We start from the raw sequence: 130,368 nt of genomic DNA, 5'->3' as shown, positions 1-130,368 counted from the left end.
TGGTTTCATCAAGGCATTTTCAGATACGTGATCCTTTCACTCTAATCCACCCTTTTTAACCCAAAAAGTTGCAGCAATACTCTATGCCAAGTGCACCAGGGCAGGCACGCTCCTCTGCTGATTTGTTAGAGGCAAGAACTTGTCACAGTAACTCCTAACGAGCAGACTGACTCCTTTAGACAGCATTTAGGAAAATCTTTTAATCTTTGGGGGAATTTTCAAGATAAGCTAAAAATAGGGATGATAGCATGTTATAAAGCAAAAAAATGGTGAACACAAAGCAGAGAAAACCCCCATCATTTGAAAGGAAGGAACTTTTTTAAGAAGTCTGGATAGCTAGTATTAAATACTAGCTCTGTATTCATCAGTGTAGCATCTCCCTGTTCATGACCAAGGGCCTAAAAACCTGTTCTTAGGAATTATTTTTCTTTCCCAAACATATTTCTGAATGCAATAATAAGCAGTGAATGATACTTACATGGTATTTTTCATCTGATGATCCTAATTTGCTTTAATGGCCAATTTGAAAGGTACATATCAGTAACATTTTGTTCCGTTTGTGGCTGGCAGATCTTTGACCATTGCAGAATGGGAGATGAATGCAAAAAGCAGCTGACAATACAGGAGGGAAATTAGGAGACCAAGCAGTAAGTTCATTTCCATATCGGCATACTCAGGATATCATCAGATAAAGCATTTCTGGAGGATTCATAGAAACAAACAGAAGGGCCTGAGTTTCTCTGGGAACTGTTCAAGTTCTTTTCTGCCTGGACTGCAAATTAAAGGGAAAAACAGCAGGTCTATTTTGTATCCCGCTCCTGAAGAAGGTCACATAACTGAACTTCTCTCTTCAAGCTTCTATTCTTAGTGTGAACTTTCACTGACTTCTCTATTGGTGCCTTGTTTGTTTGTAATTTAGTAAATTGTACTACATGTAGGAAATGGACTTCATGGCAATAAAACTGAAGCCCCTGAAAAGAATACTCACGAACAGTTAAGACCTGAAAAAACAGTACATTTCCTGTGCACGGTATCAACCACCCTGCAACAACACAGTGAGGTCCAGACTTCGTGAATAGGAAATGACAAGCCTAGAATTACTAATAACGATGAAAGGAGATCAGGCTATTCCATAGGGACTGCGCATATATAAAGGTATAACTCTAGCCAACACAATAAACCTTCAAAGCACAAAATGTTAATGTTGAGCAGGAAAGTAACCTAATAAAGGAGGATGCCTTCCATATCCCAGACAAAGTATATTAGAGAGTTTGGATTTAAGTCTGAATGTTCCACCTCAGTCATGGCAATTAACTATTAAGTATGATGCTTGAATCCAAACTCCGGGTCTGGTTTTGACTGCTTCAGACCTCTGTATTTAAACCTCTTCCCAGTTCTGCATTACCTGGATCAAGTAATTACTTCGGGAAATAGCTGAACTTTTTGGTATGAACCCAGGCTGTAATAACTGGTTTAGAGGAAAATAAGTATTTTATGGAACAAAAGTTCTTTAAAAAAAGGGAAGACTCCTACCAAACAGTTCTGAAGTGTGCAACTTTTCATCTCTATTGCCCTTAGTCAGGGTGGTCCAGAAAGTCGGATACAGAAGTCAGGATCACAGAGTGCAATCTGTACAGAAAGCAGTTCTTGTATGCGTCTGTGTTGAAACCTTGTATTGCACAGATACCTTCTCAGAGCTAAACCAGGGTTTTGGTAATACTGGTCCACACACTCCGTGCTGCAGGACTGTTCCCAAGAGTTCCTGTAAAACCCCACAACAGCACCCTGGCATTAGTCAGAAGCACACTGGAGAATTAATTTAAGAGCCAAATATCTAGAGTTCAGGCTAAAATTGGGAAAGACCCAAGAAAATATTTAAACAAACAAACAAAGTCTTTCCACTGTAACCCAAGATAGGAGCAAAGACTGAACAGCATCACGTATGAGAGCTAGCAGGCAGGATTGTGGGCAGCATTTCTGTCTTTCCTTCCTAAGTTAGGAGTATGTACATATACTCCTTTTGAAACACCCAGCTTCTTACAAACCTTGCTACTATCACCTCAATCATGATTCCAGACACTTTCTTCTCCTGTCATTCCTTGAAATGGCTCACACAGAGTTCCTCAGAGCAGCTAAATAAATTAATAACTTGTGTCCTTAAAGCAATAACTGTCTCAGATCACCCACAGTGTCATGCTGCTTGTTATTAACACCTATCAAGGGATTTAGGTGGATGTGGATACAGATGTGTCCTGCAAGGCCACATGATGCTGATGCTCTGTCCAAGCTTCCTTTCTAGATGCTGCAACACCCTTTAAAATGACTTTCTAAACTGTCCTTTTCCAGTGGCCACAAAATAAAGTACTGAATTGTACTGCAAAGTAGATCACTGAACTAGATCTTTACATTGCTTCACCTCAAATACAGATTCCTTTGCTTCATATGGAGATATAATTATCTCTGAACATACCTGATTCAAAACATTTCAAGTTTAAGAGACAGGCAGTGAAGGGTAATTAACATAATAAAAGTTGTAAGAGAAGAGACAGGTCTAAAATAGAGGGGGAAGATAAAACACTAACTTCATGTTACTTAATACACAGCTAAAAGAAGGAAGGCAGTTGCTAAACTTCCTTTCTGTTCTGCTTTGATTTATACATTGAAACAAATGAGCTTTAAGGGCACTGTCATGCAGGAAAACCAGCATTCTCTGTTTTAAAGTTAATCCTTTAAACCATGACCTCTTGCTAATAATATTTAACTTGGTGTGTGTGTGTTTTGTTGGGTTTTGCAGGGGGTTTTTTGGTTTTTTTGTGGGGGGGGGAGGGGGAGCGGTTCTGACTTTACACTGGTTACAGACAGAGCTCTTTTCCTAATTCTACTTACATCTTTACAAGTATTCTTACCAGTTTTAGAAATAGGTCTGTACGTAAACTTAAGCCAAAGTGAAGTTGAGGATTTTGATATCAATGGAAAATTCTGGTCTGCCTTTAGATTCCCTGCCTTTCCCATGGACTCTGCAAAAGCCATGGGTACAATCACCTATAGAGTAGAAGAGCCACATTCTAAACCTCATATAGTTGGCTTTGTGTTATCTGTTTTTGGCTTCCTGCCATTCTGAAGGCTGGGTGAGGGGAAGTGGCTGAAAACTGAGGAAGTTTATTGTTGACAATACATTTTGTCTGCTCTCAGGCATGCCTGGGACCAAAGCAGTCCCTAACTAGCCCCAAGTCTGGGGAGTGAAATGTAAGTTTTCAGTCACCTTCTCCTCCCTCCTACAGGACAAGCTGAGCTCAGAGTTTTCCAAGAGTTAACGTACCTTTGGAAGAGTCCTTCTGTTGTTAGCACTTTTGCCTTTCTAGCTAGAAATACTCTCCTTGCTTGCTTTGACTAAATCACACCTGAAAATATGTCTTTAAACCAGAAGAGATTCACAAATTGACCACTTTGGCCAATTAAAACCTTCATTCTTCCCTGGAATATGGCTATCTCCCTGCTGCACAGGAAGTGCATTAAAGAAGTAATAAACACTCATAAAATAAAATTCATGATCTAACATTTAAGAGCAGCGTTCTTGTTCATTACTGTAACTTTCTGCTAAATTACCACCAACGAGATTGCTCATGGGCTCAAAAGGTCAGTGTTATTTTTGCTGCTGAAATCACAGAGTCTGGGAAACAACTGTGTGTAAATTGCTGATAAACTGGAACAAAGACAAAAGAGAAAAACACTGAACATGTAAGAATGCAAGTAAACCAGCAGGAAAGGAGGGGAGGGGAAGAATCTCACGGACAGTTTATTAAAAGAACAAAAGAATAAAATCTGGCGCATTTGTTTTCCACGAGTTCAGGAAGCCCGGTCTTTAAGCACCTACTATAAATAGAGTGTTCTAATCCTTCATCAAAGTGTGTAGTAGTCTATAACAAAATGAATGATTTTTAGGTATAATCTGGGAAGAGGAAGATGTCTCTCCCCTTGTAGTAGGAAAAAGATCTTTTGTTTCAATCCTTGCAGAAATTAGAAATTTCAAAGCATAAGGGACGGAGACATGAGGGAGAGTCTGGAACATGATGTTTCTATAGTGTCAGATTCCTGGTAAGAATATTGTTAGAGAATGGAATTAGCGAGCATTTAATTTGGGATTGAATAATCTGATTTTGAGAAAGATGGTCTTGAATTTAGCACACGGCTAACCTGACAACCCTCAAGGAGTTTGCCTCTGAGTAGAAGCTCTATGTGAATTCCATCAACTTTGAAAAAACATTTGCTAGGGTTGATAGGCATATCATATAGCAAATAGTGGGAACTTATCTGAAATTCTGAAAAGGATGATTTTTAGTCATTTAGCTCTATAAAGGATTTGAGTGTAAAGTAATCCCAAAAAGCTACCTAAGAACCATCCGAGTTAAAACCAAATGCAGAATACAGGAGCTTTACATTGACCTTAAGGAAAAAAACCCCATGGATAAATTATTTAATGCAAAAACCTGTAAATTGTTTCAGGTAAACAAACCCCGTTATCTTCTAGGTGAGACAGCTTTGGGTAACAGCTTGGCCAGTGACAAAGTAGTATTAAATGACTTATTACACCATGCTGGCTCTCAGTTGTACGGGCGTGATGTTATTCAAAGCAACTCAACAAGGAGGTTGAAGAGGTTTGTTTCTACAGCCTGCCCACTGAACTGGATGCCTAGTGGGTAACTTTTAGGTTAGTCACTGAATAGCCTTCAGGCAGGTCAAAGCCTGCACACAGCAGGCAATAAAGGGCTACATTCATCTTGAGTTCCACACTGGGCAGTACAAAAGGAATAACAATGTCCACTAACAGTCAACATCTTGAGTTTCTGTGAAGGCATTCAAGCTGTGAACCAAGAAATTATAATAAGGTCTGTCTCTCACAAAGGATGAGACCACTCCTACCACTAGGATGATTATGGAAAACCTGTTAGATCTCTCTACACACAGGCACTGTCAAAAATTGACCTCCAGTGCCGATTGAGTGGGCTGGCCCAAAGATAGAACATTCTCCCTATTATGATGCTTCCCTGTTAGTCTCTCACCATAGCTATTCCACTCATGGTTCCCACAGACCAGAACTAACTAGGGCTGCAGCGTGATTTGGGTGGCAGGGAAGAAAAAGGGGAGCATCTGTGGGATCACTCTGCTGCCACGTGATGGGGGAGCACAGTTTTGTACTAAGAAGTGGGAAAGGAGGCTTCAGCCCTTAAGTTGAATTTTTCCAGTGAATTGATGCATACCCCCAGACACTCAAGAGCACCGTCTCTCAAGTTTTCAGGCATTCAGGGGTTTTATACACAGTGACTTATATTGACACCCAGCCTGGAAACTTCTGCTTCAAAATAATTTGATCTGCTTTAGAATTTATTTCTAACCAATATACTCTTATTCCAGAGTGAAAATATTCTTACAAGGCGCTAACCAGCAGTAATATTTCACTTTAACTGCAGAATCCACTGCAATCAGAAGCAGTTGTCCAGTACATAAAGCCTTTTTTTTTTTTTTTTTTTTTTTTTTTTTTTTTTCAGAAAAGTGGGAAGATGACAAAGCATGCCATCTCTTACAGACAGCTCATGGAAGGGACACTTTTGCGTAGTGAAGGCCAACATCTCTGGTTCAGAGCAACATGTGAAATTGGGCAGACAGTTGCAGCTGCACTTGGCAAACAAACAGTAGTAACCTAAGCTTGACACTCCAAATGATGGTTATTGAACTAGTACCTTCATGAAAAGGCTAGATGCTGGCAAAAGGGCATGAGGAAGACAAAACAGAAGTTTAATTAACTTAACAGGAAAGCAAAAATCTCCTAGATAAAACGAAAAGAGCAATTTCTGAGCCAAGTATTTAAAGAGTTCTCAGACCTTCCCAGGCCAAAGAGTGTCTGTGTGTAATGCTGACTTCCTTCCAGCTCTGTCTGTGCCAGAAATAACTTGTCAATGGAGTATATCTCATCAGCGTACCTTTTACCAAAGCCATTCTTGCAAAAGAAAGTGATACTTGCTGCAGACATGCTGCTGGCAAATGAAGAAGGAAGCTGCATTTATGAAGACTGTAACACATTCTACTATCCTTCTGCTTGAGCACATACGAATGCTTGCTGATTTATAATGGCACGAGCTAAAGACTTTTAAAAGACGGAGAGCACATGTGCCAAGGCAAGAGTGGATCTGCAACGATCAAGGGGAGAAGGGAGGACTGACTGGCCTCTTCAAGATCTTAGGTATCTTTGGCTTCTTTCAGAGGCTCGTTAGTCGTTTAGACCACTGACACTGTCTTTCGTGTCACATTGTTCCTAGCCACAGCAGAGTGAACCTGGAGCCATCTCTTACGGTGGTCACACAACATACTGAAATCTGGCCAGCTGGCTCGTAAGCACAGACCAGACCTGCATGCTGCCTGAAGAGACCGTATGTAACTCTTGACTTGGGAGAGGCACTGAAGGAATTGTATTACCTATATGGTTATGCATTCATCCACCAACGGGCTGTGGTTTGCCTGACATGCTCCAGTTCAGAATCTGAGTTTTACTTTAGAAAGAAAAGTACATTTCTTTCACAGTTTCAGAGAAAATAATTCACATGTGAATAGAATGGAGTAGCTGAAATAGTGCCTGCTGAAGTCTGCAGAGAGCCTGAAATCAAAGCTCGGAAAAGAGCAATTACCTTCCACCCAGGTATCTCATTGGGCTCCAAAACACGAAGACTGGCTTTATGAAGAAAGGAAAAAAACCAAACCAAACAAACCAAAACAGAAAGAAAAAGTCCATGTTAAGCATTTCATTGCTGGACAGCAGTCTATGGAGACCTCAATTTAAACTAGTTGGACAGAGACTAAAAGAAGATGGATTAGAAACCCAAAGGCAGCAGAAAAAAGGAAGGGAAGGTCCTGTGGAGGGCCTACTGATGGAAATAATTTTCCTTCTGAGCAATAGTTACCATACCAGTAATTTCTGAGAGAATTTCTAACAGTAACTGTAGGAAGGTTTTTTGTCTGGTTTTGGGGATTTTTCAGCTTACCAGCTAGACTCCATACTGGACCTTTGATCCAACCACACAGTGCAGAGTTCTGTGCATCCAGAGAAGACAGTACTAAATTTATAACCTCGACTATCATTAAGGATGGAATGTAGTCCTTTCCAGGAATGAGTGAGACACTCCTCCCACAGCCAAAGAGAGGGGCTTTTATCTTTTTTTTCTTTTACACACAAAGCACCCTCTGGCCCCCCCACTGCACTGCATGCATATAGCCATTTCCTGAAACATTTCAAATTTGTTTTCCTTAGGTTATTTGTGTCTACAGCCACCAGATGGTCTGTGTCAATGCTGATATGTTCAACATATTATTCCATTATCCTATTAGGTTGAACATGTCCTTCCTCCCATGAGAGCTGTTAAGATATCAGTCTTACAGAAAACAGACAGCTTTAGTCCCACTGTCACCTCCTTTCTCCTTCTGAGTAACACACTATCCTCAGTGATCATATGGCATACAGCTAATGTTTTGGCCTACCTTGATATTTTGTGTTCATATATGCATGAAACGATACCTGGCCATTTAATATCTAGCTCTGTCACTAAGCAAGCCACACACATGTATCAAGTTGGGGCAAAAAAGCTCTAAAGGCTTGAAAGAGACAGTGCCTGGTGCTTTCTCTTTTTTTCAAATGAAAATTTCCTATATTGTTTTATAGACTCTATAATTTGAATTGATCGCTTCTTCTCCATCAAGATATCAGTCCTATCTCCAAAACAGCTCTCTTGATCTTAAAAAGTCTTGGAAAACATCTCCAATTCAGGTCAACAACATTTAAACTGAGGAAATGGTCACCTTTGGTTTTCCTCTGCAGGCTCCTCATGCCCCTGGGAATGGGAGAGCAGAAATTCCTGGCTGGTTTCCATGACCCCAAGGACTGAACATTCTTTGCTTGAGGAGCCTTCCCAACCCCTGCAGCAACTACAACTAAGGCAGCTTGTGTCAACAAAGATTATTCAAAAGATGCCATTTAAAGCTGGTAGGGGTAGAAGGCAACGGGAGGAGAGAGAGAGAGAAAGCACTACTGATAGGGATGTAGGCAGGCAATACACAAACAAATGAGCCTACATCAAAGATATGTAGGATCTCCTGGGGGAATACTTAACAAAAATACTAGCAACAATACAAGCACTAGCTCTTGCTTTTCTCCAAGAAGCAACTCTGGGTGAGAAAGACCCTGAACAAGGGACCCTTCTTTTTACACGCAAGAAAGAAATGTTTTTGGAAGCAATACATAGCCCACTTCATTTGCATGCCTAGAGATTCCCACTTACCTCATACCTTACATTTTCACAGGATCCCAGAAATACCTGGTGAGGGAACAAACATCCCCAGAATTATGTGAACAGGGGGAAATATAACACATGCTCCCTGGACAGATCATCTGCAAGACATTGTCCACTCACAGGTGTAAGAAAAAGGGGAGCAGGGAATAAGTAAGTGTGGCAGAGGTGTATGATGGATATGGGGAATGCAGGGATAAAAAGCTGGGATAGCACGTTATCCCACAAACCACTAGCCCAGAGTTTCCGTAACAAATCAAATCTCTAACTGATCAGACAGGCTATTCACATTACTTGGGGACAATAAAGGAGACTTCCTCCCCCCCCCCCCCCCCCCCATTTTTCAGTGGTAGCAGAAAAAAAACCCCAGTATTTGGCAAAAGGCAATGCTACAGCACATTTTCCCCCAGTACCTACCGTACTTGATTCGGTCTTCAGAGCAAAAGGAAGACTGCAAATGCTTCAAATCCATGTTTTACTACCTGCTTACTCACCTTTTACATCTTTTGTTCCATAAGGAGAAGCAGTCACAAGCATGTCACTCACAAACATGTTAACACTCTGTTCAGTTCCTCTGATGGTGCTGGCATAATGACAACCACCAGCACCAGCTCAGTTCCAGGAACTGAATAAAATAATTTTTAAAAGTCTCCATCAAGCCAGGCTGTACCCTGGGAAGCCCGCCTAGCACAGCCTCCTCCTCCTCCTCCTGTGTTAATCAGAAAAATCAGTGAAAAGCACATATATGCTTACCTACACATCCACCTTCCCCTCCTTACCCTGACATAGCAGAGCATTATCAGGCACTTCAAGCAGATGTGAAGATGTGCAAGTAAGGTCCATACAGCTCCTTCAAGAGGCACCAAAATTCATAATTGTCTCAGGAAGATAGTGTTCATTTCTATCACTGCTGCATCCCCTCCAGCTACAGGATTTTACGATCTTTTAACACAAGGGTGGTACATCCTCCCCAGAGAGGTGGGCAGTGGTAAGTGAAAATTAACAGACATGCACTAAAACATAGAAAGTTAATGGACAAACTGAACATTAGGGCAGAATGGTAGAGGTAAGTATCAGTAGTTCCCATTGAGAGTGGCTGGTGGATCAACATTTACAGATGATAGCAGAGAGGCTTTTAATGATGTTTATGCTGAGAAGCAGTCACTGTGAGCAGCAGTTCCCAACAGAGGAGAGCAGCAGTAGTACTGTTATTGTGGGATGGGATAGTTGGGGGATGCCAGAGTGTCTCTTACATATGCTGTGACTCAGACCATACTCAGACTCTTTTCTAATACACAGGGGTACCATTTTTCATTTCCTTCCTCGCTGGGTTGCTTTTGTCACCACAAATCCAGATGTTCAGGCTTTGGGAGGGAAGAAGCAATTACACCAAAAGGCTGTTCAGTTCTGCAAAACAACATCAAGTTAGGCTGTGGTCCTGAGGAATTGCAACACTTGAAGATTCACTTGGACCTTGCATTCAGTGTACAAAAATATAATACACTATCACATCTGTTGGTCATGCATCTCTGCTCATGTTATGTGCTTAATTTCATGTTAACTATTACAGGCCTTTAAAACTTCCTTCTAACACAGTGTAATTTTCCACCATAAGCAAGCCCTCTTTAAAAACCACTACCAAACTACTTGGGAAGCTTTATGTACTCAGAGCTGTAGTTTTCAGTGTGGAAGTTCTCCCCAAGGCTAGAAGCAAAATCTTAGTGGAAGGATTTCTCACTGGTTACAGGTACAAAGAACATTCTCTGGTCATGTTGAATCACAAAATCTTGAATTACCAGTCCTAGAAGAACGCTTACTTACAGCGATTTAGCAGAATGATGGCCTAAAAAGGTGAGAGAAGCAGCAGCATAAAAATATCCTCTGACTGACCACAGTTTCAAAATGTTAGTGCCCAGACCCTGGAGCCACAGATTTCTGGACAAAGGCTGAGAGCAGCAATATGAATTGCCTGCAAATGGTATTCATAAAGATTGTGCAATTTAACCCAGCTATCATGAAGACGGATGATGTAGCATGCACATGTATTGCTGCCTGCACCAAACAATGGCTAAAACTGGGCAGAGAGCAAGATAACACAGTGCAGTTTGCAAATAATTAATATGCCTGTGGCCTTTCTTCACCTTTCCATTTCCTTATACATTAGACAAAATATTAATGTCCCAGGCAACAACCCTTCCCAGTTCAGACCACTAGATCCCACTCACCCCTCCTACTTCTGACTTGCCAGTGATTCACTTTCCCTCACCCATGTATGCTTGATCTAGAAGTATATTCTCACTTTCATACACTCAAACTAAACCTCTAATGACTACTATTTTGTGTCTCAGGTGCCTGCTTAAAATTCACATCTTCCATATGGTCTAGATGAACTCAGACACACGATCAAATTGGTGCTTGTTGTTTCTGCTACTCTTTTGTCTTATTTCTACATTTTTTTACACTGTATTTTTTGAACTTGTTCAATGTGTACAGCTACTAGCAAAGCAAGGGCCAAACTTATAAGCAAAAGAAATATTTAAGAAGATCATTTGCCTTCTTAAATGCAGAGAGCTCAATTTAACCCACAGAAAAATTCTCTTTGATGGTTCAGCATCAACCAGGCACAGGAAGCACCAAAGCAGCTATTTTGGGGCCTTTAAAGAGAACTAGAACACTGTGTTTCCCATTCATGCTATGGACTGTTCTGCCACATCACCTCACTGTCTGATCCTTGACAAACAACAGAGGGAAGCACTGAAAACCATCTAACACCTGGCTTCTTAAGATAACTTACCTTGTTTAATAACGAGCCCTTTGGGTTTATTGAGCCTTCCTGTCTTGTGCATGCTGTGACACGTTAGCAGTTTAACTGAGGTGAAGAAAAATAGCACTTTTTATGAGTTTCCAGGCCAGCAAACAGCCATAGCGAGAAAGTCTTGTTGCTCCTGACCAGAGCTGCTCACCCATCAAGGGGGGGCACCTAACTGAAATACCACACCAAAGGATCAATTGTGTTACAGCTGCTATTTTGATATTTTATATTGGTCCTTTACAGAGTCATCTATAGGCTGAACAGTTTCCAATGCCATCTCCATGCTGGCAAAACATTTAATCTGAGTGGGGACCGAATTAGCTGGGAACCTGAAAGCCCACAGACAGCGGAGGGAGCATTCACTGTTCCCTGTTCTCCAGCTCCAGCACCCTGCCCCGAGTTCAACAACTAAAAGTAAAAGTAAAAATGACCCTTAGTGATCATCAGGAAAAATGGAGGTACAACTATACACATGCTACACTTGTGGTACAAATGCTGGTAAATTATTACACTAAGTTAGATACCCAAACCTGGGGCTTAAGAAGGCTGTGTTTTGGAGGTTGCTTCCCCAGCCTGGCCATTAACAGCCTGCACCAAGAGCATCAGGTACAAAACACAGTGATTAAAACGTGCATTTACTCCAGATTCTGGTAGTATCTAGAGTTTCACTGAGGATGTGGAGATGGAAGTGAGGTCTGGACTGGACTGCTGGAGCCACTAGTCTTGGTCCCACCTTTTCTGCTGTGCTGCTGGAAATCTTCATGAAGGCTCCCTCCCACCTCTGCATCCTGACAGCCTCCAGCTTTTGAACGTGGGGGCAACACTGAGCTCCCCCATGAAGACCTCTTGAAACAGTCACTAGAGACCAGACAGCCATTTTATGAGCTGAATCCCATGAAGTTAGTTGCTGAAAATACCAAACATTAAGGAGCTAAAGAAAGAAACAGTCAGGGGTGAAATGTCAAGTCTACACTATTGAAATGGAAGGCAGATGCTTCCTAGTCTATTTACTGGCACATTACCGGTGGTTTGTTGTCTGCAGTTCTGACAACCCAGGGTTTTCTAGATCTGTGAGGAAAAAAATCCCCAGGCTCCAGAAGTTACCTTTTCCCCACCATGTGCTTCCCGAATTAGAGCAACAGCAATTGCCTCTACTCTGCAAATCCAACTTGCTCAGAAAAAAAATAAGCCCTTTAGACAGCCCTTTTCTGCTCCCCCAGCAAGCAGAAGGAAATGCTGTAAATAAGTGGAAAGACTCGGTGCTGCTGCTATTTCCTGACTCTCAGCACCAAACAAGACCACTGGGGTCTGTGATCAAGGAAGATATTCCTGAAGAGAAACTATCACAGAAGGAGCCAAGCTGGAGGCCTTCCCTCCACTTGAACAGCAGCATTGTCTCCTCCCTTGGTAAAACAAACTGCCTGTGTAATGGAAAAGTGCATGTACTGAAGATTTAATTTGTGGTAGCACCTGGAAACCTAGGATGAAGCCATCTTCTGAGCACTCAGTCAGTCAGGGTGACTTTGGGAAACAAATTTCTACTGAGACTGGCACGTGCTGATGGGATGGGCAGAGCTGCACCAGAGAGCAGCTGGAACGGAGCATGGAGAAGGCAGCCAGTGAGGAACCTGTTAGCAAGGGCCAGTAAGTGCTTTAAAGCTGGTGGCAGAGCAGATCTTTTAGGATGTGATTTTTAGGGGAAAGGTAAGAAAGAAGAGGGCAAGAAGGCAAAGGTTACAAAGCTTTTACTCCCCCAGGGAGTGTCAGACTCCCCTGGTACAAAGAAAAAGACAGCGTCTGAGTCAAAAAGTGAGACTACCTCAACGGCACTTGAGAAGTGTCAAGCACAAATAGGAGCATGGACTCAAGCGAAAGAGCAGTCATCCCCACAGCTGTCATCTGCAGCCTCTCGGAAATTTCTCATCAGAAGGGCCCTGCTTGCCTGCACACCACCTCCTCACCCAGCTTCTCAGTCTGTGACCTGGTTTCTCCCAATGGTGCAATTCTTTGCTCTCTCTTCCCTTCTTGCTCCTATATGATTCCCTCAAAGAAATAGTAGGGAATCAACTAATATATCCTGGGATGCCAGTGTAGAAAAGTATGGCCAGCCTCAGTCCCTCTCCCTCACACACCGTAGCATGCAGTTTTTCAGGAAGCAGGAAAACAGAACAGAGGGAAAGAAATCAGCAAAGAAACCAAACAAAACAAAAAGAAAAAGCAGCAGAACAAATGCACAAGATTAAATAAAAAAAATACCCCCAAAAAAAGAGAGAAGGAAAGGAAAAGTGCAGCCACCTTCAAAACACAGCACTATAGGTTGAAGTAGAAGCTGGGGAGACAGGGAGTGTAAACAGACACAACACACTTGGAACTCACAGGAACAAAAGGGTTTTCTTCTATTCCTCTCAATCTCTGCCAGCAGTTCTGCCCTGTTCCCCCCACCCAGCCATGCAAATTCACCTTCAATTAACTTACTTCAGGAACATTCATTACAGGAAGATGCCCTCTATCAAATTAGTGCCTTAAGAAAGCCCATTCAGGAAACATCTATGTGATCCTTATTCAGTTAGCAGGAGGGGATGAGGGAGGATGCCAGCTGAGAAGGGGTTTTTATGCAAACACATGTCTCAGGCCTGATGGGCTGGTAGTACTCTGGAGGTGCAATGCAAAGGGACCACATCCTGCCTGCTCTGTTGTGAGTACTGTTGCAGCCTTGCAGTTGCTTTTGTGCACAAAACCCACCATATTTTAGAGCTGAAAATTTTCTAACCCTAGATGAAAAGTGCTGGGATGAACAACTGGGCAAGGAGGTACCCACAGGGGACATCTCATTTTCATCTTCTCATTTTCATGAGATACCAAGGACAATGAGCCTTAGATGCTTTTGGAGGGTGTTTTAACCTCAGAGCTTTGGTATGAACTTATGGCATTGGAATGAACAGCCAAGTCACTTGGAGGAACAGCAAAAGTCATAGCACTACCTGTAGCCGATAGATTTCGATGTGCAATACACAGTGGTCTTGACTGCTGCAAAACCTACCAATCAGCTAGTTGAAACTGCCCATGAGGTGCATGTCTTCAGCACATTTCCTTAGGTGCTGTACAGAGATCTTATCCAGAGGACACAGGCACAAATACCTCTGCTTCTTGAAGCAAGGTATAGCAGAGTATAGGAACACAGCAAAGTATAGCAGAGTATAGGAACACGGTGTCTCACAGAAATGCCCCATTCTCCTGCTTGTTTTGCCCCAGGGAAATGGGATGTAGCATGCTGCCAACAGCTGTGAGCAAACAAGATTGTCCACAGCAGCTGTAAGGCAAATAGCACTGAACAGAGATAAATTCCTGTCTCTGACAATAGTTAATGGGCTCCAGGCAGACTGGCAGCTGCAAAGCACCCAGTTCTCTGCTCTGGTTCTGCTGACCAGGCACCTCTGGGACTGTGCTTTGAGCTGCTGAAGAAAAGAGGCAGAACAAGTCTGCTTCGATCTATTTTTATACTGCAGATTCATCTGCTCCTCTCCACAGCTGGCAAGGCCTGGAGCTCAGCTTAGATCCTCCCAACAAAAGCCTCTTCATGAGGCATGGGAATCCCCCCCTGCTATCAACACCATTTGGATTGGATTGCCCAGGCAGAGGCTATTTTGGGCACCACAGGTGGCTTCTCTGTCTTGCTGAGCAGACTGATGGAGCCAGCAGATGCCTTGCCACAATACTATCCAGCCCCATTATCAGGGATAGACTCTGAGCAATGTGGAGGCTCTGATAAGCCCAGGATCCGGAGGGATGGGACACAAAGCAGAGGCCAAGAGGAGGAGTTCAGGGAATTAGTTTCACAGGTGAGACAAAGCAAAGTTTCCATCAACACAGAGACCATCAGAACTGCTTTTGAGATGAAGAAACAACCAGGTGGAGCAGAGCTAATCAGAGCCTCTGCCCTGAGCAAAGCACTAACTCATCCACAGACCCTGTACCCTAGAGAGCAACTCCTCCTCTGTCTGGGCAAAGCAGAAACCTCATTTTCTCTCCTTTCCTCTCTGTCCAGGCACTAACCCCTCCCTTTGTGTTAACAACATCTGATTGCTCCTGCTAAGAGAGTGCTCCAGGCTCTGTGCTTCCCCCCTATACACGCAGCAGAAAGCTCTCCCAGCCTCTCCTTTCTCTGATATCTTATTGCATGGATGCTATTTCCTGTGTTTATTTTTCTTGTCTGGCTAGCTGGCCTGGAGGGTCTCACCTGCTGGAAAACTGCCATTACTTCTCCATCTGCAATGCTAACCAAGGATTAGCAAAAAAAAAAAATAGCCTTAGGTCATGTCTAGTTTCCTTAGGATACCCGACTACTAGCAGAGGCCAAAGGCAACAGATGCAGAGAGAGAGCAGGTTCCTGTGCATCTTACCTGGAAGCTGACATCAGCAGATGCATCAGTTTAGGAAACAGAACAGGGACACTTGTTTTACAGCACCAGGATTCATCCAGCATAGAGAGAACACAGCCACCTGGAAAACACCAAATTCATGGCTACATCCACAAGGACCTCCATTGAGAGAGAGCGAACGTGTCTGTGCAGCAAAGCGCAACCTCTTCCAAGATCTGACTGACACACAGGCTTCAGCATTCAATGTCATTGACATGTCACTGACATCCTGACCCCAGGATGCAGCCTCATGCTTTTGATGGGAAGAAAGCATTGAACTCTCCCTGGGAGGATCCTATGTCCCACATAGTGCTTCCAAATCAAACACTCATGGCAATCCTCCTGCAAGGGAATTGGAGACTGCTGTTAGCGTACAGAGAGCACATCCCTCCCACCAACCACACAGGGAAAAATCTACAGGAATGATGTTGCTACAGTTCTTTTGAAATTCCAGGTACTGCTGAACCAGGGAAAGGGACAGCCAGCCCCATGCATCTCAGATAAACTCCCGATTCTGGAACATGGCAGGAATGGAGGGATCATCTGCAAATGTAGAACTTAGGATGGGAGGGAACTTGCATAGGAAACAAGTGCTCAGAGAAAGCAAGCTATACAGGTTTCTGATTAAAAGCCCAGCTCCCGAGGGCTGGCTCAACCATAAGGAATAAGGGATCTTGGGTTTAATTTAGTTACAGATGAATGTTCCATGGGTTAGTTCTGCAGACTGGAAGGCCTCAGTGCAAGTTAGAGATATTACTGTGTATTTCCTCTGGAAGGAAATCAAAATGCTATTTCTCATGAATTCAGAAAGGGCGCAGCTGTAGAACAAGCAGCTGACTCTCAGCTTTAGTGGTGGCATTGAGTTACCAATGGTGGGAGAAAAGACTGTTTCTGTTTTTCTAATGCAACCTTTAGCATTTTGATCCTTCTGGAATTAGAGGAGGATCTTGAGGAGGGTCTGAGAGTTTTGTCTCCACCCTATTCTGTTAGTGCTTTTGGCATGAATATAAAGAAAGGCAGGAAACACTTGGAATACTGGACTGCTCCCAAATGGCAGGCACCTCAGAAACAAGGCAGACAGCTGTCCTTTAAGGTGCTGAGTGCTCATGTAGCCCAGCACCCCAGTGCCAGTGCTGGGTGCTCTGCTTTTGAGACTCTGCCTTTGAATCTGCCATAACCTTTGTGACATTAACTGCAGCTCGTAGCCTCTCAGGGACTGGGAAGGCAAACATTAGACCTCTTCTGCCCAGCACCTTTTGGCTCTGCAGAATAACTTCACAATCTGATGTGTTACCATCACCGAACAGCTTCGATTCAGCAGCACATGATTCCCAGTTGTCTGCAAATATCACAGCCCCTGCCACCAGGGCTAGCTCAGAAAACCTGGCTGCAATTGCTCACAATCATGGTTGACAGAAGAGATGGTATGGCAGGGATTCACTTGGCAGCAGCAAAGTCTCAGAGCTACCATTCCTGTCAACTGCAAAATTGGCCACATCCTCTGGATGATGGAATTGTTTAATATCATAGGATCCGGGGTGCATGGCAAGGCTGCTCAAAAGACATTATTGCAGGAAGCAATACTGTTCAATGCTGACTTAAACGCTTGATGGGTAATGCAGTAATGTGAAAAAATGGGAGTCCTCTTTGCCCCAAGATTCACACCACTGCAAACAATATTCTTCCTTTGCAAGACATTTCTTTTTATGGCCCAGTGGTAAAAGGTTATATCAGCATGGATTCAAAATGACCTTCATCCAGCCTGGATCAGCATGGTCAGAGATGCTGGGTCCAGTGCACCTGCCCTGCAGAAGGCTTCAGCATCTGCCACTGTTCAGCCCTTCAGCACACCTCCAAAACAGGAACTTGGCAAACAGAGCTAACAGAGTGCATTGCTAAGCAGAACATTCTGCCGAGTCCCAACACCAGGACTGCATGTTATAGTGCACTTGCCAATTCCTGAGTCAACTTTATTTATTATACACTAGAAAGGTCATGACGAATCTCAAAAGATAAAATCTGTGTCTGTCAAGCCACCTTCCTTATTTTCATTGGCCCAGTCCCTCACGTTCCACACCAACAATAACAGGACATGGGTTCAAGAGGCACCATGAGTGCAGCTTACCCCGAGATGGCCCAGGCTTGTTTTGCATTCTTTGTAGGACTGATCCAGGCTGCTCAGTTCTCTTTATTAGGACTTTTCCTGGATGCAATCACCACACTGCACAAGAGCCTTGCATCCCTGGGAACCCCCAAGCTCAGGCACAAACTTTCACAGCGCAGATGATGCCAAATGCCCAAATGATGCAGCTGCAAGTTCTCCATTAACACGAAGTTTCCAACTGAGATATGCCTAACTCCCATTTAGAAGTAATATCCTGGACTAATACCAGCCAAAAAGACATCCCTATGACCTCATCAACAGCTGAAGCAGCAAGATACCCCATGCACTTGGATTTGCTTCACTGTCATTATGAGCTGTTATCTAATGGCCTTGCCTCAGGTAAGGCAAAACATCAGAGCTGCCTAGGGCTATGGGTAAATCTTTGGCAAACAAAGCCTGAGCGATTGCAGCTCCAGTACTGTCAGTGTCCAAGCTTGAGCTTGCAGGTTTAAAGACTGCCCTGGGCTCTGTAGAAGTTGCAGTCACCTCTCTGGATTGCAGCTGGATACTCCCAAAAACCACAGTCCCAGGTTTGGAGTTCAGTGCAACAGGCTCAGACCACACAGTATGGATCTGCACTCCAGATAACCTCATCTTTGCACAGTTTATTCTGAACTTGCAGACTGAAAAGCTCTTTTCCCAGTCCTTCCCTTTCACTTGCTGAAAAATCACCGTGTTATTCTCAGAGCCAAATTTGTCTTAGACCTTACACCTTCTCTGATGTGTTGCAAAGTCTCCAATTCTTGAAACAAATTTCTGATTTTCTGAGATCTGGGTAGTACTTTCCAGTCACTCTGTAGGATCTCATCTGTGACTACTAGAGTCACACAACAGAGAAAAAAACAGTGTTTGTAAGTGGCACATCTTAAAGCCAAAACCATCCAACAGTTCCATCCACAGTGTCACTTCTGAGGAAACATCTCCAACATCCAGAAGTGCCCCCCTTTCTTCTCAGAACAGCACTGAAGAGGAGATTGGGAAGTCAGGGAGGAATGCAGCGAGACTCTGACCTTTGACCTTCGGTGAGTTGCATCATTTAACCTGAGGTGCTTATTTCCAGGATCACAGAGGTGGATTCCTCCCAGGATCTCTCTTGAGCTGGCAGAAGCCTGTCTCCCTTCCCTGAATGAACACATGGGGAACCTCACTCATTTGGCTGCTTCAGTCAAGTGCAAGGCAGTGAGAATCTTCCCTGTGAAAATAAATTGTGAGGTCCACAGGGCCTCAGAAAAGGTGCTCAGAGCTTTTAACTCTCTGATACTTCTCCCTGAAACACATGCTGGTCAAGAGCATAGCAGGCACTTGTACATACTATTCTTAGCAGTAAAGGCTTCCTGTTTGAGGGCAGAAATGACAAGGAAGATCCTGCTGCTTTAAATACTGTGAAAAGCTTTTTAGTCAAAAATGTTATCCACCCATTAGTAGGGAAAGCACCATCCTCCACAGCCCCATCCTACTAAACCACCCAGAAATGTCATCAGTTCCCCACTGCTGCAGTAATTATTACACTATTGAGCTATGTTATCCTCAGACAGCTCTCAGACCTCAGCAAAAGCCCTGCAAAGGTTTCTCTAGGTGACTAAGCCAAGGTGTGGATCTTTGAGCAGAGATTTCCAAATCAGGCCAATTGTGTTGTTAAACTGGAAGTTCTCTCTGTTCTTTCAAGTACTTGCTTTCTTTCTGGGGCCAGGTACAGCCATTGTTCCCCCTTTGGGCTCCTGCAGACACCCATTGTTCCTCAGAGCTCCTGGCCTTTGATGCTGCAGAACAAAACGAACAGTGTTTGTGAAAGGAGGGAAAAAAATCAAAAAGCTTTTCAATTACACAGTTGGTTGAACAGCTCAGGCACAGCTGGCCCCAGAGCACCAGGGTGCCAGCACCTCTCCACAAATGGGGGACCTCCAGCAAGGCCTCTAGCCCAGCTGCAAAATGAACCAAAAGAGGGAATGACCAGTAATTGATGGTTATCTGGTGAACTTTCATTTCATCACTTCCCAATTCCAAATACTCCTGGATCATACAGACTTTCACTAACCTACTCACACATATATTTAGTAGTTGCCAGCTGGAAAAAGCTGGAAATTGTTCCTGCTTCATCCTGTCAGAATTGCTCAGAATTGGTTTAAGGGACACCACAGCCGCATCTAGATTCACTACCTCGATTTCTAGACTAATTTGGCTGACATCAGGCTGGGCTAGCTCAGCCTGAGTGTCAGTGGCAGAACAGGAGGGACATCTGAAATCGTGATGATCTTACCAGGAGGTCTGAGGTAGGCGAGCCAGCAGGCTGGGATGTCCCAGTCACAGCTGGCAAATTTGTTTCATGGTCCAGTCACGGACCGTTCAGGTCCTGCTATGTAACACACTCTTCCTGACGCTGGAGTGGTTTGGGCAAATATGGTGCTCTACCTTGAGTTCAGTACGCAGCTGTAAACATTTCCTCTTATTGCCAAGATGACAGATCCCAGGATGTCAGAGATGTGAGGGGTCTTCCAGGCCATCTGGGTCTGTCACCTTAGTGCTAACGTCTTCTGCAAAGGAATAGGCAGCGCCAGAGAGAGAACTCTCCAGAAGGATCAATCTACAGAAAAAACCCTAATAAAATTATAAGAAAATACTTGCACAAAAAAAGGCCAGCCAGCCGGATCTTCATGGGACAAAGGCACTCACACTCTCTTTTACAAATATATTTTAATATTTTAATGCTTATTAAGAAATGTAACCAAGACAGACTCAGCAGCACCAGCGGCTCCTCACTGCCCAGCAGTCTGATGACTTCACAGATATGAAAACTTCACAGATTCAAAAAAACCCTTTGGTCAATGCACTTTAAATACATTTGCATGCACATATTCTCCCGCCCCCTTCCCTCCCCTCCCACTGGTAACTGACAAACAGAGGGAAAACAACAACTATATTCATAAAACATTTAAATTAAAAGAGTAACTGTTTTATAGTGACAGCGTGTGCAGCAGGGTGTTCATAGTGTCTTGGTTTGCAGACCACAGAGACAACCGCTCCACAGGACAGGGGTAATTAATGCCAGCTCCTGAGACAGAGTGGGGAAGGAAGCAAAGGATGTTCTCAGATCAACAGGTACCAGTTTTGATTTTAACATATCCTTGTGTGAATGGTCCCAGCAGACAAATAAGATGGGGAGTTACACACACAACACTGTCCCAGTTTGGGGATTCTCAGTCTGTCATGGTTAGTCATGTCTCATGCAAATGAGGAACTGGTGTGATTTTTAGTTACTCTTGATGTGTTTTACTGTAAAGAAGGCCAAAAGCTCAGGGCTAGAAAGAAAAAGCTCTCTGGTATGACTCAGTGCAGTTTGATGCTCAAAACTAATCGGGAGAGAACTATTAGGCAGCTAAACTTAGCAAACACCACTAGAAAGTATTCTACAGTTTTAATGCATTGCAGCACTGTTACAGCACGCTTGTCCTTCCCACAGAACATGGCTGGACTGATTTGTTTTTAGGTTGTGCTCACATTCATGAAGCAGAAGGGCTTTTGTTACACCTGGACATGCTCATGAAGTGAGACAATGTATCTAAAAAGGAGCTAATCCAGAAGAACCCGTCTCTGCCTTAGCCACACGCAGACCGTATGAAGATAACCTTCTGCACACATCAGGGAAGGCTGACCCTCTGCAGTGACCCTGGGAGAGCTGTAAGACTGCACATCCTTTCCAGAGTCCTTCCTCACCAAGTCACACCTTGGTTTCATGCCAGCACCATCTGAGCGATCCTCAGCACCTCCCAGCACATTCCTTCTCCCCTGAAATCCTCCCAAACACTTACCCTACAGATCTTCCTTCACCACCAAAATTTCCCATCTAACCGTAATCCTCCAGTCTTCTCCCAGACCTTAGAGACTTTTCTATACCCACCAGCATCCCCTGGAGCCTCTTTTCCAAGAATGGTTGAAGATTCAGACTAGTCCACATCAGCACCAAGTCCCTCTGCACAATAAGCTTCCCAGCACCAACTAGGGTCAGAGACAAACCCCTTCTGTCTCCAGCAATCCCAGCTGTCCCACCATGCCAAACTCCTTCTCTGTTCCAGAGCTGCAGCTCAGGCTTGCACAGAGCCTTGAAATATCACCGATCCAAAAGGAACTCTGCAGGACAAAGCTGTTAAGTGTATTTATTTGCACACACAAAAAGCAGCGTCCTATCGAGGAGAGCACCCCAAGAAGAACCCTTGATAAAATTACTCCTGGCAACTGATCAAACTTTACTTTCTCCAAAAGCCTATAAAGCAAATAAACTCTGGAGCCTAAGAGTCTTCAGGGAATGGTGAAATTCATGGAATGCCCTCACACCAAACAAGGCACCACATCTCTCTATGGGTCTTTAGCCATTTTTAGTAAGAAGTTCCAGCTCAAAGCAATTAGTCTCTTCTTACCCCAGCTCTTACTCTCTGGACCCACTGCACCTTGCATTCCCAAGGAGGTCTTCTCCAGCCTCTCCTGATAGTCACCTCATTCTTCCCTTTGTCTTGGTACCATCTTTGGTTATCCAGAACAGCTACATTTCATCAGCTGAACATTCTCCAGCTGGAAGGAAAATGGGGATATGAGTGGGGAGGTTAGTAAAAATTATTTAACTTTCACTTTTCTAATGATCCCTCCCCTATGCAGTTTGGAAGACAGGTACTTTTCTCGACAGTGGAGAGTGCTGCCAGGAGAAGGAAAGAGCACACTTCATCGAAGGGACCCTACAGCTTCTTTTTTTAATAAAAAAATATAATAAAATACGCAAGCCTTAAAATCACAATCCCTACGAAAGAAAAAATAAGAAGTCCAAAATTCTGTTCAAAAGGCTCATGCTCCCCCCAACAACTGCTTTGGAAACATCTTCTGAAGGTCCATCTCAGACATATGTTTGCCAGAAGGCACACAGCATGTGGTGCAATTGCTATCCCTTCCTTCCTGTTACTACAGACTTCCAACTCTATATAAAAGATGCTGCCTCCTTACCTCCACTGCAGTTCCTTCTGCATACTTCCCAGCCCCTTCACACACTCTTTTCATTTCAAATCTGGATCACTAATATTGAAAGGGACTGGACACACCTGGGGGGCACCTCAAACAGCAACAGAAAAGCTAATTTCGAGGCATCTGGAGCTCAGTAAGCTCGCATGGCAATCTGGTTGGGCAGGCAAGTTTTCTGGATTGACAATCTTGTTGCATCAACATAGATCAACTTGATTCTTGTGGCAACAAAACAAGAAGCTGCCATAATTGAGCGTGAAGCAGCTCAGGAAACAATAGAAAGCAACCAACCCACATCAGCTGTTGAAAGTCTGATGCAGTGTGGTATAAAACATCCCTTTTCAATGGCAACTACAGCTCAATAGGAGACACTTCTGCACTTGCGTGTGTTCCAGCACATGAGCGATGTTGGTATTTTCCCACACTTCCTTCCCCGCTCTGCTTCTTTGTGGACCTAATTGTTATTGACATGAATACCGGATGTAATTTTGTGTTATTCTTAGAAACATTTCAGCTCCCAACTGAGGCCTGAAGAGATCAGACCCCCATTTTCCTGACTTAGTTCCTCTGCTACTGTTACAGGAGGTCAGAGGAGCCACCCCACAAATAACCTACAGAAATGTTCCATCAAGAAAGATCAAGTGTAACCAGATCCCAAGTCACCCTGCAGAGGAGCTACCTACAACGTCAGCCACAGGGCAAGGGCTTAGTGTTTGTTAATAGTGCTGGAGTGATAATCCACTCCTCTGACGCTAGACTATATGGAAGAGCCGTGCCAAGAAAGCAGCAATTCAACTAAAATGTGAAGTCTATTGTTCTACAAACTTATCTGTCTTTCTGCTAAGGATTGTGGTGGCCAGCCACATCTTTTATCGACCTCACAGTAAGCTTTGTGCTAACCTGGAGCAGTTACATACTTGAACACGTTTGGCACTATAAACAACTCCCCACCTTCATGTAGGGAGACTGGCAAAAAGAAAATTCTCCTCATATAAACCTGACTTTTCATTTTAATAGTTCATAATATATAAAGTAAACATGGAATAAGAACACACAAACCTAACCTGCTCTTCCTCAAATATCAAAATCCAGCTCCCCTTTCCTTTCTGAAGATAAAATTATTCGGCTTCTGAAATGTTAATGGACAGTCACAAGGAGAAGCCAGGTTCAGGGGATGATATTTCTGGTGTTTTCAGCTAGGGAATAAGCTTCAGATGCCTGGAATTACCAGATTTTAGTTCTTCAGTAGGACCGTTACTGCCTGTCTCTCCAGAAGGCTGGTGGTATTGGACATAGATAATTATCTGGAAAACAAAACCCAGACAATCTTTAGGTAGAATTCAAGCTGACATGGCATCCTGCTGTCCTTGAGCTACCAGGCCTCAGAAGTGATACAGAGAATTATCAAACTGCCATGAAACACCTCTACAACAAACCACATCAGTGCATACACTTCCCACAGCACAGATTTGCCTGTTCTCTTCAGACTACTGCAGTTTCTAGGCTGATTTCTACTACTGTCGTCTTTCAGCTTCTCAGAGTAGGAGCATCTTCTAACAGATTGAGCTCTGTTGGTGCCTCTGCACCACAGGGGCACATCAGGCTTCACAGTAAAACACATCAGGAAAATCTGAAATCACAGGAGAAAAGAGCTCATTTGAATTCCAAAAACAAGTGTTAGGTATGCGTGTGTTCCTCCCTACCCCAAGAAAGAAGAAACAAAATCTCACAGCTTTTTGATTGAGGATGAAAACCATGAAACTACATAAAATTATCTCCTCTCACACACATTTGGGGTCCTGGAAAGAATCTGCATTCTAGGAGCTCAGGAATTACAAGCACAGAGAGAGGGAGAAAAAGCACACAGTGCCCACCAGCCTACAGACAGCTCACACACCCGACAGCTCTTCACAACACCTTGGGGCACGAGCACCCTGGTGACAGACACAGACCACAACCTGGCCTGCTTATCCACTATCTGCACCACCAAGTCCTGCTAACAGCCCTTTTGCTGAGGGAAATCCATATTACGGACTCCGTTTTCATTATTTGTTAGACAAAGTGGGGAGCTGCTATGAGGTTATATTTGCCTTGTGCATCTGGAACATTGAGCACTCAGGGAATGGATATGAGTTCTTGCCCATCTTTTATAACTTAACACAAAGTAATCTTATCAAGACAAGAAAAAAACACAACCACATTCGAGCAACCTGTTGCAGTATAAGCTTCAAAAACATGAACTGAAAGACGAAACGCCATGGTTGAAGGTATCCGAAGTTCCCATCAGGTGAATTCCTTCCCTCTCCAAGCGGTTGCTGGCATCCCTCCTGACCAATAGATGTTGCTATCCCCCTTCTGTTTGTTGCAGGGCCAAAGTACTAAAATGCCCTTTCCAATTCAGTGGGTATTTCCAGCCATGCTTTTATTTCTGTTGGTAAAGACAGCAAAACCGACATACAACCACAGATACACAGTACAGCATAATGTCATGATATGCCCTGCACCAGCAGAGTCTCCCAGTGCTGAACTTGGAAAACCATCTTTGACCTTGGCACTGCTCTTGATGTCAGGTCATTGACGGGTAACATGTCCCTCCTTCCTTAGTCCACTTCAGTGGTCTCTTGACTTTTCTCCAGTCTAGTATTTAGGATCATCCCAACTGTCCTGGATGGGGACCCCTTTCTCCACAGCGATCTGAATACACACCTCTCCCCCAACCCCCCAACCTCCCTTTCTGCCATGGCAGAGGTCACCAATGGAAAAAAAAATAATTCTACCAGGAAGACTTTGAAAGTCTCATCAGGAAACATCAGCTGCTGCGAAGGCTGCTCTTTCCAGATCTGAGTAAGACACCTGGGCATCAATTAGCTCTTCACTGTGAGGCTCCCTGTTCATGCATGCATCTGAGAGAATCCCATTTTTGCAGGAATGTGGGAGATGCCCATTTGTCTCCACATCCAGAGCATTTCCATTCTGGTGCCATTCCAAGCCAACTTTGCATTTGTTTAAGTCCTGTTTTTCAGGATCCCTGTGGATTTCTCCATTGGTGTACACCTCTAAGGCATACTCGCTGATTCGTATGCTGGCATTCTCTGCATCCCCGCCGTGAGTGGAAGTCCTAGAGCTGGCTGTTCCTGCCTTGAACGGCTCCTTCCGGCCCAAGATATGCTGGCTGATGATTTTGCGGAAGGTGTATCGGAACTCCCTGATTCGGTAGGCATAAATTAGAGGATTTACAACCGAGTTGGCATGAGACAGGATAATAGCCAGATACATTAGCCAGAGGGGAGCATGGGCACAATTTGGGCAAAAAAGGGTAAAGCAGTTAATAATATGCAGCGGAAGCCAGCAGACTGCAAACAACCCGACAATGATAGCTAAAGACTTAGCTGCATGGACTTCCTTCTGCAAAGTGGAGCGAGAACGTTCCCCATGTACCATCTTGTTCTCCATCTGCTTGAGCTGCCGCCGGGCTGCCATGAAGATTTTCAAGTAGATACCAAACATGAGGAGGAGGGGCAGGAGCACACAGGCAAAGAAGTTGTAGTAGACCATGTACTCCATGGTGACCACAGCCTCAAAGAGACATGCCACCATACTGTTGCTGCAGTTGATGGGAGAGGTCTTATTGGAACCCAGCTCTTCAATCTGGGAACGATTGTGCCACCCTAGCATTGGTGTCAAGCCGATGATGAAAGATAATACCCAGCAGATGGCAATGATACCTTTAGCTCGAGAGCCAGTCACCAAGCCATTGTACCTATAAAGCAGAGGAAACAGGAATCATATCAGTATTGTTCAACAAGCCTCTGATACCCACACAACTTCCCAATGTCCCAAAAGACAGCAAGAAAGACACCTGCTTCTTCAGATGGGCCTTTGAACTGCCATGCAGAACCCACACAGCACAGCATGGACTCCACAATGACATTGTATGCCACCTATTTCCCTCCCCTTTCCTTTAGGCGGTGAGGAGGTGACAGAAAAGCAGGGAAATTAATACAGTTTTCATCTGTGTTCCTTCACTCCACCAGCCCACTGGGTCATGCATGTAGATCTTGCAGCCTGGATAATGAACAGCACTGCTCTGACCCTTGGTGAAGACCACTGTGGCTCTCTGGCTGAAGGCTGAGGTACTCCTCCTTTCTGGCAAAGGAGCAGCCTTATAGCACAGGATTGCTGTGTCTTGTAGTGGATCTGTGAGCCAAATAGCACAAAAGAACTCGGAGGCGCAGTGCCATCGACCTTGTGTCCGCGTTCAGGTGTGCTCCAGGGAAATTCTGCTGACTCAATCACAGAAGCCAGGCTGGCATCACCTTGCACAGCATCTCACTCTGCTCCACAATGGCACTTTCAGGAAGGCCAGCACCACCAACCTTCCTTAAATAACTGAGACAAGTCAGCAGTTTTCCTCACCAGCCCAAGTAAGCTGACCCCATATCCTTTTCAAACAGGAGGAGCTAAGCTGAGGACAGTGTTCCAGCTACAGGTGTGCTGTGGGCTGCATTCACACACCGAAGGGGACTTCAGCGGTGGAGGTATTGATATGTCTGGCTGAAGCCAGTGCTCTTAACAGGAAATTCTCCAAGATCTGTTGAAAGACGCAATAAGCAACATGGTAAGAATCTGACAATGCAGCCAGAGACCTTGGTTTGTTTGAAATACTGGCCAGTTCCCAAGGCCTCACAGGTTACTGCGAGTCCTGAGCTGACTCCACCAGCTCTTCTCTCTGAAAATGTAAATCAGGGCAACAGTTTAACATTTCAATGCAATTTCCTTCCCTTGGTAATGCTCAGCATGGGAAGTAGATGGCCAGATTCCCACATTGTCCAGTGTGGGTCCCACACTGTACTTGACCCCATGTGTCTGTGATCGGACAACGGTAGCACTGGGCTCCCAGTGTTTACCCAATGCTCCTTCTCCCTCTGTCCCCAGAATTCTCTCAGCAAACAAACATTCAAAAAAAGAATCCAACAAGCCATAGAAATCTTTCCATCTCTCAATGAAATAGTTATTCCCACAGGTTCATGCTCCTATCCCAATGCAAGTTCAAGACAGGGGGGGAGACAGGCGGCTTTTCCTGGGCACAGTACAGAATGGAGATCCTGCATGTGCTTTAAATCCCTGCTGATGGGCCTTGGAAAAAAAAACTGGCTCCACACAAAACCTGGCAGGCTTGAGTCTCCATTCTTCAGCTGCATTTCAAAATCAGAAAAGAGGGAGTGGGTAAGGCAGCCAACCACACAATTCCCAGTCACTGAAATCCTCCTTCCAGAAATGAGGGAGGGATTCAGCTGATTCTGAGAGATAAAAAGGTTTCTCCAGCAAGTAGTGGATCCTGCCCAATGTTTAGGGGATGCTAAGGGCACAGCATGGATGGTAGCAGGGAGCTGCTCACATTCAGACCTTATCAACGCAGCAAAACAGCATCTTGCTTTGGAAACTACACTTAGGGAGCAAGAGACTGGCTGAAGGCACTTAAAGCATGGGAAAAAAAAAAAAAACAAAACAAAAAACCCTCAAAACTCTGCAGCCTTGGAATTGGCTACATCTTGTCAGAGGAATTTTGAAATTGTGCAGCTGTTATCCCACGACTAGAGATGTCCCTTCCCTTCCCTTCCACTAAAAATATATTAATTACTGCTCCAGGCAAACACCCCCCCCACTTCTCCCTCCCTCTTACCCTCTGGGGATTCCCATGCAACAAACTTTACGAGGCTTAGGAACAGCACTTAACCCAAGCAGCTGCCTACTTTCCAGCTGCAGTGTTGTGCTGGCAGTGGCAATTATCCACCCATCAGCAGTGCATTTCTGTAATTCCTTGCTCAGTATCTCAAGGGGTTAAGAGAGAAAGTTCATAGCATCTCGTGACATAGTGTGCGGCACCATGTTGGCCAGGTACCCACTGAGAAGTTGTAATTCTCCTGGGAGAGCTTCATTTCTAGGATCCATAGGAGACACCTCTGGCTGACTTGGCTGAGGTAGCGTTATTGTTCAGATGGACTTTCCTGGACTCATTCCTTTTGTCCGCTTAGAGATGTCACCAGGCCAGCATTGGGGAGTTTGTGCACCTGTCTAGGCATCTTTCTAGGCTCACAGCAGCCAGCCCAAAGCTACTTTCTGTGTCCCCAGTGCTGTACATCGTAAGTTCAGGCCTTCCAGGATGCATCACATATACTGTGAGCTGCTGGCACCTATGTAGGAGACACAGCCTGCTGAAAGGAGCTGGTCACACCTGCAGCCCATGTTCTGCATAGCTGGCAGGTGACTTTGTAGCATGTCTGATGTGTCCAGACAGCACTGGATTGTCTGTGCACAAGCAGTTCTTGTGCTTCCTGGAAATACTGGAATTACTACATAAATGATGACTTCTACTCGTGAAATTCCAGACACAAAGAACATTAGCGCAGAGCATGGGCACACAGTGGAGCTGGGTGTGGGGATAGTGTCACCTGATTCCTCTAGAAAACAAAACTCACTTTTCCAAACACATGAAAATGTGGATGTTTTCCCCAAAATAATTTCACTTGCGCTGCTGCTCTCCCAACCATCAGGCTGGCAAACTGACTCCAGGATAGCAACTGCCCTTGGTGAATGTACAAGTCAGCTATGCTCCCTTGAGTAACCTGGCTGAGGATGCGGCACTTCTGGGTGCTTGGCCTAAACTCTATGTCATCGAGATAGTGATTCCCTCACAAAGTGCAGCACCTCACCAGTCTGATTCATAAACTATGTAGCTGGGTGGAGGACAGAGCTGGTGTAAGAACCACAGGGTCCTCAGGTAGAAGTTAAAATCTTTCCGTATGTTGCGTGATATGTAACTGGCCTAACTCATTGTCAAAAGCATCCAGCCAGCCTTCCAAACCCACCTCTGGCTGACAGCACCGCGCAATTGGTGAGATGGCTCTGCCATGCACGGAGCACATTTCAGCCACCTTTACTGCACCACACCAGAAAGCCTGTGCTCAGTTCTGAGGGCACTGGGCTTTGAACTGAATTCCAGCAGCGCTCAATGATTTTTAACAAATCACTACAAAACACTGTTCACAGAACACATCTGCTCAACAGCCCACGCCTCAGGCAGCTGCAGTCATAGGGAGCAAGAAAAAAGGAAGATATTCTGCCCTTATTACATGTACCTGGAAATGAGAGACACTGACAATCCCCGATCATCCAGGAAATCTTGTGGCAGAGCAAGAAACCAAACCCAGACCAGATTCGCATGCACCGCCTAAACAACGCTTTCCAAAAACTCTCAGTCAAGAAACCTTCTCCCCTATCACCAGGTGCTAACTGACACTAGTGCTTGTCTGCGCTGTGGAGACAGGGTAGGGTGGGATCTCACAGGTGGGCACAAGGCTCTCACAGAAGTGGTAATGGTGTGCAGGCACTGTTCTTTTGCTTGTGGCATGATCAGCTTCCAGGCTAAAACCTTGGTAACAGCAAGTTCCACTGTGGCCCACAAAGTCATTGAGAACTGGCATTGCTTTCAAAGCCATGCCCATGCTTGTTCAAAGGAGGTGAATTACGCTTTTTTCATATTAGGCTGAATCTGTCCATAATCTGTCACTAACATGAGCGCATGTAGGCAATGTCTGTTGTAAAGTTAAAAGGTTTATGGTGAGCAGGGAAATAAATAAGTCCAGATACGGCTCAGAGTGACAATAAAACATAAAATCCCTGATTCACTGATTCAGATGCTCATATATAAGCATTTGAGAAGGCAACCTTGGAGGATTAAAGCAACTGCTGAAAGACACTATTCTCAGCACAAAGGTCACTTCAATGCCCTATACTTTCAGGGTTTGTGCTCACCTCTCCTATTCTTCCTACCCCAGACTTCAAGAAGCCAGTCCTTCATGTCCAGCTCCCCTAGCCTCTGGCAGAAAAGCATCCCAGTACCACCTCAGAGCTGCGATTTCATCTGTTCCATCAATGTTCCAAATGTCAGGGAGCTGCACCTTAGTAATGCTTTCCCAGAGAAGCATCCCAGTAGCTTAGGCAGTCGTCTCCAAAGGAACTTTAGAGGAAAATGTCTGCACTTCAGTAGCTACTTACTGTATTTGGCACTGTATTACCTGCATAAATATTTATGCTGCAGGTGAATACCTGAACCCAGCACACAGAGCAGGCGGTAACCCTAGAAAACTTTTCCATTTGGCTGCAGAAAGAAAAATTTCTCCTCCCTTTCCAGTGCATCAGAGCTACCTGTCCTTCCACCGTGGGAGTATCTTTACCACAAATGCCTGCACAAGAGCACGTGGCTGGGCTCTGTGCCCATGCAGCATTTGCTGGCACCAAAAAGCCTGGAAAGCGGCAATTGTTCTTGGCCCATGACTTCATGCTGGAGCTCACACTCATGGCCAGTTTTGTTTAGAACACCCTGGGGGTTTATATCAGTGAGTACAGGTTTTCAGGTACCTGTCATGTCAGAGAGTTCGCATTTTATCCTAAAAGGAACAATGACTCATACTCACTTCCTAGGGAGTGCTTTTTTGCCACTTGTAGAGTGTTACATTCGTATAAATCCTGGCAGAATTCAGTGAAGTGTTTGAGAACTTCTGGTAAGTCTATCAAATTCTACACAATGGTTTAATCGTTTGAAAGGTAGAACCGATAAGAGGTTCACAAATCAGTTCAATGCGTTTTTAAATTTTACCTATAGGTATCTTTCCTTACTGCAATTTTTCTGGGGAGGATCTTTTATCCACAGAAAAACCATTCCAAAGGTAACTCTAATTATGCACTGAGGTGTCTAAAACCAAGCTGTATCAGAAATCCCACTCTTCTGCCTCCTTAACACTGACAGTTTATTTGTGTGGGAGTACACCTCCACATATATATCCACTGAGACATGAAGTTACCTTCCTTAGGACTAATCAGACATGAAACAGTAAAAAAGAAAAAGAAAAAATAGATTTGGCCCTTTTTGGTTTTGCTAGAGAGAAGGAAGTCTGATCTGTTATTTTTTTTATCTAATGAATATTAGGAATGCCTGGTGTTACCTTTCTTGTCCTCTGAGGAGGAGAGAAGAGGCTTTCCCAGGCATTAAAGGATGGGGTGAAAACATTGCACCTTCAGTGGCAGAACTTTCCTCCAATGGTTTGACACATTTTTCAGACAACCAGATATTAGAAAAAGAAAAAAAAAAAAAAAGAGATGTGTGCAGTCGAAATCGTATCACATTTCCTTCTTCAGCTAATCAGCTTTCACTTTCTCAGCATGTCTGAGGCTATAAATCTAATGCTTATTCATCCATAAATTCTTAAGGGGAAACACAATTGACAGGTTCTTCACTTCTACTGTAAAAGGACAAACCAGCAGAGGACACGGAGGGGGAGGAACACATGGATCTACCTGTGGGTATCTGCATCCAATCAACTCCGCTGTTTCTAGGGTGGACAAGGGCGTGCTCTGTTTTTTCAAAAACAAAATAGTGAACCAGTACCATGCCCAGCACTGATGAAGTCTGATTTTGCTAAAAGACTCTTTACCTTGGCTATTCCAGGAAATTAAAATTTCAAGACAATATAGTTGCAGTGATAACCCCAAATATGGGCAGAAATCCCAATTTTTAAAATCCTTTTCCTGGCAAGTCATCTTCTAGCAATAAGTGTGCTTAAACCGTCAGCAAAAGTCTTCAGAGTTAGCTCATGAGAGATGAATTAAAGACACTAGCAATCCCAAAATAACTTCGGAGGCAAGCTCACGAGGTCTACTCTACATATGTTTCTTTGTACCATTTATCATTATTTTGGTTTATAAACGGAAAACATCTACATGTAGAACTGTAGAAAAGTGGAAACAGTCCAATTTATAGGTAACTAATATTAATAGAGTTTTCTCCATAATGGAATCAAATAGCTACTCCTTACAACTACATCAAAAGTAGATTGCTGTTAACAGGTATGGCTGTAGGTTTGGGAACCAACAATTAACAATAATGTTATAGCAGTACAAGCTTGCTGAGGCAAAACTTCAGGAAAGACTGTGCTGGACTGGTCCACATGGAAAGGTAATTTCTGCAGCTCTAGGGAAAAGAATGCTTTCTATTTTTGAATGGGAGGTTTGTGTTAATTGAACTAAGTGCTGGATGGCCAAAGTATTCACATGAGACAAACCTATATTGCACAGATCAACACAAGTGATTTAAGCTCAACAGGAGTGAGGATGTCCAAAAACTCAAACTTGAGAGCACAACAATCAGAAACTAGTTCCATTGTTGCAGTCATGTTTGCTGTTCACGATAGGAAGCAAGCATTTCTGACAGTGTGCTGCATCCTCCTAAGGACAAGACAGGAAGGAAGGAGACTCCTACACTTCGCCAGCACTGGCCTCTCCCAGGGCTTCCTCTACACCTTTCGAGCTTACTGAATGACTTGGAAGCATTCAAAGCCAGTCCACAAAACAAAATTCTGCTTTGAACCCATGGTCAGATATGTCCCATCACAACAACATGCTTCTGGAAAACTGAACTGAGTAGCAGCCACTGCGCATGATGCAAAACTTCCCCTTGTCCCACATCAGCCTCCCTAGCTGCACATAAAGTAGTAGCTCGTCATGTTCAGCTTTCAAGCTCCGATACTGAAATGACCTTTTCTTCCTTTAAACTCCAGAGACCACAGAATAACCATCTGCAGGTCTGGGCTGAGACAAGCCTCTGCCTTGCCCTAATACCTGCCTTGCTTCCAGAGGCAGTGCCCAAGCTAGTCCAAATCTTCCTTAAGGCCCATTTCTTCATAGCCTGCTGCTTCTCCTCCCTCCACATTTAATGGGCCCCCAAGAGAAAACCCCCATCCACACTCTCCACAACTTTGCTGCTACCACTGCAGGCAGAGTCCCCCATTCTCCCTGCAGGGAAGGAGACAAATTGACCTCCACCCCTTTCTGCCCTCCACCACGTGTTGCTTTAGCTCCAGTTTCCCACAGCGATGCTTCTGGTGCTGTTGGCTGCAGCTCAGAGCACAGGTTATTGAGATGACCGCATAATCCTGTCTACATATGGAATGGCAGCTCCTAGGCAGCCCTGCTGCAATGCCATGGGCATACACCATGTGAGGACAGAGAAGGAACTGGTAAAAGAAGCGACCAGAAAATCCAGCAGCCAAGGCAGCCTTCAAGACCTAGAATTTTTTTTTTCAAATTACAACAGGAAAAGTGCTGATCCTCATTTAACTTTTCCTCCCTCAATTCATCTCCAGATACGCTGTTTTTAATGATGTTCATCCCTCCCCACCCTAGCCCCGCTCCACCCACCCAGCCCAATCCATGCTTACCTGAGGGGTATGCGGATTGCAATGATTCTGTCAATGGCAATAGCGAGGAGGCTGAAGATTGAACTCTGAGTCAAGACCAGGACGAAGCAGGCAATGAAAAGGCAGCCATAGAAGAAGGCACAGAAGCCAGTGCTGATGGTGATGGCAAAGGGGATTGCCAGCACACCCACGGCAATGTCAGCAGCAGCCAGGGACACCACAAAATAGTTGGTGACGTTCTGCAAGTTACTATTCAGATAGACTGCCCAGCAGACCAGGATGTTCCCCAGGATGGCCAGCACTGCAATGACCAGTTCCAGGATGATGTAAGCTACATCTGAGAGGAAGTCTTCTTTCCCATGTACTAGCATGGTGAGAACGACCAGGCTGATGTGAGAACGTGCCAGAAAAGCTCAGCGTTCATATCTGCAGAGCACTGAAGAGCCAAGACACCTCAAAGCTGCCTGGGGGCTGAAGAGGACTCTGTTGCCAGCCAGTGAAGGTTGCTTACACACCACCTTTTCTCCCCATAGCTGTTCACGATCTTTACAGTAGCGGGTGCCAAGAAAAAAACAAACAGGGCTTGCCAACTCCAGCAAAGCGGATTAACCAGATGCAGAATTCAAACTCCAGCAGATGAATGGACAGGAGATTACCTCACATAGACATACACTGCTCCCCAGGCCACAAAGTCCAGCAGGCAACATGACACAGAAACTGTATTTTATGGTAGCATCACGTCGGCTGTGACTTTTTCTTTCCTGTGACAATCACGGTGCTAGTCATGGCTTCCTGTCATGTACATACCTACTAGCAACATCTTCTGGTTCTCTTCTTCACCTTTTCCCACTAGGACTTGGGAAATCGTCTCTTTAGCTGAAGCAAACATTCAACTTCTTCACTTGTAGTTTCCTCTAAAAAAAAACACAAACCAAACACCGACCATATACGCTAAGTAATCAGCTCTGTGGAGGAGATGGGAAAAGCAAAATCTCATTAAAGTGGCACATTAAATTGATAATGGATATTAAACAGACCTAGAAGAATACATCATTGGCAAAAATCTCACATTTTGTCTATCCTGAAAGCTGCAGAGCCAACCCCAAGGTTCAGGAAGGCAGTAATTCACAGTGGTGATGAGAAACAAGGGACATTTTGTTTTCCATGCTACTAACCGAGCTGGCACTTCAGCAGCTGCTCGATAGTCTGCCCTGAAACATGAGAGTCCCACTAATTATGCCTTGGCAAGTGCTGTGGCTGCAGGGAGGAAAGGTGGAGGAGCCTCCTTACATACACCTGTCTCCCTCCGATCACAAACACAAGACTTGAGCCATCAGGTGCTGCCCACCCTTGTGTACTTTGCCACAAAAGTGTGCTGCACAAATACGCTGCTCCGCGATGACACGAACCTTCATTCATATGGGGGTTACGTTGCTGGCGTGTGGTCACCACTCTGTGGCCATACCTAGTCTTTCCCTCAAGTGCACAGATACTGGAACACGATCACCAGCAGGGAGAATAGTTTGAGGTATGTCAGACAGTGACATCTTCAAGGATTTTTTCTCCGAGTACATATACTCTGCAAGGGTCTCTGCAGGTTCCCCTCCTGCAACACCATAATTTTTGTTCACATAAATCTTTATCCTATAAGCAAACAATTTATCCATTATACCTGCCATTGTCTTGCCCATAGTGCTTGTTGCATCTACAGATTCAGGTCAGCATCATTCTTCGACTACAACCAGCCAGAATCACATCCAGCAACATACACTTCCCCTAGAAACACACACATAGGCACAAATACCAACATCATCTCTCAAGTATACATTCGTGTTCCTGCAGTATCATCCACACAAATCTAGGACTGAAGCTGGTGCTGCTTGCAAGGAATCATAGTCCCTACAGCTGCTGTTTCATATGAACAAGATACATACCACCTACATGCCTGCAAGCTTCACTCGCACACTGATCTTGCAGGTCATCTTGTACCTCTGCTTTCAGACATGGGAGCACTTCACCAGTTTCAGCTAAAATCATAGCAATGAAGAATACATTTCCCTGAGCTTTGTGCCACAGTCAAGAGATAAACTGTTTGCTGTCCTACCCTGTCACTTCCAGAGGGGGTTTTTAATCTTTTTTAGCAAGATTTTGCAGCAATATTTTCTCATTACTTTAAGAAGACAGCTACTTGAAACATCAGAGGGCTGGGGAAGAGAGGGACACACTGCACTAACTGATAAATCACTTCAGCTCAGTTTTGGATGCAACATGAACCTCCAAACCAAAAGATTTTTGGGGCTCCCTCCACAGGTCATTTAGTATGGTCCAACCCAGCAGAGTTTCATGCCTTCACAGTTTACTCAGTTTTCAAGTCAGAAACCTAATTTCTCAGGATAAAATAAAAGGGTAAAGACAGTGATAATAAAAGAAAATATGATTAACTTGTGATTCACATCTGATCTCAGGAATATAATCTAATTTTAGACCTTTCATTGATTTAGAGCTCTATTGCTAATGCTGCATTTGAAAGGAAAGTGAATGATTCTTGGTGGTTTGGACGTGGTTCAAAGACCTAGCTTTTTCTCTACCTTCAGCAATCTTGTCTATGTGTTTGGTTTGGTTTGTGTGGAAGAAATCAACAGAAGATACTAGTTTGTGATCTAGCTGTTAAAAGGAAGATAAAAATCATCCATTTAATCTTTTCTAAAGAACAAAAAAACCCCAAGAAGTCTCTGTATTGCCTATCTTCCTTTAGTACAAACTCTGCTTTTCTGCTGACCTGAAGATTGCTTCCACTTTCTTGAATTTCAGGGATGTCAGTAATACGCTCCTACATCGCTCTGCTAGCATCTGACTGTCCATTACAAATCCCAATAGGTTCGTTTCAAGGCAGTGATGCTGGAAGCTAACCCCTCCCAGCCTGGCTTCCAGGGAGGGGATTAGAATTAATATAAGATAGAAATAAAGAAAATCTGGAGGGAGAGAAAACAGAAAGGACAAGATGAAAAATAAACAGTGCTTTGTGCATGTGTGTGAGCAAGAAAGGGGAAAAACAGGACAGGCAAAAGTTGGTAGGAAGAAAAAACCCAACCAAACAAGGGAAACAGTGGGCAAAACAGGCCTGTTAAGAGACAGACAGTGTGTGTGCCTGTCAGGGGTATGACACATGGCTGTGCCTGAAGGCTCTGAAGTGGGTGCAAGCTCCCATGTCCCTTGGCATCATGGCAGTAAGACAGTGAGGGGGTAATACTCTGGCCATGGAGCAGGAAGCATACACCCCTCTGTTTCTGAACATTCTCACATGTTTCCATGCAGGTCAAGCTCCTGACCAAACTCCAGTGGCACAACAAATTAAGAAAAAACTAACAAACTACTGTGACATCCTTGGGCCAAAACAACTGCTATGTAAAATAAAACCACCATAAACACCCTGACAAGTTACTCTGAGATGAAGTCAAAAGAACTGAAGTAACTGGTTTTTGAAAGGAGTCAGCCTGAGAACTGGTCACATTAAACCTGACGCTGAGATCTACTTAAAGTCCTGCTACGTTGTTCTTGCCCCTCATATTCATACCACATACACCTCAGTGAAGAGGATTGAAGTGAAATTACTCGGATAGTCTTTCCCCCATATACTAATCATTCAGCACAAAGACAAAACTGGAATTGCCTACAGCTCTGCACGTATCCTGAAAAAGCACAGTGCTGGAATAGGAAGTTTAATGCCCCCCATCACTTACTGTTTTCTGACACAACAGAGCTTTTAAGTTTCTACTTCAACTGTTTCATGGTCTGATGTTAAATTTGAATTTTTTATCTCTGAATTTGTTTAGTTCCTTGTTTACTATCCCCCGCCTCACAAACAGTGGCCTGATTCTTCAACCCAAGCCCTAGCCATTTATTATGAAGCAATCTGTGAGATGTTATGCCAGGACAGGACAACATGTCCTTCCAACCCTCTGCTCTCAGATGGGCTGGAAAACCCTTAGAGAGTTCTGCAGAGCCAGCATATCTCAGAAGAGAGATGACTGGAGCTGAGCAGGTGTCCCAGCCCCAACAAACCAGCATTTTGTGTCTTCTTCAGCACCAGTGCTTCTGCAGTTGCCACTGACATTAGAAAATGCAATTATTAGCCACACAACCCTGGCACATCAGAGGCCTCACCTGCTACTTACAGAAGATGCCACAACCTGGGAGGTTCACATGTTCAACCTGAACTCGCTCATCTCATCATCTTCATCTCTCACAGTGTCAGCCCACTATAGCTTTCACCCAACGTGACAACACATCATTAATTGTAGAAGTATTTGGAACTTGCTTTTAAAAAAGAACAGGCTCAGTCTTTCTGCTCATAAGGTTAGAAATTTACTGCACAGGGACAAAATGAAATACAGACCACCTGGAGAAGAAGACATACATCCAGAGGCAATACAAAATTTATTTTAGAATCATCTACTACATGCAAGATCCAAAGGCTCCGCAACCAAGTCTGACAAGTCAAAATTAATTAACAATCAGTTTTACTCACCGGGGAAGTGGTATATTTAACATCTCAGGCCCTTGAGGGATCAATACTGCAAGCTTCTTGAAGCTTAAGAAAAATAACCTGTATCACACAACCTGCTGGGCAGCTACAATTAGTATTTCTTCTTAAGCCCGTGTTTTATTTTGTTAATTGGATTAATTCCTTCTTGATACCCTGGGCTATGTTCCGGTCTTTGCCCCATTATTAAATAAACCTTTTTTTGCCACTCACGAACCTGTAAAGCTGTTGCTCTGTTCATTTTTAGTGACTTGGAACACTCTGTTCTCTCTCATATTTCAGCCCCAATGAAAAACTGCTCCTTGAAAATTCAATAAAGCATCTGAACAGCACGTTCCCATGAAGCTATTCAGCACTGGAGCCCAAGCAAGCTTTTGTTTGGCATCTCCAGTTGGCTTTGGACTAAGGTGCTGCCCCTTCTCTCTCCTGAGCACCCAAAGCATGAAGGCAAGCCCTTGGCCACTGCTTGGTTCACATCCCCCACCTCAAACAAGCTCATTTCCTGCGCTTGGCCCCTTCAGGCTCAGCTCAGGCATCCCAGTTTTGGATGCCCACACTCTGCCACACTGGTACAGGGAAGAAGCCCTCTGCTCTGCATGCCAGACTGACACATATGACAATGTCTGTGACACTTCAGTTTGACAGCTACTCACAGATACCAGCAAAATCTCTAGGGGATCAGCAGCCCTCAGGGCACCCAAGACAGTCTGTGGGCACAAAAGTGACAGGCTGCCGCCTCCCCGGGCTCCAGAGATTGGTTTCTACTTGTCTGCTTTAGGATGGGCTAAGCAGAGCAGCAGGCAGCTCACGAGGCCAGGGGAGTCTTCATCAAGGCTCATTCCAAAGATCACAATCTAGCATCTCCTTTTGACAACATGACCCTTCTCAGGTACCAGCCACATACAGATTACCTAACTCCCTGAGGGAAAACCCTTGAATTCACACATGGCTGTAAGAGCAAAAATTGGTGCTGCTAAAACATTTGTTTCCTGCTTTCCAAAGCCTGGAGGGGGAGATGCTTGTCAGTTTTTATCCTCTCTTTGAAATCCCTTCAGCTCAAAGAGAATTTCCCTATCTTTCAAATCAAAGACTTTAAGAAATTTTGGCTCTCCCCATTACTGTAGAGGATCAAGTCACAATAAATGAACCGATCTGCTCAGAGGCAGTACACAAATTTGCAAAACAACTCAGGCTGTAAAACAATGAGAACAGCTCTCCTTTCAGGGAGAATGAGAGGGAAGGCAGCAGTAGCATTTTTCTGAGTTGCTCAATAGTTTCCTTTCGAAAGTTCAGTATTTTATGAACACTTCACATAGAGCAGCTTCCCCTGCCTCTGACTGTTCACATGAAGCCAGTGCGCTTGATGGTGCCAGAGAGCATCCTCACTCCTGCTTCCTATCAAAGGATGAAGAGATGTGGCTGGGTGGAGCAGGGAAGAGAGGAGGAAGGACGCATTACCCATCTAAACAAGACATACTTTTTCTGGTTCCCCCTATTTGCTTTATTATTGGCTGCTGGCTAAATGATCTTTTAGGTCATCTGCTTACAGTAATAGGAGGAAATTAAATATTAATAATAGACTATTTCCCTCTAGATTGCTCTTTGTTAACAAAGGATACAAGTGAAACAAAGCAGGCAAAATGATCAGCAAACCATGCTCTAGGTTTTCAGGTACCTGGAGCACTTGCAGTTTTCCTCAACCTTCCCTGAAGTTACAGATGCCCCATGTCCTGCACACCTGCCTGTGTGGACACCCATACAAGTGAAGAACGTGGTGATGCCTGGAAATCCTTGTTTTATCAAGGGGCTCCACATGGCAGTTTGACCCTTCAGACTTTATTCAAAACATCAACTGAGTCACTGACACTCTGACTGCAAAAAATGCGTGGCCAAGGATCTTTCGAAGCACAGAGTTTGTCTCTATTTGGGGAGTGAAGTCTTCCGCCAGTGTAAACCCTACAGTGGGGTAACAAGGCTTCTGGATTGGCTTTGCATATTCTCCAGAAATTATGAATAAAATGAGGGCTTCAGCTTTGCTAAACTTGGTATCACCTCCTTGTACAGGAAAGCAGCAGCCCTCCAAGACTTAAAATCTTCACTCCACATACTTGTGAAAGGCAAAAGAAATGGCTCTTCAGAGATCTATACTGCCCCTGATCTTCGTCTGTCAGTTCAGAAATGGGGAAGGGGGACAACATTTCTGTTTGACATTTCTGTCTCTGCTGCAGTCCAGGCCAAAAAAGGAGGCTATAGTCACAGCAAGAACAAGCACGGTGAATTGGGGTGTGAAGTCTTTATCAACTAGAGGACTACTAGAGACACCCATATCACTGCAGCAGTGATAGAAACAAAAAGCATAATAAAATCACCCCTTTCAAGCCTGTCCTGTGTCTCTTCTCCTGTGTATACCCCATATAAAAATCACAAGACAAAAATGCCCAAAATCCCCACTGGACAACAAGCAAAGGTCATAACACAGATGGGCTGGCTAACAGGAATGGCTAATGCAAAACCAATATTGCAGCTTTGCCTCCTGCCCCCCCAAGTGCTAGAATTGGATTAATTTTTATTGCAGTAGCGAAAGAGAAGACTAAAACAGAATGCATTTGACCATTTTTTTTCCTAAGTGGATGTTATAAATGTTTAAAAGCAAGAAAAAAAAACCCTCACAGTAATTATTCCCATTCTAATGGTCACAAAAAGCCAGGGAGGGCAAAACTAAGTAAGGCTGAATGACCAGCAGTTAAATAAGCGAGATCAAACAAACAAACAAAAGGGAAAAGGTTCCCCTGTGCTTACTAGAGAAAAGTCTCACTGGGCAGCAAGCATCATGATATATTGCCAAAAGGCACAGAAACATGCTGGATTTTTGAGCAAACCATTTGTATCCAGGATTGATGATGTTGACCTACAGTGGCATTTCCAAAAATAAAAAATGGAGCATTTGGCCAAGCTTTCATAAGACAGACATGTAAGAAAGCATAATTAAAACCATGTACCATGGCCAGAAACAAGTTACTACTGCCAATATCGTCCACAATGTCTCTGAGGAGCCAGTTTTCCTTTCCTGTGTGAGGGAAGAACTCAAAAGCAAACTTTGCCTCCCCACAGTCCTACTAAAGCCAGCTGTGTTCATACATAAGGAGCATTTCCTTCAAGAACAAAATAAGAGAAATGAGGAAACAGGATATCAAGAAGAGGTGACCCACTGAGGAATACAGGCAAGGGAGGAATGTGCTCTGAAAATATTTATCATATTGTTAATGCATCCATTCTGGTATATTTTTAAAATAATGGCGTAGACTTCTCTCCAGATGTAACTTCACCTCTCATTTCTAGATGAAGTTTCCAGAGAGGCAGTTGAGAATTGGGTATATCTGTGTGTTTTCCTGCATTTTTATCCAGTTGTTCCCAAAGCCTATTTGCCTTCTCTGACTACAGGTTTGCTTTCCACCAGGTCTTGTGTTGCCTGCTCTCTCTCCTCCAAGCACTGTCCTTCTGCAGGTTGCAAGCAGTGCTTGCATAAGCTCTGCCAGTAAAACAAAAAACTCACCCTACCTCAGTGCAGGGAATGCTGTTGTACCAGGCCTACACCAACATGCTGTCTTCTACAGTAGAAGGAATATAAATCTTCCCATCTCTCTCCATGTAACTTAAAATGATTCCCCAGCTGCCCTTCCCTATCCTGATGAAGGCACTGTACAACTTGAACAGAGATGAGCAAATTCTACCTGCTCTGAGCCAAAGCAAAGCTGGCTCACTGCATTAGCTCATCCATGGCTCATATGCTGACCCCTCTAGCAAGGGTTATTACTGAGGACTCACCATGAAGCTCCCATTACCACCCAAATGGTTTGACTCATACCCACCCACAGTATGAAAAGCAGTGAGGCCGCCATTGGGTTGCTAACATAGCTCATCATATCCTTCCTCCTCAACTTGCTCCCTTCTCTTATCAGTGTAAGCAGTGACACAGCAGCAGCACTCGGCCCAAACTCCACAGAGCCTGCCCTGCTGACATGGAATCCACAGAGCCCATCTGACCACCCCCAGAGCCGCCCCTCCCTCTGCCCCTGCACAGCGCACCTCACTGCCTGCCGTTTGCTCTCTACCGGCTGTTTGCTGCTGGCTGGTTCAACTACAGAGACTGACCACGTGCTCGCTGTGCCTTGCAATACTGGCTGATTTTCGGCCAATGCAAGAAACCCTATTTCCTCCCATGCCCTGTGGCATGCCCTGGCCCCTTGCACCCCCAGGCTGTGCACCAGTATGTTTCATTCAACCGGTTTCACCTCAGATTGCCAATCAGCTACCAGCGAAAACGCATTTGGACAGCGTGACAAAGCTGGTGATGTGATTTCATCCCAAAAGCAGGCAAAAGCTACAAGAAAAATTTTTCTTCCTCCTTAGTTTGTTTCCAGCTTTCCCTCTTCCATTTTTTAAGGTACTCATCCTGACTTGCTAATGCTTATTTGCCCTGTGTCACAGCTCATCATCCTGTTAGCATTTCTGTCTCAGTCTCAAAGTTATTTAAGAATTTTCAGGACTCTGCCACCCTCTGTGGATAAGGAGGTGCTGATGCTCTGCTGATGTCTCAAGGCCACATACCCTTACTTTGTCCCTCCCTCTTCTCCTTGCTAGGACTTGCACCATACTTCTGTCACTCCTGCAAAGTGACTTGCATTTTCACTATCACAGTCATCCATGCCAATACAAGCCTCTCTAGAGGTACTTAGTGACTTATTTTTTTTTCCAAGTCCCTAATTATAATCCAATTTATTAAGAAGTCTCCAATGTCACTGCTTACTGATCCCAAAGTCTCAGCATTTAGCCAGTGCTCTGAGGACTCTAAAAAAGTCCTTTCTTCATTTCTTAAGTCCTAGTGCTGTGGTAAAAGCACATCCGCTTTCAAGTAACTGCCTGCTAACTCTGCCCGCTTCCTCCTCTGACTGCTCAGGCCAGAGACACTGATGTTCTGGGGTAGAGAGCACCCAACTGCTGGTGAAAATGTCATCAGTCATTGGTTTCTCCCCTTCTACATCAAACCATTGCACTGGAGAACCAGTAGCCATTCACAAATCACTTTAGAAAACATATTACTGGACTTGCCAGCTGTTTATGAGTGAGTGTGCTTGTCCAGAGGAAGCAGAAAGGCAAAGAGAGGCAAAGAGAGCAGCAGCAAGTACTCCACATCAATAGAGATGCTTCTACCGCACTTGGGAAGTGGCCTTTTTCCCTTATGAAAACATATTTTACAGGTTTTGCACAATAAGAGATCACAAAAAGCTGCAACTGTAAACAACACCTGCAATCACTTCTCAAACGCATGACAACCATGATCCTCACACCTTCCTGAACAAGGATAAACCAAAGAAGATTCACAGTGTGAATTCCTTAGGGACCGTGGCATTTGACTCCAAACACAAAAGATGTTAGTCAAACACAGATGGATCCCAGGAAGGTGCCCAAAACAGACATCCCCAAGACTTTAGGGTTGTTTCTCCCAAGTGGACTGTGTTCATCTCTTGCCTGCAGTAATCATACAGCTAGGCTGTACTGTGGCTACACAGTGGAAAAGGAAGACTTCACTTTAGGAATGGGGTAGGAAAGACTACAAAACCTGTCAATGAATCCTCTTTCCAGTCTTCAGCCCATGAATATGGTTTCTTGTCTTCCTATATCCTGCAAGAGCTGACACCACACAGCTGTACCACAGAAAAAGAATCACATAACTACATCGAATCCTCCAGAATCCTCTATGTCTACCCATGTTATAACCCTAAATGAATCATACTGGTGAAGCAGAGCTTGCATCAGCATTTGGCAATATGTCACAGGGTGACATAAAACAAAAGATTAATGTTTTGTAGGTGTTTGACAAAGTTGGGTGCCTCAGTCTTAACAGGTTCAGCTAAAGAGGCCTGATTTCTGGGAGGGAAGCACTTTTTGGAATCAGGATATTTTAAGGAATCCCTGACCAAGTAGCCATTAGCACAGGTCATTTTTTGCCAAAAATCCAGGCTGCAGAACATTTAAGAAACATTTAAAAAGTCAACGTGCTTCCTTGCACATGCTTCAGGAACTGTAATGGTGCTGGTGCCAGCCCAAGTCTGTCTGATGTTATTTTCCATCATCCCATTGAACCTGGGCACTGATCTGTGGATCAGACGTATATGGAAACTGTAATTATTCAAATAAATTTCAATCACGTGTCTCTCTTCTGAAGATCATATTAAAGAGCCATATATCTCCTAGCTGTCTTTTATCCTGGGGAATGTTTCCTATGGAAAATCCCAGTCTGTGCTCAAGTATATGGATCTCATACTGAAACCAAAGTTGTTATCACCACAGAATATGATATTTAACATCCTACTTCCCTTTACTTCTTAACCTCAACAACTGATTCATACCAGAACCTGACAATCCTATTCTGGGGAAACCTCAACAACCGAAATGGTAGGTCAGTTTGTAGAGGATTTCCCCAGGACAAGAAGGGGGATACAGGTAACAGGCCAACATTACAGAACAGGCAAAGACAGCAGAAACACGTATGCTCTCCTAATAATACGAAAAAAATATAAGGGGGGGGGAAGGGGGGGGAGACGACAACGACACAACAAGAAGTGAGAGAGGAACACGATAGTCTAAAAACAAAACAAAGTAGCTCCAAAGCAGCAAAACCAGAAGAAAAATGGGAGAGAATCTGAGGTCTGAATACTTAATGAAGAAAGAAACTTCTAACAGGGAAAATAGCGCAAGCTTCACTGCTCCCAAAGGGACGCTTTAGAAGAGCGGAATGAGCCCAAATTGCACTTCCCTCTGTTCAGCACCATTACTCACTCAAACGTGTGAGGGACTCTGCCCAGGAGATACGCAGACATGACCCCCAGCTGACGCTGGCTCAGGTTCAGCTGAGCTTTGCATGGCTCCACCAGTGAACAATCCCTCTCCTGCCCTCCTTGAAGAGCTGCTGAACAAGGAGCCACAACTGTCGCTGTGAGTGTCACCTGGGATAAACACAAGGGACAGGAAGACAGAGAACACTGTATCTCAGCTAGCCAGCAGATAAAACAGCCCCAATCTGCAAGTACTAGGGGCCTCCTGAGAATGCCTGAGTGCCTTCCACCCTGGATTTGAGTGCAATCACAAATGCTAATCAACATACAGACAGGCGCCCAGCATGTCATTTGTCACGTCTCCAAAGCTTCAGGAAAACCCCCCTTTCCTCTCCTCGTATCAGAGAAGGACAGGAAGATTCCCTCATCCTCGGCATGCCTTTTCCTCCCCCTGTCCCTGGCTCAAACCATGGCAGCAAGAAGTTTCACTCCTCGCTAACTTCTCCATTGTCAGAGATGCATTGTTTGCAAATGTTCCCTAAAAATGCTATGTAAAGTATTCTTTATTCCTGTTTCAGGTCTTTCCACATCCCTGTGTAACACCTGGACTTTATCTTGTTACCTGTCAGATAGTGATAAACCTCCTGCATGCAACCCCTGACTTATCATTTCAGATAAATGCAATTTGTCTTGTAGCTGTCATTTCTTTCCAAGCCCTGCCTTTCACTGCTGCATTTGTAGTTGTAACAAAGTACTTATTTCATTTGGGCTTGAGATGTATAACTTTAAAAAAAATAAAAATAAAAAAAACATCAGCAGGAGCCCCAAAACATACGTAAAATTTCAAGTGTGGTCTTCCTGGCACTAGATTTACCGCTGCTTTGTGGGCATGGAGGCTCCAGTACTCCTGCTCTTGCGTTATATTCTACAGTGGCATTTGCATATACTGTACACAAGATACAATGTATTTTATGCTACCTGGTAATTTTTGGGTTTAATAGTCAACCAACAGGCCCAATGACGAAAAGCACCCTTTCTCCAGAACAAATTATAAACTAAACTGATAAGGTTTGAGCTAGTTGCTTAAATGTAAGTGATAGTGAGTCTGAAGTGCTCTAAGCTATCACCTGAGCTTCTGCTGTCACTTCAGAAAGGCACGCACCTCCCTCAGGTCCTATCCTATTCTCTGCCAGCCCCACCAGGATGTCTCACATAGCACTAGATGTCTTTTTATAGCACCCATATCAAGCCCCAGGCGTCCTGAACAGGAAGGGACAAAGCTTGCACTCAAACACATGCCGCAAGACTGTTAACGCTTTTGCCTAAAAGCGGCAATCGCCCTGAACATGTACGTTTTACCGAAGCCATCTTGTTGCATTTGGCTTTTCTCTGAACTCTCCTAAGCACTTAGTGGCTCTTCAGCTCTTTTCATAACCTCATTGCTGTGTTTATCCAAACAACTTGATCCTAACTTTGCAACTGCATCACTGTACAGAGCTGTAGTGCAGCCCACCTACCTCACCCCCCATCAGGGATCTCTGGTCATAGCAGGCACAAGGTAGCCAAGTTTCATATGATTTGCTCCTTACAGAACACAGGCTGAGGAGGGACAGAGATCACGCCTTTATTCACCCACATTTACCAAATACCTGCATTTGCTGAAGCACTTCTAAATACTCTTTGCTGCTCCTCTGCAGGTTGCCCACTGTGGCCAGGATGAGGACTGAGTTACAGCAAAGGAGGTTTTAAGCTGGATACCAGGGTGTTTCCTGCATGCCAGGAAAGTAAGGAGTCTCTGCTGCAGGTCTTTAGGAGCAGGATGGAGAAACAGCTGTCAGGAATGACAAAAGCATAGCTGATCCAGCCTTTGAGCAGAGGCATGGATCAGACGACCTTGAAAACCTCCTGAGGATGTTTTCCATAACTGAGTGTTGTATGTGCCATCTGTCCATTCTGATCTACAGAGATTTACTTCAGGAAAAAAAAAGTGCAATACAACCAATAATTATTCCTGACACAGATGCAACCTTTGGGAGGGAGGAAGCATCTTTCAATTCTATAGAGGAACCTCAAGCCTTCTGAGGTTAAACCACCTTCTGTGTATCTGCCCAGATCCTCTTGCCCTGTCCGTTTTTTACCCCTAACAGACCAACCCTCAATATTCAGCTACACAAGCACCTCATTAAGTAGGCAACTTTGTCTTTTTAAAATGAGCAGGGAGGAAAGGAACTGGTGCTGTTGTGTTCAAGTTGCTTCACCAAGGCTGTTCAGCTGCACTGCAAAACTAAGTTGATCCATGAAGCGACCAAACCTTCTGGTCCTAAATACCAGACCCCGTTGAGGGGAGTAACTCTCCATTGACTTGTGAGAATTCTCTCTGATTCCTTGATGCACAGCTCAAGATCTCTTTGTTTTTAGTTTAGAGCCCAACAAAAAAGAAAGCTTTAATGCCCATCTCCATTTTCAGATGGAAAGCACACAAGAGTGACCTGGAGTTATTCATCCAATTCAGATGGAAAGAACTAATAAGAAGAGCTCAAAATCTGTTCAAGCTGAAGACAAGGACAAACTTTGCAGGACACCAAGAGAGATGCTGATACAAGCCCTTGGATGGAAAACAACTCACTCACTGCTGCACAGAACACTTAGAGAGTACTTAGCCACATTACGCTTTGTCCCATCTCACGTGGGTGGAAATGTCGAACCAAAGTGAAGAGCTGAAGCATAGTGAAAATAAGTGTTTTGGTGGAAAATCTGTGAAGCCTTAAGCATCCTGTATAGACGAGAAATCATATAGCCATCAGTCACCCAGGCAGAAAGGAAGTGGTAAAGTGGGAGGTTTTCCCTCCACACCAGATGGAAAAGCTACCAGCCTCAAGACCAAAGGGGATGTACTTGGCCAGCCAGCACAGACCCTTCAGAGAAACACAACCGAAAGGAAGAGTGAAGATTCAAAACAGTCTCTCCAAATCTCCTGCTGGACTGAGCTTCTCCCAGTAGTTCTTAAGAGGACTTAACCACATGGCTCTACATAAAATCCATTATTGAAGATTAAACAAAAAAGATAAATAGCTTTCAAAAGTTGATTACATCACAATGCAATAGTGCCAGCAGCCCTTATGGAAACATCCTATTAAAATATCGGCAAAAATAGAAATGCAAACATGGGAGACCTGACGGGAGGCTTTTTCAGCTCGGATCTTTAGTGCCTTTTGCACCCACTGACAGAAGGACAGAGCCTAAAAACATCATTGCTGGGCTATCATCCCCTGACCTGGCACGGGATGATGCTGATTCTATTTTTTATGTATAAAGATACATATGGAAAGCAAGACAGGTTATGTACATGTGTAAATTACAAACTTACACATGATCAGCATTAAAAAGGAGACCTGGTTGCCTCTTTTTTTTTTTTTTTTGTTTTTCTCCCCCTACACCCTGGAATAGGTCATTTCTATTTTATATACACACATACATGTTTGCAGTTTGTACCCACATGTTTTCTCTACAAATTCAGAGGCTCATAGCTTTCCTGTTTAATTCAGAATTGAATCCATTTGCCACATTAGACAGGATTTCATTTTCATAGTATTTTTGTGATAAGTGATTACATTTATATTGACTTTTTTATTGGGATTTGAAATATGGTATTTCTTCCACAGATCTAATTCAATTGAAATATTTCTCACATCCCTGTTGATCACTTTATCTAATTTTTTTGTACTTCACGTGGGCAACATGCTCTGGGGGGTGTCTCTCTAACAGCAGGAGCTGGCCATGCTTTCTTTCTCTCTGTTAAGTTTCTCTCATGCAGGGTGAATTTAGCAATTACTACAGTTCTTGAGTTACATAGGTCTGCGACTTACGAGCCTGATAAGAAACCTGAAAACAAATACATCCAAAGATCAAGTTATCTAATAGTTGACCATCTGCTTAGGAAAATAATTTTAAATACTTACAGCAATTCCATTAACTGCTATTTACTAAGTGAGTCATGTTGTTCTCTTTAAGTTAACCCTTTCTGTCTCCTCCATCGGGGCCTCTACCCAAGGCAGTTTTGAAAAGGGTGCTCAACCATCTTTACTACTTTCAAGCTATAGCAAAGCTTGCAACACCTCTGCACTCGAAACTCACCCCGTGCTCACACTGCACCAGGACATAAAAGGGCATTAAAGCAACTATAGTGCTTTTGGGAGACTCTCAGACCACACAAACCACCGTGCAGGAAAATCTCCTCCCAGGAGCATCCCCAGTGAGGGCATCACACACCAGCACATGCCACAGCAGCGAGAACACACCTGCTGCCTAATGCACTCTTCCAGGTTGGACTGCCTGCACCTCCAAGAGGGCAGGTTACCCCAGCAGGGCCCCTGAGCCCTGTGTGCCAGGGTACAAAGCCTTCACACACATCCTCCCCACAGCTCTGGAGACAACTGGCACCTGGCAGCCTGTTCCCTTCATCTGCCCTCTCCCCCCAGCACAGGGATGCTAGGCCCTCCGTACCTGGTAGTTCCACTAAGGCACTCGCTGGATACCAAGGCTTAGCGAGCTCCCAGGCACAGCAGAAAGGACACTGCTGAAAAACTGTTTCAGTTGCTTGGCTAAGATGAGTCAGGGTCAGGGCTTTCAGGGGGCAAGGAATGAGGTAAAAGCGCGCACAGGTTTAATGCCATCTATTCAGTCCCTGCCCGTTCTCCCTTACCATGATTACAAAGTGTGCGGAAAGGCTCCTTTGTTAAATGCTACAGAGAAGTTTACAGGATGCAGGGTGCTCCTGTGGAATCGCTATTTTATGATTAAGCACAAGCACAAATATCATCTGAAGAGCTAGGAGGAGGACTGGGTGCAGGGGGGCAAAGTCCAGCGCTTGATGTTTGAGGGAAGATCCGTGGAGCAAACATCTTGGAGTGTGGGGGTGTGTCGAGGGACTGACAGTTGGGAATCAGCACGGTGCAGACGAGTGCCGGCTCCGCGGTGGAAAAACCATCCAAGCCGGGACGGGGGAAAGCGGTGGTAAAGAAAAATTGCCCCCGTCTTGGGGCGGGGGGCCAGGCAGCGCCGGGAGGGCGGCGGGCGGCCACTTTCAAAACTCGCGGGAGAGGCAGGAGAGGGACCGGGGCCGTGGCGAACACGGCGAGGGAAGTCGCTGCCCGCAGCGGCTCCGGGGACCGCTGCCCGTCGCGCTCGGGACGCACCAGCGGGGCCGCCCGCACCGCCCGACCGGCAGAGAGCGGCGCGGCGAGAGTCGCAGCCCGCCCCGACCGCTGCCACAGCGAGCACCCGCCGCCCCTCACCGTGGAGCCCAGCCGCAGCGACATCGGCATCACCCACCTGCCCTCGGGGCGCCGCTCCGCTCCGCTCCGCACGGCTCCGGCCGCGCCCGGCAGGCGTGTGGGGTGGCGGCCGGCCCGGCGCTGCCCCGCTCCCGCTGCCGCTGCCGCTCCCGCCCCGCGGCGCCCTCCGCAGCAGGACACGGGCAGCCCGGCGGCGCGGAGCCGGCGGCAGCGGCGCCCCCTGCAGGGCGGAGCGGGGCGGGAGCGGCCCCGGTGGGTCCCGGCGGGTCCCTCGGCCGCAGCCCCGCCGAGGCCGAGCGAGCGGCGGTGCCCGCAGCCGGGCGCCCGGCAGCGTTACCTGGCGGCCGGCGGTAAGCGGGGCGCGGGGGGCTCGGCGCCAGCGGGGACTGCGCGCACCGGCCGAAGGAGATGGCCACTGACTGCGAGAAGCGCGGGCCGTGTCTTGAGGGACCTGCAAGGGACAGGAACGGGCTTTCACTGTGCTTGATCTGCATACAATGACAGCAGCAGAGCAGAGGGAAGGAGAGGAGAGAGAGGAGGGCTTTCTCTGCGCATTGTTTCAAGCACCCTCTTCTTTCCAGGCTGGACGCCCCCCCAGCGAGTTTCAGCCTCCCCACACAGAGGTGGCCTGAAAGGCTGCACAGCAGAGAGAAACGGGCACCGACGCCTCTTCTCTGCTCAACAGTCCTTACCCCCATGGAAAGGAAACCCTGGGTGTTACTGCTCTGGAAGTGTTTTAAGAGTTCTCAATGTCTCAGTCAAGGTATGAGATATGTGACGGATGTTCCACACTTCCCAGCCGGCAGGTCCCAGCAGATCCCACCCGTGTGGGCCAGGCCAGTCCCCAGCCCGCTCCTGTTCCCCTACACAGGCCGACCGGGGGGGCAGCCATGACTCATCCTGCAGCAATTTGGAAGTGGGGAGAGAACCTCTCAAGAATTTGAACCCGCTGCTCTATGTGGACATCTTCTAAGGGTTTCTTTATTTCTATTTTTCAGCTTTACATCTTAGCAAGTAATTTATCTACACCTTCCTATTGGCTGAACATTACAAACAGGAAAAACCACCAGCGTGACTCCACACTTCCCACCAACTCCATGGCAGAACCCAGCCTATGAAAAAACGATTCATTTCAATGATAGCCAGCCCAGGCCCCATCCACACAGGGGACTGCCACCACCTGCATGCTTGTGCCATGCAAGAAAAAAATTTATTTCAGGATTCCCAACCCCAGGGATGCTTTGCTCATGCCACATCTGCCAGAAGCGTATGCACATTACTCTGACGTGCAGGCAAATGGCTTACCCAGCCCCCTCTGGCAGCAAGAGCGTGAACGATGCTTTAAGTTTTTTTGGTGCAGCAAGACAGTAGGAAATAAGTGTCAGAACTGGCACCAGCCACTTCAGCACCAACCTTAAAACCTATAAGCATCTAAGCATTAAAGATTTAGCACTGGCAGCAGCACCAGGCACCAGTGCTGCCCTCCCCTCCACTCTTACCTTGGACGGGAAGGCAGGCTGGTCACAGGCTGCCTCAGCCTTGCAGCTATGAATTACAGAGCAGAGTGGAGGCCAGAGTGCTGCTCCAAACACAATGGGAATCCTCTGGGGAGGAAAGAAAAAAAAAAAAAAAATTCCCAGGAAGTTACTGAAAAGGCTGGAGTACTCTACCACACAGTAAGATGTAATGATTTTAAGGACCACATATATTGACTAGCCAAGTCAACAGAAAAAGCAAAAGTGGGAGACGGTGAGAAATTTAGGAGCCTCATCAAAACATGCTGCAATAATGATAAATTTAGAAATGCCACCTGCTTACACGAAGTTTGCCAGAGCTTTTTGAAAAATGCTGACACTAGAGTCAAGCAGTGTTCAGATAATGGTCTCACTTTTGCCCTGTACAACAAGAGGTAGTGTCTTCCTACTCCTCGGTGATACTGCATGAAATTTTATGCTGCGCCATCGTATTTGAACTAGAGGGGCAAGTGTCATGCTGTAGCAATAGCTGTCTGCCAGGATCTGCTGCATCTGTTAAGCATTGCTCCTTTCTAGGGTAGTGTTTCCTATACTGTAGGGGCTGCCTCATCTTTGGCCTGGATCCTCAAAGACATCCAAATGATTCTCTCCCACTGAAATCAATGAAAGCTGGGAATCAAAATGCTTTCAGGGAGCCAGATGCAGTTTCTAAATATGATTTTGTTCCCGAATACATTAAAGAGAAAGTTGTTGCAGTCAGCTCCCTGTATTAAGCTGTCAGGCTTGGTTTCTTCCAACCATCCCACCTTCAACATATCATCTTACAAGTTTCCTGGGTCATACACAGGTGTTGATCAACTATCTTTGAAGGAGGACCCCAGAAATGCTTCAATGGATGTTTCTTTTCCCAGTTATAACTCACCTTCAAGTTTTGCAGCTAACCAGTTTTAGGATTATTTGATATAGACTATTTTCTTTTAAATCAGCAAGTCATAGAAGATCCAAAGCAAATGCCTGAGTGCTTTCACAGGGCTGGCTGATAATGGCATCCTGACAAGCTTCTAATGTATCTTTCTGTAAAAGCGTTCTGATACCACGACCAAAACCACTAAACCAATGGTTCCTTCCCTCACCAGCCATTCCAGTTTAGATGGTGTATCAGGTCCCCATTGTCACCTACTGATTTTCTCTGTGCAGTTGGGCATGCTGCAGTGTTTCAAGATGTTAAAAATCAGTATTAACACCTCCCAGAGCAACTAAGCCAGAACCTCCATTACTTTTGCATGCTCATTTCTCACTTATGCACAAGTAAATGTGCTTCTAATGAGCAGCTGCAGTTTTATGTCCTATATAGCAGTTGGATAGGATAGTTTTCATTACTACAATAAGATCTGAATGGATCTGTTGCTTTTCTTTTGAATTAAGAGATTAAATGTTTTTCTATTTTTATGCTGTTGCCTCTGTCAAGCAGCAGAACTGCACTGCTTTTCAGATCATATTTCTTGTGTATATTCAGTGTATATTGTGCTTACCTGTAGATATTTCTACTTATGCCCTCCCTTACCAGTGGCCAACAATGACAGTAAATTGACAGTAAGGAATACAATCAGCTTTTATATTTTTTCTTTGTTTTTATAATATATGGAGGGGCAGCAGTACAAGAGAGTGCTAACTTCCTTTCCCTTTGTAGTCACTCATGAAGGAAAAAACAACATTACTATGACTGCTGCGGCCAGATGCACTTTGAGAAGGGACTACGTGAAGACGTCAGCTGAAACTACCTGGAAACAAAACAGCTTCCAGCAGCCTGAGCAGCCATGGGGAAGGAACTGCCACAGGCTTAGAGCTGGCAGCTGGCTCAGACTGTGAGCTGAAACAAGCCCATGACTGCAAGGGAAAAAATAAAGTTTTCTGATTCTTCTGTGTACAGCCAAAAAGGGCTTTTTCCATTCCTGAAAAGCGGAGTTGCAGTAACATACCGTACACTATCTCCTAACTGAACAAGCCCAACTCCTGCCCTTTGGGCAGCTGAAAAGTAGCGATGTAAGACTATTTGCACTTCTCAGAGTTAGCAGTTGAGCTGAAATAGTAAACTCTAGAAAGACTGTGTTGAATAAACCATGAAATACTTCCTTCATAAAGATGAGCACAAAGTAAATAAAAAATTCACACTTGAGATCTATCATGGAACTCACCCTTCTCTTTGCTGACATGAGCGACAGTCTGCTTGGGCTCCTCAGTAACGTCACTGTGAACACAAAATAGACTCATATAAAGACTTTAACCAAAATAAACCTGCCACCCTGGCAAGCAGCAAGCTAGCAGGAAAATCGTACCTATGTACCAAGGCTTCACGTGAAGGACTGAATATGATCACCAGTTTGTCTAGAACAGAATACGGAAGAATTAGCATTTTTTTAAAGTAAAAAAAATATTTCTGTCTTTAAGAAAGAGATTACTCTATCAGTTTTGGACCTCTTCTCTGTCATGAAATTTTTCTTTCTAACCAGACAGAATCATCATGGGTCCAGTCCAGTTCAACTTATTCATCAATGACCTGGATTGAAGGGACAGAATATACCCTCAGCAAGTTTGTGGATGACACAAAACTGGGAGGGGTGGCTGATACACCAGAAAGCTGTGCTGCCATTCAGTGAGACCCGGACAGGCTGGAGAGTTGGGTGGAGAGGAACCTAATGAAGTGCAACAAAGGCAAGTGTAAGGTCTTGCATCTAGGGAAGAACAGCCCCACACACTAGTACGGGCTGGGGGTTGACCTGCCAGAAGGCAGCTCTGCAGAAAAGGACCTGGGAGTTCTGCTGGACACAGCAAGTCGCCCATGAGCCAGCAGTTTGCCCTTAGGGACCAGAAGGCCAGTGGGATCCTGGGGTGCCTTAGGGGGAGCATGGCCGGCAGGTCGAGGGAGGGGATCCTGCCCCTCTGCTCTGCCCTGATGAGGCCGCATCTGCCATGCTGCATCCAGTGCTGGGCTCCCCAGTTCAAGGGAGGCAGGGAGCTACTGGAGAGGGGCCTGGAGAGGGGCCAGCAGAGGGCTACGAAGGTGATGAGGGGACCAGAGCATCTCCCTGATGAGGGAAGGCTGAGAGAGCTGGGTCTGTTCGGCCTGGAGAAGACAAGGCTGAGAGCGGATCTTATCATTGTGTACAAATACCTTAAGGGTGAGTGTCCAGAGGACAGGACCAGGCTCTTTTCAGTGGTGCCCAGGGACAGGACAAGGGGCAACGGGCGCAAACTGTAACACAAGAAGTTCTGTCTGAATATGAGGAAGAACTTCTTTACCTTGAGGGTGACAGAGCCCTGGAACAGGCTGCCCAGAGAAGCTGTGGGCTCTCCTTCTCTGGTGACATTCAAAACCCACCTGGATGTGACTCAGTGCAGCCTGCTCTAGGAGAATGTGCTTTAGCAGGGGGCTGGACTGGATGGTCTCCAGAGGTCCCTTCCAACCCTGACCATTCCGTGACTCTGTGATCTGATACATGCAAAACTACATTTAAGGGATGCAGATTTTGCAAAGAAGCAAACTGAGTATTAGCACACATATGCAATGTTGTTAAACAGGACACTTAAAATTATGTGTTCTGGCTTGTACATACTCCCACACGTACTGCCCGAATCTCCTCAAAAGCAGTGAAAGGCACTCATGTTAGTCTAAGAGAAGCGGTGGAAGCAGGGTTGCTTGAGGTCCTTTGGAAACATTAGCAAATTGTTCAACATTAAAGATAAATATATATATATAAATAAAAACCCATGTGTGTATATATATGCAATTACTTCTCTCACATTGTTGAACATTAAATATTTACTAGTGATTTTTAAATCAACATTGGGGAAAAAAAAAGCTAGGTTTTCTGAAGAGTGTGTCCTTTAACAAAGTTAAACATGCAAAACTTTGTTGGAAATGCCCATGGCTAACAACTTACTAAAGGACACTTCTCTGTGTCAAAAGACCAAAGCCTCCTCTCAAAACTGTTCCATTCCAGCATAGGAGTTCACCTTTCACCTAGGCTTAAGGAAAACAAACTAAAGTCAAGGTAAGATTTGTACTCACAAGGAAATACTAACCATATCCCCAACACTGTTAAAATCCTGCCATTTGCACTTAGGTCATGAAGGAAAGAATGATTTTCAGTATTTTCATGTCAAGAGTTGGGACTATGCTCCATAAAAGGCACTGCCCAAACAGACTGTGGCTTTATTTCTCCAAATGCTATTCAGCATGACAGACTATGAGATGGAGTTCAATCTAAATTTAAGCACTCTCTGTAGACTATTAATAGAAGAAAAACTGGTAGCATGAATCATCATGTGGGAGCTGCAGAGCAACAGCTATTTATTTTCTATAATAGTAATATATAGAAGTTACCTTTATACAATAAATGAACTGTTGGAGTTGCAAGGCCCAGCAAAAGAAGTCAGATGATTCTTCTTTACTTACACTATTCTCATTTTATTCTAAGGACCAATGAGAGGGCAATTCTTATTTAACTTGACAAAATACACATTGTGTATAATCAAGCTCTGTCACAACACAAAAGGGAGACAAAAAGTAGCTATTGACCCTACTCAGAATAGCGTGTGCTGCAAATGTTGGTGCAAAATGATGGAACGTCAATGTTTACAAAGCCAAGTCAGTGTTTTAGCACCAGGTTCCAATGCCTGTATAATGTCTGTACCTCTGGCCAAGAGGAAAACTGCAGCATGTCTCCCCTTTAGGTTTCTTCTCTGCTGGGACTGTAGTCCAGCTATATCATTTTGTTAGACCAGCCATTTTGGGGAGCGATTTGCAGAAGGACTAACACCTAACAGCTCCTGAACTGCAAAACTGACAGTGCTCAGGACCCCTCAGGATCATACCCTCCAGTGCTGTGATTTGCTTTTTCAAGAGACAGCACTGGATACGTGCACACAGGCTTTACCCTGGGCATTACTCCGTTGCAGTTGATGGACTCTGAATGTGGCCCCACAGAGACACACAGTGTTAACACACTGGCATTTCAGTGCTCTGTGGGAGATTTATTTTTGAAAAATATGATATTGTCAACAGCTCAGTGAAGTTGTCTCCAGACTGTTATGTCTCCTTCTCAAGTTTCTTTAAGAGCTTAATTTTTAGGCTTCTGGAGTGAGGAAAGTGCCTAAAATGGTTTAAGAAAAGGAAGCATAAACAAGGGAGTGAGCTATGCACAGCACTGGAGAAAAGCTCGAGTATTTCCTCACACTATATAATCAATGCAAATGTCTACCAGTAAAAATACTGTGATAAGACACTACTGTGTTCAACCCCATTTTCATGAGACTGAGATTCTGAAGAACTGAAAAACCTAAAGGGCAAAGAACATCCCAGAAAAGTTGACATCATATTTTTCGAACTGGCCATTACTGATACAGAAATTCAGTCCTACAAACTGAGCTCAGTTAAACCATAGTGATGCAGAGGACAATGACAGACAAAGACTAATAGAAACCTTAGCTTGGATTAGGACTGATGGTATGAGACCCTTATCTAGTTTCTTCTTTAAAAAATTCATAGACAAAATTTTTTCTAAACAAAGACTTGCATAAAGTTTCAAAGCAATTTTCCTAAGAGAAATGAGGTTAATAAAAAAAGTTTAATTAGTCATAAATGTTCTTCTAATCTTGAACTGCCAGGAATAGAGACACTAATTAGCTAACTTCTCCATTCAAGGTGTTAGGTTGCAGTATCAAGCAGGGATTCATATGGAAGGTATGGGAGCTTTCCACAATACCATCTTCTACTTCTCAAGCAAATTCAAAGAAGAATTCTGTATGTCACTCAGCTTTTAGTGTTGACGATGAAAAAGATAATGTATCAGTTTAAGAAACAAGGAAAACACAAGTGCTGGGTCCAAGGAAAGATTAGTGCTAAACAAAAACCTGTAGATAAAACACTAAGTGAGAGAGCTAAGAAAGGGTGAGCAATGTGAAAGGTGTAGAATTCAGTGTTGTGGGTTGTTTTTTTCGTGGGTTTTTTGCTGTTGTTTTTTGATTCTTAACAGTAGTTGCTGGTTGTTAATAACCTTCCATCTGGAGACGGGAGTTAACTTTTTATGATGTCTGTTTTAAAAAACCTTTGTGTGGGAAGAACTTACATCTTCATGAGCCCCTCTTGTCCATGCACTTTATGGAACTACACACAGCTCTTGGCAACATACATGATATAACCCAAGTCTCTTCCACTGATCAAAGCAATTGTGAAACACTTTATGATAATTACAGCTGAAAATTCTGTAATGCTAACATAGTTCCTAAACAGAATTTAACTGCAGACCAACCATGACTCCATTAAGCTTTTGTGATGTAATACAATGGAATATTATATTGCTGTTGCTTCTGAGGTTTTTGTTTTACTATTCCACATAGCTACAGCTTTTCATTACAGTAAGAGTTTCAAAATTATCTAACTGATTTTATTATATTCAATTTGAACACACTTACGGAGCTAGTTTCATGTCAAAAGTCTCTAGTGACAGCTTGCAAGAAAATCCATAAAAAAACCCTTTGTTAGGGAATATTACTTCAGTGGATATGGGAAAGACAAGTTAAAGCTCTACAGACTGTGTAGACACTACTATTGTAGCATACCTCAGGCCTAGCCTGTGTCTGGCTCACTGCTTCTGTCTTGACCTTCAGACTGCCAGTTGCAGATGTACAAGTCACTTCTACAATGCTGTCATGCACTTGCTACAGAAAAGAAAAACATCTATTTTCTGACATGGGTTTACTACACTATACTTTTAAAACATTTATTTTTAAAAGAAGTATTAAAACTAATGATCCATGGTTTTAAATTTAAAAACAGGATAAAAATCCATTTTGAGAACTAAGCGCAGCTTTCTTAAACTACTCAAATTCAGGGAGAATATCAAAAATATCAAAAAAGGAGAAGTGGGACTATTTCTTGCAGAGTAACGTTACTGAGACAAAGACTTCTGGATTGCTGAACAGTCAGAAAACACCACAGAATCTCAAAAAAAATTATGTAAGAAATAGGTAGAACTAAAATACCTATACTAGTCAGTGCATTTAAGAACATTTGTAATAAACAGGAGCTCAAGCCAAACTTCTGGATCCAATTTATTCCAGAGCACTTGAAATTAAAGCTCTAAAACAGCATTTGAAAACAGTTGCCATCTAGGACGACTGAGATCAAATCAAACTTAAGGTGTTCTAATCTTCACTTTCACCTGGAAATTTTATTTTTAGGATTCTGCTTTAAATACTCTGAACTGTTCTAGAGATTAAGTCCCGAATCCTTCCCCAGCCCAATTGCTTTAGAGAGAGAGGGAGCGAGTGAGCACACACACATGCATTGCCTTACTTGGGCTGGGTTAAGTAACATTTAAATAATTCTAATCCTGCAGTGTATTACAGAAATTGCTTAAATTGAACATATTCTCTGCAGTTCCCTTCTCTGTTACTCATATACAGAACCAGGATAATACAGGCCAAGAATATGCCTTAAATACGTACCTCTTATCCACAGTATTCACCAAGTTATCATTTAAAACTCCTTGCAGGTAGAAACCGTAAAGTATGCTGCTACACCAACAGAGACAAGACTTCCAAAAAATTATGAGATTATGTGCATGCAAATCATTCATGTGCACTTCTCATCCACAGCGTACAAACCTCTGCAAACTACTTCCTGTAATGTTTACTCTTGAAAAACCACTGTGCCAGAAATAGTACTAAATATTCTCTTTTGTAGTGGCTTCACTCAAGAAAACATAAACACACATTTTGCTATTTTCAATCTTTATTTTGTGAATAATTAAGAAGAAAACATGGCAACATTGGCAAATTGAAGGCATACATACTAAATACTCATACAGAATACATTATGGAGAAAGTAAATGCCCAGATCTTTAGTGGTCCTTGCAAACTAAAAGCATATTGGGTCCTCCAAAAGGTTTAGCTTAAAATACGCTTGCTGACCTTTCAAGTTCCAATGATTAACAGCTTGTGCCTTTCAAACCAGAAACAGGGTAAAATGCAATTTGAACATACTTCCTAGTTTTTCCTCAAACCCGTTTCTCAGCTCTAAACAGAAGCAAACAAAATGCTTTTTTCCTCCTTACCTTTTAAACATATACACTAATACACCACCCTAAGTATTCAAGATGCAAGCCCTTCTTGAAATGTGTTCAGTTTTATTAAGAATCTGCAGATGCATATATATGTACACACACATATGTGTGTATATATACATATTTAAGCAAAACATCTCTATGTATGTAAAATGTCCATATATGTCAATGTGTGTGTGTAAAACATTTGAAAGGGTTCTGGAAAAATGAAAAGTGCTTGTTGTCTAGAACAAGAATTGCTAAACCCATACATGTACTGTTAGGTCAGTCTAACAGTTGTGTATCAAGGGAGTATAAAACCAACACAAATCAGGAAAGCTGGATGAACGAGAAAAGCTTTTAAGAATCACTGTTTTTTAAATCAACTTTAAAGGCCACAGAAAATGAGCTTTAAATTAGCTGTTAAGGAGATGTCATTACTGGCGGCAGCGTCATCTCAAACAAGGTTAGCCCTTACCCAGTATAGCGCTGCGAAGTTAGACCAAGAGACTTCAACAAAATTCTGTTCTTACACAAAATCCAAAATTCATCACACTGTTCTGTCAATTCTGCCTCACACGTGAACTGAAAGTACCCTCATTTGAGAGTTGGAGGGTACCAATTAATGCCCTTCTGACTTTGATCTGGAGAGTTGTCCAGTATTAAAAGGAATCACTGATATCTTTCACATACATTGAACAACTCTAGATCATTACTGACCTAAACTGAACATAAATCCTGGAGGCTAACTAGTCTACGCTTTGTTTAGTAGTGTTACACTTTCTTCTCATTAGATAACAAAGAAAAAAACCCCAATTCTGTCCAAAAACCCCCTTCAGATATGTATAAAAGTGCTACTTAAAAACAGTAAAATTTACCTTACAATACATGTAAAAACAAAAGCTTCTAATAAACTGAAATGTTGTAAATTACAAGGATTAATTACTTGAGTATGTTGTACTTGTGCCCTCTTCACTGAACCGAATCCCAAGTAATCATCCTAATTGAACATATGCCATAGTTGGAAACCAGTGAAAGCCTCCGAAGAAATTTTCAGCAATGGAACAAAAAGAGAGCCACCTCTTTCTTCCCATTTGTTGAAACAGAGTTCAGAAACAAAAATTGACTATTCCATTATTGCAAATACAGTCTACTGCCAAAACAGGTCCGTTCATGAACTGTGGAACCAGGACGGCCAGTGGCTCCTCTGCAGCAGGAAATGTCCACTGGGCTTCCTAACTACCATATAAATACACTAGTTACATGCAATTAAAATAATACAGATATCACTAGAATGAAAATACACGTAATGCATTGCTATGCTGGGGCAGAGTAGGTTTTAAGCCTTGACTTCCCCAAACAACGTGTTCAATATTCTAGAACTCTATGCAAAATACAAAAGCCTTAGAAAAGTGCAACAAAACTAGCTTCATGACGTTTTTCTTTCCATTTCCATAAATACAATCTCATAAAAATATTATTAAACAGAAGCATACTTCCCAGTGGAGAACAAACATGCCACATTTCAGCTCTGAGTAAGTGATTCTGGCTAAACTGAAACCCCCTGAAAATAGGGGATTAAAATAAAACCAGCTTAATTGCATCAGGCTGTTGTAATATTCTGCCAAAAGTTTACCCTACTGTTCTGCATCCACTAGTCCTGATGAAACTGATGGGAACTTTATGTGCAATTCTGTGGCAGACAGTGGCCTAAGGGTAAGGAATATTCCAAGTAAAAGCTAATGTCAGTTGGAAGGAAGTCATCTGGTATTCATAGGTTTTACTGAAGTTTCCGTGTGAGGAAATAATTCTGTTATTGCAGAATGAATTAATTTAAAGAGGCTAGGATAGCGGCCTTGTCAAACTGAGTTCAAGGGTGTTGTATCCCAAAAACTGGCAAGCACGAATACATAAGGAAAAAAAGACACTTGTATCAACACTAACAGAAATCAGAACTGTACAAGCCCTGATCTTTTAAGTTATATTTAGCATTAATTATCAAAAGCATACTTGCTACATATTCCAGATGCTTAACATCTTGGCTCTGACAATTACAACGGATAATGAAATCAGGGAATACAACAGAAAAAAACTTGGATGAATGAAGGACTGGCTCAGCAAGCCAGACAGTAATTAAAAACCTGTCCAGCCACTCTCCCTTGAAAGCAGAAACACCATTAAAGATACCTTTCTAAATAGTGACAATTAAATATATGAAGAGATGTCTATGAACCCTTAACTCACCCAAGGAGTTGATAATTTGGGGGCAAGAACACCTGACGGACACCCTGGAGTGATGTAGGCTATATGGGAGGAGAGTTAAGCAGCTCTAACATGTTTTGCCAATCAACACGCACTAGCTTGGGAAAGCACACTGGCATGTCCAGAACTTGTGGATAATGACTACACTTTAATACCACTTCTCACCAAATCATTTCTCAAACTGGTTAATATTACTGAGGATTCATACACTAATGCTAACTTAAAGAAAGGAACTGCAGAAATAGTTTGGAGAACATAAAAGTAAAACAGAAATAAATATTTACCAAGTCAAGGGAAGAACCACAAAAACTATATAGTTAAATCAGTCTGTACATGAACACTACTATTTAAAAATCCTCTTTCTTAGACCACCTCAGCAAGAATATTACTCACAATAGGCAAAAAAGTGTAAAAGTTGTACAGCCGGATTCCTTCCCAGAAGAATTCTGCCCCTTAATAGCTCCTACTTGATGCAGTTGGTAGTTAAACTGTGATTGTATTAGTTGCAAGAGGCAAAAAAAGAAAGTCACATGAACACAGTTTTAAAGGCTTAACTTTAGCCTGTGCATAGCTTCATGCCAGCCATCCAGAAGCGGCAGCTTTGGAAGATATTGTCACTTATCACCTGAAAATCAAGACAGTGTTCCCAAACCAGTCACACACAATACAAAGGTAAGAAAAACACCCAGAAGTTCTCCATACATCCAACTCCCCAAATAATCTTGTTTAAAACTTGGTTATAATAAATTTTTTACCCTGGGCCAAAACTGTACAGAAATGGAGAAAATGCGCGGTAAAAGATGCAACAGAATCCGAACTGAAAAAACAGGTAAGAACATTGAGCTCATTAACAGAAATGAGATGCCAATGAGAACTGTCACAGCTACAAAATTCTTAAGGCAGATTCAGCAGTTTAAACCACTGTACTGCATCATCAGAGCAAGGGACAGATTTATTTCTCCTCATGCATGTAAAACCAGGGTGCAACTGCTGCCAGTAATATAAATGAGTTTACCCAGTACATCAAAAGCAGAGTTCATTTAGTTCTAGCAAGTTAAGGGGCTCCTAAAGCATGATGATGGACTTTACAGAAAACCACAGTTGAAATATTTTACAAAATTGGAGAAAAAAATTTACAGAAATGCTATGGTGTAACTTGAGGAATATATTTTATACAAGAGACACAAATAATCACTTTTAAATCAGAATATGCTGTAATTAAATACTATATTCTGGATAACCTATCCACAAACACAATTGTAAAAGGGAGAATTGCACTCAATTTTTCGGAGGCATGAGAATGAGAGATCTTCGTGAGGGCCAGAGGTTCACACCAGAGAGACCGAATTAGTAGTTCTATTTAAATAGACAACCACATCAAACTGGATCAAACAAAACCAACTGAAAACCAAATCAAGTGCAACCCCTTCTGAAGTCACCTCAGTTCTGTTATTGTCAGATACTCCAAATCAGAACCTCTCTGACAGAAATTTCCTGAATAATCAAAAACTAATTTTTTCCTTATCCCTTCTCTTTTAGTAAAGAAAACCCCACAACTCTTCATTCAATTCAATGCTAATGATCTTGCATCAGGATGACAACTAGCCAAACCAAATACACACCTGGCTCTAAACTGACCTCTCTAATCTATGGAAGTGTTTCAGTAAACAGGATCCACTAGATGACATAGCTGTACGTGCATCAATATGTTTGACAGCTCCGTTTTGTTGCCAGCCCCACCCCTACAGCTGGCAGTCAGTAACCCTGATATACTACAGCACAGGCATTGGCAAGGCACATATTAAAATGCAGTAATATAAACAGGTGAGAAAATATTTGTCCTCTTTTTAGTACATTCAGAAATATTTTCTGGATTAAAAAAAGTAAATCAGCATAAACTTGCACTTCATATGTACAAAAAACCCAAGCTGTTTAAGGATTTACTATGAGTAGGAACCAAACAGAACAGTATCATCCACGTCCAGAAGGGCTACAGCTATTCTTCCTCTTGGAAAATTGAATGTGGATCGAACATTCAGAAGGAAACACATTGTAGAGTGCAGCAGGGCATTACGTTTGGTTTAGATCTTCCATTACTTCATTACTTCCACGAGGATAGCTGTGCAGCATCATATATGTAAAGGCTCAGATAGATCATTATTTACAAAAAGAAATAACCAAACCCTCTTCAAGAAGCTAAGTGTTCCTTTTCAGACATGAATTTAGCAGAGGCTTATCAGACAGTCACACCAAGAAGTTTACAGAGCTCTGAAGTTCAAAACAAGATCATTTTTATAATTACTAACAACTTTTCATGCTCTCTCTCTCTGAAGACTAGCGGCTCACCTTTTTAACATAAAGGTTGGAAAAATCTGGAAAACATTATTTCCCTGCTACAAATGGTTATATTATTAGTGTTATTTCAGTTAGGGACTAATAATAAACATTCCAGATAAATGAGGCTGAACCTTGGACAGAAAAAAAAAAATCCCCAGATCAGCTTAAAGCTCAAATTACCTTAACAAAACAGGTAATGAGAGAATTTAGACCAAGAAATGCTATCCTTTTCATTAGGAAAATATTTTCTTAAAATCTAAGGCAATGAATAGGACAATCATAGATAAATATGTCTGCTCAGAGGATGAATAGAAGTTTTTTTTAAACACAAATTGGCAAAACCTGGAATTTAGTAGTACAAGATGGAATATGAGATAGCAATAATGTGTATTTCCAATAAGACTACTCTTATTGAAATTTCTTGAAAAAATAAACAAAAATTATTTGAAGAAATTACGGGAGAGGAAATTGTATTTCAGGCTTTTATTAAAATCTGTTAATGAAGATTTTTCGTTTGAAGCCTTTCTTGCAACAACTGTTGTTAGATTACGTTGGCTCTTCAAATGCCCCAATTAATAATCTGAGGGTATCTAGCTACTTTTAGGGTTCTCAAGAACCGTAAGAATGTATGATGCACTGCTGCTCTGAAAACTTCTCCAAAGGCCCTCAGCATGGATTAAAGTAGTCATTTTGCAGATTTTACTAATTCTCACAGGCACGTACCAGCGTAAGCGTATATTTTATACAATACTAGCTGCTAGAAGCATGCTGGATTATTACTCTTCACGTGGACTATGTACTTCAGATGACAGGTTTTTGGATTTGGCAATAATTGAATTAAATCTGTGCTTTTATACCATGATGAAGTTTCACAGATGCCGAGCACAGTTGCATTCACTGGGTTAACATCTATGACGTTCAAACTGTCCTTAACAGTCATAAGAGCACCATAGGAATGGCAGATTCATTTTCTTTATAACAGGGTTACTGTGTTGAAAAAGCATGTGCTTATAAATAGCATTTGTTACAGAACTCACTTCTAAAGTAGGCTTCTGCTTAATATTAATGAGATGTTCAGCTGTGGCTTAACTGCTGATAAGTATTCAGAAAAATAAGAGGCAGAAGCAATGATAGAGTGAAGATTTCCTTTGATTTGACAAACAAGATTACAACAAATGGCTTATGACAGATGGATATATGAAATCGTTCTGAGCCTTTAACATTCTGCACAAGGCCCTGAAGTGCCAGGATGTATCAATTCAATGATCTCTAAGGCACTTACATGAACTCTTTTGCCCGAGAGCTGTTACATGAATTCAGGTACATTTTAGGAAAATAGAAGTTGAGCAGACTAAAGTTTCTCAATTCCTTCCTTGTGACAGTGAGTCACTTCCACACAATATTTGAGACTACTGGGTGTATACACATTACATCAGTTCCACCACAGTTCTTGTCAGAGAATGCCTCACCTTCTGTCAGTCAGATGAGGGTGTGCAAGATCAATGAAAAAAACACAGAAAACATGGCAAAGCTGGATTTTGAGACAAACTACTTCATTATTACATATTATTGAAAATAATCTTCTCTGCAGAGGAAATGCTATCCCAGTTCCAAAATTCTACCACAGAAATCCATGACATATGCTCGTATTGCTGTAGAGTAAAGCCTGGGGTAGCTGTGTGTGCTATACAGGCAAGGGTGGAAGAAGGGAAAGAACAAGCCATACAAGGGTTGATTATTGATTCATTTCTGTTATAATGGAAGCACAGGGAGTCTGGACAGATTCCTTGAAGTATAGAGTACCCTGAAAACCAGGAGCTGTATGTGCTAGTCTTTACAATCTGTAAGATAAAGTTGGAAGCCACATCACTGTGACAGAGGTAGGCTTATAATGAAGCTTCAGAATGAAAAGTTCTTCTGTGCCAAATTCTTCGAGGTATCAAGAGCACTTTTCCACTCGATTTGTCATTATGGAATAAAAGCTTGTTTTCCTAGAATACTGTGCACATTGTAAAGGAGGGAAAAAAGCTGTAAAGGCAGTAACTAAATTACTATTAAGAACTCTACTGTATCAGGGTGCCATATGCTGTGGGTAGAATATTCAGACTCTGTGGTATCAGGATGCTACAGTAAGTTCAGTAATATGATGCCATGTTATCCTTTTCCTTCTCAAAGCTTTATTTGTACATTCAGTCTCCTATATGCTATAGGACCCATTCATCTCACTCTCCTAGGTAAGAAAGCTTCAGGAAGTCTGGCTGGAAAGGCAGCACGTAAGTAGTCCAGGCTCTTTAGGCTACGTAATTAATCTGAATAGCTTAATAACTTGGGTTATTCCAAGCACTGTGGCAAAAGTTCTTGCTTTTAAACAGCTGTTTCCAGGCTTAGTAGCTGAAGCAATCTGAGGCAATCCAGGACAGTGTCACTGAAGTTTGAGGGGACTCAAATGTTGCCAGTTTTCAGTGAAATGGGGATTAGCATTTCAGTAAGATTTCCAGCTCATGTTGGTTCTATCCCATGGATCTGTTGAATTATTAGGGTTTCAGGTTTCAAAGTATTTGTAAATTGCTGTAACATACAGCATGACATTCTGCCAGTCTGGACGCTCAGTTCGCACCATTTCATTGATGTCCTGTCACAGAAAACAGATTGGTCAAAATCAGGAATGATAACCTTGCGAATAATATGGTAGTGCTTTCACAGATTCCTGGGAATGGTAAATCTGTAAAGTTTCCACAGTTTAAATCATTGATGATCTGTTTTCTTCCATTCATCTTTGTATTACTTACAAAAAGTAAACAGTTGTTAATACTGTATTTGTAGATAGTTAAGATCAAAATGTCTGATGCTGTGCATGCTTGAGTTGTCCCCCACTTAGTACAATTAGTACAGTAGGTGAGACTTTAGTGTTCACATAACTCTACACCAGTCTCCAAGTTAATGCAATCTACCTAGGAACTGTGAGTCAGAGAATCAAGGCTCAAGTATTAATTGAACCTAAAGTTCAAAATTCATACAAGGTAAGAGTCAAGCATCAACAAGTAATTAAATCCCATTTTACAGCAAACTACTGAAATTTACTTTATACGTATTTTTGTGTAAAGAGGCAAAGAAGAGGAAAGCAGCAATTTGGGTATATCCAACAAACCAAGCAATCAGCTGGTGTCTAACTGACAGGCCAGTTCACCTGTGTTTCACAGTAACACTATACCAGATTGTCAGTGAATAAGAAGGGTAAACAGGGCCTGATCTACCCTTTTCAGCACAAGTACAAAGGAAAACTGAGTCATGTAATCTCTAGTAAGTTTTGTTTACTACAAGGGTCTATTTTGCAAGCTTTAGGTACAGGAACCTCCAGACCTCAAAAGGGCAAGTAATTTTTTTCAGTTTTCCACATGAAAGTAGTGGAACACTTTCTTATTCAGGGATCAAAAAACTTCCCCTTACATTACCACTACTATTCACATACCCTTATCACACCCTTTTCCACCCTCTACCCATGTGACATGGACAAGGGAAAACATCCACAAACATACACATCGTACACATTGTGTACCTAAGTGTGTAAATAGATACTAAATCCTTAAGATGGATGCAATTTGCACTTAGAAGACTTAATTCCATTCAATTTGCCGTTAAAGTATTTGTAATGTGCTGAGTTACAGAAAGAAAGGACAGACAGTAAGCACTTGGACTAAAGCTGAATTACGTAAGAATTACTGCAGTTATTTTCCACAGTCTACTTCTTACATCAGCACTTGGTAAGAGACTTCCATGTTTCAAATCACTGACAAAATCAAAGTATGAAAGCCCAACAGCTGCACTGCCACTGTCAGCAAACACAACGCTGGGGGTGGGTAAAAGCACTCATAAGCATCAAGGAACATGTTATTTTTAAAAACGTTTGACTTTGTTGTATTATTAGCTGCTAACCAAGGTAGGTTTGTTAGAATTTAGGTTACAAAAGTATCACTTAAATATATCACTTCTGATACTAGCAATTTTAGCTGAATTTTTGTTATTATTCACAAGGGCTTGGGATACTTCCAATTCCATACCTTCAGAAAGCTTCCTTTTCTAGTGAATACTATACTACTGAAAACTAATTATTTTAAGCTAAAATTTGTATAAGAATGCTTATTGTAAACAATAATTGAAAAAGCCTTACAATTATTTACAATGATGACAAATTAGAAGTCTAAACTTCAGAGGTAAATCTTGACTCTCATATTACACTGAGCAAAAGAACAGATTACATAGCTTGATTTGTACCTCTAGAATTAAGAAAAACCATGTAATTTGAAAGTAGGTCAGAGACAGGACAGAATTAATGAATTCTGGAAGATTGTATCGCATAACTTTCTCAAATTTTTCTCAAACAAATCCACTGTCTTTATTATTTCTTATATTGACAGATGAGTTTTGGTGAGTCTTTTCCTTTTATAGCCTAAGAGTTTATCTGCTACAGGCTATCATGCTGTTGCTTTTGCTGTAGCTGCTAGACTACAGGTCTGTATCGCAGTCACTATTCAATGCAAAAAACATGTAAGCTTAAGCTGTTGATGACAGTGGGTTTATTAAACAAAGCCAGTGAGGTAGGGAGTATCTTTTATGTTTTCCAGTCAAGTATGATACAGGGGCAATAACCTCTAGCTGAGCTTAGCTGCTGCTATTTTTAAGTATAAAGCATCAACATCACAAAATAGAATAATTTGATTTTATAAGTGGGTCATAATTCACTCAGTATGCATTTTAAACTTACCAGAGTAGATTTGATGCCAACGCTTTCAGCTGCCTGAAAAGCCAAAGTGAAATTTCTTCTCTGCGTAAGATATAAAAACATGTTAAAACCCAAGGAAATACTACATCAAACATAATAAAGTGGTGTTAAGAATATCCATAGTAATGCTGCTACTTTTGCTTCAAATTGAGTCCATAATTTGACCATAGTAATTTTAAAAGAGCTATAAGAACGAACACGTCCCAATACCATCCAAATATTTATGGAAAATATTTATTAATTCCTCATTCAAAAGATAATGCTGAAAAAATCATTGCCAGTGAAGAACAATTAGGTTATAAAATGCTAAATAATATATATTATTTTAAAATAACAACAATATCATCATGTGTTAATGAAATATTTATTATTTTTTCTTAGGATGTATTATCATTAATCATCCTGGTAACACACCATCAGGTACTAACTGTAGCACACTAGAATACATACAGACAACTCTACAGTCTTGACACCTTCTAGTTTACCTTTATTTGATACATATCACTTGAGATGAGTGTCACAGTCACTTATCAGTATGAGAAAGTAGGATAAAACAACATCCTTGTGATATTGAAAGAGATGAACAAACCATGTCAAGATACAAATTTGATGATTTAAAGTCTTTAAGCTTAAATATTCCTTGCTTCAGGACCCAAAAAACACTTCCCAACTGTTTGGATTAAATAAAACGCCTCAGACTTAAATTTATGACCTCATTTGTTCCAAAATTCCATTTAACCTAATGATCTCATAATATTAAAAGGTTATAATAAGAATAGCAGCAAGGTAGTTTGAAGCGTTTCAATTATGATTCCTAGAATACTGTGTTTTTTAGAACTCAAATTGGTTCATTCTTCTCTACTAACTCATTAATTATATAATCTCACAGTCCCAGGAATGGACTTTTTAGTGTCTTACCTTATCCTGGCTGTTTAGTTCTTGATAGGGAATGTGGGCTGGGAGGTAAGTATGGAGGACTGCACAGAAAGCCAAGCCATCATTCCAGCTACTGCTGAAGTTTGTTATGTCAATATTCTTGAGGCGGAAAAAAAATATAAACAATATTAAAATTATAATCTAGCAAGTATTAGTTCTACCAATCCACCCATACTTGTCAGGTTTTCTGTGTGTGGTTTGTTTGTTGTGGGTTTTTTTTTAATACCTTTGAAGAAATCAGCAGAGAAAGTGAACAGACTAATACTAAAGTCCTGTGGTAAGAAACGAAAACACACTACTACAGAGAACAAAAAAGGATTGTTGCTAAGAAAGTCAGTTATCTTATACATTAATTCCAGGTAATATTAAGCTCTTCCTCCCCACCCCACGCCCCCCCCCCCCCAAAAAAAACACAACCCCCCAAAAAAAGGGAAAAGTGCAAAATGTGTGCACTAAAAGGTGTAAAATGTTGTGCTAGAGAGGGTAAGAGTAGAGACTTGGTACAACTGTACACACCAAGACAGAAAAGCAAATGAGTTAGATAAGTATGCCTAAAATCCCTGAAACTGACAACGTGCTAATATCTCTGTTAATGCAGTATTTTACTTTTCTGCTTCTACTGCATTAATATCCAGACAAAAATTCTGATGAAGATAAGTATTTTCTCTTCTAAACAAACCATTTCTATACAGAAACATGTGAACAAGATTACAAACAAAAATTAAGTTTCATTTGGAAATAAAGATGTTCCAACAGATTTAACACTGACAGTGGCAGGGGATCAATTATCTTTAGGATTGAAATTGAAAAGTGCAGTCCTGCGCTCTTGAACATTTAGTTCCAGTAGGAAACTCAGTGGCACTGGTAAACGCATCCCCTGAGACTGTATATATTATTGCAAAAAGAGTCAGTCCAGTCCAAAAGAGTTATGAACAAGATGCCTCAGTGACCTTTTAAATTACTATATACTTGGCTTTGGTAGTCAAATAACAGTAAAGAGGCTAAGTGGACAGCAGTCGCTTAAACTAATTAGGAAACACACAGTAACACCTCAGTTTATTTTTTAGACCTTTATGGAGAAATATAAAAATGCTTTAATACCTAACTCACTTAACTGGGCTTAAGTAGAAGCTAACCAGCCCTCCTACTTAGGTTTTAAAATTTTCATGTAGCAGGAACTACAACCTCCAGTCACAGAACTGCAGAAAAACAATCACACAAGTCAACCTTTCACCTGACAGCAGTTTAGTAGTCATCACCTGTCTTGGACAAGACACTAAAACTTGTCATTCCTAATGCAGAAAACTCCACCCAGGATCAGCATTACTATGCCATGCAGTCTGAGAACAAAGGCAGTCGTATTTCTTGTCAAACCAATGACACAGATTACAAATTGAAAACAACTGCAATCCCCTCCAGCAGAGGAAAAAAACCTAAACGAAAGGCTATTTCTAAAAGAACATGAGGGAAATCTCCATTTCCTGCTCAGCTTTAGCACTTTTTATACAAAGTCCACCAAATGCAGGTTCAAACCCTGGTGACGTAAGCGTACGTGCTCAGGCTCACAATGCCCAAGGCAGTGGTCTGAGCCTTGCCTGCCGTCCTGCTGCCTGCTTACAAACGGAAATGTCATTGTTGGAGACCCCCAGTCTGTGGGAACATGTTCTTCACACAGCTTCCTCAAGCCACAGGGGTGGGAAAATTTAAAAGCAAAAGAAAAAAAATTAAGCTCTCCCTCCTTTCTCCTCAAGAGAGACAGGAAATTTGATTTGAATTAATGCTTGGTTAAATTTTTTTCAATGTTACTTAAATTAGGCAAAGAAATGCAACACACAGTACCAGGCTTTAAGAAAAAAAAAAAAAGGGGGAAAATATCAGATTGTTAAAGCCACTAAATTCCTACTTGTGTCTGTGTACAAAGTTACTTTTTGAACAGTTCGTTCCCCCTACACTGTAACGAGTAATGCCACAGATCACATCTGTATCAATAAGATGGATGAAGGTAGGGAGAGGTCTTTACCTTGTCACAGTCATTTGTGGCAAGCTAGTTATAAAAGTCAAATGTGAAATGATCATATTTCCTTTGCTACACAATTGACTGAGGGAGAAAAAAACCTCAGTCCTGGTTTTCACCCCTTGGCTGAAATATTCTCCCTCTTTCCTCAGGATGGCCAAGTGGTGTAGGATGGGGAGGAGAAAGATGTATGTCGGCATTGTCACAGTTAAGTGAACACAGATCTGCTCGCACATACATGCATGCATTTAGCCAAACTAGTAAAACCCCCAGATTATATTAGTTAAAGCTACTGAAGAGCATTAGCAAATTTTTAAGTCTCAGGACTACAAGGATAGATACAGCATTCCTTATTAAAGAAGGAATGCTGAAGCATTGCTGAATCTGATTAACAGTTTCTAACACAGCAGTTTCCAATCTAGTGACTTAATGCTGGATATAGTTTCAGCAAGTACGTGTTGAATTGGTATTATTGCAGAATATACTCTATTTACAATACAGTCCATTAAAGCCAGTCACCAGTCACTGTACAAATAAAATAAAGTTTGGTAGTAGTTTGTTCCACAGAGCTTACAATGGTTTTTTTCTCTCCCAGGTTGCTCCACACATTTCGGAGGAAGCACAGCAGTATTTATTGAAAATTTAAGAGTCTGATCCTCAGCACCAGCATCACTGAAGAATATCTGAAATCTCAGTACTGAAAGAGGGGTGGAAGGGCACATCGCCATCAAAGGAAGAACAGTAGCTTATATTGGGAATGAAGGAGCACAGAGAAAGGAGACACAAACAATGCAATACTGTTAAAGCAATGAGCTAGAATAGTGATCTTTGCAAGAGTCAGAATGGATACCAACAGGCAAGAATGCACTCATCAAAATTAGAAAACAGGATGTTGCAGTGATTTGTATGAGATCATCAGAACCTACTACACCTGAGGTTTGACCCTGTGGATGAAGAAGGAAGACTTGTGCTCAGAATACAGGAAGAAAAAAACGGCAACGTATCAAAACACTCTGGATGAACTAGAAAATAGACCTACAGAACAACTAGGGCTGAAAACAGAACTCTTCGCATGATTTAAAAACCAGGAGGAGTGCTCACTTCCAAAATCTAGAGACATTTTTCATTGTTTTGTAAGTATATTCCCTCACCCCAACACATAAGAAAGAAAAATAGGATAAAGTTGTGCTGAAAATGGTAAATGAAACTAAAACAAGAGAAAGTAATCTTCCCTTAAACACTATAGTTGTATAAACTAAAAATTTCAATTTAAGTATTAGTAGCATCCACAGAATGTTGAATTTTGAATGCAAACATTGGGAAAAAAAAGGCCACTTGAAGTTCACCTACAAGTTTGGTTGGTTCTCAAAAAGAACTTGGAAAACCCTGTTTTTCTAAATCTTCTTGTAGGCCCAGCTTTTATTAGTAAGACAACAAACAGAAATTAAACCCATCATCCAAAAATCTCAATGTATCCAGAGAAGCTGAATTAAATACAACGGAAGGAAACAATTAAAAGGGACTGGTTTCTGTTTCCAATTGCTCTGAGCATTATAAATTATTATTACCTCTCAGACTAAAAAAGTATAATATTGGTCAGGCACTAAAAAATAGATCTAGAAACTGGACAGACTGTCATTTAAACACAAAATTTAATTTTTTATGTAGAGCTTTGAACACATAACTGGCAAATTTAAATACAGCATAATTTTATTTCCCAAATGCTTTTAACTACTTGTGGTTTTTTGAAAAAGCTTGGTCAGTATAATGAAATCAATCTTGCATTAAGCTCTTATTTCTCAAAGAATTGATGGTAAACAGAACATCAGCCTAAAATCTCAGACATAATTTCTTCTTCGTTACTGCTTTTATTAAGTAATTGTTTCTATTAAACAAATTCTGCTGGAATCTAATCTGGAATTTTTCTTCCAAGCCATTTCAGACCACAGAATATTAAAGCAATAGAAGGCCATACTTTCAGATAAATTGTCAAATGAGAAATAAGCCTTTTTAGAGACACATGAACTGAAGGAGATTTATCAGTCCTTGTCTATTAATGTTTAATACTTAGGATGGGAGTGAAGTCACCACTATTATTTGGGAGACTTTTTTTTAAAAAAAGGCAATTTAACAAAAAGACTTAAGCAACAGGCTGCTGTCATAAAAAGATCTGTGGAAGAAACTTTCCAACCAGGACTAAGCATCAGAAATTTATGAGACTTTTCTAGAGGCAAAGCATAAGAATGTAACATTTTACATAATCAACAGACCAAATTCTGTAGTCCGTTCTAACAGCCATGACAAAGAGGGGAAAAAAAGATGGTAGGGGAACACCCTGGCAGATCCAAAACCAAAAAAAAACATTTCAGGCATGTCTAAAGCTCCTATTAAACTGCAAAGTTCAAAGTAGAAGTGGTCGCCACAAAATGAGTATTCCCTTATGCTTACATGGGGCGTGGGGGCAGGGAAGAGAGTAAGAGGATTCTTCCTGAAACAAGGTTGAAATGTAATAGAAACAAAATGATCCATCAGCTTAGGCTGAAATACAGTAGTGGTTAAACAATAAATGTACTGGATTTGAACATGAATCAGAAATGCATCCTTGCAGTAAAGAAGGTAAATTGTATTCTGAGCTGCATCACTAAGAGTACAGACAGCAGATCAAGGGATGGGACTCCTACACTCTATTGGGCCCTTGCCAGTCTACACCTGGAATGCTATATACAGCTTTGGCCCTTCCAGTTCAAAATCATCACTGAAGCATAAAAAAAGGGTCCAGAAGAGAGTTCAAGATGATCAGATGGTTAGAGATGTTTTTTAACAAAATGTAGTACTAATTTTGAAATTGTCTCCTACTGCTTTTTGCAATAATCCTAGATTAACTGAGTATCTTCTACAGTCAGTGAAAACAGCTTTTTTTTTTAAAAAAAAGCAAGCAACAGACATTATTATAACCCAGTGGTTCAACCTTCTCCCATTCCTTCCCTCCCCCTACCCCGCCCCCAAAACTCCACAGCTAAAAAACCCCACAAACGTCAAAAAAACCTCAACTATAGAAAACATGGTTTCTAACTTAGTTACAAACTAAGAACAAAGTTATTTTAACTATCTCTTCAGCAGACACATCCACAGCTGTCTTCAACCTCCCTGAACTGTGTATATTACAATCTGAGCAAAGGAGCATATTGCATAGCAGCTATTTCTCCATCCCTTGCTCTGCACATGGAGGAGAGGTTCCCACATCCTAACTCAGTTTGGCTCACAAATGAGTTAGGACATGGAGAAAATAAAAACATGTGTCTATGTCTCTGTTGTATTAGTTAATGAAGTAAGTGGGCTGAGAAAGCAAAAGCATTAATATGATTCTGTACTATAATATATTAAACCATTAAAACAAGATTAGAGGTTTAAGTGTACAGACCTTGGCAGGCTTCTTTTCATGGCAGAAAATTAAGATTAAAAAGCTTTTAAAGACACATACACACACAAAAGAAAAGAGTACCCATTTAAAAAAAATCAGAAAGGTACGCTACAAAACAACTGCTATCCATGCTCCATTGAATCAGGATTCACTGATTCTCAAATCATGGATTAAAGCAGAAGCTATTGGTACTTCTGGCAGTAGGCAAGAATGTACAAGTATTTCTGGAACAGACTTAACAGCAATCTCAACTACTGCCTTTTCAATTCCAGCATCTTAAAAGACAGTAAATGGCAAATATAAACCATCAATCCCCTTAAATATTGACTGTTAATGTTTCTTTCCATACCAAAGATTATATTTTTCAGTTTTGGCACAAAAAAGAACTATAAAAGGAGCAGTCAATCTCAAAAAAGCCCTAATAATAGCTTCAGACATTAACATTTGAAGCACTTACAGTGATACAGACAGCTTCATAATTTATTCTAAAATTAAGTCTAACAAGGTTGACATTTGTCTTGTATCAGAATCCAATCCAAACAGAAAAAGGAAGTATGTCCTTCCTTAACAATTTTTGGCTAAGGCATCACAGCTTAAACCAAGAGGAGAAGTGTTTCAGCAGCCTAACTACTTTGACGAATCAACCAGACAGCACCAGGGAGAGCATGCACAACTTAAGAGTCATTATTTGAACATAGGCTTACATAAGAACACAGTCTTGTCCTCTTTTTGTGCTTTTTAAAAAATCAGTATAATACTTTGAGTAGAATATGATCTAGCTTAGTGTCGATAGACACATGTCTATATAAGAACAGGTTTAAAAAAAAAAAGCAACCCGACCCACCTTTTAACTTTAGCTTTGTTATTCTACCCTTATTACTTGAGTACAAATTAAAGCATTGCTTGATTTCAAGGTACATTCAGCATAGCATTGGATACACATACCTTCATACTCAATCACACTGCTGAATCACTAAACAGTTTTATTGTTTATTGCTGCCATGCAGACAGTAAGTTTCACATTTTTTGTTAGACATGTAGCTTTGATCTGTATAGGAGGTAAAAATTAGGTGGTCTTTCCAGAAAAAAAGCATTATTGCATGAATTAGAGAACAGGTACTACAAAGCTGTATGAAGGAGGTTTTCCAGTGTATTTGTAATTAGGAAGCATGGAAAGTTTAAAGAAATGTTAAAAAAAATAAATTAGTCTGTTCTTGCTGCTATCTTGTGGCAATTGCTTTTTTGGTGTCAGACTTCTGGAAGCGAATTATCTCTCAGAATGCTGCCAAAAACCGGAAAATAAGTTGAAATATTGCTGTAGATAAGAATGCATAAGGATGTGTGTATCCTGTTTATTGGTCCCCTTCATAACACGAAACATGCATGCTCACATCCTTTTTTGGACTTTTATTAGTTGTGTATTCAAAATGAAAGTAGCTGTGTTCGAGCTGGGGTAAATGCTCCATAACAGTTGGACAGGATTACTTTATGCTTTGAAGAAATCTGTAATTTGTGACAGTTTTATGACACTGCACATATTTTAGAGGAACCAGGAGAATTCTCTTCTCTCTGGAAAATGCAGCACTTGGCACAGCACTCTGAATCAGTATGTCAGATCCTTAGCAAAGCTGATAGATGATTCTGTTTCAAGTATTTTGTGTCTGTTCATCTGAAAACTAAAGGTGATTTGCTCCTCCTTTATCTAAATGCTTAAAAAACCCCACCCTTATCTTAAGAGAGCAACCCTCTCTCTTTGGGGCTTAGGGATCTGTTCAGCCCTGAATATAATTAAACTCAGTAACTTAGTGAGTGCAATACTGGCTAGACCGAACAGGCTCTAGATGAAAGTTAATACAGAACCTGCCTACTGTTAGTTCTGCAATGACCTTCTGCAGATCACCGTTCTCCGAACTTAAGCTTCAAGGAGAAATTCTGCTTGCAAACAACATTCAGAAAGCATGTATATTAAAAGCAAGAATATAGTAACAGAAAAAGCCATACAGTTTTTTACATCAGTAGGAATTTGTCATATTTTCATTGGCTTAAGCTTAGTTTATTTATTTAAAAAATATAAGATTGGAACACAGTTAAATACTGTTTAACAACTACATTTCAAGAAATTAATTCATTTACTCCCTTCAAAATTTGCTTAAACAAATCAAGAAAACTGCACAATGAGGTAATTTAGTATAGTTTTTTAATAGGTTTAGGTATTAGCTTGTTTCTTATAATGCATTCACAGAAGATAAAGTCTTAAGATACCTTTAAAAATTGTGCTATGTGGAACTATATATCTGTCACAGGTAGAAAGCACAGTTTGGCATAGATGTCTGTGAATATGCGTGAAGGGCTTTAAATAAAACGCTTCCACTATAATGGGCTGAAATTAGAGCTCACCACACTATTACCTTTAACTTACTTAGCATTCACAAAATTTCAAGCTTCTAAAGCAGATATACTTAAGACTTTTAATCAAAAACTCAAAAGTAATTTCCCCAAGGGGATAGGAGAGCAGAAGTTATTCTTTGATTTTACTTGATCAGACTAAAACAATACTAGTTATACCAAGCAATTACGTAGTACTATGTTCTCCACAAGCACCTTGTGAATAAAGGAAACCTTTCCTCTGTGAAACAGCACAGACCTTGGTGTGTTTTGGTTTGTTGGTTGCATTTTGATTTTGTTTTGGTTTTTCTTTAGTATTTTCAAAAAATGGAATAAAAAGCAGCTCAAGAACTACAGCTGACCTACAAAAGGAATAACGTTCAATTGCATGCTGCTGCTCATTAATAAGGGTAAGCCAGCTATATCAATCATTGTTTTTAACATTTTAAGCCACTGGCAGCTCACCTATAACTGTACATTTTAAACAGTTTCTTTGAAATTAAGATTTATACCTGGCTATTTGTGTGATTTCTACTTATTAGTCTGTGTATAAACCAAAAATTCAACTATTCCCCAATATCCAGCTCAAAATATATTAGTTTGTAACTAACTAAATAAACAATAGCTAACATCGATTTAAATTGGTAACAGGATAGAAATTGATGACCAGATAGAAAGTGGACCTACTGCTATTCCTAGAGAGGAAAAGGCCAGGATATTTATGATTTCTCCATTCTGTGCGGCTCACACAGCAGCTCAGAGACAGAAGTCAGTCAGCATGCAGGTAGCTCTAAAAAGCACATGCTGGCTCTTGCCCAGATGCCAAGCCAATCAAAAGCAAACAGTGGTACAGAAGAAAAGTAGAAGTTATAATGATGGGGAATGCTGGAGACAAAAGGGAACTGTGGCAGTCAGACAGACACAAGGAGGAGCTGGAGGTAGGAAAGGGTACCCTGTCAATATTCAGGTGACAGGGAAGGAGGCAGAGAGCTAGGTACCATAAGTAGGCTTGAATGAAGAAGGAAGACATTCATTATTTTGATGCTTGTTTGCTGTTTGTCAGTTTTGAGTCCATGTAGTTTAAAAATAAAATTTAAGCTGGTTAGTTTTAGCTTCAATTAAAAAAAAAAAAATAAATCTCATCTGGTATTGATAACACTGAGATGCCAGAAATCTGGATAAGCATTATTCACAGGGAATACAATGCTAGGTATTTTTAAAACATTAGAACACGACTAACATGGTGTTCAACCAGAACTGAATTTCAGGGGATGCTGAAAATAATCAAATTCTGTACAACAAAGAAATGAAAAATGAGTGTGCCTAAAGCAAAAGACGTTTCTCTCCAAAAACTAATTTAATATAACCTCCTGATATTATCTCACTCTTTCAAAAGAAGCACACATTGGTCCTACAAAAGCTATACGCTATGGTCTCTTAGTAGCAACACAAGCAGCGAACCACATTACAGTTGTTGAAGCAAGGACAGTGAGTCTCAAAACCTATTCTTCTACTAGCATTTATAAAACAAGTAAATATAAGCAGCAATCTATATAAACAAAAGCATGCTCTTGCACACAACTATAGAACGAAAAGTTTGGAATACTTTCTATTACTTTTCCTAATCAGATAAGGAAGCTGTCAAATTCATCTTTCATTTCAAGACAACATAGGAAAATATTTTTGCATTCAGTTTTAAAGGATTTATAAAGAAATATAACATCCTGCCTTTCTTAAAATGTGGGGAAGGAGAAAGGCTTTTTCCACAAAGAAGCTTATCCTCAGAAATAGCATAGTTTAGTACTAGACGTGCCACAGGAAGAGGGGTGAGGGCTTACATCACAAGCCTGTCCATTGTACTGAAAGACGACTTTTCCTATGGATGGGCAATCATCCTGTTATGCGGCTCTCAACTTCCTCCTGCATTGTAAGTCTCAAGTCATGGAAAGAGTAAAGTTCTTAAACTGAGGATTGTGTTGGGAACTCCAAACGCTTTCAATACAAGTTAACCAAACAAATACATCACGGTCAGACTGTTAACATCCTGGTTTAGTTTGCTGAAGGCACTATTCTTTTGAAAAAATAATGTAATCAGGAGAACTCTGGATAGTTATCTTGTTAGTTCTTTTGGCTTCTGATAACATTTGGACTAACTGAAAAAAAATTCTTGAACTGCAGTAGAAAGCCAAGTTCAAAATGCAAGACAATGTGGTCTTCACAAAACAAACTGTCCTTAAATAGACTGAATGAGACCACATTGAAAGATCAAAAAACCCCTACACTAATTACCTATATATATAAAAAAAATAATCTCTCTCAAATCTGAGAAATGGTACTCTAACTGCTTTTGGGAAACATTAATTTAAACCTTAAGTTGCTAAAGTTTCAGTTACAGTTTCAGAAATGCAATCTGCAAAAGGCTGTTTGAAGTGCCTCAATAGGAGGTCAGCTGCCCCCTTAAGAAAACACCTATTATCGGCATGGAGTAAAGTGACTAAAGAGCTATTAACGTTAGTTAGGTTAGGACTTGTAGCATGTGTACCAGGACGAGAGTACAGTACATACCAGTGCCATTGCAATCTATGCAGTCAACTGTGGAGCAGCCTGGTTTATGCCAATGGCAGATTCTAATGTGTTGCAGCTACAAGTATGCTATGTTAAACAGCTCTACAGTTACCTGATATCCTTCTGTTTTTTTCTGGCACCATTTCAGCAAGGCATTTCTCTTGGATCCTCCATATTCTCTTGCTAGGGCAGACAAGGGATCTTTCCTCTCTTCCCTAGGAACAAGGCAAAGGTGCAACTTAGAGCTTGTAATGTAACTTTTGCAACAGAAAGACATATTGTAAAAGCTTAAAAAAAAAATTATTGTCACAGTAAAAGTAGTAAGGTATAGCACTACTGACTGAAAAACAGAATACACAAAAACACTTGTAGAGAGTTATTTTGGAGTAACTAATTCATTAGCAAATCATCCTTCTTCCTTTAAAATAAACTTTTTTCTAGGTCTTTCAACCTCAATTATATTTTTTTCTAAGTTTCAGAAAATTAAACTCATAACATGGTAAGTACCAGCTTGAACTATTAAGCTAACTCAAGTGACTTTATTTTGTATTTAGAAAGAGAATAAACTGATGCTATCTCTTTTGCATCTCATGGCTGATTACAAATGTCACCTTGAAACAAGTTTGCCTATTAGCAGAACGGCATTATTACCAGAACATTTGCCTGAGATCTGGAGTTCTCAAAAAAGAGGGGGCAGATCTAACTAGGCTGCTCTGCCATTTGATATACTGGTACAATAAGAACTATCAATTTCACTTCCAGTCTGTCAAGCTATCTCAAATAATATTTTTTTTGAAGGAAAGACTGAGAAAGAAAAGAATGATGATATCAGAGCTGGCCATTTTTTCATGAGTCCTATATTATAAGCATCTCTTTATCAGACTTCAGAAATAAGGGCTTAGAAAAAAAAAAGTATTATAGAGATTAATATTTTTGTAATGGCCTGGTTACATGATTCTGTATTTCTATAGAAAGTCGAGTGAACAGTCTTTCACAAAAAGACTAGGTATTACACCATTATGGAACTTAGTTATTGGACAGAGTATGCCAGCAGTTGTTCTTATTTTTAATAATTTCCATTTAGAAAATTAGGAGAGCTATTGGTAAATCCATACTGCAGTTTTCCTCATTTACCATTGTTTAAAGAGTTCTACACAGATGTAAGCAAGATTTTCACAACATCCACAAAGATGATACCCTAAGTTACTCCTTTTGAATATTTCCAAGACGACCTACAGATTGTACACATTCGCTCTCAAATCTCCAACTCTTTTGTTCTTCACAACCCATTTGCTGACTGGAAAGAGGGGTGGAATATGGAAATACATGGTATTTTCAGTGGATTCTGTGCTACAGATTTACAACTAGCAATTCTGCAGGTCCTGCTAGGGGAAAAGAAAGCATCCAGGGAATGCGGATTTCTTTGTTCTTGTCTGCTACCAACAGAACACCAGAGACTATTCCACCTATCAGCACCTGTCACTCAATGCATAAAGAAGAGAACATGTGCCAGCATGCAACAAAATATTCTTAAGGCATTAATCTTAAGTATATGTGTTGTAATTTGCTTGGCCAGTCTTCACTGAAATACAGATGGCAAGATCTCAAAGCTTCTTAGAAAGAGATAACATTTGAAACATCCATGAAAATGTATGCACAGCAAAACAATAAACAGTAAAGAGTAAGTGCCCTTCAGCATGCAAGATAGCAGTATGAGCCTCCAAACCTAACTGCTACTCTCAGAGAGATTTAACACAAGGAAGTTACTAATTGTGTGTTCTAAATACGAAATAAATTATCTGAATAGATTACTGTATTTAAACTTCATAGACACCACACAGCCACAACGATGCTTCAAGAAATTCTATAGTTCAGGTTTTAAATCAGTACATACTTCAACAACCCCAACTGGTGTATTTTTTTCATTGGTGATTGAAACAAACAACAATGGGATTGCACATTCAATCTACAATGAAGATTAGGCAACACTATAGGAACTTTAGAACAAAGATTTGGGACAACATATGAAAACTCAAATGAAATGCTCCCCCTCTTTATGCTAAGCATACTGTTTAGCCATTAGAGAGCTGTACAGCCTGTTCTCAAATTCCAGTAAGAGCACATGGTTTACATCAGGTTCTCACAGTTACGAAAACACTGCTGAAGAAAATAAATAAGCGTAAGTTCTATGGAGACAATGGTTTGACATATAAGTCTTACAAGTTAGTATATTAGGTCAACTGTATTCCAAATCAAAGAGCCAATAGAGTTTCAGCTAGAACAGGGAACAGTAAACTGCAGGTATTTGTTTTAGTGAACTACAGCAATAACTATTTATTTAACAACTTTCAGAAGACGACAGGGGGAGAAGAAACCTGATCACATAACAAATTGTAGTCCAGCAGTGACATTCTGAGGATAGCTCCCAAGAGTGTGCTCATCACCACACACCCACCACTGCAAATTCCACTGCTAAGTCATCTTGTACTGCTTAGCACTGTAGTCAATGATCAGGCAGCATCATAATGATATCATAATTGTAACTGCACGATTTTAACACTAAATGCCATGCTATTTACTACAGTCTGCAGGCTGCCATCAATGCAATTTTATATACTACCAGTTCAAAGTCCATATACAGGTGTTTGGTTTTGGGTTGGTTTTTTTTTTGCTTTCATCCTTATTTCGGGATAAGTCTAAATTTAGGTGCTAACACACGATATTAATTGCTGCTGGCAAAGTACCCACAGATCCAAACTCACCTTAATTTCTACATAGTGAAAGAGAGCAGCACTAAGGCACGTCTCAGCTGATTTCAAGGAACTAAGTTTCAATAGCACCCACACCCACTTCACAATTTTATAATGTAATAATTAATTATCACAGATGTCTCAGAACATTAAGAGTTTAATATTTCTGTTGTACAAAAGGTTTGCCAGGAACTCTGTGTTAAGTGGTCTTGAGAAAGTAATTTAACCTTTGCCTGCCAGTTTCCTAGTATGAAGCAGGGCTAAGTACATACTTCACTTGCATAACACAAGGCTTAAATACTTCAAAGTCCTCTGACTGATAAACTACAGATAGGAAAATCTTAATTTATCACAGAATTATCTTTTTATCTTACTAATGAAAGGAGTTGCCTGGCCATGTGTTACTTAGACTTGCATTATGATTTCATCTATGGGACAAATAACCCAGGCCCACTCACTCATAGCTATTTAGAAGACCTGGCAGTGTCTGGAATTAAGACCTAGTCATGCTGCTTTTTGTCTTCAGGTGTGATTACAAAAGTTAAGGTTTATAATGTAGTCTCCCTGGGTCCAAGCCACTCTGGAAGACTTGTTCAACATGTCCTAAGCTTAGTTCTTGAATTTGGCTTCATTGTATTTTTAACTGATACAATGCTATTATTTAGTGACATGACTTAGCTTGGTCCCTACTGGGGCATAAAGTTTTGATATTAAACTCATAAGCTCTAAAAAGCCTAACTTCTGGTCTAACTTTTTAAATATATACTGAACTGCAGAAAACACTTGCTGAAAATCTCAAAGATTACTGAGGATCGTTACTGTACAGGGGGCAGCAGGATCTGCAGTCTTAGTGCCAGTATTATACACTAGATACACACAGACAGCTAACTATGACATTAACCTATTGCAGTGCACCACAAGAGAGAGTTTTTACCTTATTCGACTCCTGGTTGTAGGGGTGACTGATGCCGTAGGAGAAGATGAGAGTGACAGCTGTGGTGAGGTGGTGCCCATTGCCATGAGAGATGCTGGAGATGCCCCATCAGGTGCACTGATATCTCGCTTGATTTCTTCACTACTTCTTCTAGAGACTATGTGGGAAAATGCCCATATATTTACCATTTCCAAACATGAAAACTTTAAACTTATTCTCACTCTCTGACAAGCATTAGTTGAGAAACCATGCATAGAAACCTATATCCAATACTAGGCTTCAACACATTTCTTGGTATTTTCCACTTCGGAAGTATCAAGGATTTAGACCACACTACTAATGTTTACAATCAAGCCTGTATCTTGAAGATTTTTTGATGAAAGAAAATTCATCAAAAGATGATTTGATGAACATATCTTAATGGAATATTGCTACTTCCTTTTGAAGGATTTCATGAATGAGAAGGAATTTTAACACTAAAGCATTTGATTTCCTCTAGTCCATGTAGTTATGTTGCTAAGCTTCAATTAGTTACAAGAAAAGAAAACCAAAACAGTTCAGAGATGACAGCTGCTTTATATCCACTTAATTTTAATCAAGAATAGGCATGTATGTGATGCTCTGGACATTTATTAAATCTCTTCAACTATATCAAAGATTGACCTGACACCATTCAGTCACATTCCACAGTCCACAGAGCTTGCTTCATTTTATCAAAGGACAAACAATTGTAATTTTGAATAAATGCACAAGCACTACATCTTGTAAAACCAGATTTGGAATGGTTATGTTTTCTCTACATGGAAGCATTTCCAGTTAAAAGTATGAGGTTTGCCTTTTATAGCTAAGTAGCCACCATTCTTTATGTTTGTGCAAATCAAAGATACAACTTGCCACATATATCAGAGACTTATTTTCTAATGATGTGGGGCAAGTACACTGATTTATAAATACCAGACACTTTTGGGTGGACTTTTTTTTAGAACACATCAAGATGATGTAAAACACATTTTCTTCCTGAAACCATTTACTCAAATATAGGTGGTTTTAAAAAGTGCTTCTCTCAAAGTAGTTCTGCCTAGGTTGTAGAAAGTATCATTTTCACAGTATCAGATTATTTGTGCTATTAATCTCAAAGACTTGTGTTTAGAAGCCTTTGCTGATACTGAGATATCAGCTTGATAGTAACCTAACACTCAACATAAGCTTCTGTTTAGAATGTCTGTTTTTAAAAAATCCAAAATTAACATCCAATGTGCTGCAACCACTGAGTAATACCGAAGAATATGGGTTATGCCAGTCACACAATGGACTATTTAAAAATGATTCACTGCAAACATTCTTTTGTTCTACAGAATGGGTAGACATTTTGCTAAGTAATATGGGAAAACATTTATACGCATTACATAATGTATACTTATGAATTTGTTAGCTAAAAAGAACAATCCTCCTTTAAACCCAATGGTTTTAAACAACTGACAGTAATTCTTTACACAAACAAAAATGTTAGTGCATAATTAGGGAAAGGCAGTATGTCTCTCTGCCTCAAAGAAAAATAATAAAAATCCTACAACCAAGCAGTAAAAAGTAACAGCTAGGAACAGTTTTTTCCTCATTCCTTGCACCCCAAAATTATTTGTAATAAAAGGAAAGATGACACAGAAGTCAACTGTTACATGCATGACTCGTACTCATCCATCTGGTATATCCACCAATAAGGACACTAGATGGACAATTAAAAACAAGACTCTTCAGTTCCACTTGATACAATAAAATAGAATATTCTTCTGCTGCTGGACTTTAGTTTCTTTCCCCAAACACTTCAATAGAATACCTGAACGCTAAAAAATAAGCTCGTCCAAATATCCAAATAAGAGTGGTTTTTACAAGAGCTTGATGGTCCAAAGACCAAAGTTCTCTCTTGACTATGTAAAGTAGATCTTTAAGTGCTGTGTTGAGAGTTCCTAATTTTACCATTCATCTAAAAAACGTGATATTACCAGAAATAGATTTGGCACTTTCCATAGCAGGTACTCTTGGCAAAGATGCTGGCCTGCTCGTAGAAGATGTTCTCAACAAATGTTCTGGACAAAAAAAAAAAAAAACAAACAAAAAAACAACCAAAACATCATTAACAAAGATTCCAGTTAAATGTAAGACATTTAGGTATGAGTAATATTGTCTACGAGTGCCTGCGTTTGGCTGTTTTAGTGAGAACAACTGATTTTATTTGTGTGAAAGAACGCCTAAATTTGTTCATTACCAATGAAGTTCACTATGAAAACATCATGACCTTCTTAATCCTTCTGCCCCTAAGGCCTTTTATTAAACCACTGGCCCTGGTCTATAAAAAATGAATTGTTAAACCAAAAGGCTGAGGAAGGAATCCCATTTAGCACATGGCCAAAAGTACTCAATATGGCATTCACAATGTGGATTGGTAACGCAGATTGCTTTGTCCTGTATGTGATATTATTTTTCCCTTTGGTTTGTTGGGTTTTTTTCAATTTTTTAAATAAAAACAAACAACTTTTTTTTTCCTCCTCCGTGCAGTGGAGTCTAAAAGGTGCCTTTACATACCATACAGAAAGATTAGTTCTATCTACTGCCATAAGTAAAAACATGTTATAACAAAATTCATTTTCTGTAGCATCAAATCAAAACTATTTCCTATTATTGAAGAAATATTCCTTCAAATAAAACCTTTAGACTGTAAACAAAAAAATTACATATTCCTATGTAGAAACTCCTGGAAGGCAGTAACATTTAAACACGAAACCCCATGAAAATGAAGAATGAGAATTAAAAGAAGTGAAACTCATTCATTAATTGAAAACGTGACATAAGAAACATATATTGCTACAGAGATACTTTAAAAAATATATACTGTTGTAAACAGGAATTCCGTCTGGCGCATTCTCTTGGAATGCTGCTGCATTAACTGACTCTAATGAAAACACAAAAACTATGTAAAGCGTACCATTCATTTTGTGTTTAAGCTTATGTCTACCATGAACGCTGTAACAATTAAAGAATCCTAAACTATCTTCTTGGAAAGGCATTTCAATAATCCTAAAAATATCGAAGTTTCTAAAATTAAAACTCCAGCTGCACTGTACAAATAACCTCAATATGCATTCAACAAAAGCAAGAAGGAAATCTGGCACATACAGACTGTTATGAAGTGCTACAAAAAACCCACCCCAACCCTTTAGAAAGCATCAGACCTCGGGAATACCAAATTGAGAGGAAATATTCAGTCTGGAGTCATATGGGGATTATCTTGAGAAACATCTACAAAAAACCCCCTAAAGCAGGCATAAATCAGAGTGCTACACCCAACACATGATAGCCATTCATTCTCACAGGAAGAGCACATTGTGAACAGTGTTTTGAGAGACAAAACAAAGTTCACAGAACATGGAAATATTGGGAAACAGATAAATCAACACTCAATTCCATTCAATTTTTCATCTGGCTCCTGAAGATTCAATACTTAGTAAGTTTGTATTTAGTTATTCACATGCAATGCAATGCAATGCCAACCATCTTCCTTGTTTCATTTTGGGGGAAAAAGAAAACCGCAACTGCACAATGCATAATGTAACCCCAGAAGTGTGTATTTTTAATATCTGGAAGACAGCTGCAAGACATGTCCCTGAATCATCTTATCTTGATTTTGCAAGTGATCTCAGTTTGTGCACACATTAAAAACTGTCAGAATTATGCTGAGTTATCAGCACACAATCATTTGTTGAAAATTAAAAAAAAGCATCTTTATTACATGCCACCATCTGTGATGAAACAAAGTAATAAAAACTTGAATGTGAGTTATCCTATGAGTCTATGAAAATATTTTGATAATGAAAAGTATATAAAATGCTAATGCTTTGGACACTAAACTAAATGTAAAATAAAAAAATATTAATAGCATTGCTAAAAACAAAGTTTGAATGAACTTGAATCAATACCTTGAACAGGGATTTCAGCATAGCTTGGTCTTTTGTCTGTCAGTGTAGCAAGGGGTTTTGAAGCTGAAATTGGTCCACTTATAGAATGTCTCTGAAATGGAAAAATACTTGTGTCAAGTATCATTTGAAGGTAAAAAAATAAAAACTGAATTGCAGAATCAGTTTTAGAAACCCACATACGACATTATTACTGATTTGGAAGAACTAAAAAAATAAAGGAACCTTTAAAAATACTTAGTGAAAAAGGGTGTGGGCTCTTTACCAGTTGCTTTTGCTCATCTGAATAGATAGACACTGAAACTTGTTCCTCAAACCAATGTTGCAAATTAAGTTGTGAATTCACTTGCAGGTTTTTTTATTAATTTCCACCTTAATTTATATTTTGTTTGTACAAACCTGTTTTGGTTAAACTTGATGTGTTTATTTAAACTAATACAACCACGTCTGTAGCCAAGATATTAGTGCTTGATTTGTGTTATTAACATATGTCTTTACAGCTTTGTGTCTTTTCCTGGAAATTCGGATAATGGTGTATTGGGTGTAGTGACACAATACCCTTTGCTAAGAAAAATCCTACTGAAAAAAATATTTTTCTTCAGAACATCAACAGCTTTTTTACCACCTATTTAACTGAGATGCTCTGTGAACAACTGGAGACAGATATTTTGTCTAAGTATTTGTCAAATATGTAATAAAAGAGAAATATAATTATTTTTTCTTTCTCAGGTCACTTTACTGTTCTGCTCTAAACTAGCTACAAATTGATCCTTTTATTTTCAAGTTTTATATAAAACATTTAGCAATGCATGGCATCTGGCAGTTAAAGCGCATGTATATAATCACAGATGTGTTAACTCTTGCACACAACAATTTAGTAACCATTGGATAGCACTGAAGCAAGCTGTTTAGGATCACATAAATGAACTATACAACACAACAACTAACCTTACAGTTGTTCAAACTCATATTCAGTTGCTGAAGACTCAGGGAAGACCATCCACAATTATTTTCTTCAAATTAATAATTTAAAAGAGCCTATTGCAAATTATAGTACATTCTTTATTCACACTGTCCTTTCTATTGAATTCTAATATTTAACCATAATTAGTTCAGTAATGTGTTTATCCTGAAAACTCTTTCAGCTCTCCATCTGGCCCAAGATTAGATGAGAAGGTTAAAGGAGCCTTATCTTCATAAGATAATAAAGGTCAGATATTTCTCACACCAAATCATGTAGGCAAGACAGACAAATCCAAAATTGTGACTAAAAATGTTAACAGTATATACTTTGCAGCATCCTGTAGCACAGGCAGGATTACAGGGCTACTTATTCATTGTTTAGAGTCAAACCAGAGTTATACTTTTGTGCTAGAAATCAAATGGAGAAAACAATTGCCAACATACAGTATGAAGAACTTCCTCACTTCATATATCAAAAATCCTGCACATACATTACACAGATTATTCCTTTAAATGTGCAGATGAAAGTGACTGTGATTTTGAGTCATGCACAGAAGTGCCTACAACACCTTCCCATAAGAGTTGGTACTTCAGATTTGAATTACATTTAATGTTCACTTCACCCACTTAATTTTATTTAAGTAAAAGCCAAGGACTGTACCAATGAGAACCATTTTTTCTAACACCACACCCCCACCCCCCACCCCCCCCGGAAACAACTACAATAGCTACATAATGAAGCTAAAATAAAAAGATTTCATTTTGGTTAGCTTTCAGATTGTCATCACAAAGACAGGATAGTACAGAACTTCAGCCAGGAAGCAAAGGTATGTAAGCAGGCACAGTGCTGGATAACCATACACCTTCATCACTTTTGCAGCTTCCGGATATCACTTAAAAACAAACATCCTTTAATGATATTATCAGAAAGTGGTTGTATTACTCAATTGATAACTTGCTGTGTACTGGTCTTGTCTCCTTGTTATATAATGAACTGTTTGTCTTTTTGCTCCTGTTGACTCTGCAGACAGGGCTTACTTTCACTGTTGCTAGTTCCGTATTACATATCTTACTATTACAACTACCAGTAGTAATGTAGTGACTAATACACTGCAAATTAGAGGAAACTGAACAACACAATGTTTATCTAGTTCCACTTGGTATATCTGTATAGTAGTAGTACACAAGCCTCTTGCAGAATCACTTTTCCTGAAACATTTTACAAATGTTAAAAGCTTTTCTGCTTTGCTGACCTTTTGCTGAATTTGCAGATCAGCCATTTCTCATTTCACTTAAAAACCAAAACACATCTGATGGGCAATCAAATATGTATAGATCCTACCAATCCCTTTACAAATACCTTTCTTCAACTAGAAATATATTCTAAAGCTCACTGAACTGCTAAACACCATTTGTCTTTTACACTGCTGTTCAAACTCCTCAACACCAGAGGAAAGGATCAAAAGTTCAGAGGAATCACATGCTTTTGAGGCTATTCACTGAAGCTACAAATGGGACAGAAATTACTAAAGGTGCCTTGCAATCTGTGATCCTCTTATTCCTCCTACAATGAGGTCTAGCAGAAGAAAATGCTAGAAACTTCAAAGAATAATTTTGATGTGATGTATGAAGACAATTGTTCACAGAAACACATTTCTACATAGTAGTCTTGGTATAACATAATTTCAGTAACAGATAAAGGTGCTAAGATCATCAACAATTACTTTTTCTCATAGCCATTCCTAGTTTGAAGAGAAAGTTTCTTCTAGTTACCTGTGACTGTTTTCAGATTTTTTTCCTTTTTTATTTTGTAACATCAGTAACAACTCCAGCACACAGGTGAGGAAAAAAGTAAAGGAGAACAAATACCTGACTTCACATTTGAGACAGAACCATGGCAGAACAAGCTAATTCCTTAAACTCCAAATATGTTGCTTCGACTCTCATCCTTATATCTGTTGTTGGCTATGGAAGGGAACATGACCTTCAACCACTATCCAGGTACCTAATTCCTGATCACTTTGCACTTCAGGAAGTACATCCTGCCAGTGCACCTATGGAGGCACAGCAGACCAGCTAAGCTTTCAGCTAAGACAGCAGGGTTGTTTTTAGGTTCTGAAGACCATTCTCTTGAAATCTCTCGTCCTAAATTGTTTTGCACTATTGCTAATCACTAAGGTGAGTAACAGCTGTGTTCCACCACAGCTTTGGACCTCAAGGCAGAATGGCTTCTGTTTATTTCCAGTTGCAAAAAAGTATCCAAGAATGTATCTCCTTATACATACAGGTATTATTATAAAGAAAAACAAAGCAAACAAGAACTCTCCAAAACTGAGGAAATTCATTACACAGTCCAATACAAAAATGAAATGATACACATAATTCAGAGAGGGCACATTTAATGCATCTATATTTGGAAAAATCTTTTTTGCAACCAATCCACTTTATCATAATCCCCAAAATTATGCCAGTTTTTCAGTAAGTGCCCATGTAAGCATTTCCCCTGTGATAGCATTTAAAAGCAACTGAGATTAATGACAACATTGCAACACCCATACAGAGATCAACCCTCCCACTTCTTTTTTAAGAGCCACCTGGCTCTTAAACCAGGGATGACTTCTGTAAGGTGGGAGCTGATAGGTCAACTCACATAGTGACTACTTATTAAAATCTTACTTTTCAATTGCAAGAGCAAAAAAACCAGACAAAAAAATATATATAAAAAATGCACAGAACACAACAGTAGAAAACAAGGTAGTTATATGAAAACAAAGAAAAGGAAAAGATGATGAAAATTAGTTTTGAACCTGAACCCCTTCTCTCTTGAGCAGAAAACATTCTTCAAATGCAATTCACATAACTGAGGTCACAAAACCCAGCTGCCTTCTGGATAATTACAAATACTTTCAAGAAAACCACCTATCTTCAAACAGACAATAGAAGCTGTTTTCATTTACCCACCCTCCTCTGTTTTTCAGGCAATGTTCCTCACTAATGAGTATCCAGCTGTTAATGACTTGGTTCTATACCAGAAGTTGAATTCAAAATTCAAGTAATTCTGGCAGATCAAGAACATCAAACAAGAGCTGTAAACCTCAGCAGGTTTGCAGTATTTGAAGAGATTACGTTGGTTCATGGTTAATTTACAGGTAAATAAAGTGAAATAAACCTTAGGCTTCATCAAAAAGTCTTGTCTGCCAAAGCCCTGGTGTAACCTTTTAGATTCCTACAAGAGCACAGAAATAAACAGAAATATAAAGACATATCAATAGGAACAAAGCATCTGCCACAGAACTTGTCACATTTAAGTACTTTAGAAAACTGCTGTCAAGTGTGACTGAGTCACAGGAAGTAGCAGAAGCTCTCACAAAAAAAAATATTTAATTCTTTCTCTTTGCTTTAAGGCTATTTATGTTTCATGAAATTCACTCTTAAATTAATAAAAGGTGCACTAGTCTGAGCACAGGAGATTTCCAGGTATTGTTCCTTGACCGCTAAAAGCCTACATGGATATAGATTCTTCAGTTCATACAGAGAGGATTTATTACCAAAACACTATGCTGACCTATAGTGAAAATCAAGTTTTGGTACTTCTGGTTAGCAATATCTTGAAGGCAACAGAACTACTAATATTAAAGGAGTAAAACATATAGTCCATTTTTTGATTTTTCTTTGTGAAACCAGCCTCATCTGCTTTGTCCTTGAACTTGTCACCTTTCACCAAAATCTCACTTCATGCAGCTAGCGACATAATAAAACCAGCAATAATCTATAGAGTTGAGCATTAGAGTACTGATGATGCTATCTTTGCGTACCTAGGCTCCTGTAGCAGTTGAACAAATGGACAAGGCCTCAGAGTGGACAGGACAAAATACACAGTACAACCACTGACTGGCCAAACTCTCAGTCAGTACAAAATGAACAAAGATAACCATTTCACAATTATTTCGTTCCTCTCTGGTCAGCTCTGATACCGAAAGCTCACGCACCATAGGATACATTTATACTGATGATCGCTGACAGATTCTGCACAGATTTCAGTCCACTGCCTGAAGGGGATTACTGCTGTTTCCGTGCCAGGCACAGGACTAAGAACTGACAAACAGCAACTATAAAACGAAGGAATGCAGATAAAGTTTTCCTCCCCTGCTTCCCAGTGGCACAGGAATAGTAATGGTTGGGAATATTTACAAGAACTTCCAAATTATGCCCAAACTTGTATTTACAACGTGGTTCTTGTTAAACTGAACATTTTAGTAATTACTTGAGGGAATATTTTACCATTATTTCCCCCCAAAGTCAGTCAATATTTGTATATTACCACCTGTATTTTCACATGCGCTTCTTTACAAAGAAGGATTAAGTGCAGTCATGAAACACCTACCTGCATAGGGGACACAGCAGCAGCTGGGGGAGTTTTCATGGGACTTGGGCTCAGGGGAGTGCGAGGAATTGTGGCAGCAGCAGGGCTGGGAACTAGTACAGAAAGGAAGCCATCATGAGCATTGCATTGTTTTGCAGTGAAACAGGAGACTGGCTGTTACAGTGAACTCTCGCCTTGTACTTCACATTACTAGTTTTACCAGATTAATTCTTTCAGAATTTCAATTAGTATCTGACTGCAAAATCATTTAAAAGTATGCCTACACATTTACTCCTCTGTAATTACATTCCTTTTCTTGAATGTATCATCCACAGTAAAAAAAAGTTTATGGGGGTGGACAAGGCTAAGGTGCAGGATACTATTACCCTGGCAGATGTAAACGATGATCTCCAGATAATTAAAGAGATGGTAGCAGGCTCCTGCATCTGCCAAGGACAAGAAAGATAACCTATATCACCTGCTTCTCCTTTCTAGTTTCCAATCAGAGGCCACAGGTACTAAACACTATATCCCTGAAATTCTGGGACTGAACAAATAATGTGTTTAAAAATGTATGAAAACAGACATACTGAATTGGTGAATCAGTCACTGATTATTTAACAGAGTGATTAGACATGAATGCTGAGGAAGAAGGCAGATATCAGCATAAAATAAATATTGAAATAGACGACTAAAAAGAAGAGAGAGGGGATTTATCACTTTACCAAACTAACTCTGGCAAGAAAGCACCTTTATCCAATAACAGATTAACATAAATTAACACTAGGAAAGTAAAAAAACTGTTAATACCTATGAACAAAGAGAACAAGGATAGAAACAGAACCATTTACAGTATCACCAAATAATATAGAGATGCTTCTATACCTTAAATTTTCAGGCCAAAAGCAATTAAAAGTAGATTTGCCACGCACAGTACAGTACTCTCTGGTAATACAGTCTACTTCAGACTGAGCTTTTTTACACCCTAGACTTACAGTGACATTAGCATAAATGAAATTCAAACCCCAAAGACCTGGCAAGGGAAATATTTTAATCATACAAGGTCTCATATGTAGTCAAAGCTAAAACCCAAGTGTTTCTTATTTCAGGATAATGACTTGGATTCCTTATTCTGAGAGGACAACAGCACCTGTTTCCACAATCAGAATTATAGTAAAGTCAATTGTCTCAGCAGTGCGATCCCTTTAATTTTAGAAAATATTCCCCATATCTTTTAATAGGTGATACTGGCTGGACCTTATTTTTGACTTTCATCAGCACTTTGACTGTAAGAATATAAGTTATTAAAAGAAAGAAACTCAGCTCTAGCTATTACATGATTTTTAGAACGCTTAATTTGGCACATTAAGTTCACAATTTCATAGTCAGGCTAAAATCAGCTGTGCTTCCAGCTATAATTATGTGTATAATATGTGTTTATGTATTTCTAATATATGGGAGCACTGAATCAAAGCATCTAGCCTATGAGTCATTGGCAGTGTGACAGTAAAGAAAAGAAAAAAAGACAAGACAAAAAAAGGATGTTTGTACTTAACCACAGCGAACAATCTGTTGTGCAATCTAGTTTAGGTTGGTTTGTTTCAGCCATCACTTATAGGTCATAATAGTACAATAAATTAACTTAGCTTTGAATTAGCTAAGCCATTAGAAGTGTCCCTGTCAACATATGATAATTCGTAACTTGGTACAGCTACTACATGGGGTTGAAAATAATTACCTTGGGAGGCACTGTCAAATGACTTGATGAGTGTTTTTACAGTAGGAGTTGGCTCCGAGGAGGTGGATGATCTGCGACTCAGGCCCATTCCTTGTCTCAGAGCTGCCAAATCTCTCTCTACAGCGTTCATGTAATTGTACACTCGACCACGTTCCTCTTCCTGCCTGAAATCAATATGCAGCCCATTTAAGTAATTTAAAAAACATTTTAACGTGCAAAGCCTTAAAAAAAAATCGACACAAATTTGAAGTCAAATTAAAATCTATGGTCCAAATTGGTCCAATAATGTAACCAAATAGGTTACATTAACCTAGTTTTCTTTCCACTGTAATTTAGAAATAGATTATCAACCTAAATTATCACTGTTCTTACTAATAATTCTTACTATTAGTCAGCAACTTAAGCACCAGGTGAAGAGTCTATCAAATCAATACTTGATTTAAAGCTTAATTCCTGCTCCTATCTCTCACATACACACACGCAAAAAAAAAATTAAGCCTTAAGGATTTCACCATTTCATATGGAAATAGCCATCTCAAAGGGGAGATTTTTTTTCCCCACCTGCATAAACAGAAAACAAACAGAATACTAAGGAGGTAAGAATACATTGCTGGCACACATCTTTAGGCGGCATATGAACCCATTAAAAAAATACATTAGATGTTTAGTACAGAATATTTATGGCGGTTATTGTATTTAGTGTCACTCACAAGAAAAGAATTGTTTGAAGCAACCTATTTTCTAGTCTGCAATAATTAAACATTGACTTTTGCTTCAGACACTGTGATAGACTTTTCTGACACCTTCCATCCAATACTGTAGCTATACCACTTCCAAGTAAACTGATTCAATTGCCTCTTTGTTCTTTGTCTGCAGCAAATCAAAACTCAGAAGACACTTGTGTCTAGATAAGCGTGAATATACTGACTGGAATCAGCAAGCCAGTTCTACCTTCAAAGTGCAACTGTAACCTCAAAGGTTCACTTGCAAGCAGTAATTGAACAACTACAATTCTGGCTGAAATGTATTAGTAAAGAATTGTTCACATTACTTAGTTTGGTGATCTCATTTCAGATAAGATGCTTTACGCCCACCACTCATCCAGATAATTTTCCATTTTCAGTGTAAACGGTCTGCTCTTCCTACCATCAGCTTTTCCCCAAGTTCCATAGCCTGCACTATCTCATACCCTACTGGATGCTGGGTTGTGTAATGCATCCTATAAAATGCCCATCCATGTGGAAAAAAAAAATAATCATTTTATATACATACAACCTTAATTACTGTAATTGTAAGCTATACATGTATTTAATCCCTAGAGACAATGTAGTCAGGATTCAAATGGTGCTGTCCAAGATGTTCCTGTTCTACAGATTTCAGGACTTCTGAAAGACATACAATTCAGTTTCTAAATAACTGCAGTGCCTAATTCAAGCCACAGTGCAATGCAGTTTGAATGATTTTTATTAAAAAATGGTTTTATACTCAAAAGTATCTCTAATTATTCACAGAAGAATTACCAGTGGAAAGAAAACAATACAAGATATATGCAGAATCAGATGAGGGTTTCTTCTCAGCTAAAAATCTGGCTGTATTTTTAACCATACCAAAAGCCTTGGCTGCTAATAAGAAGTATTAACGAAGGTAGAGAAAAGCCAACAGTACTTGTTTTTCACACTAAGGGAAGTTAAGTCACGTCCAGCTGTTATATGGGAAAAAATCCTCCAACCTGGTTTTGCAAAAGTTCCAAAATGAATATTCTTGGATGAATTACAGTACAAGGAAACATATATTGTTCTCATAAGTTTACTAATATGACCCCAAAACCCCACGTAAAGCAGCTTGTTGAAATACACATCCTCACAGTGAAAGGATTTACAAACTTCCAGGGTCTCAATAATAATTAAAATATTGGATTTCCAAAATTGTACCACCCCTACAAAAGAGACAATAATCCTTGTTGTCTTTTGCATACTTGCGTGACTTTATTTCCTCCAACTCTTTAGTGAGCTTCTCATTTTTCTCCTGAGCTTCATGTAATCTGCGCTTCAGGTCTCCTATCTCTTCCTGGGCCTCAGACTTTATATCATTCGCTATAACCACTGCAGTCTGTAGATCAGCCTGGAATTGACGCCATTCTGCTGACTCCTCCTATAAGCACATAAAGCTTTAAACTGAAAGCAGCAAGAATTCTGGAGTTAAAAATAAAAATTATTCTTATTATTCATAGCTTCCCTGTGGTGCTACAGGAAAAAATTTACAGGTGCTCATCTCTGACATTAGGCACAACCTAATTTACACGTAAAATTGAGGAAGTTTTGCTGGAAATAACTAGACTTCCAAGGTGATGAATTTCTTTTCTAGAAACAAAGAACATTTTCAAAGTGGAGGGGCGGTGGGGGTGGAAATTAAACTGGGCATCTGAAGACACAGGAACATTTTCTTTTAAGCCCAATGCCGAATCTTTGAGATACCGAGAATTTTTCAGAAATTAATCCTTTGGTGTCTGTAGCTTAGTAAATATATTCCCACATGATGCCCGTCTCTCAGAAATAGTTGTTTTAATGGTATTACATCTAACCATACTATCTTTTCACAATTTCCCATGCAGGTCTTATGACATTCCAAGTTTGCAATTTTTTCAGTTTTTAGGTTTTAACCTACCCGAAGTCTCCTGTGAAGATTCTTTATCTCTCTTTCCATGTCATGCTTTTGGTCCTGAAGTTTTTTAACTGTATCTGGAAAGAAAGTCAAATTCTCTGTAAGATCTTAGTCAGGGATCTATTTACTTAAAAAAAAGAGTATAAAACCTGCCATTGCTTTTAAAAACCTACTCATAGAGTACATTTTTATAACCATAGCCATGAGGAGAAAAATCGTATGAGCAGAAATAATTTGACAGCAAGTATCAGTAGGTACATGTTTCATTATGACTGGTGAGTGGAACAGTAAACTCAATTGTTTTACAAATCCCAATTTGTCCTCTACCCTTCACAATACTAAAATCATAAAGCAATAACAAAGAGCAAATATGGTAGGTAACTTAACATGGAAGGAACCTAAAAACATGGATGCCTGGGTTTTTCACTCTTCAAATGTAAGTTGCAGCTACACTAAGTCTTTGGATTCACAATTTACTCCCGGCCACAAAGCAGCTGACATAACACTAACAGCCATACCTTCAATGGGTATAAAATTCTACTCATGTCCTGAAGAATCTTACATTCTTGTCTATCAAGCTACTATTTGAAGTTGAAGCTATATTTACAGCAAAAGGACAAACAGTCTATGAGATCATGCTTTGAAAGAGATGATCCCCTAAATCTGCCAGCAGCTACACAAGAGTATGCAGCTCGATCACCACCAGCTCCTCCAGTAGACTGGCTACAATGATTGTTCATCTGTTACTTTATTCAATACGTAAGGACAATGTGATTGATTATTCCATTCTTATAACTATATATAACTAAGCAACTAATGAAGAAGAACAATTAGCAGGTCACTTCACTGATCCTTGGATTTGGGGATGTTCTATTTCTACAGCTATCTCTAAACTGTAAAAATGATAGGCCAACTGAACGCATGCACTTTTTTGTTCAGGTTCACTATTCCAAGACCTGCTGGAAACATGTATTTTCCCTGTGTATTAGAATGCTCTTTCCACAAAAAGACTGAAGGTGCCCAACACATTTAGTTGTTCAAAATACAAAACTCTGGTAAAAGAAAATCTGTTAAACTGCATAATAAATGTTTGAATAGTCAGAAGATAGGTATGTAGGTATGTATGTTCATACAGGCAGACTGATACAGTAAAGTGTCGTGGCTCAATTTCTAACATGAAAAAAACCTTTCCAGTGCTTTTATTTGGGTATCAGGTCACAGGAAATCCATTAAACCAAGTTTTATTCAAAGTCACTTGTTCTACCAATACCGACCAATGCCTTCCCAAGGCAGCCTACAACTTCAGTACTTGACTTTTGTCAAAGGGCTTTTCTTAACAATAAAAATGAGGCTATGGCAGGCTAAATGCAATAGTAAGCATTTCAAGTATGTTTAAATCAGATGTAACAAGGACTAAGAATGGATTTAAGCTGATTTATGCTGATGTGTACATTCAGCTCGTAAGAACATTTCAGTATTCCATGGAATTCCTTTTGGTTTCTTCATCAGAAGGAATTCCTAAGTTTTGCCTCAACAGTCACAAGTACAGAGGCTTTTAACGCCACAGCTGATTTCTTTACAGAATGATGTAAACCTCAGTTGGCCTGAAAACATGATAACCTTTCAGGCTTGGAAAACTTGCAACACTAAAATTAGACAGATATTTCTGTATTTATCTCTTCCTTGTAAGACTGCACATTTTAAGATGTATCTAGCTGATCTTTAAGCTTTGAAGATAAGCCTAACAGTGAGCCACTCAGATCTCATGCTACCATGATATTTAAGCATGGCCCTCCAATTTTTAGCTTGTCTCTGTACACGCAACTTGTTTGAGCTCAAGTCAGCACTGAGATGCCAGCTTTAGGTTAAAGTTATAAAAGTCATTCCCCCCTCCCCACGCTTTTTTCCATTGAACACATGCTAAAAAAACCCCCACTGCAAATTAGGTAACTTTCAACAGTGACAGCAAGTCAACATGCCCTAAAGAGCTTCCAGTAGCATTTTGAAACAAAATCTAGTGGATGACCATTTTCTTTTTTAGAGACAGTTCAAAGAAAATATGTTTTTAAAAATAAAATTTGTTGTACTACTAAAAGCAAGCTATAGTTCATCCAAAAATAACCACAAATGAGAAACTATAAATGCATCCAGAGTTAAAGCTTGTGTAACGCCATTGTTTTGAGCTTTTGTGAGATATGAAACGCACCATTAAGTTTTAGTATATTTATGCTTTGAAGTAAAACACAATGGTCTCGATATTCTGCAGTTGCTATAAACAATACAGAGCACTTTATAGCAGTTGTTGGAAACCATCTTCTCCCCCAGTCAAAGAGATTTAAGAAAAACAAGCCACCTCAAAAGAATTACTGGATTGCAACTGAATTTGAAACATAGTGAGAAATTAAGACTAAGATAAGTGATTTCACCTCTTGCAGCCTGAACTATTCTTCACATTGTGTCACGAATTACAGCCTGAAAATTCAAGTAGGCAAAATAGGTACACAGGCAGCAATTCTCTGTGCAGATGCTTTGTGGTATTCCTTCCTTTCTGCATCCTCACAACCTCCATTATTCCTCTCTAACACACACAAACCCTTTCCACCTGTATATGCTGCAGGTTTCAGTATGGTAGGTCAGGTACTTCTCTCCTACCATCATCCAGTCTCCCCCTTTTTTGTACTAGTTTTTTAAACTAGTTACATTGGTTTGCCTTACACCAGGATAGCATTTCAATTTTTTAGTATAGAAACGGCTATCCCAGTACAATCACATCTACATAGAGTAGTGCCCAACATTATAGTTAATTTACAAATTATAGCTTCCTTATACAAGGAAGAGAGACTCGTTACAAATATACCAAAGCTCAGGCAATTTGCATATCAATCTTGCTTTTGAGTTCAGCACTGTCAGACAATAGGTCTATACATGCTGTTAGCAAGAATTCCACCAAGAAAACTGAATGTAAGGGTCCAACGTTAGCAGAAAATATACTACCAATTAGAAAACTATCATCCAATTAACTTCTCCAACACTATGGTAGAAAAGGCCTAAATATGGTGATGTAAAAATTCAGTCCCATGACCACTGTGAATATCCTTTTCAAAATGAGATATAGCAGAATTAAAACCTAACACTGCTAGCTCCATAAGAGAACTATTTATTCACAGTACATTAGATATATCACCCTTCTTGCTCACCTAACCCTTGCTCAAAAAAGTTTACTGACTTAAATAGATATGGACTGAGAGCCTTGGTATGTTTAGCCAATGCACCTCATGTATTTTCAAGCTTCAGAAGAAGCATCTGACTAGTGACGAACTAACCTACAAATATCCATTTGCTGTAAGTCAGGAAACAAGTTCTGCCGTAATAAAAACGCCTCGCAAACTCTTACTAGCTGCTTGCTCTTCTCCCCTCAGGCACCGATACAACAGGCAGCGGCGCGCGGCGGCGGATGCGCGCCAACCAGGGCAGCGACCCCCCGCGCAGCGCCCCCTAGCGGCCTGCCGCCCCGCCCGGCAGCACCCACACGCCGCCGCCTCACGTTGTTTCGGCTCATTTACACCCCAGCGAGGGTATAAAACATACAGGGAATTTTAATCTTTCTTACACTTTTTAGATGCCATACAGAAGCACTATGCTTTAAAACCCCCTTTCCCATCAGGAACGCGTTTAGCTGCCGCGGCCACCCGAGATGCACAGCACGATGTGCGTCCTACCACCTGCACCACGCGCATCCCAGGTCCTGTGATGGGTCAATTATTCCGATTACTGTGAAAAATGTTTCATTATATGTTCATTGTGCAGTACCAGTGCTGGAGCACTCCATGTTCCTACGTTACCATTTGGTGTTGATTACCCATTAAATGGAAGGAGTACTCACCACCTCAGCTATGAGGCACCTTTCTCCTAACCGTCAAGTCTGTCTTTTGGGAAGTCTTTAAGTGATAATTTTGCACCACTACCTATCACCCGTCATTTATCTGTTGTCCGGACATCCTTACTTTTTCACTTGGGATTTTACAGGGTGGGTTAGATTTCCTCATATTTTTAAATCTAAAAAGTTCACTTTCTTTAAAGGCAACCTTTACAGTTCTTTATTACCCTTATTTAGGCTGAAAAAAGCACCATTCTTGTAACTAGCGCTTTATAATACCTAGGTCTGTGCTAAATTCCCCACATGTAAAAGCACAGGCATTATATATTTGGCTGACAGAATACCAGAACTGACCACAAGGCTGGTCAGCATAACAGAACTTACTACTACTAAGACGTGCTTTTCTGTCACTTTAATTATTAGAATTCTGGTTTTTAGACATTTTATGTACTACCTCCACCAAGTCTCAGATTTTCTGAAACTCTGTTCTTTGCTGTCACTACTTAGAAGCGACCACCGGGTTTAATTATGAACCCATAATGAACAGCATTTTAACGTGGTCAGAAAAAACTATTTTAAATGTCTTTAAATTTAGACTTTAAATGTATTTAACTGTTCCTCAGGTGCCATCCTTTCTTACCGCCACTAGATGCCACCCTCGTTCCTGCCTAGAACTCAATCACGGATTTCTTCCCTGAAGGACCACGCCAGGCCATCAGCTAGCACGGTTCCATTTTCCAAACTATTTCAAGAGCAATGAGTAACAAAGACTGTTGCAATTTCTGTTGAAAATTTCTGCCCAGCCAGAGGTTTTTCTTCCTCACCTTTTACCAGTTTAAGTGAAATACCTGATAGCCGTTTTGTACCCCCAAAACAGAAGCATCTAAAAATTACAGCTGCCTTGTAATCAGGTATTGCTGGGCAGATACCTACATGTTTACTTGACTATGGTGCTGTTTCTTGTATTTCAGTTAATGGAAAGAGCAGTGCAAGTAGAAAAGTGTTCAACCATTTAAGCCTTTACTACAAAACAACTTCAGGAACCAAGAGTTACCGACTGTGTGCCTGAACTCCTGCTCCCACGTAAACGTCTGTCTTGGGTTTTGGCACAGAAAGAGAAAAAAAAATATTGCAGAATAAAAACCTAAAGCAATTTTTTAAAGAGAAACAGCGATTGCCTTTCAAGATAAAGAAGGGTTGCTTACAGAAACCAAGTTAACAGCCACATGTCTAAAGCCACTAAGCTTCAGTTGAATAAACAATATAGCTTGCTTAAGACAGTACCTTTTCTTCATAGCACACCAATTTAAAAATCCGTTCTATGAATATTTCTCTTGCTGCTAAAAGGGATCATGCTTTGGCGCCTTTGCTATCTTGTTTTGTCTTTGTATACCATAGAAGAACAGCAGATATTTTAATACTGTAAGTAGCACTGTGCAAATATAACTTGCCAGGGTACAGTTGCCCAAGTTCTTATTTAGATGTAGACTACTTGCAGAATTCCAGCCTGTGGTAGGAATGTCTGAGCAGGTCTTGTAGATCAGAGAGGAAACTAAGGCACAGACAGCTAGACAAGTATATAGTAAACATGAATTTCATTATAAGCCCCAGCCATTTCTTGTATGGTGGCAAGAGTCAACAGGTAAAGTTTTATTCTAAACAGGCTTGAAGTTTGTCAGATTCACTTTTAGGTTCACACTTCAGTTTTGTCACTTAAGAAAAATCTACACAGGAAGAGATATACAATACATCTGTTTTGCCAAGTCAGCTCTGACATTTGTAACTGAAAGCCATTTGTGAATGGCCTCCAATCACCCATTTGTCCACCAAAACCACCTTTCTTCAGGTGGGAGAAAACATTAATTATACACATTCTCAAGCTACATGGTAACTCCTAATATTTAGGCACTCAAAAGAGCAAGCATTCTTTAAAAAAAAAAAAAAAAAGGCATCAAAACACTAAATCAATCATCCGGTCTCCAAAATGCACAAGTAACATGCTGTTATTAAGCCTGTAATTACATGTTGTTCTACTTTGAAAAATGGCTTAAACCCAGCATTATCAGATTTCCTATTTATTCTCAATTCACAGGTTTTCATTCCGACACCACCTACTACCAGGACTGGAAAAGCAAAGTCAACTTGGTTTCCTCCCCTCCCCGGTGTAAAAGGGTTCTGCAAACCCCAGTCTGACTCAAATTCAGACATATGAAAGACAAGTGAAAAAATTTTCACTACTACAGCATTCTACTTCAGCTGTTCTTAAATTATCATTTCTCTCACAAGAGAAACTTGTAACACTTACTCTCCAAATCAGATATGATGAGATTGTCATGAAGCTTCACAGCACGATGCTGCTCTACTTCATCCTCCAGCTCAAAGATGGTTTCTTTCATGTCACTTCTCTCAGTCTCTTTTTCATCTAGTTCTGTCCGAAGTTTTTCTAGAGTCACATTGAGGTCTTCGATTTGTTTCTTGGCTTCTTCTTGGAACACTCTGTATTCATCTTCAACCTGAAACAGAATGTATCTTACCATAACTAAATTGGCTGCATTTTAAACCACACTTTGTAACTACCACACTTACAGTATATTTCTGCAACCATACAAAAGTATGGGACAAGAAGTAAAGCATAAGCCTTTCAAAATATATTGTTCTAATGCAACTATTTTCCTGAGCCAGAGTAAAACTCATTCATTCCCAAGCTGAATCTATGACCATTCCCCAGTTACTCGAACAGCAGTAACCTGTATTCAAGTGAAGCAACACCACCATAGTACCAAGGCTGTGCCTTCATGAGCAACTGATCCAATTTAACAGCTAGCTGCGACGGAAAAAGGAGGGGGTGGCACAGGAAAAACTCTTTACCCTTTCTTTCTCTTGCAAAAAACCCCACAACCCTGCTCTCTTCTGTGCATCAATTTTAGTGCTTGCCAGACCTCTGAGATGATTTGCTTCCTTAACCCAGTAGCAGGATTCACATCTGTGTGTGAGATGTATTAGTGAGTTGAAGTAGTTCCCAGAGGAGTCTTTACAAGCTTTTGAACTGAATTAAAAAAAATACAGGGAAAGGAGGAGGTAGTAGACTTTTCCTTTTCAGAGGCATCGAGGCCATTTTATCCTGCCTCATGAAACTGCAATGTAAGTAACAAGCTGGGATCAGAGATACAGTAACATTAACCCAAGAGCAAAAACAGGGTGTCAGAAAAAACAAAGAGAAATTAGATTATGGCTTAGTGTGGGTCAGTGCAGTCAGGCACCAATTTTAATAGACAAAATTCCCTGCTTTAAATCATCTGTTTCAGTATTTTTTTATCTTAATAGCACCATCCAACTTCAATTACTAATTTATTTTTTTCTCCTCCTAAATTAAGGTTAATTCTAACTAGCTGGTGACCATGACTAACATGTTGATTTGCAACCAATACACAGTTTAGACATTACATTTGGCATAAATTGTCTCATCAGAAAGACCTACCCTTAAATGCATACTTAAAGTTATTAAACAAATTTTATTATTATTTTTATACTAAATTATGGTAAATACTTCTAGTAGACATATTTATCAGATAAAGTAGTTATGAGTAAAAACAGTTGTTCTAGATGTAGAAATACATATTTTGATCCAAAACCCATTCAATAAAAGCTGCTCCTGGATGGATCATTAGTAAAAAACCCCAACTATGTGTATTTGCCATATTCAGTAATTTTTAAAAAGCTTATAAGAATGTTAAGGGCTGGTGGGGTTTTTTTCCATTTAAAACTAAAATATGTATTTGTTTAATTAAATTAAATTCGGCAAAAATCTCCGTCTACCTAAAAATTAGTAATTTCTTGATTGGAGAAAGAAAACACTTTTCTGCTTTCTTCATCATTATTTTATTGGTTGGTCAACTGAACCAACCTGAACAAGCTGAAACCCCAAAATATTCTCTCAACACCTGTGAAAGGTCCTACAAGTCATCAACAGCTGGGTTATCACTTCAAACTTTGACTCCCAGTACTTTCTCAGTGACATCCCTCTTCCACCAGTTTGGCACTAACTCTTTGAAACTCTTGTAGAAAGCATGCAATTTAAGCACAAAATTCATACAGTATCTTAAATACTGTTTAAGTTTGGCCCTTGAAGTAAGTCACAGAGTTGAAATACCAGGATTTTAAAAAAGTTACTCTGTGACTGAATGTATCCGTATAATTTTTAAAAGGCCTCCATCATTTTCACAACAAAAGTTAAGAGAAAGTGATCAACCCTAATGCTACTGCAATCCTACTGACCTCATAATTAATCCCTTACTTCTAGAAGAACTACAGTGACCAACAGTAAGTCATAGTGTACATGGACGTCAAAACACAAGTTTTTTAAACACTACCTTTGCAATGGCATCTTGCAATCGATTGGCATCATTGCGAGTGTGTGCCAGCTCTTCTTGCAGACTACTGGCCAAAGTTTCTGCTTTTTCTTTATCCAGCCTGACACTCTCCAGCAAATCTTGTATATCTGATTTATCTCCAGAGTTGTGTATAGAATACAACTCAGCCACTTTCTGCTTTTCATGCTCTAACTGAGCTTTCAGCCGGTTCATCTCAATCTGGTCACTGGCTACCGTGGCTTTGTATTCCTCTAAGGTAGATGCTAGCGCTGTTTTGCTTTTCTGCTCCGACTCAATAATCCGTTCCATGTGGTGATTTCGTTCTTTTAATGCCCCTATCATTTCTTGTGCCTCCTTGTTGTCTTGTTCTGCCATCTTCAAAGTGTTGCTCAAGTGCTGCTGAACACCTAACAGCTGCTCTCGCTCAAACCGAGCATTCTCTGCAAGGTCCATATAACGCTGCTCTAACTCCATGTAGCGACCACTTTTCATATCTTCATCAATTACATATGAAATATGGTGTTCATCTAAAAGGGACCGAAAATACTCAATCTGACGGCTGAAGTGTTCTAACTTGTCACTTTGCTGGCACAAAGACTCCATAAGGATTACTTTTTCCTCTCCAAGTCTTTCATTCTCACTGTTTAGCTCTTGTGTTATTTGTTGCAAATCTGCAAGCTCTTGAAGTGTGGCTTGGAGCTCTTCAGCTGTACTGTGTTGATTCTCTTCCATCTGATGTATCCGTTCTGTCAGACAAGCTACGGACACTTCACTTGCATTGCCACTGCTTCCCTTCCTAGATCTTTCTATACTTGGTACACCCTCAGACTCTGAAGATGATGGAGCATCTAAGGCATCATCACTTGATGTCAGCGGCTGATAAACTTCACTGCACTCACTGTCTAAATTATCCATGGAATTACTATGCTGGTTGTCCATCAAAGTGTTTTCATCCTGACTTAACAAGTCTTCCATTGATCCAGGAGCAGAACCTTCCACTGAAGATGTCAGAGTACCACCACCATCACTGTGGTTGCCAGCTGTAATCTCTGGACTCAAAGACTGATAGCCAAAGAGTTTTTCCGAGTTGTCCAGCCTTTGTTCTAAAGAAAAGCCTAATGCATTTAGTCTGTCTTTTAACATTCTGTTCTCATTCTTCAGCTGGTTGAGCTCTTCTCGGATGGCAGTGTTTTGTTCCTGTAACTGTAGCAACGTAGACTCTACATCAGTTGGCTGATGGACAACAATGGCCTCTTTTTCTTCAGATTTTTCATCACCTTCAAGTTGATCTTCGTTAAGTCCCAGCTGAGCACGCATATCCCTTAATTCATTCCTTAGATGCAAGATTTCCACATCTTTAGTTTTTGCTAATGTCAAAAGATCGTTCACCTTTGCTTCCAAGGCAGCTTTGTCACTGATTTGATTGTCTGATTTGGACTTGCTCATTCGAATATCAGATTCCGGATTGGTGCGACTACGGGAGCGTTTTGCTAGTACCGTATCATTGGTCCCCTGTCCAGTCAAAGGCAGCTTTTTGCTCTGGCTTAAACGAGAACGATCGCGTATTCTTTCTCTAGAAGAGCTTGACTCTTTATTTCCAGATGAAGTGCTACGCTTAGTTGTGGAACTTGTACCTGTATGTTTGTTGAAAGTTAGGAACATTAATTTAAAATAGTGTATCTGTAACAGAAAACTGTGTGTTTTGTATCAGCAATACAGTGGCTGATTTTCTGCATCACACTGGTAAATGCATTTAATAAAATACATTTAGAGTAAATCTTTATACAACCTTAATAATGAATTGGTGTAGTTATATTTTGAGACATGCTTTACCAATTGCTTTGCTTTACCAGTATTTTGAAAATGATCTAGACCTTAAAGTTAAATATTTGCAAGTTTTTTTCTGCCTTCAACAGCTTCTGATAAATTGTACAAAACCTGCAGCAGTGCTATTCCTACAAGTTCAGATTTCTCTCTCTCTCTCTCCACTAGATTTGAATGCAAGCTTTTAAGTGATGAATTGCACATTATGATTCCTGGAATGAAAGTTAAGGGTTTTTTTCTTTTCATCTCATTTCATAAAGACAAGGAGAGATTATGACTTTACTTCCAGATGCTTTACATCTTCGCAAACATTACTGAATCCAAACCAATGGAAGACAAGACATATTTCCACTTATATTGATAACACACTAAATAATTTCACTTTTCTTAACAGCTTCAGAAAACTCCTACTTTATTTCTATAAAGCAACACAGAATGTCCAAAATGTTGACTGCAACAAATCACATCTTAAAGATTTAGTGCATGTGTCATGGATTTTTTTTTAGATATACTGAATTATTTTAGACAAATCTAGATTCTCTAGATTAATGATTTAGGTTTATATGGTAGTTGCATAATCAGTACTGAAAAAACTAAAAGAAACACCCTCCAAAAAGGCAATTACGTTATTAAAAAACAGGAAAAGAGCACAGAAGGTGATTGCTTTGACTGTGGCCTTCCTGACCACTTCATTAGGCAGCCTGGATACCCAGAACACAATAGGAAAATAAAAAGTCACCCAACTACCATCTTTAACAATCAATATACCCATTTACCTGCAATAGTTTTGGGCTTATTTTCCAGACTGTTCATGGCTGTCCCTGATGCTGAAGATGCTGTTGATACACAAGTGCTCTTCTTTGCCTTCACACCATTGGTCATTGTCACGCCACCTGCCATCCCCGCTAAGAGGTCATCATTACTCTTAGTCTGAAAGAAACAGAAGCAGCAGCTTTCAAGAATGTTGAAAAGTATAAATGCACTGTGCAGAGTTGGTAAGCTGAAACTGAACGTCAGCTCCTTACATACGACTGACCATAGAAACTGAGTCTTCTCTCTCCCAGACAAAATGGTTAATGTTTCAATACCACAGAGAAAAAAAATAAGGAAAGCACAGTAACACACCAGTGAAACACTTCTCAATTTTGACTGAAAGATTGTTTAAGCATAAAAATGAAGACAATTCTTAGATAATTAAACCACCGAATACTAGGAAGTTAATATAATGTCCTTAAATAGAATATGATCAAGCATTTTCTGGTGGACAAGTCCAGAACAAAAAGATCAAACCATACACCGACAATAATCAATCCAACATTAAAAAAAAATGCTCTTTCTAGCTCAAAATACTGAGATAGAAATCACTAGAGACTAGGACAGTACTCAGGGGGGAGGAGGTACCCCACCCTCGCCATATATCCTTGCCTTGTTTTCATGTTCTTTACTAGGCACTCTCAAAAATGGGATATTCGTTTGATGGACTTTTTGTCTGACCACATACAATCATTCCCAAATCTACTGTTAGTCACAAAAGCTGCCTGGAATGTGACATGGCAGTAAGCACAGAAGTCTCAAGAACCGAATTCCCAAACAGAGAATACATATTTTCAGAACAAAGCAAACTCTAGAAATACTAAGTTCTTCAGTATTAATTGGCAGACTTTACAACTCTTTAAAATGCAATTTTTCAAATGGCGAAACCATCAAACTATGCTAAACATTTTTCCCATTATAGGGGCAAGAAAAATTAAAAGAAAACAGCTGTGTTAGCAGCATTCCTTGAGTAATTTTATTATTCAGCTGGATAACACATTTGAAGTTTCAACCAGCATCCCAGCTAAAAAGCAGTGCTTAGGAATTAACCAGTTGCTTTGCATCATGACTTTCAAGTTCTGTGGGTTTGTAACTTCTAGCTCCCGTACATATTCATGTTAAAAACTATATTCCAGACATTACGATTCTATACATTAAGAATGAAGGTACACTTGCTTAATTAAAAAAAAACAACAGGTGCATCTCACTCCATTCTGTATAGTTTCTTTTTACAAGTGTAAATTTAAGAAGAGTTAGAAACTCTGATCATAGTATTATGGAAAGGGCATGGATGGGGGATTTGTACCATTTACAAAGAAGAGCAGCTGCAAAACAAAAGGAAGCTTGGGAAAAGAACGTATTTGTTTTGCGTGCAGTTGTTAGAAATACAGGTAATTTGCTGACAGAAACAGGTATTTGTAAGGGTAAAATCTTCTAGGACAAGAATGTTTTTATTGAATCACATAGGAAATAGTATAACCTTCTAAAATGGTTTATAAAAGGCTGGAAGAAAACACCTTACTCTGAGGCTCTGGTTTGATGTGCATTTAAGCTGACTTTTCTGCTGTGAAACAGCCACTGTTGTTCTGTCCCACTCTTCACGTGCTTACACACTGTGCAGTGTAAACTGAAGCCTTTCCAAAGGGCTCCCTCCTCCTAGGAGCCAGATCCATTCCTTGATCTGCTAAGTCACACAGCCATGCAAAACAGCAGATGCAATGTAAGTACCGATGGGAAAATGAAAATGTTGGAGGGCTACAAAATCAACAAAGCCCATGCCGCTTGGGTGGGGGAGAAGAGCTGAGCACAACTACTACTGTATGACAACCCTCTGTTAAGCTGCAATCTAATCAGATTTCATATATAATCTAAACTAGTTTTGTGGGCCTGGGTGTAGAGGGGGAGGCAAACAGCCTTGTGATGCAATATTCACCTAAACCAAGGTGTTACAAAAAGGCAGAGAACAGTGATTTTCTATTTTGATACTGGATGTGCCAATCCGGCTGCAAATGTGATAGTTCAGACTGTCAGCATTTTTACCCTGTTGAAAGAGTGGGGAAATTAGATTAAGCTTTTAGACATTTATAGTACCAGTACATGTTATCAAGCCAAATAGGTCAAGATGTGACTCAGCTTGAATAATAATAATAAAAAAAAAGCTAAGTAATATACACACTTTCTGACATTAGTCATCTCCAGTCCTTGCTGAACAAAGGAATTTACAACAGCCATTCTTCTTCTGACTTACCCATGAACTATTTCTAGTCTAGGTTGGAAGGCCCTGCCTCCTCTGCAGCCAATTAGTAAACAGCTTCTCAAAACTGTAACACTATACTCTTGGCAAAGAAAACTATCTAGCAAGCTTTTGGAAAAACTACAAACCAGCAGCTCTCTTTTCTTAACACTCCAGAATGGCAACCATTCTTAACTTTAAAAATCAAAGTATTTTTGTAGCAAATATTTCTAATGGAAGCAAAATTGATGTCGTATGTTTATTAAACAGCTTTTTCCCATTTACTGTAAACAGTGCAATCCTGCTTAGCATTAAAACCCCTACAGTAAAATATAAAAAATTAGAAAATATGTTCATCCAGACCTATTTTGATTTTCTACATGAAAAACATTTCATAATTATACAATTCATATTCTGTTTTCCCTCACATCTTTCCTTGAGTGCAATGAAACTTTAATGATCAGCTCTGCAATTTATTTCATTTTAGTTTCTTAACAAGTATATCCTATTTACTGCACCTCATTCAAATCCATATATATATGTGTGTGTGTATATATATATACACACACACAATTTTTCCTACCTGGGATTTTCTTTGATGCTTGCTATTGCTGCATTTGAGTGCTTCAAACATCAAACTTCGCAACAATCTGTAATTAAGTTACTGCATTTTGCAAACAGATTACTGAAGCCTAGACACATGATTACTGAAAACACATTCTAATTTTTAATATTTAAATAGCGATGTCCAAGTCCTGGCTTTTCAGGGACACTGGATTTTGCAATTCATTTGTATGAAGTACAGCTGCTGTCTAATTACAGTTCTGAGTATTAGCACGATCACAAGCTCATTAGCTAAAGTAGTAAAAAAATAATGATCTTAAAAATAAGAACATGTTATTTTCAGAGTATTTTTTGGCAGATTAAAAATTGGAAGTGGCTGGCAGTTAGCCTTCTGCTGTAATAAAACGTGTGGGGTAGCGTGGGTGCTGAACATTTTACAAAAGTCCTGGGCAAGGTGGGAGCCAAAAATCTACAAAGAATTAACCAACAAAAAAGCATTCTAAAGCAGACAGACGAACCAACCTCTGGAACAGCGTTCAGCTGTACAGAAGGGTGGGTCTCACAGTTTCTTCCTGTGCTCATTGTCCACACACTTTGGAAACTCTACAAAAAAAGGACAAATCTATGGAACAATGAGTAGCTAAAGAAGCCCACCCAAAGCTGAACATCAGCCTGTGGTTATATCATGAAGGGATAGGAAAAGAAGCAAACTATAATTACAAAGTAATTCTCAATTTTGCAACAATGTTACTGACTGAACTAAGACTGGTATAGAACAGTGTGTATTTCTACCTCTTAATAGTGGCATTTCATTCAACAGCCAACTGAAAGTTTCCGTATCTATAGGGACACAGTGCAAGGACCAAATAAAAGAGTAAGCTGTTGCAATTAAAGTTCTTCAATGCCAGCTTTTTTTGTGTGTATGTCAAGGAATACTAAATGAAATTCATAACACACACACCAATTCATTGAGTGTTAAGAGAAGATCCTACAACCACTATGAGAAAAACAATGTGCCAAATGCTTCAAAACCTATACAAAAATCATTTAGAAAATAATACAACTTGTTATTAATACTTCTTACAAGCCAGTATTTATGAATCTGAGTTGACAGTTATCAATGAATCAGAAAAATACAAACTAAATTTGTTGTATGAGTATGGAACACCAAGATAAGATTCATCATCAAGTCACATAGTTGGCACAAATACAGCTTAACAGGTAAAAGATATCCAACTGCATGAGTAAGTCTGGCTGTAACATAAAGCTGAGATAAGTCTTAGTAATTAAGAGAAAACTTTTCATTGTGCCTCAGACATATAATTGTCAAATTCTAATCCCACACCCAAACATAGCCAGAAGTGTTACTAATATAGGTAAAATTGTGAAAGCATACTGGGTCAAATTTCTTTAGTGTTAGATCATCTTTCTCCTTTATCTCACTGAGAGGTACGACGTAAGAAACTTGATAAGTAAACTACAAAGGACTTTTGTTTCCATATTCTTTGAGAGGTTTCTAGAAATACACAATAAGTAGCGTCAACAAGCATCAAAAGACTATTTAAAGTTAAGAAACTGCAAGATATATTGGGTGGCAGAGGAAATAGGGGGCACTGGGAGAAAAATCTAGCTGAAACCTGGCTTGCAAGTTCATCAGCAAAAGTATTAACCATTCTGACATAAAAGAAAAGCAAGAGAACAGAGAAAGGGAACACACCTTTTGACTTCAGTAATCCTGCACAGCTATTACAAAGAGACCTCAACTCTTACCACTTCTTTAATTTTAGGTCTTTATTTGCCAGTTGTTTAAATGACCTATCTGGCTTCCTGAAGGCAACAGCGGTTCAGGTGGCTGTTGCAGACACCAGCCCTTTTCCTTGTTCTGTTCATTTGCTGCAGGGCAGCAGCAGCAGTGCCACAGCTCTGTGTCCTGGGCTGCAGAAAGGCAGGAGGAGGTAGGTCCAGCCATGCTTCCGTGCCAGGAAAGGGAGGCAGACCAGGCAGGCTCGTACCATCCATCCAACCCAGGTGAAAACTCTGCACCAGCACACCTCAATATGACTTATTTTTTTTGGTTGTTGAAAAACCATATGCTCCTAAATCTACTGCCCTGTTTTGCTAATGTAAGAGAAAACCTCTACCTTTGAACTTGTTCTAGGAGCAAGAATCAACTTGTGAAAATTCTGCTCAAGCAGTACTTCACACAAAGCAAAGGCCAAAACAGCTAGAAGAATGCAGCTGCACTGACCTGATAGCAAAAAGTTTCTCATGTTAGATACCTCAATGGTTCTTTTTCCAGAATTAGCAAATAACTCTTATCAAATCCCATTAGTCACTGACACACCATTCATGCATAACATGACACTACTATAATAACGTTCATCAGAATGCAACTTCCATCCTGCTCCTTTTGCAGAACAGCCAAGTTCTGCAACATATATTGCCTTCCATCACACCACACACTGCAATATGAAAAATGCAGCACAAATGCCACACAAGGTCCTATCACCCTGCCCAGTACTGTGTAGCTATTCAAATTCCCTTCAGTTACCCATATAACAAACCTCTACTCTAAGCTACATTAAAGACATGCTTTAAAATTATGTTTTTTACAGTAAAGCTTTAAAAAGAGTAGAATCAATCAGAACGTTCTATTGGTTATTACCTTCAAAAGAGCTGCTGATGTCCCGGTTTTGGAGAGTTTTGTTACTGCAGACACTGAGGAGCCGTTTTCTGGTTTGGCTTTTTCAGTTGTTTGAGTTTTATTTACTCCAGGCACTTTGGGCACTGAGCCAACACTCCTGCTTGCTTTCTTCATTCTGGGCTGTCTGTTTATGATGCATTTACAAACAAATCTACAAGAAGAAAGAAAGAAATTTTAAATACAAATGAAAAGCAATGTCTTTATAATGCTCTATTTAAGATCACAAGTCCACGACAGCAGTAAAGACCACAAAACAGAGGCAAACAGAACAGATGCAACTGACCAATGGCTTTTGCTTTTTTTAAAGAAGGAATTTTTACCAAGAACTAAGCACTTCCTACAGCTCCACTCCAAATTATAACCATTTTTTCAGCTCTCTTTCCACAAATGGCACTGAACTGAGGATATTTTACAAGTGACCCATGTTGCCGAGTTCACTCGTTAGCTAGCAAAAGAAAGGCTTATTAAGGCAGCAATGCCCTTTATTTCTGACTGTGGGAAGGAAAATACCGTGGGAGTACTCAGGCAATAGCCTGACGACCAACAACACTGGATCTGAGAAAAGATTACCACCCGCTTGGTATCTAAAGTACTGAGAGAGTAACAGCAGTTGCAGAGAGAAAGTGTTTTATAAAAATTAAAAGAAATTAAAATCAGATTCCTTGAAACCATTTATTATTAAAAATCATGTTTATAAACACATGGGATTTTACCAAATTTAATACTAGTCATATGATTATGAGGATTATCTCCGAGAAGAAACCAGAAGCACCCCACTACATCCCAGTCTGCAGTCAGGACACTTCAGCATCTTTACCTTTGCCTGCAAGTTTTCTCAGAGCAGACAACTGTCAATGCTGTCAATTCCAACCATGAGCAAACAAACAAAACCTTGGAAAACAAAGCTGGCTTTACTTAAACCAGGAGCAGCTGCAGCAGACCCAAACACTGCAGTTATCACAAGAACTGCTAATTCTGTAAGACAACCTAAGAAAGGGTAACTAGCCAAAAGCCATTAATTTGAAGCAGGGACTACCAGAAAGATTAGACACATTGGGATCTTCTTCCCTCTTGCAAAAGTGAGATCCTTAGCAGCTGTTTTCTTCACCTCCGCTGAGTCAGAAGACATAGGATGGAAGACTAAGGAAAATTCCACTCCCCTTTCAGTCTCACAGATTCTGGGTGGAAGTAAGTGATTGGGTTTATCTGAGCCCAATATCCGGCAGCTGATTAGGAACATGAAACACATCAGTTGTTTCCATCTCTTAAGAAGTGAAGCATTTCAAAGGTATAAAAAACAGACTGATGACTGAGTGCATGAGTTGGGCAACACAAAATCACACTAATCAGGAGTACTAATTCATTTCAGCTAACAAAATTAACACCATACCCTTACACACACTCCTTCCTCCCCATTACCACCTCAGCAGCACACAACTATATTTCAAGTCTGACTTTTATCAAAGTCAGTAAAACACCAGGAGTTTTGCCTCCTCAGACCCCTAAGTGCTGTTAATAGAAGCAACAGGAAGTTTCATTTTAAGACACTGAAAATATTTGTTTATAGCTTCCAGATTCCCTTTAGCTCTGAAAGCTGGCATGAACAGACACAGAAAACTTTGTTTGCTGTTGCAGTTTCATCATCAGAATGTCAAAAATGCACCAGTCCTGCCATACGGCTACCAGTAATCACAACGCCTTCACAGAAGATTAAATAACTGAGAGATAATTTGAAATGAGACACTCCTAAGAAAACCAAAACCCAAACCAGAAAGCCCCATGAAGGTACTATGTTTGCTATACACACATAATTTTAAGTGGTACAACTGCTTACTGGATTCCAAAAGCAGACACTAATATTTACAGGTAGGACCAAGTTGCCACACTTATATTTCTTGCCTTTCTCATATTTATGAGTTAAACACTTACTTGTGCTTTTGATCTTATTCAATTAAGAATTAAAATTGAAAGACCAAAGAGCATAGGGTTGTTTAGTCAAACTGGCATCATTAGTACTGAATGATATTTTGATGTTCTACAGACTACATTAAAAAGTTGCCCATAGCATGCTTAAGAAGCAGTCACACAAATTTTCAGTGTACAGCTTGTTGTGAAGCTGACTGCATTTAAAAAATTACCCCAAAGAAAAAAATATACTCGCAACAAACCCAGTAAATCAGAATCCCAGCTTTTTGACAGCTTATAGAGCTAGAAAACCAGCACTATAATGAAGGTTTGGGTACTGCAACGATGTGGCTATCGTATATTTGGGCAGAGCTTGACAACCTTGTCTGGCAATCTAGATCAAGCAGTAGCTCCAGGTGGCGTGCAGACATCCAGCAATGGCCATTTGCAAGACACATTTGTCAAGTCTACAGAGCACATTCATCAAGTCTGACACATCTTACAACATGCCAGATACACACTGCACACATGATCTTTGCATGCACAGTAAAAGAGCAGTTCATTTCAGATATGCAAGTAATACAGTAACTGGATGTATGATCCCAAAAGGAAATACAGGCTAGCATTAGCTTCTACAGTACAAACCATTTATACTCCTACACATACACAGAGGTCATCAGTGACAAAAGACTGCAAAATCAAATGTGTTTTTTTTTTAACAGAAAAGTTCTGCAATTAACTCTTCTAAAAATGCATGTTTTAGAAGTGTTCCTGAAAACATGCCATGGTTATTTGTTCCAAGAACAGCAACTGCAGAGAGAAGTGATGTAATAAGAAAGCTCAACAAAGTAACTAAGTGTAATTCTCATGTTTCATCACAGCATTGCTTTAAAGTATCCATAAATGTGACACTGAAAAACACTATTTGTGATTTACTGACACTCAAAGGCAGAACCACCTTTCCAGAAACTTCACTCAGAGGACAGGGAGGGCCAGGCAGTGTTTTTCTTCCAGAGAAACAAAGCTGTAGTAGTTACTTTCTTACTGAAAGAAGATTGTGCAATTATAGTTTAAAAACTGAGAAAAAGATACAAATGAGTCCAACTTTACTTAAATAAAGAACAATACATTAATTAGCATTACAGGCTCTAAAAGCAGCCGCTCACTTAGGTTCCTAAGTGAATTTATGACCTCTCTGTGCCCATTTCTCCCCTCCCGTCTGCTCCAGGAAGGAAAAAGAGATGGGGTTTTGGCACTGAGAACAGAAGACATCAATATTGCTGAACTGTAAGTGGAAAAAGCTCTACTTCACCCAGTTTCTCAAAAGGCAGACAGGGTCCATAAAGACTACCTTTATGCTTCTACAGAAGAGCACCGCATTCCTAACACACAAGTATTAGGAATCAACAATAAATTTGTCTCTGCCCAATGCTGATTTTAAAATAGGTAACAGAATGCTCACTAGCCAAATGAGGCTTCCTGAAGATTAACACACAACACTAATAATTCAAATGAGAGCTAAACCATTATTTCACTATTGTTTTGAATACTGCAAATAAATCTGGAGTTTATATTTTGCCCTAGGGAGAAAGAAGGAATTACTGAAGACTTCCTTTCCCTTTACACACACTTCCTCCCACCTCAAAAAACAAAGAAGGGGGGGGGGGAGGGGGAGAAAGCAAAAAAAAAAGAGTGAAATAGAAAACTAACACTAAAAAGCTGCAGTGTTATTAAGTTGCAAATCCATGAGACAGTCAAGAAACACTTCGAAAGTCCCTCGTATCACACTACTAAACAAAATACTCATCTATCAACAGACACAAGATGTTACTGGAAAAAATTTGATTAATGCTAGCACTACAGTATCAATTATAAAATTAATCAGGATGGAGAGAAGCCAAAACAAGCCCAAAATATCAGATAGAAAGACTGCATTCCTAAACGAAAATGTAACTATTCACTCTAACCTGTATCCTTTCCCAGATGTGTCTCTTTCCACAGCACACATAGTATAGGAAACAAAAAGGGAATCTTGCTCAGGAGCGTGCTCTCCTTGCGCTGCGGAGGCATGGGAAACCAGCCCTGCATTTTATACCAACTGCAAATACACCTCCATAAATAATAATTTAAAAGTGTTTTGCCCAATAGCAAGGCTCTGCTTTTTACGGTAAACTGATATGATACACTCACCCAGCCAACATGCAATGCTTTCAGGGTTACTCTTATGTCCTCTTTAGAAACCTGAAAACTGAGGCAGGAGGGTGCAGGGTGTGCATATGATTTCTTACTGTGATTATTTTAACTTCATCCATTATTTAATGTACTTATTTATGCTAGTATTGCTGTCACAAAAGCTCCATTATAAGAATACAAAAAACAGCTTCCTGTGCCTATAAGGTGAGAGAGGGTTAAGCACCAGAGAAGGTATTAGCCTTTTGCCTTTGGCTGAAAATATGAGGTATCAAGAGGGATTAAGCAGTTTTATCTATTAAAAAAAAAGAGTCAATTATTAAAGAAAATTATAAATAATCTCAGAATTATCTTTTAAGAGTTCAAAAAAATAAAAACAACGAATCCCTCAAACTGGAGGATACTGATCATTTTTGAAAAATCAAATACCCAAATTACAGATGAAAATACAAATATTCACATTTAAAAGCAATCGAGTCAGTGCACTTTCACTCTCTATTTCTAAAAGTTCTTTGGTTTTGATATATTTAGGCTGGCAACTTTTGCCCAAATAATTAGGGAATGACATTTTTAGGTCACTTACACAGTCCCAAAAGGCTGAACTGTGAAGAAATGATTATGAAATACAGCCTTTTCAACCCCCCCCATAAAACACAGATCCAGAATTTCCTGCTGTCTCCGCAGGCAAGACAGCATAGGCACCAAGAGCTTAACATCTGGGATGTGAAATAAGCTACACAGTAAGAGACAAGAGTTCTCTACATTTCTAATGTCCACAGCTCAAACTTTCAGCCTGCAAGCTGCACAAGCAAACTCTACAACCCTGCCTCTTGCTCAATAATTACAAAAACATAATCCATTACCGCTGGATTCCAGAAGGCCAGAGCAAGCATTGCATTTTTTTTATTGCTTAAGATCAAGACATCAGTTTTAGTGACTTGAAAGTTTGCTGATGCTAGAGGGTTAAGATACCAAGGATAACAGAAAACTGCACAGAATCACAGAAGACCCTTATGAGAGTAACTGGACAACAAAAATAGCAAATAAAATTAAATGTAGGTAAACACAAAGCATTCTATCTTTTGGGGAAAAGCAACCTCAGCTTCATATATAAATGTGCTTTCAACTCATAAACTTTGCTCAGCAAGACTTCAGCATTTCGATTCACAGCTTCATTAAACTATCGGTACAGTGTCTGGAATAGGGCAAAAAAAGCAAAGCAATCCCAGGAATTATTAAAGAAAGGAATAAAGAACAAACCATTAAACAATAATATCACACTCAATTTTTTTTCCCATCTACCCACACTTCATTTGGTATGTGCAGTTCTGGTCTCTCAACCTCAAAAAGAATGATTTCTTATAGACCCGAAAAAGGTTCAGCAAGGGGCAAAAATAAGATCAAAGGTATGCAAGACATCTCACAGGGAACACGACAAAGGCCTATGAAATCTTGAATGGCATTGAAAAGGCAGACTGGGACTGGCTGTTAATCATCTGTTCCAGTACTAAAACTAAGGACCAACAAATGAAATTAGAGCCAGGTTCAAAATAAGAAAAATTAGCTGTATTTTTAATGCAGATTGAAAGAATGCTGTGTCTGCATGAAGTGCAAGTGGAAGGGCAGACTGGACATGCACAAGGAAGAGAAATTCCCTAATGGATGCTAAATGGCTGAGCACAAAGGGCTCCGAAACCCCTCTGAGCCAAAAATAATTGCAGGTTGGGACAGCAATCATGGTAGGAGGGAAGACTTTGATTTTGTGTTGGTTTTTTTTTTTTTTCCTGAGGCATCTGCTCACAGCCATGGCTGGACCCAAAGCACCAGGTAGGATGGATCCCTGCACCAGGCAGGGCAGTGTCTGCTAAGTTCTTATGCCACGAGGAATACATACAGATGTCAATGATTTATGAGTGCTGCTATTTTGGAACAACTGCTGCAGGTAGTTATTTAGGAAAGAAAGACTATCCTATTGCTTTCTACTTTAAAAATTCAAAAGTGTCTTAACAGTTTTCCATTACAGGTTGTGAAATTACAAAACCCGGAATTCTACCTTTATGTTATGTTACCCATCCACTGTTTTCAAGCCACATTAGCTACTGCTGCTTCTCTTTTAAACAGAAGAGAGGAACAACCAGAGGTTTGGGCAAGAATTGGCTGTTATACATCTAAATTTCTCTACTCCTTCTTTGGAGAAAACTTCAGAGCTGTAACTGCTGTGAGCAATGTGTAACCGTTGCAATACTTAACATTCCAGACAAGTGACAGGAACATTTACAGAAGAACTCCTAAACTTATGAACCGTGCTCTAAAAGCCTTTTCATAACAAAATTAAATAACATAGTCTTGTTTTCAAGCTCCTACTTTATACAACCGCTATTTCAAACCACTGCTAAGGAAAGAAAAAACAAGTGTTCAACTAAGTCCAACTGATTCTTCCTATCATGGGGAATTTGTTCCACAAGGAAGGGGAGCACTGTCCATAACTGGATCTCAGCACTAACTTCTACATTGACTGTATCTTCCAAAGCACTTTTTAAATTATTTTTTTACAAAGTTAAGTTACAGTTTTGGAAACCAGAACAAAAAGCCAGGTAAATCTATACCTTATTGGTATCCATCCTAGTGCTGATTAAAAATGTTCTAAGCAGGCATGAGGTACCCTGGAGCATGCCCATTAGCTATGGCTGCTGACACTATAGATGAGAACACCATCCACGTTACTATTAAATAGGTTTTGTTTCACTGGTATTGATAATACATGTAATGAAAAATATCTTTCTATCTGAAGGCAGTCTGTGTGTCCCTTACAGTGCAAGCTGAGATAAACCTCAACCAGCAGAACACGATAAAGGAAACAGAAGAGGGGAATACAGTATGTAGAATATTAGTACAATAAACATGGAGGGACACTAAAACCTGGTTTTGGATACTTTGTAACTTTTCACTCCTTTTGCTAAATTTCACAGTTGCATCCAAATGTTAAACCATGCGCTAACAAATGATGTAATATATACCTATTTCCTGGGTAGCAATTATGCCTCTATGGTAGATTTTAAAGGCTTAAACAAACTTAGTAGAAATATCAACCTCCCCTATAAACCACTCAGGTTAATATTCCAATAAAATAGAACCAACTCTTAACTTGGCACTGTAGGTTTGCTGAGAAAAAAAAAAAATTAACACAATAAATTTCCCAGACAAAGGACTGGCCAGCTTTACCTATAGAAGCAGCTAGTCTAAAAAGTGACACTTGGTCAGTTAACTACATTAACTGAAAGCGTTGTTATCTGTCATCATTGCAAGCATGTTCTAAAGTGTTATCACAAAAAAAAAAAAATTTAAAAAAATATCAATAAACATCCAGTTACAAAGGTGTATTTAGTGTCATATAAACTTAAGTATATACTGTATTCCTTAACCAACAATCAGATTCCCCTGCACACATGGAAATTTTCCTTGCACTGCCAGGGAAGTACTTTCAGAACGAGCAACGTACAATTTTAAGACCAGTGAATCTGGCAGAATAGCACAACAAAAAGCGCACAACACAACAGCCGCCTTCTGTTTCAAACTGACTAGCTCAGTAAGCCACATTTCATTGCAATGTATCTGCCTCCAGCACAGCTGTTCCCAACAGTGCCGGCTAGAGTAGGTGACCTCTTCCCTTTTGTCCGTTGAAAATGTTGTCAGCTGAATTCCTGCATCAACAACTGCAGCAAAGGCTTCTGCTGCGTGAAGTTCACAGCGAGAAGAAAGGCAGGCAGCAGCCTAGCTCTCATTAGAAAACCGGTGACAGAAAGGACGTGCCATGTGCTGTTTCATGAGCCAGACCAGTGGCTCCCACCACACGTATGTTACAGGTAAAACCTGTAAGGTGAGTAACTTTGACCAGGTCCCACGTTCATCCAGAACACTCCATCAGATCTTCAGTTCATGCAAAACCCAAAACCCCCAAATCCTGTTTCCAGCATGGTGACGACTACAAAATTGTTGTTGCCAGCTTTTGGCTAATGTATTCTCAACTTGAGGACTTTCTGTTGCCTGGATTTATGGAACTGGGAGGCGACTGGATGCTCACTAAGTCCACTTCACCACCGACCTGGTCTGGCAACATTCCTGAAGGCATTACAGAAAATAAAATAAAAAATTAAAAAAAAAACACAACAGGAAAAGCATATGGAGATACATCCCCTGAGGACCTTCACAGCTTACAGCTCTGGGATTCCCAGCCCCAGAAGGACCATTCTGGTCTCAGTGGGACCAAGGGAATGGCCTGGATGGGAATGGCCCATCCACAAGCCAGCCTTGCTAAGTCTGGGGGAAGTGCCTGCTGGGGATTGCTTAAGCTAGTCATAAAAGTAATTTAATTGTACCCTGCCACCAAAAAAGGCAGTCCCACCCCTTCCTCAGTCCTCTCCCTTCTTTTAATTCTAGAGATCATAGCTTGTTTTTTGATGAGTTGGTCTTTCAGTCAGATCAGGACTGATCTGACTCCCCTTATAATTGCTAGATACTATGCAAAGGAAGCAGTGGGACAGTGAACTGGGAACGACGAGGAAGGTTCACCCTTTCAGAGAAGGTGTAGGCCCAAACGTGTTTTAATTCAGTCTCAGGCTACTGGACACTCAGCAACAGCCCTGACTTAAATGAACCTCTCCCTGCCACCCAACTACCACTTCCCAAGCCCCACTATTCTGTGGAAGCCACATGGTAAGATAGATGAGGCAACAAATGAACCATATCATTTTTAAGCCATCAACAAAAGACAAAACAGGACACTGAGGGGTCTGAAGACTAGCTGCCTATGGGCTTCAGTTCTGTGCTCTGACCCACATCTTCCTTCACCTCCAAGACCTAGCAGCAGCACACGCATTACTTAGCTTAAAATCCTTCAGGCTTCACAGACGGAGACAGAACGGCATGCAAATCTTCCCTAAATACCCTGGTATCGCTAGGGGAGGAGCATTTACCTACCCCAGTGTGGAAGCCCAAGGACACACATTTTGAGTCATAGAGAACAGTCCTTGGGACAGGCTGGAGAGGCCACTATTATATTTTTCCCTCCCCCAGGAATAAGGATGAGATACTGTTTCTCTTCTACATTTATATTCCAAGCCTTCTGGAAAAGGATGACTCACTAACCAGTTTGTGGAGTCCCTGTTTCCTTGGACGGTTTGGTTGTTGGAGCAATGCAGGACTCCACACGGGACAGAGCCTGGGAAAGCACTAAAAGCTCAAGACCAGCACAGCATCCCTAACTGATGTGACTGCTGATGTGCTGATACCACCTCGGAATGCCAAGTGCCTAACACTTGAGTACTTTCCATTGTGAAGCACTTCTATGGTATTGCTTTTGAGAAGCTCCTATACCTTCAGATTTCACAGCGAGCCTTTGATGTTTGGCTGAAGGCCTTGGAATAGTTTTTCCATTCCCTCCAGAAAAATGTAGTCTTTCTACTAAAAAAGGCTATACTGAAATCTTCATCGTTATTTTTTACTTAAACTATCCTTTAAGACTAATATCCTTAAGTTATAGACTTCATGGAACTTTCTTCTGTAGATAGATACTATTTATTTTTTACAGGTTTATATCAGAAACATTTTCAGAAAACTGTCAAGAAGCTCTTATAATGCATATCTGTATAATTTTATGTGAAATGTAAGTAGACTGAAATCTCATGTGCCCAATTGGAATGATAATCTTTAAAATGTTTTTAATATTTTTCCTGAGCTTTCACAAACAGAATTTATACTGTTTACTATGAATTGAAAGTGTTTGGTATCTTTCAATCACACTCAGAGCTAAAATGTAAAAAGAAATAGGTACAAAGCCTAGAATATCAGCATGTAGAAGATCAGACCCTGAAAGCATAATACAGAGCTTAGGAGCACATTGTACGAACAGCAGTTTTTGTTTCTTTGTGACAACTGACACATAAATACAACAAATAAATTCCTGCCATTAATGACAAGCTTTTATGGCTGAAAATACCAGTAAGTTTGTATGTGGGAAACAAAAAGAGGTTAGGAGAGTGACCCAATATACATGAAAAGCCAGTGTTCCAAAGACATGGGACCAAGCCCCTGAGCTCATCAGAATGAAGGGCTGGCAGCACCATGGCAAGGCTGGAGCCACAGGGACCTCCAGCAGCTTCACTCCCCATCAGCCTTAGTGTGTCACTTACAGTGCTGATCGCATCTGGAAGAAGAAAAAGAACAATGACCACAGCATTGAAGAAAGTGGGATAGGCCATTCTTGCAAATCCACAATGCTCACTCAATTAAGCACAATTATATCAGTAAAGGAACTTATCTACTATGAAATAAGGATACTTCCCTATTAAATCAGGACTCTGGGTTCTATTCCTACATGGCTTTTTCCTCTATGGCTTTGAGACAACCAGCTCCTTGTGGCTGAACCTGGTTGTAAATCACAGTAATATCTATCCTAGCAAACTATCAAAACCTTTGGCGAACAGCATGACAGCATGCTTAAACTTTTTCAGAGTCATAGGGATGCCCATACCTACAATGTTGAGGAAACTCTCTCCTGTACTTTTGTATAAGGCTAGAAGGAATAGCAACAGATGTCGGGGAAGAGTTTATGTTAGAAAGTGTTCATTTTAAAATCTTAATTCTTGATGAAAGTTCCTGGTATAGTCAAACCCAGTGATATCGCCACGTTCAAGGATGCATCTTGTATTTACAAATCCTAAGTCAAGAATAACTTGACTACAACTACCAGCAACTACACCTGTTTAAGAAGTTCCATCATTTCCAGAAGAGACATGTAATTGTCCATCTGATGAGAGTGCAGATAAAAAGTAGCTTTGCATGATTCTGTCATTGGTAGCAAAGGAAGACCATTTTTGTCACAGAAAGACAGAAAAGCAAAACCAGAATCAGGCAGATTTGTAGTACGAATCGTGACTATAAAGAACAGGTTTTATTTTTTTTCTTTTCCTCCAGAAAAGCCCATATTCCTTCACTGACCTGAAGAAAATATTTGCCATTAACTATTTACAACACTGGTTACTTCTAAGGGAAAAGCAAATTGAAACAGACAAGATCTTTGTTTGCAAAGAGATTCATCACTACACAACAGATGTTACTTTAAATGCACACCCATTATCAAATCTCAGTGTCATTTAGCTTGCTAAATAAACTTCAAGCTCAGTACAACTTGGCAACTCTGTAAAAAGTAAAAAAATATAAATTTAAGTCCTACAGCTAAACAGAGAAAGTCAAGCTCTAATAGATCATTTCTATGAACTTCTCTGTGTCAGTTAAGACTTGTCAATATGAAGACTGCCAACATTTTAGCAATGAACAGTGAAATATGTTGAAGGAGCCTCTCCAGCACCAACCCTCACATAGCAAGCAAATTCTGTAGCCAAAGTTTCAAGAAGGCTTCATCTGCCAAACCACTGTGTGCTTTTAATTAAAAATGTATATAGAAATGTATTAAGAACACACAGTTTCAAGGAGCATTAAGAATGCCAGCCTCTTGGTCAAGCTTTCCACCGCCCCCAGCCCCCACCCCCAGCGTATATCCCATAGGAAATCATTAGTCACCGCATGTATCTGTGGAGAACACGTATCCTACATTAGCTAAATGACCAAAATCAAGGAAACGTTTTTAACATCAGAAAAATACCAATACTCTCAGGCTGATGTCATCAAATATATCACTTGAGTACTTCAATACTACCTTTATTCTTTTTTAATACTATTTAAGTACTACGTGTTAGTCGCTCAGTTTATTTTCCTGAATAAAACTGTATGTACCAGTTAGTTGCAGGTGATCATTAGCTTGGCTTCGTGCTGGCAAACACTACCGGAAAATAAAATTAACTGAGGATCGTGAAAGACTTATCTTTCATAAATGTCAAACCAAGTCTTGAAGTCAGTACAAGTGAGTTATTTTCTCTCTTGACATTTTGCTTAAGTGGCTTTATTACCCTTTAATATGTAACAAATGGCTAGTTCTAAATGATGACTTTTAAGTTTTGTTTGGTAATGAAATTCTGCAGATCAATCCCCTTTAAAAATTCTCCTTTTACCAAACTTCACAATTTACTCTTGTATTACTCTTTTCTGCAATTTGGAAAGCTACTAGTTGCAACACAGTGTCAGGTTTTTTTCAGAATTAAGGTACCCTGAAACATTTACTTACAAAGATGAAGATCACAAGTTGCAGTGCTTTTGCAGTAAAGAAGAAGTCCTCTTCGCCAAAGAAAATCACACACGTGTGTGAAAAATCTAATGATTAATTATTCATGTGTTAAAAGAGAGTATCCTATGATTACCTGCAGGCTGCATTAAACAGTTAAGACCTCCAAATGGTGGCTTCTCTCATCATTTCAGCTGGAATAAGCTCAAAAGAAACAAGTAATATGTTCCTTGTGACTAGTCACTTAAGGCTACATTTAAGTATATAACTCAGCCTCTAATACCCATTCTTTCTCCTTTTTTCAGTATAAAGGCTAAAAATAAGATCAAATGGGGTGATTTTTTAAGCCAGGAAGTACAAGCATAACCTCTCTTACACTATTTTTCCCCACTGAGCAAGAGATTCAGTCACATTAATAGCACTATACAACTTCTATATCTGGATCCTAGTTGGCAAGACAGGCTCTAACGTTGCAAGATCAAGGCAAGAAAAGAAGAACTTCTGAAGTACATTAGTGAAAGACCTCTTAAGAAGTTTCCATTGCACGTCTCCATCTTCTGAGAATATATTTTTCTCTTTCATACCAACAGTAAAGCAAAAACGGCACAAACTTATTTCCCTTCACCATGTTACTTCTAAGTATATATTTATTCATGCCTAAAATCTAAAATGTTAACTGTACATCACCTCATCTATTCTGCACAATGACATCTTTGCAGCAGAAGTGTTACTATTCCAACATGCACTTAGACAGAAAATCCTAAACTCACTGGCTATACCTTACACTAGTGATTAACACAGGCCAGAGATTGTTCTCCAGTCTGGAGGCAAACCTGCATTGTTTGATTTGTGACTACACAGCCAAAATCACTTTCCTCTCTCCCCCACCCAAAGAGGGTGGCCATGTCCCATATCTCTTTGGAGAAGTCCTAGCATTTGCCACTTCTGAATGATGCCCACATAAGGCTTAGGAAAACGCTAGGTGGCCATACTAGTGACGACACTGACAATTTACTAGCATGAACGATCACATGCCAGACCTCAGCCTAACATCCAAGTCTCCTTTGATTTGCTGCTATAGACACACTCTCCATTAAGGGAAACCTTCACTCATGCCTGATACAGAAGACACCCTTAGTAGCATGCCTGGAAGGCCAGAGATCACACTGCCTTAGAACGTGGAGGGAAAGGGAAAATACCGCAGTGCTGGGAAGCTGCAAAACACAAAACTACAGTCCGTGAGAACTGGAAATCCCTGCACAGCGGTTTGCCTGTTGTGACATTCCACCACCATCAAATTTAATAAAACGGTCCTTTATACTACTAAAGATAGAACACAGATCTTTATCAATGATCACACCAAAACTCCTGTCAACAAACAGCTCTTCAACTTCAGCAGATAAAATAACTAGAAATATGCACAGCAGCATTCATTTGGATGGAGCTGTTTGACAGAAACAGTACAATAAATTTAAAAGATTTGAGATGTTTTGTTCCCCACAATTACGTATTGTATTCAATAAAGAAAGAAAAATAGAACATGGTTCCTTGGACATGCAAAAGCATCTGAAAAATCAAGTTTTTCTCTATTTCACATAGTCTACGAGCCTAGAATCTGATTTTTCCATTAACTGAAAATTAAGTGGCAGTGTTACAAAAAGCGAGAGACACTACTGCCATCTCAGTTTCTCAGTTTTGGTCTCCGACTGTTTACAATGACCTGCTCTTTCTCATTTTTGTTAGTAACTACCTAACAGCAACCAACTAGGCTGGAGGAGGAGAAATAAAAAAACAGCCCAGAAGAAACTGTACTTCTGAGCTATTATAGAACTATATTGTGATCCACAGAGTGTTAAAAGCAGCTGCTGACTTTAGTTTGCCTACATTTCAGCAGCCAAAGTCCATACCATTAATTAAGCAGGAAGCAGCAACAAAAGGTTTATGTTTGCTTTTGGGGTGAGCAGAGCTCACACTCACTACATACTCTGACAAGCTACGGCTCTTTCACCCAGTGGAACCGCTTACAAGACACCTTTTCTGCTACAAGAGAGCCCCTTTTCCAGCACCTAGCACAGACAGACGCTTCATGCAATTGCAGGCAGTGGGTGAGACGCTGCTATGGAGAGAAGTGTGCAGTTTGCTGAGCATCAGCACCGTGTTGTTTTTCTCTCTGAGGGCACCGAGTGTAGAGGTTAGCACAGGCTGGTGGCCCTTCGGTTTGGGCCCAGCTACAGGAACCCACTTCCCTCCACCCGGGCACCACCGGCTCACGGAAGGCTGGCACGAAGGAACACCGTGAGGCGCAGGGAGGCAGACAGCAGGCACAGAACCGGGACTTGTAGGGTCTTTCAGCTACAAACCCGCAGAAACGCGGCACTGCAGGCAAGCACGAAAGCAGAACCCAGGCAGATGTCCCCTCGCCACAGACCCCGCAGCGCGGCCGCTCGGCCTCTCCCCTCAGCCGGCTCCCGCGCACCCCCCGCCACGGGAACGGGCCAGCGGCGCCAACCGCTCCCACGGCGGGGCGCGAACCCCAGCCGGCCCCGCTCGCCGTCACTTCAGCCCCGGCCCCCGCGGGGCACCCCGGGCGGCTCCCGCCGGCAGCGCCTCCAAGGGACGGTCACAAAATGGGTGACAGGGAGGACGCGGCGCGCTCAGACAGGAGGCCCCTAAAGGGCGCGGGGGGCGACTGTCACCGCCGCGGCCGGCTGAGGGGGCGAGCGGCGCAGCGGGGCTGACAGCGCGGCCGGTGGCGCCTCGGGGCACGGGGGGGCAGCGGCGAGGGGGAGCACGAGCCCGGGGACGGGCGGCGCGGGAAGAGGTTCCCCGCGGCGCTGAGGCGCGGCGGCCGGCGAGAGCCAGGGGCCCGGGACATAGGCCCCGGCGGGGCCTGCGCGGCCCGCGGGCGACCCCCCGGCGGCCGGGCGGGGGTCGGGGCTGGGCTGTGCTCGCCGGCGCTCGGCGCTTACCGGGCAGCCGCCTCCTTCCCGCTTCTTCACGGCGCGGCCCGAGTCTCGGGGGACCGCGCCGGGCCGGGCCGGGAGCGCCGCCGGCGGGAGGGGGAGGGGGCGCGGAGGGGCGCGCGGGGACGGCAGGGACCCCTCCGCCCGCCTCCGCCTGCGCCCCGCCCCTGGCGGGCGGTGCCGCCGCACTGCGCAGGCGCCAGCGCCCTGCGGGCCAACCCCGCGCGGGGGTGGGGGTGGGTGAGGGAGTGCGCAGGCCCCTGTGGCGCGTGCGCCGCCGTGTTCCCGCCCTCCGCGCGCGCCCCTCCCGCCGGGGGCCGCGCCGGGCGCCTGGAGCTGTAGCTGAGGGGAGAGGGCGGCGGCGGCGGCGGCGGGCGGCCAGCGGCGAGGGCTCGGCCGGGGCCGCCTGCGGGGGGCAGCCGGGGGCGGGGGGGGC

At 40.9% G+C, this 130,368-nt stretch overlaps 2 protein-coding genes across 5 annotated transcripts; both read right to left on the bottom strand.

The window, feature by feature from the left end:
• Positions 1 to 24,857: 24,857 nt before the first annotated feature.
• On the bottom strand, positions 24,858 to 50,795 carry ADORA2A (adenosine A2a receptor). 3 transcript variants are annotated; one of them, XM_037410885.1, is made up of 5 exons: positions 50,694 to 50,792; positions 45,367 to 45,533; positions 35,656 to 35,759; positions 34,005 to 34,897; positions 24,858 to 26,488 (listed from the first exon to the last, which is right to left on the bottom strand). In XM_037410885.1, exons 4-5 carry the CDS (start codon positions 34,352 to 34,354, stop codon positions 25,528 to 25,530), a joined length of 1,311 nt encoding a protein of 436 aa, XP_037266782.1. In that variant the 5' UTR covers positions 34,355 to 34,897; positions 35,656 to 35,759; positions 45,367 to 45,533; positions 50,694 to 50,792; the 3' UTR covers positions 24,858 to 25,527. The 3 variants fall into 3 exon arrangements, with proteins under 3 accessions (XP_037266782.1, XP_037266868.1, XP_037266711.1); XM_037410971.1 differs by lacking the exon at positions 35,656 to 35,759; XM_037410814.1 differs by lacking the exons at positions 35,656 to 35,759; positions 45,367 to 45,533 and having other exon boundaries at positions 50,694 to 50,795.
• A 9,113-nt stretch (positions 50,796 to 59,908) lies between these two features.
• On the bottom strand, positions 59,909 to 130,075 carry SPECC1L (sperm antigen with calponin homology and coiled-coil domains 1 like). 2 transcript variants are annotated; one of them, XM_037410600.1, is made up of 17 exons: positions 129,939 to 130,075; positions 114,660 to 114,849; positions 112,517 to 112,597; positions 109,161 to 109,314; positions 106,561 to 108,194; positions 104,496 to 104,703; positions 98,317 to 98,390; positions 97,628 to 97,803; positions 95,653 to 95,816; positions 93,936 to 94,027; positions 88,592 to 88,682; positions 86,621 to 86,704; positions 84,621 to 84,777; positions 81,049 to 81,151; positions 70,534 to 70,650; positions 69,598 to 69,657; positions 59,909 to 67,467 (listed from the first exon to the last, which is right to left on the bottom strand). In XM_037410600.1, exons 2-17 carry the CDS (start codon positions 114,810 to 114,812, stop codon positions 67,378 to 67,380), a joined length of 3,438 nt encoding a protein of 1,145 aa, XP_037266497.1. In that variant the 5' UTR covers positions 114,813 to 114,849; positions 129,939 to 130,075; the 3' UTR covers positions 59,909 to 67,377. The 2 variants fall into 2 exon arrangements, with proteins under 2 accessions (XP_037266497.1, XP_037266583.1); XM_037410686.1 differs by lacking the exon at positions 112,517 to 112,597 and having other exon boundaries at positions 129,939 to 130,074.
• Positions 130,076 to 130,368: the final 293 nt, after the last annotated feature.

Source organism: Falco rusticolus, chromosome 1 (assembly GCF_015220075.1).
Source record: "Falco rusticolus isolate bFalRus1 chromosome 1, bFalRus1.pri, whole genome shotgun sequence".
Lineage (NCBI taxonomy): Eukaryota > Metazoa > Chordata > Aves > Falconiformes > Falconidae > Falco > Falco rusticolus.
Note: the sequence above shows the minus strand (reverse complement) of the source record. Positions and strands in the feature narration are given on the sequence as shown.

Coding starts and splice junctions, on each gene's coding strand:
- ADORA2A (XM_037410814.1), bottom strand. CDS start 34,354: ATGCTAGTACATGGGAAAGAAGACTTCCTCTCAGATGTAGCTTACATC. Junction 26,489..34,004: donor GCAATCCGCATACCCCTCAG/GTAAGCATGGAT, acceptor TCTGCTTTATAG/GTACAATGGCTTGGTGACTG.
- SPECC1L (XM_037410600.1), bottom strand. CDS start 114,812: ATGAAGAAAGCAAGCAGGAGTGTTGGCTCAGTGCCCAAAGTGCCTGGA. Junction 95,817..97,627: donor GAGGAAATAAAGTCACGCAA/GTATGCAAAAGA, acceptor TATTGATTTCAG/GCAGGAAGAGGAACGTGGTC. Junction 70,651..81,048: donor AAAAAACAGAAGGATATCAG/GTAACTGTAGAG, acceptor TTCCGCCTCAAG/AATATTGACATAACAAACTT.